At 43.1% G+C, this 144,179-nt stretch overlaps 2 protein-coding genes across 2 annotated transcripts; both read right to left on the bottom strand.

Annotated features, from left to right (window-relative positions):
- Nucleotides 1-689: 689 nt before the first annotated feature.
- On the bottom strand, nucleotides 690-6,344 carry LOC146181181 (uncharacterized). Its single transcript, XM_084575719.1, has 3 exons — nucleotides 6,169-6,344; nucleotides 5,838-6,056; nucleotides 690-1,130 (listed from the first exon to the last, which is right to left on the bottom strand). Exons 1-3 carry the CDS (start codon nucleotides 6,342-6,344, stop codon nucleotides 962-964), a joined length of 564 nt encoding a protein of 187 aa, XP_084431845.1. The 3' UTR covers nucleotides 690-961.
- Nucleotides 6,345-31,565: 25,221 nt separating this feature from the next.
- On the bottom strand, nucleotides 31,566-132,680 carry LOC146181180 (uncharacterized). The gene is made up of 10 exons (XM_084575718.1): nucleotides 132,509-132,680; nucleotides 68,097-68,283; nucleotides 47,712-47,798; nucleotides 43,667-43,883; nucleotides 40,164-40,340; nucleotides 37,393-37,569; nucleotides 35,162-35,249; nucleotides 33,696-33,820; nucleotides 32,662-32,720; nucleotides 31,566-31,651 (listed from the first exon to the last, which is right to left on the bottom strand). The coding sequence occupies exons 1-10, from the start codon at nucleotides 132,671-132,673 to the stop codon at nucleotides 31,566-31,568; spliced, it is 1,368 nt and encodes a 455-aa protein (XP_084431844.1). The 5' UTR covers nucleotides 132,674-132,680.
- Between the last annotated feature and the right edge of the window lie 11,499 nt (nucleotides 132,681-144,179).

The raw sequence follows: 144,179 nt of genomic DNA, 5'->3' as shown, positions 1-144,179 counted from the left end.
ACCAGAGAAGTCGGTGGCAGGCTGCTATCACTGGCCAGTTACTGCTATCACTGGCCGCTCGTTAGAACTTCTTTCATCCACTTTTGTGCATTTGCTGGCTATAGCAGGCAAGAAAATTTGTCATTTAAGCACTGTTCATTAGGCAAAAAAAAAAAAAGAAAACTTGACGAAATACGTCACCTATGTGTCACATATTCACTCATTCAAACTTGCAAATATACCCTCCCTGTGACACAGTCCATTCGAATGACAGCGTTCATAACTCTCATGCATGGCTTGACATGATTAAGGATGTGGTAATACTCACAATGGGTCAACAAATATTGCCTTGATGAGTCTATAGAGACCATGCCTCATACATACCTTGCACACCACTAATCTCGGACGTGGTGTTAGGTTATTCACAGTTGCGTCAGGTAGCAAAAGGGCAATTTTTCCTTACATAATATGGTCATGCTGTGTCTGCCTAGTGTACATTAGTGCTGTCTTTAGAGCTACTACGGAGCCATCACATGCACTTTGAAGTTTAATTTTGCACAAATATTTGAACAAGTCACTAAGATGCACAAGGATATTTGATTCTGTTGTGAAAAAAATATAAGTTGCGTAGCCCTAAAGTGTACCTAATTTGCCATGGCATTTTTCTGTTCCCTGTTGATAGAATGAAAAAAAAAAATGCATACCGACAATAAACTTTGACAGCAGCTTTATTTAGCACATTTTACAGCCAAGACATTCCGAGATGAACATCCACGGCTGCTACGTATTAGTTCATAATATTAACAATCACACGGCACCAATCGCTGACATCACTGCACTTCTTTTTCAGCGACCATCAGGATGAAACGGCCCAGTCAGCGATTGAGGAACCCCTCTACAAAGAGCGAAAATTCCTTGTGTTCGAGGGTTGCCTGCGGCAGCTTCTTGAGACCTGAACAATGTGTGGGCAAACAAGAACCCTTTACTTTAGCATAGCGGGAAGCCTTGTGACTGTGAAGGGGACATGCTCACTGCAGCATTCTTTCCTCTGAAAAAGCCAACCACTGGTTGAAGGAAAAGCAGCAAGAAATGTCCTCCTGGCTGCAGGCATCTTGTTCTCTGGCTGCGGTATAGCTTCAGTTCTTCGGTTCCTGCAATCCATTGGGGTGCAAGGCATCACAGAGAGGACCTACTACAACTACCAACGGGCATACTTGCTACCTGCCAGAAATGAGGTTTGACAATAAGGATATCTCTCATACAACATTCAAGTCAAAGTATATGTCATTAACTCGATAACTAGATGTCGCATCCTTTCATGACAACAACTTGAAGCTACAATGCAACATATAAAACATATAAAATGCAGCATATATGCAACAGCGGAGGCATTGCAGTGCAATGCACCTGCTACTGCACATCTCTGTTGCCTTTGGCTACATGTTTAATAGACCAGCTGCATGCTCTAGCACTGAAGGCATAATTTTTGCAATATTTTTTTTTTAGTAAATGTGCTGTGAGAAAAGTGAAAAGCAATGCAGCATTTGAAACCTGCCCCCCTCATCCTAATATGCATGAAGGCAATCACATGACTGCAAGTTTGTAGACTCTAAATTGAACATCTCCTTCTTTGCAGCTTTTGCAGCAAAGGCAAGCAGAACTTGCTAGTGAGCTTGTAGGGACAACAACAGACCTGGCAGGGGATGGTCGCTGTGACTCGCCAGGCTACAGCGCAAAGTACATGACTTGCAGTGTACTAGCTGTGCAGAATGGAGCCTGTGCAAATGCGACTCATCCTTTCCGACAACTGAGGTTCCTCCTAACATCACATCCTATCTTACGGCATTTCAACCCTTCTGCTCCAACTTCAGTGCACACGGACGCAAGTGGCATAGGCCTCAGTGCTGTCCTCGTTTAGCGCTATGACGACTGTGAACATGTGATTGCTTACGCCAGTCGGACTCTAAGCAAGACTGAGCACAACTACACCATCACCGAGCAGAAATGTCTCGCGGTTGTTTTCGCCGTGCAGCGGTTTTGCTGCTACCTGTACGGAGAGCCTTTCGTAGTAGTAACCGATCACCATTCCCTATGCTGGCTACTCAATCTCTGTGATCCGTCTAGTCGCCTAGCCCGCTGGGCACTTCGCTTGCAAGAATACGACTACAGCATTTCATACAAAAGTGGCCGACGGCACGCAGATGGAGACTGCCTCTCCTGGTTGCCACCTGCCACGACGGAATGCGACGCGGACAACTTTGATCCTTACGTCACTGCTTTATCTCAGAGATTTCCAAATACTCATACCTTTTGAACCGAGGAACACACCGATCAGCATCTGGAGTCGTTCTTAGCTGCTGCTCAAGACCCAACCTCGAACAGCCAGTTTTGCCTATGCCTATGTGATGGCCTGCTATACAAAAACGTTTACTCTCGTGGCTGCTTGCTCCAGGAAAGTGTCTTGTTTTTTTCACCCAGCCCACGACCAACTTGTCGTCCCCACTCCCTGTACGGCCGCCGCTACCGGCCAACTCTGCGATTACGATACTTCATTAGATAAGAAGGCTGTGAGAATCCGTTTTGCTACAGACTGTCGGTTAATTGAATATTCTTTTTGGCTTTGTTTAAACCTTGACCTGGCTTAGTATTTTACGCTGTGTTTTTGTGTAACTCTCGCCCTTACTTACTATCTCTGGAATACTTGCTTTGTTATTTTATAGTCTTCTTTATCGCAGCGTTTGTTCATTGTCGGTTTTTTTCTCTTGTCATTTATTGAGTCGTTTTTTATTACTATCATGTCCTGGTGTTTTATTAATTTTTTTATGCAGTGTAATTTGGACTACTACCTATATATGTTCCCACTGTGTGTTAAAAAGTGACGCATAAATTTATTCCTTGATCACACACCAACACACGCACTTCACTGGTTGACCGGCCTAACTTTTAACTGTGTTCTCAAACCTCATAGAGGGACGACGGGTAACCGTAAAGTGGATCCCGCACCTCTGTTAATCGTTAAGGCGGGGTCTGTGACAATATAAAACAGACCAAAACTGCAGGAAAGGTATTACATATGCTAAAAAATTGCAAAAATTACAAATAGGTCAATGAGCTGCAATGATTCATGGGATTTGCCAACTTTGAGAAAAATTTGTGGCACAACCTGCATACTCTAGTGCAGTGAAAAGAACTGCTCCCCCCCCCACCCCTCCAAAAGAAATTGCACGAGTGCACTCAATTCTGCTTAGGTGCAGTAATGTGAAACCACTGCGAATTATGTCACACTGCTTAAATTGGTCCGACACTACGCTAGCAAACCTCGGCCGCACTCGTCCAGATGGCGTACGTGTATGCCATATTTACCCAGGTTAAATGAAGGAGTGGTGCAGATGGTACTTCATGAAGATCACAATGTTTGCCGCACAGCTGAACAGTATGTTGTAGTTTGAACTTGATGAAGAGAAGGATACTTACTGCACAGCATGAGAATGTGTTGCAAAGTGCATTGCTCGTACCGTAGACTGGGAAGCCTCAGCCCACATAACCAAAGTAGAAGCCAGTGGAGGCCGCTTGGAACCGTCAAAGCCGACAGCCCACCATCACACACCCACGTAACTGGTCGGAATGCTCTGCCCCAAGGCAGATGACCTCTTCCCCTTGGATAAGTGCTCCCTTCTTCTCTCCTTGCAAATTTCATTGTGGTCTTTTTCTGCAAAGCTGTAAATTCTTCAGTTCTGCTCCTTCTATCTGGTGCTCTGTTCTATACTGCCTTTCGTTTTTCTTTGACTATCCTGCACAGATGAATAAAATGTAAACACCAACACTGGAAAAAGCGACCATGAAAAGAAGCCACAGAAGAGGAGATATGCAGATAGAAAAGCGACAGTAAAAACTAGAAACATATTCACAGATCTCAAGGAAGCAAGATAACAAGCCAAGCTGTCAACAAAGTTCAGGCCCCAGAAATTGCAAGAGAACAAGTTAAAAACATCCTTATCAACAGTGCCAAATGAATGAATTATGAAAGAAGCTCCTCGCTCTATAAAATGCCAGAGGGATAAATATTAGAACAGGCAATGACAAGGTCTCCCAGCCCAACTAAGTGATTCCTGCGGTAGAGGCTACAAAATGAGAAGCAGTGGCTACCTTAGCTGGCAGAATTTGTGTACATATATTCACTGTGAAAGGAGAGCGATGTAATGCACAGTTAGATACAGCTGATAATCAAGAAATAGGGAATTATGTCCAGGCATGACAGCTGGTGATAGCCGAGACAGCTAAAATAAGGCTTTTAGAGCATTCGCTCTACTTCTCCCGTGCACAAACCTCAAAGTGAATGCAATGTTGACTTTGAACTCTCACGCTGTGCAGCAAACAATGTCATCTTTATAGCTTAGACATGAGAGCACTATGCTATTGCCACAACCTATCACACCTCGTAGTAAAACTACAACACACTCTCCTCTGTACAGTAAACATCGCCTCCATCAATTTCTAATTGCAAGACATTTTCGTGCGCTACAATGATCATCGTCTTAATGTTTCATCTACTCCTTCTCCTTCATGAAACTTACGGAAATACACCATGCACATACGCCACCTCACTATAGACGGAGGTTGCAACCGTGCCAGACAGCCTGCCGAGACCATTGAACAAAGAGAAGCCAGACTAGCCCATTGCCAAAAAGCTGAGCAAGAGTGCAAGCGAGCCAAGATCGAAGTGGCAGCAGCAGCTGTGACTGCGGCCAATGGCTAACGCTCATGAAATTTGGTTCAAGGACGGTTGAACCTGCACAACGTTTTGAAAATATGCAGTGCTGCCCCTACACTTTGGCAAACACACCTGAAAGGGACCAGCTATTACTGCAGCTTGGAGATAAGAAATGTAACACTCTGCAAGCGTATTAGACTGTAAATAAATTCAAATTAATAATTCAGATCAGCAAATGCAGGAACAAGAGTTGTGGTTTGATCTGTGCTTCACCTGTATTACTCCACTGCTGGAATGGATGTATTCTGCGATCTGTTGTCATGTATTCACGGCTAGGAGTGTCAATAAACAAACCTTCAAGCACTCATTTCATTGTGTCAGTATTGAGCACTCACACACTCGGTATCATTCAAAACACAGAATGCTTGTGCTGCCTCGGCATAAGCATTCTGTGTTTCGATTTTAACTTCTTTTTTTCTATAAAATTCCATTCCAAATAAATGTATGTTTACGGCAGATGCCTAGAAGCATGTGCTCAAGCAGACTTGGCGATGCTCGGCATTGTCCTCCATTCTGGATTGTTTTTGGATGTGTATTTTTTTTTTACTAGGATTTGAATTTTCTTCCCAGGCTTTATTTTTCACTAACTAACAGTTCTACACCTTTCTTGCTTAGATATCTACAAGTTCTGGCACTTTAGAGGAACGAGATGTCTGTTCTTAAACAGTGCCACAAAACAGACACTTGACGCAGTGCATAACTTGGCGTTCATAAAATAGCATTCTCTATTTTTCCACCTTAAAAATAAACGCACTTCCATGCACCACTCGAAGCAGTGCGCCTGCACACGTGATAAAGTTTAGAATACAGCATGCAGTGAAGCGACAATCACCTGAGATTAAAGGGGAGGGTGCCTGAATCCCATGTAGCTCGCCGACGGAAATTCACGCCGAACCCCGCAAACGACGCAGGCTGGCAGGACCACCCTGTTGCCTTCGCCCAGCCTGCCCCCAATCCACTTGGTAAACAAGCAGTAGGCTATGAAGCGGTGCTGCCTGAAAATACCACGCTTTACAGTAAACGGATCATACACACACACAAAAAAAAATAATGCGAATCTGTCACCTGACGCTTCCGCACTACCTACTTGTTTACATCTCCGTCTCCATCGATGTTCGCTCCCTCCTCCTCTCGTGCAATGTGCACAGCCCGAAGGACTTCGGGCGTTAGGCACACGCTTTGGAACGCTGGGTGGATCGTAATGCAGCCGCCGTCCTGCTGGCACACCACCAGCACCTCCGGCATGCTGCGGCAGCACACATCTTCTTCAGGTGTGGGCATGCTTTCGCAGCGGCCGCAGCGGCACCTGCGCATAAGTAAAATGTGAAAAGGCTGCGAAGCAAACACGAAATGGCATTTCGTGAAATAAGAAAGTTGTAATAACCTATGTGCAGTGGCGCGTGCGCCACGGAACGCACCATAGTAGGCCGTCGTCTCCGTTGCCAGCGGGTGGTTCAGAAGGGCCAGTCGATGGCGTGCTGCTGTCGTCGCTGTCTAGCGGATCACGAAACGGAGTATAATCATATGGATCAAAGTCCAGCTCGGCAGCGGCTTCACGCAGCCTCGCTTCGAGCTCGGGATCCATGTGATCCATGGCGACCGACACGCGAACCGCCGCTCCGCAAACACGAAGGGGAAAAAATCGGAGCACTACCGGAAGTAAACAAACCGAGAGTCGGTGGCGTCACTTCGTGACGCATTATGGGCGGGGCGTCGGCCCGGACATTTTCTTTTTTTTGGCCGGCGCATCGGCGTGTATGAGTTGAGGGCTACAGTGACGGGAGAGGAGGAGCGTCATTTTTAATATGGAATATCTGCGCTATTAAAGATGTTAGCCTAAAATTTTTTTGCGCTTTGCTGACTAGCGAAGGCACGCCGACCGCTCGTGCGCCTTTCTTAAGCACGGCTTCAAGCTTTTCATGGGCCCTTTAAGTTTGCCGAATATTCGAGCAGGCTAAACAACGACGCCTGGTACATCGCTTTGAGCGCCTTCCGAACACGGCAGCCACATCGTCCTGTGATGATCTGGCTCCTCTGCAACAGCCTTCTCAGTCCGCAACAACGACTCGGATCATCAGGCGAGAACTCAAGGCATTAGCTCCTGCACCATTCCCATCTCCAGTGCCTGACTCCGGGGCATTGATACAGGCTGTTGTCCGACAGGAGCTTGCCTACGTCGGTCTTTCCTCCAACGCTGTACCGCCCTCGTCACCATCGCATCCTGTTCCTGTAGTGGCTGCTGCGACCACTAGCCAAGCTCCCCCACGTCGCTACGTTAATCGCAATCCTGCAGAGTGGCGCATCTCAGATGACCGGCCAATTTGTTTTATTTGCTGTCGAACCGGCCACACTTCCCGTTATTGCCGCAGGTGCACCTTTCCCATACCTCGTTCCTATTACAACGCTGACCATCGGTACTACTACGGACCTCGACGCTTCCCTGCCCAACCTGAACAGCTCCGCCCCTCATATGATGGACACCCAGATGAACCGCACACCGAAGCCGTCTCAAGTGTATATCACTCCAGCCGATCTCCATCTCCAAGGTCTCGTCGGTCTCGTTCACCGCTTCCTCATCGCAACCCCTCCCCATCATACGCCGGCGCCCACTCGGGAAACTAGCGAGTGCAGCGCCCGGGAGTGACGCTGCATTACCGACCCGGACTGTCAACTCGGAACTGACCCTCGCACCCAGAAGTAACCTCATTGACATTTTTGTGGATGGAGTCCCAGTTTCTGCCCTTATTGACACTGGCGCCCACATTTCCGTCCTTAGTTCCTCGCTCCGTCAACGCCTCAACAGAGTCTTCACACCCGCTTCCTCATCTACCGTTCGTGTTGCTGATGGCAATACAGCTACTGTGATTGGTATGTGTACTGCAATAATTACCATTGCCGACCGCCATATCCCTGTCCTATTTACAGTCCTCACCAATTGCCCTCACGACGTTATATTAGGACTTCACTTTTTAGCAGCACATTCCGCGCTCATTGACTGTTCTTCTGGACTGCTTCATCTGGACCTGCCACTCTGTTCTGACAAATAGGCCTCTGATACTTCAACGCTCCGTCTCCGCTCCTCTACATTTACTCGTCTGCCACCAGAAGCTGCAGTTTATGTGCTCATGTCGCCTTTCCCCTCCGTTCCTGATGACGACTACGTTGTTTGCCCCATAACCGACGTGACACTGCAGCGTAGAATCGCTCTCCCGCATAACATCTTGCACGTAGAAAATAACAACGATTATATTCCAGTCTTGAACTTCGGCCTTTTTGTGCCCGTTCTTCCCGAGGGCATTACTCTCGCCGAATTGACCCCACTGTCTGATGTCACAGTTGCCGCTCTTTTGCCTGACCCTACTGCTAAAGTGTCGACACGACCTGCACCGTCCCCATCTCCGGAGGCTCGCATATCAGGAATGGTTGCACCTAATTTGCGCCCTGACCGTGCTACAGCACTTACGAGTCTTCTGAATTCGTACAGCGATATTTTCGATTTTGGTGACCACCCCTTAGGACAAACGTCCATCGTTACACGTCGTATCGACACCGGAGACGCCCGCCCAATTCCCAGAAGACCTTATCGAGTCGCCATTTCTGAACGACGCGTCATACAAGATGAAGTGGACAAGATGTTAGCAAAAAACATTATAGAGCCTTCGAGCAGTCCTTGGGCGTCGCCTGCCGTGCTTGTTAAAAAGGACAATACCTGGAGATTCTGCGTAGATTACCGACACCTGAACAAAATTACAAAGAAAGACATTTACCCGCTCCCCAGGATAGATGATGCCCTCGACTGCTTGCACGGTGCCAGCTATTTCTCTTCCATTGATCTTCGTTCCGGTTATTGGCAGATCGCAGTCGACGAACGGGACCGGGAGAAGACCGCCTTCGTCACTCCCGATGGCCTGTATCAATTCAAGGTGATGCCTTTCGGCTTGTGTAATGCGCCCGCAAAATTCGAGCGCATGATGGACTCTCTCCTGCGCGGCTTGAAATGGACGACGTGCTTGTGCTATCTCGATGACGTCATTGTATTTTCTTCTACATTCGAGAGCCATCTCCATCGCCTTGATGCCATTCTTGACGTCTTCCGACGAGCTGGCCTTCAGCTGAACTCGAAGAAATGTAGCTTCGGCCGAAGATGCCCTGGGCTATGCCTGCTGGATCCCTGCAACCGATCGACATCCCAGTAGACCCGTTTTCGCGAGTTGGCCTTGACCTCCTCCGGCCTTTCTTACTTTCTGCGTTGGGGAATAAATGGATTGCAGTGGCCCCGGATTATACTACGCGCTACGCTGTCACCCGAGCGATACCCACCAGCTGTGCAACTGATGTGGCTGCGTTTCTTCTCCACGACGTCATCCTGCTCCATGGTGCTCCACGCCAGCTGCTCACTGACCGTGGCCTTTGCTTTCTTGCTCGAGTAGTCGACAAAATTCTTCGGTACTGCTCCATTAAGCACTATTTTACCACCGCTTACCATCCACAAACCAATGGCCTCACCGAACGCCTCAACCGCACGCTCACGGACATGCTGTCTATGTATGTCTCGGATGATCACCGTAACTGGGATATTAATTTGCCGTTTCTAAAGTTCCCGTACAATTCCTCTCGTCACGACACAATGGGATGCTAACCGTTTTATCTTCTATACGGCCGCGACCCTTCCCTTCCATTTGAAAGCGTATTGCCTCCCACCGCTAACGCCAGTTGCTACCTTCGTGACGCCATCTCCCGAGCTGACGCAGCCCGTGTTATTGCTCGCCGACGAATGGCCTCCTCCCAAAATTCTGAAAAACGGCGCCATGATTATCGCCACCGGGATGTCCACTACTCTCCGGGCTCTCTCGTCTTGCTCCGAACTCCTGCTCGTAAAGTTGGGCTGTGTGAGAAGCTCTTGCCACGCTGCGCAGGACCCTACCGTGTTTTATGGCCAGCCACTCCTGTGACATACGAGGTCGCCCCTGTACATCCGCCGCGACAGTACTCTACGCCACGCACCGAGATTGTTGATGTCGCCAGAATGAAGCCGTACTACCCCTGTAGTAGTTCGCCCAAGTGCGCACGGGGACTGTGCTTTTCGTGGGTGGGGGGGGGGGGGGGGGGGTCATGTGGCATATATGCCCTGCATCCCTGGACGCTAAAGAAGACAACGATCAGAAACAGTGACGCAGAATACGACAAAGTAGTAGCAACGTTTAGTGCTAGAAGAAGGTTAACGCTGTTGTGATTCTCTTCTTTGTGTCCTGCGTCAATCTGGACTAACCTTCGTGTTCGTGCACTAACCTTGCCACGTATTAATATATATATATATATATATATATATATATATATATATATATATATATATATATATATATATATATATATATATATATATATATAGGTCAATTAGGGGAAATGAGGGTGCTCGTTATAATACATAAAGGAAAGAAGCCAACAGTCGGCCAGGCCAAGGAAAGCGATGGGGATGTTACTTTATGTCTTTCTATATATATATATATATATATATATATATATATATATATATATATATATATTGTCAGAGAGACGACTGACCTGTGAAAAAGCAGAAAGGAGAGGAAGATATAAGACGTCGCGCGCCAGGAGGATGCAGTTCTAAAGACGACAAAGCGGACTGCGCTCGATCTGTCGCTGTGAACGCTGGCCTTCGTAGCAGCTACGATAAGACATATATTTTGCTGTGCGAATCGTCTCAACCACTTCATTACACCTAGTGGAGGTGTTGCCTGTTCCAACCTGTAGCTGCGCAGTTGCGCCTTGCCCGGCTCTACCATCATGACTGACATCACAACCCAGTCTGGCCCGATTGTTCCCAGCAATATCATCTGTTCGGAACCAGCGTGGCAGCGCGACACACCTATCTCCAAAAGCATGGATGACACTGACATAGGGTACTGGCTGACTTCATACGAGCGTGTCAGTGCTTAAAATAAATGGGATGACCACGTTAAGCTCACCATCTATTAAAGTGATGTGGTTAGCTTGTCGTTCCGAAACCACGAACTCGATTTTGCAAACTAGACAGCACTCAGAACTAGTCTCACGCAGGTGTTCGCCGAATAGCGATTGAATTCTCGAGTCCAACAGAAAGGTGAAAATTTCACAAGCTACATATAGGGTATTGTTGACCTGTCTAAGCGTCTTGATCCGTCTATGACAGAAGCACAGAAGATAAAGCACGTTCTAAATGAACTGAAGTAGACGCATTCCACATGCTTGTCGCCAAAACCCTCCTAACCATTTCTGACTTTATTTATATATCCGTTGCTGCCATCAGGTTGCCAAGTGCCGCCGACTTTCCCCCGCGTATCCTACTCGACCTGCTTATGACGCCGACGTTCGCACAGTTTATCCTTGCCGACCTGCCTATCTCGCCCTGCATCGCCGTAATCCAGATGACTGGCGCACATATGATAACCAGCTTATTTGTTTTCTTGCCGCTACGTCAGCCGTATCGCCCGTTATTGTCGAAATCGATGGTTACGACCACAAAGGTCCTGCCCTCCACCTTTTTCTGTCTACGATGACCGCTGCCGTTCCTTCTCTCCTCGTCACGACCCTTAAAGCCCTGCTACTGTTACCGAGCCTGCACACATCAATCGCTCGCTCTCCCCACACCGCCGTCAGTTCCGTTCAACCCAACGTCGTCGCATTTCATCCCCCAGTTCCTATGGCAGGTCCCCGACGTAAAACTAGGTGGTGTCGCCTCTAGAGGTGATGTTGCAGTCTCCTCGTCTAGCTCTTCGTGCGCGCCGTAATTTGCTCACCGTACTCGTCGATGGAACACCCGTTCAAGCTCTGATTGATACCGTTGCGCAAGTTTTTGTAATGAGCTATAACTCCGCTGTCGCTTGCGGAATGTGTTGGCTCCTGCCCCTGTGCATGTTGTGCGTGTCGCAGATGATGCGACATCAAAAGTCGTTGGGTTGTGCTCTGCCCGCATAACGATATCTGGCCGCCATACTACTGTGTTGTTCACAGTTCTACAGCATTGCCCTCACGACGTAACTCTTGGACTCTGCTTTCTTTCTGACCATGCAGCCATCATAGACCGTGCTACAAGCATCGTTGAACTTGACCTTTCCTCTCCTTTCAACCCGAAATCTCCTGTTATGCAGAGCGTTTGTAGTGTCAACTTTAACCGCCTGTCCCCTGAAGCCGCAATTACGTCCATTGTGCTCAGTATCCCCAATTCCCGCTGGACACTATATCGTTACTCCAACCTTTTATGCAACCCTCACACGAAGTGTTGCCCTTGCTCATACCGTCTACACTATGATCATGAACCAAACATGCCTCCCTGTTATCTTTGCGTCACAAGACCAGCTATTCCCTCAAGGCATCTCGCTCGCCCCACTTTGCTCTCTAAATGAATGTCATTTCTCTGTTGTGTCCGCTGGTTTCGTTTCATTTATTATGCACGTAATAGGCAAGAAAATACTCAAGAATTATTTGTACCTATAACCAGAGGGCTACTCTTGGGTCCGATGCAAAATATGATACCAATATAGGCAGACGAAACAGCAAAGAGTTTAAACAACTATAGATGACGGAAAGAAAACTGCAGCAATTCACATAGGATTTCTACTGATCGAGGAGGAATGCCATAAGTGTGGACACAAAATTACTTTTAACCTTTCATTAGGAATTCTATTGTAAATTTGGGAATAAATAGATTAGATTAGTTTCCGGCCAAAAGTATGGTTGCATGGTGATATTGGTTAAAATTTCGAAGAGTTGCTGCTCTTGGGGTTCTGTTGGGAAGTCAGAAGAGGTCTAGTGGAAGTGGGTGGTTAGATATTAGAATAGTTTGTACTATTGCTGCAGTTTTAGTAGATATATAAAGTTCAGAGGTAGCAATCTCAGTGATCTGAATAAAGGTTTTGTTGACTCAGTGCACTTTGCAAACTTTAGTCCTAACCGCTCGTTTTGCATGCAGAACATTGTGTTCAGATATGTCTTATAACTGCTTCCCCTAGATTCTGTACAGTAAACCACCTGGCTGTGAACAAAAGCAAAATACGCAGGATAGGGAGACAAAAGCACTCACGAGACAGTCGCAATAAATAACAGGCATAAGGAAGTTTTGAGAATGCATTGCGTGTCTGTTTTTTCCAATGCGTGTCGGTTTCAAAGATAACTTTAAGATAATTAAACCTCCATCCTCTTCTGACTGTTCTCTTTCTCCCTCAAGTTTCCAGTCTCCAATTCTACGCCAAGATGGTCGCCAGGGATCTTTCTTCTCCACAAACTGAAGTACTTTGTCGTATGCTGGCATCTTTCGACGACATTTTCGATGTTTATCAGCGCCATTTGACTCGGCCCACTCTTGTACAGCATCGCATACACACCGGCGACGCCGCTCCTATTAATGACCGTTCTTATCTCGTATCCAGACCTGAGCATCGGGTATTCCAAAACGAGGTTGTCAAGATGGTCGCTCAAGATATCATCGATCCCTCAACGAGCCCATTGGCGTCTCAAGTCGTTCTGGTTAAAAAGAAAGACTGAAGCATGCGCTTCTGCGTCGATTATAACGATCTCAACAGCATCACTACACAAGACATGTACCCTATTTCTAGTATCGATGATGCCGTACATTTCCTTCATGGACCTAAATAATTTTCTTCGATCGATTTACGGTCCAGGTATTGGCAAATTGTTGTTGACGAGAAGGATCTTGAAAAATCCGCCTTTGTCACACCAGACGGCTTGTACCACTTTAAAGTCATGCCGTTTGATCTCTTCAATGAACTGGCGACCTTTGCATCAATAATGGCCTCCCTTCTTCACGGATTTAAATGAACAACCTGTCTGTGCTACGTCGACGATGTCGTCGTTTCCTTGCCGACCTTTCCTGCGCTGCTTGACCTCCGGAACAGTATTCTCAGCTTGTTCTGTGCAGCCAGACTCCAGCTCAATTCATCGAAATGGCAGTTTAGTCGCCGCCAACTAACCATTCTGGGACATGTCGTTGATGCCTTCATAGAGCTCCCTGATCTCGATGACACAGGAGTCATTCCATGCCTCCTCGCCCTCTCCAATCTTGCCAACAGAGGCGAAGAACAGTGCAGTGACTCATTTTTTTAGATCAATCATTAAAGTCCTGGCAACTGGAAGGTGGGATTCTTCTCTGCAGCTTTTTGTTGCGCAGGATGCTGTCCTCTATTGCCTAACTTTCATAATGAGAGCTATCCACTTCTATTGGAGATTACCAAGCAGCTCCACTGCTTTGTGATTGAATTCCACGACCTGTCCACTGCTGGCCACCTTGGTATGTTTCGCAGTTACGACCAAGTACGGCGTCGCTGTTTTTAGGCCCGGAATATAGCGCACCATCCGGCGCTACAGTTCAGCCTGGAAAACGTGTCAGCGTAGGAAAAAAAAAAAAAACCATTGAGGCCACCAGCTGGCCTTCTCCAACTTATTTACGTGCCTATGGAACCGTTTTAACATGTTGGGCTTGATCGTCTTGGCCAATTTTAGACATCACAGTCAGGTCACATTTGGATTGCAGTGGCAACTGATTAGGTCACATGATACGGCATCACACAAGCTTTACCCACGAGCTGCGTTACGGATGTCGTTGACTTTCTTTCCCACAGCGTCATTCTGCATCACGGCTCTCCTCGACAATTAATCACCGCCCGTAGTCGCTACCTTTTGTCCCGAGGTAACGAAGATATCCTGCGTTGATGTTCTACGAACCATAAGCTCGCGACCGCCTACTATCCCAAGACCAACTGCTTTACCTAGCGCTTAAACAGCGCGCTAACGACATGTTATTTATGGATGTATCACCTGACCGCCACGACTGGGACCTCGCACTGCCACATATGACAGTTGCCTACAATTCTTCGAAGAAGGACACGATGGGTTATTCACCCTTCTTCCTGCTCTCTAGTAGGAACCCCGCTTTATATTTGGGCACGCTGGTCGCGCCTGCTGGCCATCCCATAACCACTACGCACGTGACTCCATTTCTTAAGCTACTGAAGCGCGCCAAGTAGCCCGTAGGGGTCTCCTCGCCTCACAATCTTTCCAGAAGTCAGCTTACGATGGGCGGTATCGCCACGTACCCTATGGTCACGTTGGCACGCCACTTTGGCCTCTCGGAGAAACGTTTGTCACCCTACATGGGCCCTTACCGCGTGGTGCGCTTAGCCACCTATGTGCCTGCGTCCACCTCCTTTTGTCCCGCTACTGACAGTGTACATGTTTCTCGCCGGAAGCCATACGAACTCATGCCTTCTTTGCCAGTTTAACGCCGGAAGGCGCTTACACCACCGGAGGCCATGTTACGAGAAGACGAGGACGAAATGTTTCCTGCTCTTGCTTCGTGGAAGGCAGGTAGAAGACGACGAAGTGGGACTGGTTCTGTGGTGCTGCTCGCTGCGATGCCAATTATAACTATATTTTTTATATACTGTTAACATAACTAGTCTTCACCTAACAATATAAGCTACGTTACTAGTGGGCGCAGTTAAATTTCATATCTGCAAAGTTTGGAGTTGTCCTATGTGTAAAAGGAATTCGCCAGCCATGACAATAATCAGAAGTCCCGAACGACACCGAGAGACATCCCAATATATCCTCGCGCAACCGCCATCTCTTCGCGTTTCTAAGTCAAAAGCCTTTTTCGACGTATGATCTGGAATATGTTCGTCAAACTGAAAGCTGTGTTTAGTAAATATTTCTCTGGCGCCAATCTGACCCCAATCACTCCAATTCCCAGCCGCACGCTCAATCCACTCGACACGACCGGCTTGGGAGAAACCGATCGTAATTCTCCTTGTCTAGCGTGAGGACGACTGCAGCGATGACAAGGACGACGCAGTCACCGACACTAATAATGATGACAGTAGCGATGACAATAGTTTCATTTAGTTGATAACGATCATAGTGCGAGATAGTGATGATGATGATAGTAGGAATGCGGTTAGTGAAAACAGTCAATTAAACTGGCTTTCACCATTTCCACTATTAAGCGGAGTGGAAATATAAATTTTCTAAGTAACCTGAAGTGTATTCGCGGTAAAATTTAAAAGTCAATTTCTGGTAGAGACCCCAAATGTTAGATTTGCTGGTCTACGCTTCGGGCTGAATGCTTCACACATAGTTTGCGCACGCAATGGCTTCAACATTTGACTATCTATACCTTTGTACCATGAGTTCTTAGTGGTGTCGTTTTAGATAATCAACTAAAGTTTCATCTGCATACAAAACTTAATAAATGTAAAGTAGCTTTTGGCATTCACATGATAGAGACCGGCATTACTTCGACCTACCTACACTTCGCATGTTATATTTCTCCTTCGTACATCGTCACCTCTTGTATTGCTTATCTTCTTGGGGTAACACATACAACACTCACCTTTCATGTGTTCGCCACCTTCAAAATCAAGAACTCCGAATGATTACTCGCAGCCCTTGCCGTGCATCCGTTGTCAATTTTATCGCTAAATAACATACTGCCATTGTCGCTACAGCTTAATTTTAGGTTGGCATCAATTATCTTCAAGACGCTTAGTAATCATGGTTTTGAGTCCTCCAAGCTCTTTAACAATAATAACACCAGATTCGCTGAACATCATAATTTACTATTACCCAAAATCAGGACTAATTATGGCAAACAAACTGCATACGTTTCAGGCATATCTGTGCGAAATTCACTGCCTTTCGAAATAAAATCACAGCGTACTCTTCATTCGTTTCATCATTCAATAAAGACTTACTTATTTTCTACCTTGACTTGTTCCTCCGACTTAATATGTTTTTCTGGATCATAGGTTTCCGTGTTTACATTATTTCATTCTTTTTTCAGCTAATTGCATTCTCAGATTTCTGCAATAAGTGCACTTTTGTTTCCAGTTCTTGATTATTCAGAATTTTTTATGCTGTTTATAGGTTGCATTGTATTATATACCATTGTTAGTATTATAAGTTGTTCTCTGCATGCCTGTATATTCTTTTCTTATACCTGCCTATTATATTACCCGCGAACTTTATTCATTTTGTCATAGGATGTCCCCTGGACAGTTTTTACTTCGGGACCTTCTTTTGTAATACTGAAAATCATGTACATGCATCTAACAAAGAAAATAAATGTGATGTGTATGTACGCAAGAAGCTAGCGATTTACCTTGTACGAGCACGTAAAGGCTACACCGGCTTTCTTCACCTAAACGAAGCTCCTCTTCTACCAGTATTCTCTTTACCTTTTGTCTGGATGTTCACCGACGAAAGCCTTTCTTGTAGTTTTGACTTGTAGCAAAATATGTGGCTGCTTGTTCTGCTGCTGATTCTTTACATATCGATGATGTGGTGTATCAGCGCAAGAGAGCTTGATCTAGGCCTAGTTTATGGCATATGTACACCCCCCCCCCCCCCCCCCCCCCCACTTTTTTGACCTGAACGCACGAGCGTCGACCGTCGAGTCGATAGACCGCCGCATGACGGAGCACAGCGGCGAAATGAGCGAGTATACGCGCATGCGCGCAATGAGCACTCCGATGCAACTGTCCTCTTCCAGGCTGTTCTGGGAACGGGACCTCACCCCTGCTTCTTTTGAGCACCGTTATCGTCATCATCCTTTTTTATTTTCTGAGCTCTTCCATAAAGCTTAAATCAAGCTTCCATCAAGTATAAATAAGCGGTCAAGTAGTAGCGCTAGTTTTGGATGGAATGCGCTATACGCCCTCTGATTATACTACATGAGCATCAGCAGTTTGTTTATTTTTTATTTCTGTCATCTCACAACGACATCTGATAGAATTACTTCGCTTATCAATTCGCACCTTTCTATCATACAGGAAAGCAGGCGGTACCACGTGGCCTTTTCTAATCTTTTCCCAGCGGCATACCGAAAACAGAAGAAAATGCGATAACGCATAACAACGCATGTGGGGTTGGATCCAGTTCCTGTAACAGCCTTGAAGAGGACCGCTGCACCAGAGTGCTGATTGCGCGCACGCGCGTATTCACGCTCCTTTCGCCGCTGTGTTCCGTCGTACGGCGCTTATCGACTCGGTGGTCGACGCTCGCGCGTTCAGGTTAAAAACGTGGGAGGGTGTACCTATCTACACGAATTTGTTTTATTAACGGAGCATACTGCAAACAGGCAAGAAGAAGTGATAACGGACAACTGTTGAGTGTGGCTGGAGTTAAAGGTGTGCTTCGAAGGTTCAATGTGAGATCCATGACGGCGGCCCACCTTTACAGGGTGTGTCGGCTGTTCGAAACGTCGTTACGGCCCGCGAAGGGGCTAAAGGGTTTACTGAGCTTCTCCCAAGTGCAGCACTATAAAGAATATCGGGCTCCAGATCTGGGGCGCTTGTGCCCATTTTTAACGGTTGGTTGTCCGTATGTGGGTTTCGGACCAACCGCCTTCTGCATCTGAGTCAGCCACTCTAACAGTAGTCTATGGCTGCGATGCTATCTGTAAGGAAATTAGCTCGTCAAAAGCAAGGGATCAAGCAGATCACATCCAGAGATATTCACTCAGTATTTTAGTGCTTTGCATCAGAGTCGTCGCAATGTAGTTACTCTCGCGACTGTGGAGCTGTCAGCGCGATGTCTCCGGCCATAGGCAGATGAAAGAGAAAACATTACGAACCCATTGAGAGCATACGGATGATTAATACGGATGATTTACGATATTTTTTTCCAAATGGAGCTATCAGTGCACGAGATCATTTACGGTTTCTCCAGTGCCTTCGTTAGGCGTTTTTCATTTTAGTCTCGCTGGAGATAGTTACTGGTTGTTCTCTGAGTACATTTGACGGTATGAACGGGCTATGACGAGCTGCATGTCATGTACGGCCAAATAGGTGTTTTTTTCTGAGGCAGTTTACAGTACCAATCGAGACGTTTTGAACAGGAAGGAGCTGCAAATGGATTTTTATTCTCTAGGAACAGTACACCAGAATACCGTACTTGTGACTGAAGCCAGAAATGATTAATACGGATGACTGCATCGGAAAGTGTTTTGTGAAGCTTATAAATCGGGATATACTATTTTATTGGCTATATTCAACAACCTAATTGGTGAATTGTGCACAGCTACGTTTTCAATTATCTAATTATCTAAAATGCAGAAACTGATTCTTGTGCTATTTCTTTTATTTCTTTGATAAATATATATTACCTTTCTCGGTATACAATGCATAAATGAAACATTGGCTTTAACTTCCAAAAATATGAAACCTAAAATACAAATTCCAGTATCCGGATCATAATGCTCCTACTGTCATGATGTAGCTTTCTGCACCATGCGATCATGTGGTTTTTGTGTGAAGGTTGTTTGTAATGATCACATAGCATTTTTCATAGCATATACTCTTTATTCAGAACAACAGCTTCATACAAAACAAACGCAGGATAACTTTGAAACACCGATAACGCCACCTTGCAAACAACTGAACGCGAGTATTGTCATGTCTTCCGCTGCAGCAAGTGGAAGAAATAAAGAGATCAATAGTAATGTCGTATGTAGAAGCAGTACAATTAGAAACATGTTTTCCTTTGAGTGGCAAAGGAAGCTGTGGCGCCGCATTTAGAAGCTTTGCCTCAACAAAATGTCCCGCAGTTACGGGCCAACAAAGCAAGAACTGTGGTTGTGGTCTTTGACCACATGCTTTCAGATCTATCACATGCTTCTTCTTTGCCACTGTTATTAATGTTATAAGTCTCCATTAAACAAGGACGTAGCATGTAGTGAACATACACTCCTGTTTGCTAGCCGATATGTAGGTGTGTTGCTCTATGGCAGCTTTGCTCTTTCCTCTACGACGCTTGTACAATGAGTGGAACAGAATCTTTCCTTTTGCCATCCTTCCCAAGATCGCTGCGCCCTGCTCTATGGCTTTTTGTCAGCATGCCGACATGTTTACAGCCTCTGGTTAGTAATTGCAAATAATACGCTCAACCATCGTTTTTGGTGGCACATGGTTGAACTGCTGCAGCCTTATCCACAAGGCAGCTCAGTAGGGATAAGGAAATAGGAGCATAAAGCCTGTAAAGCGAAGAAAATCGCGAAACAATACAGTGAGCACTATGCTTAGGCTACCTTAGCACGCTCTAAAACTCCAGTGTGTTGCGCACCATGTGTGACCATGAATGTATTCTGAAGAGAGAGAAGAGGCAATGCCACAACGCACTTAAACCATAAAAATAATTGAGGCAAATACCCGGTTCCAAATCAGAGAGTTTGAAAAGTGCTTGCTGCACGTCGTACGCTAGATAAGTACTGCTGTTTGTCCACCTTTCTCACTACTTCCGTCTCTGCGGCCTATATGGACATAGCTAGAAACATTTGCTCTGCGATCAATTTTTATGACTTCCACTATTGGTTTTGCTCGGGACGGGCAGCGAACACGTCCAAAATGTCCTAGACTGAGCATCATCTAGGAAGCCCTGGGTTAATCAGCGGATAACATATACTCGCTTGCAATTAGCATGAGTCTTCACGGATTGTTTGTTTTCAGACATTGACGTTTGTGTAAGTTATGTGCAGCTATCAATTGTCCTAAATGGTCAGTTTTACAGAGTCGCGCAATGCGAAATAGTGCAGAGTAAGTAGCACATCTGTACTCTTTCTGCAAGCATGACGAGATTCCTTATCAGGTAAGAGCTAAGATTTGAAAGGTAACAAAAAACTGGGCCTAACAATGCAGCGTTTTGGGTTTACGTATTACAAATCATATTATAATATAGGGCCCTTCACAAGGAGTGGTCAGTGGCATACATCGTAATTCAGAGGTGTTCACAGCATTTGTGAGCGCCTCGCGACAGGTAGACGAGTGGAAATATTAAATACTTTCTATTAGCAACCAGAAATTCTGACTGTTCAAAGTTATGATTGTTCAATTTCAACGTCCTGAATGAGATTAAATGCTCAGAATGTTGCCATAAAATCGGTAATTAGAATATTTCAATCATTTTGGCTGTATTTGAACATTACAAAAAAAATTATTATAACATTTATTTCATTGAACTCACTATTCGGATTTCTTTGTGAATTCGATGTTTTGAGAGCCCTTCATGCTACGTCGCCTGAAGGTAACAACCATAGCACAATACATACTACGATGAGAACAGTCCGCCTGTTTAGACTTGCGAAGCGAACAAAAACTCCTTTTAGAAGTGTTACGGCTTTCTTGCAATTCACCAACACATTCCAGTTTTCATTATGCCACGTACAGCAGATATTTCTGTCTATATAATAACATTATTGGCGTGCTTGAAAAGAAAATAACAAGATTTATTGAAGAATACGACTAGGGTGAGAGTGTCACTTGAGCATTCACCGGTTTTGTTTTTCCTCCATGAGCGGCGCATGATTACAAACCTTAAAACCCGAATTAAAGTAGAGCCTGTAGACGCACCCTTAAGCAGCACTCTTATCTGTAGGGGTTACACTATGGGATCTCGCGTTTACGATGCATGACTGCACTGCTCATTGCAATAATGAATTCTGGACGGATTGAGGATATATGGCAAGGTCACCTGTATGCCTCCTCAAAGTCAGTATATCCCATGTGTCGAAAAAAAAAAAGGATGTAATACGCGTGAAAATAGCGGCTTGTTGATCAAAATAAAGGGCTCAATTAAAAGCAACCTTCCGACTTGACGACCTCGACTCTACCCTCATGTGGAGTCGTAAGCTGAGATCATCATAGGCAATCTACATTTATGGCTCTTTGCTACCGTAAACCATAATGATCTCAAAAACTTTAACTTTATCTTTCTCATAAGCATAACTTTATTCATGAATTAAAACAGAGCTCTGCCAAAGCCGCATTCTTTAGCTAAACACTAATTTACGCATATAAGAAACTAATAGGTTCAATAACTTTGGACACCCCTGTTCCGTTCATGTGATGAAAGCTCAATGAACTGAATTGGTAGTAATGTTTTTGTAGGTCAGCGGAGTCATACAGGTTGCCACAGACCATGAGCACTTCTTACTAGCAAGAAAACTGTTGTCATAGATCTGCACACTATTTCATCATTTGAGAACGAAACTTTCAGAAAGGAGAAGATACGAGAATAATCTATATCCACAAATTCCCTTGTGTCTATAACCATCGTCGCAGTATAAACACTTTTGCATGAAAGGCTCTTGTGCTTCTCGGGATTCAGACATGTATGGCGTTGCAAAGCGTCTTTCCACGCCCACCTTAATTGAAAAAAGGTTTTAAAATTTTTCTCCCTTTTCGAAGTCGGTTGTAATGTGAACAATGGCACCGTATCAGACCCGAAGCGTCATTTTCGTTTTTGACTTGGTCAGTGATAATATTTGTATAATGATACAGCAAAAACACAAGGAATGTATTTTTAACTGCTTTCTAACAGCATATTTGAGGCGCATCTGTGCCTGGCTCCTATTCTCATAGGGTCTTAAGTTTTTATACGCAAAATACATCAAGATTAAAATAAACATAAGTGTTTGGAAAATACATGTACGGGATTGTACTCATGTTACGTACGAGCCATCAAGTTGTTTTTACGCAATTTGCCTAAATATTACCCAAAATTATTTATTTTATATCTGGCTCTCAACAAGTGTGCGCGACTGATAAAGTTGTGGAGTGTAATATCCTTTTGTCCAGAGGCAATTCTAATGAGATAACATCAGTGTGTGATGTTTTATACGCGAAAATTGAAACCCCGAGAAAATATTATATATATAAACAAGGACAATTTGCTCCACGCATCCGAAACTGTCGCGATTACTGCTCTCCCACCCACGACTTGCTAAAGCCTTGCGAGATTCACTCTTTCCTTCTGCACCCAATAGGGAGCGCTGCCGACAGCTTATCAGAAACGCGACTAGCCAGCAGCCACTCGAGCTTATCTCAGAAGCAGTGCATACGCGAATCTCTATGATGGGCAACGGAGAAGACACGAGCGTCGAAACTCACTTAAATCTTGTTTGTGGACGTACGGTAATAAGGTTGTATTCGGGCACGTGTAGCACGGTATCAAGTGGTAATTTTTAGATATCGTAGCTTTCGTTTTCCCCAGTAAAACTGACCAAGGTAAAGGTAATGGTTTAGAAAATTTTGGTCGGACCATACTCATAACGTTGGAAACTTTTTCATTGAATCTTAAAAGATTGAAGACTTGGTTAAAGTTGCAATAACAATTTTTTATAATCATAACGAAGGAGAGGAGATAAAATATCTGTCTGTACTATACATGCCCTCTCATAACATTGGCACAATTAAGGAATATTTAACAAGTAGGATTTTTAATCTTCATCTATTTTACCCAACACACTCTGTATACCAAAGCGATGGGATGTAAAAACATGCTAAATAATGATGTTCGCCACGTTCATCTGTAATTTCCGAAAGACAACACGGCTTTTGCCCGCCTCGTTCTCATTTCACACCGGGTGAGTTGCACTATAAGAATATGCTTTCAATGAATCCGTGATTCCAGTTCTTATAGGGCCTACAGGTTAGTGCTCTAATTTTATTCTCTCCCTGCTCTAAGAATTATGAATTGGTAGAATTTTTAGGTGGCTGTACAGATTTCCTATGTAACCGTATGGCTACGCTTGGGTGGCTACCATTGAGTAACTGTTCCCTTATTAGTTTTCTGAGTTACATTTCTGGAAATGTGAAGAAAATTTAGGTACTGGTTCTTTGCTGCCGTAGATCAATTGCCAAATAATTTGAGAATTTTTTCTGCTTAAACATTAGAGGTTTGGGTGGTCCTGCTGTGTTTCTCTCAGATTTTGATTTTTCTTTCAGTACCAGCCAAATTATCAGCCACCAACTATACGTTCTGTTTTAAGAATGTGATATGGATACTAATTTAGATAAGGATACTAATCATTGCAGAGATCTCAGCAGTAGCAGAGAAGGTGAAAGGCGTTTGTGCGAACGTTCTTAAATCCTCATGCAACTGTCAAACTGTTCCAACAATTGGTAAAAACACGTAAAACGGTGGCGAATCAAGCAGCGTGTATATATAATTTTTATCGAGCCCTCATTAAATAATGCTCGGACATTAAATTTCTTCTTATTTTTCAGTTGACAGCGCCCGTTATTTCAGCTGGTATTAAGGTCATAGGATTTTGGTGCACCAAATTGCTACACTAAAATTGTCAGGCTTAATCAACTTGGAATACGGCTCGTTGACAAGTGTGTTGCGAAAAACTTTCTTAGAGAGAGAATCTCACCTTCATCACGATACAACTAAGAAAGCTAGCCTTTAAAGTCTTCTAATGACACCGTTTTCTTCTTAGCGGTTTTACTTTGGAAAACCATCGCAGTTGATATGCATTCGGCCGTTTTTGCTATTTTTTTACTAAATACCACTGCGTAGTTTTACAAACAGTAGAAGCTGCGTTGAAGCAAGTGCACAGAGTAAGGTCCCTAAACTTAAATGTAGAAATATTCTTGAAATACGATATGACAGAAATTGGTGTATTGATGTTCTGAAACCCCCATATGGGCTTTATCTATCATGAGTCCTAAAATGCAGGCCAACCCGGCATTGGGAATGACTTCTAAGATAAACCCCTGTTTGAAACAATCAGTATTTGTTTCATATCATGAGCGCAAAATAGGTGTTCTTTAATATCGTACTGTCGGCGTGTGAGATTTTACGAACAGCCTCAGGAAAATATTAAGCAATCTTATACCATTTTAGGCTCTACCTGGGCGCTTCACTCAGAAACGACATCGAGGGCTACTAAGTAAAATACATAGGCACCATCTACATCGTCGCTTGCTATTTTTCGTCAATAAAAGCCAGCTTATCCTCTAACGCAATGCTAACTGGGGCCAGCTACAGCTGTTATAAATATTTATAAAATGAACACAAACATGGTGAGTACTGCACTTATGTAAGGTACACTATTTAGAGTAACAGTGCGATATGAGTGTTCCTATAAAGAAAGCATGTTGATACATACGACGCCAGCGTGCAAGCAGGACAACTCCAAGGCGCTGATAATCTAGGGCACTGGGTGAATCGTTACTGTAAAAATGCAAAAGGAAAACAAATACTTAAGAAGAGTAAACGAGCGATTTCAAGTCATATTACAAATATTCATGTAAGGCGATTCTGCTCGGGATTAATTTTAGGAATAATGCTGGGCCTACAACATTAACATCGGCTGTGCCAAGCTACTAGCGGAAACAAAAATTTTCTTTTAACATAACATTTCGTATGCTTAGCTTCTGTCAGTGAGCGAACAGGCACTAACTGTGGAGGCACAAAAATCAATACCAAAGTGATATGATTTAGCGTAGACAGCAAGCTTCCTTGCTTGTAGTACCGTCAGCATTTATCTCATAAAAGGTGTTCATAGGCCAGGTTGATATGAGGAATACGTACACTGCAAATCAATGCCTAATAAGCCTTAGAGGAGTTACGCGGATTCGCCGCACAAACATACAAATTATTGTGAAACCAGCTGCATAGCCAAAAAAACCTCTGACAAAGAACGGATATCCATCATGCATTACTTGAATTTGTACGGCGGAAATCTCCGCCCGCGAAGTGTGCGAAAGCTTCCTGGGGATTATATGGTCGGATAATATTATGCAATGTTTAAAACAGGCTGATTTTGCAATATGCATTTAGCTCTTTCCTGTTCTTATGCACCAATCATTCACGTGTCAATTATTTAAAAAAATATTCAAATTTTTCATAACATAATTTTGAATTGTTTTGCATAACTTCAGAATATACAATTTTATTCATTCGATTATTCAAATAGGAGAATATTTGACTCAATGTCTGATTTTTGTGTATTCAACAATCCTGCGATTAACGAACATCTGTCAAATATACGTTATGTCTTAGCACGGATGCAGCCTTAGCATGACTTGAAGAGCCACCTGTCTCTTGCTTAATTAAATCATGGATTGCAGACACAGAGCGTAAAATTTGTACAACCGGTGAAAACAAACAATACTTTTCTGCCTCTTTGGGATTAAGATGCGAGCTGAAAGAAGTCTACAGTACATTAAAAGCTAGAACACGAGACACGTGTTAAAAGAAAGCGTACCTCCCTTCTACATCAGTTCGACGCTTTGTAGAAAGCTTGGTGCATTTTTCGCGGACCATCCCGTGGCACATGCTAGAACCAATGTTCTCGTTTGGAAAGGAATTCTCGATATCACTGTCAGGCATTATTTAATACCTGCCCGTAATAATAACCGCTTTACAAGTAGGGTATTTTGAAAATCGTTCTAACTCAATTGGAAACCACAATTTGTGGTTCTAATTTTGCGTTACTCATAAAAGCTCGCGGCTAGAGACGCGCAAGACCTCCCACTTCTGAAATGAACTCAGCTGCATTTTTTCTCTAGCATTGTCCGTACGTATAATCTTCCTTTCTAATACCTTGAGAACTTCAATTAACTGATACTTGGATCATGGGGCACAGGCGGTGGTTCTAGCAAAGTTTCAAGGTATATCGTCCGAATGAAGTTTGAGCTTAGAAAATTCAGGACATACATTCAATTCATAAATAATTGTCTGCAGATGTGTCGGAACAATTGTAAAATTTCACATATTTTAGCAGCTGCTCCGAATACCCATTAGTTAGTTAATCAGCGAGTCGCGTCTATTACACAAGCAGCGCCGAACACGTGTATTTGACAGCGCGCTGTCATGTCGTGTATGAGAGCACCGTGGTATGTGCACATTTTGCAGGACAGAGTTCTCTGTCAACAGTATTTTTTATTGCTTAGTTTTCAATTTTTTGCAAATAACAGAGCTAAGCAAACGGCCCCTGATGCGAAGCATATCTGGCACCCATTCCGGTATAGCTCGACAAATTTGGTATGCCCATTGTGGTGCGTGTATATATATTTTTGCTGGTTTATCCAAAGGTCGTTTTGTAGGCGGGAAAAAAATTGTCTAGCTGAGTGTGTTACATAATTATTGAAGAAAGTCAATTCATATCGAATAGGATAGCTGTTTAGGCTTCCTTTCTGCATATTGTTTTTTTTTTGTTGTTGTTGTGATAACCGCTAAATCCAAGGACTGCATCAAGAGTTACTTCATTTTCGACCAACTTATGTACATTGCATGGGTGGTAAATCTCGCGGCTCCAGTGTGCTCCTCTAGTTTCATCCATGTGCTTCTCATAAACCGACCAGGAAAACATGGGAAAATATGTTTTGTTAACAATACAGATTAATGTAAGGAAGATACAAGCGGAAGCCTCTCCCATATATAGAGCAGATGGTTTCGTGGAAGCGCGATAATCGTTTCCGTCCATGCTAGGAAGGTTATATAAGGTTTACAGAAGAACACCGGTGCTTCTACCATGCTTGACTCTGGGACGGCAAGATTGACTATTCTCCCTTTTCTTTTATGCCTTCATTCGCAAGATATTCCAAAATAGACTGTGCAAATCCATCCGTTCAGAGAGTCTAGGGTGGCAGAAGACCTGCAGGAACCAGCAGCGGGATAGCATGAAAAATGTGCGGGCGTAGAGCATTTGATATTTTCTGCAAAATGGTATTGATAACTCGTGAGCTTGAACCGCATGCTCGACGTACTTCGCGAAAAAAAACTTTCAAACTTTTCAGTGTAGCCCTACTACAATGGCATCCCACAACAATATAACGAATTTTACAATTCCATATTTGAAGCAGTCGCCGAGCAACGATACGCAAATATAGCCCTCGTTCTCCCTCCACCAAAATTATCCATCTGGACTGGAAGCTTGAGCGACTTTCTTTTGGTCGCCGTGCGCTAGGAGATGACGTGCATGCTAGCAAACAAGGAATGCGGAGGTTTGCTATCGTCAGCGGAGTGCCAACGTTTGTGGAAATTTCCATCTGAAACGAAGTGTTCCCAATGCTGATTTTGCTCAGGGTGATCTTATGAATATTTAGGCCCTCTGCCTCAAGGCGGGAGGCCCGCTCAAAATCTGCATTTGAAATGCACGATAACACTAATGTACTTCCAAAAAGAGAAGCGAGAGATCACGTGGCGCTCATGAAATATCGCATCACTGCAGCCACTTGTGCCGACATCTTCAACGAAACGCTGAACGCAGCTTGGTCCTCGACTCGAGCAGAGCGTTGGTGGCCGCGCTGGGTGGCTGCTGGAGCGCCTGCCCTAAGTTGCAGAGGCGCTCGAAGTCGGCCGCCTCTTTTTCCAGCGTTTCGATCAGGGACCTGGCAGACTTCTTCTCGGCTGCATAACAGAGTTTTGGCATTTCTCATTTTTACCTGCAGTGTTCTGGCAAGCACACTAAGATAGTGAAAGTGAACACATGCCATTTCGCCTGTATGTGATATGTGCTTACTATAAAACTTTGCGGGCCGAGCATTTCGTTGTAAAGCCGCCCGGCAATGTGCTATCGGAGACAAAAGTCTCTGGACCATACATCTAGGTAATTTGGACTAGAAGCCCGATGTAATCGAATTATCACCTTATTTCTCTAGCACATATGAAAGAACTGAACTCTTACTTTCACATCGATAAGTATGTCAGAGACTACTCGTCGATACGAAAGAAATGCGCTTTGATTGCAGTTTGCGTCGTGCACCGATTTTTGTCACCGAAGGTACACGCATAGAGGATTGTACATAATAACAAGAAATATGAACATGAGTCACGGTAGAAATAGGATAGAAGATTGGCGGGACTAACCTCGGGACAACCTGGACTGCAGTCTGCAGTTCTCTTTTCTGAGCGCCTGCATCGCGTGCTCCTGTTCCTGAAGCTGGAAGAAGTGACAAAATACATGTGATCTATTTAGAAATAATTGTCAATTTTTCCTTGTTTACGAGTAACAACATTAAACAGCATAAAAGGAACACACATTGACCACTGGCGGGAAGATATTTTATTAAATGCCGTTGACTGTCCCGAGTTTTTGTCGCACCTACTCATTCAAGCATATCATTCTTACTACCACTACTATGTAACTCAAAAACAATCATACAAACACTGCAGGACGACCAGAATGACATTGAATCCATACCAGCACTGAATAAGTCCACGCTCATTGGTTGGTGCCTTCACCAGTCATGTACATGACTGGTGCTTCAGCATGCAATTAACCTACCATAGATGAAATGCAAGCCGTGTCGTCCTTGATGTTAAAGACTAAAAGTTTTGAAAGTACTGTCAAGATTGAAGAGGTATCGGTTCGTGGACAGCGTTACTTTCTACGAGCATGAAGTGGAGGTCTGAACTCACGGTGCTGGCTTCGTAAGTGTCTCTGCATCACACATTTGATTGAATAAATATAGTGTAATAATAGGAATTACATCTATACTGATAGTAAAGAAAACAAACATGATTAAAACTATCAGCCTACGAGCAGCTGGAGCAGGGGCGAGGCGGGTTTGGCATACGCTACTCACCAGTGAATGCAGTCTAAGCACCTCGTGCCTGAGCCGGACAAGGCATGTCACCTGGCACTGGTACGACTCCAGACTCTTTTGCTTCCTGCGTGCAAAAAAGAAATCACACGTTTGGAATATAGCCCCGGTTAGGCATGGTTATGCCTATTCGAAAATATTCATTGACTTCGTATACGGGCCGTCCAACAGCGTGACGAGAGGAACATGTGAAATACTACTAAGAGCTTTTTACGCTTAGTACTGATGCCGCATTAGGCCATAAATAAATAAGGTATAAACAAGATTCTTCCAGCATCTGGAAAACGTTTGAATAGAATATGGGAGCGTCTTCTTTGATACGGGATGGTAGCAGTTGCTATCATGCTCGATGTTTTTCCCTATATCTTAATTATTGTTTTAGATCAGTTACCTATGCCGTCATTCTATTCATTGAATTTTTGATTCTACATTACTGACATTATATTACTTTTCTGCTTTTAAGCCATCAATCTTCAAATCGGTTTTTGCTAGCTTCCACGTCAGGTTCATTCACCCGGCCACTGGTATCTCTAAACCCCAAGGCCTCAGGAAGGGACTGCGCCTGCATCGACTTCCACATGGATGCCATCACATTCGAGTATAAGATGCCTAATAGTTTCTGTGGATTTATTACATACTGCACATGTGTCATCTTCATTGCTAAATTTCTTTTTGTAGCTGCGTGTTCTAAGGTACCTCGATCTAGTTTCAAAAAGTAGAGCGCTGCCTTTTGAGTTATCAAAGAAAGCTTCCTTCCTGGTCTGCCTTTTCCTCTTTCGGTATAGCTGCACACTGTTTCTTGTCCTTAGAATTTATCCAGTTTTTACCTTCTGTGTTTTTTACCTGTTGCTTAACACTCTTTATTTCCTGTCCTTGTGACCAGCATACTTAGTGGTAAGTTTCCTAGGTCTTTTCCTCTTTTGTTTGGCTGGCACGTACGCCCCCTAGCGGAGCGATCGACGCCTAGCGCCATATATTGCAAACACGACTATCACGTGATTAGTTTTATCTGTGTGTCATTTCCGATTGATCTCGTAAGGACAAATTGTTTGATGCCGGTGCCAGATGTGTATTTGTACCAGTTGTCAAGTTACAACCCCCCCCCCCCCCCCGCCCTCCTCAATATACGCCCAAAATAAGTTTTGCACCGTTTGGGGGACCAAGGCGGGCCTAAAATTCGGCTTGCGGTGCGATATGTTTACGTTTCAATTAAGAATTATGTGTATACAATGTTTATTTAGATAACATTGTTCATTGGTTTTTACTCTTTACTTACGTGCCCAATTCGCTACGCAACTGGCCCCGAATAGGCGCCCTTTGTTGTAGTATATATAGCGGAACTAACGTTTTGACGTCCCACTGAGAGCCGCCATACTGGATTTAGGAAACCGAGACTACGGCGCGAATTCGTCCCCTAACTTTATAACCACGTGGTTCCGTTTATATCAGCCATTACTGGACCGTGAAATCATCGTTGCCACCGACATTTGACCGCCATCTTGGATTAGATGTTATAGTCACGTGCAGGCAATATTCACGAGACTGCATATTCTTCAACACTTAAGATAATTAGAACGGCTGCACTGTGCCAGTCGCCCGGTTATTAGCCCACTTCGGATTCCAATGCTGCGAGTACGATATGGAAGATAAATCCAAATCAGCCATGCAATTGCCATACAACGAGCAGGTGCCTCGGTCACAGTTAGGCTGTGTGCCGCGCTACACATGGTAACAACAGGCGATTTCTCCTTTCTTCAGCTGACACCAACCGCTACTTTTAACTATAGAACAAGTTTCAGAACAAAAACTCTACTAACCCAGGATGCATCAGGATTAGTTGGATGCGCCAGGATAGTTCTAATTTTAGGTCAAATTAGAACTTAGCCTGCCCAAAGACATCTCCTCTGGTATAGTATGCTATGATGACCTGGTACATGATCACATGGCTTACTGACCTTCATGACCACCTGAATAACTCACCGCTTTACTAATTACGTGTTGTAAAGAATCAATCTTTTCTCTGTGGCTAAAATTTCAACATTGTGCTACAGCATTCTCCAAATCGCTTGATATCTCACGTGGAGCATAACCGCCCCTGACTAATTGTAGTTCCTTCCTTTATTAGTGCATTGTGATAAAAAAATGAACTTTATGTTATTGCCGACCGCCGTTGTATATCCATTAGTGCGTATTCCAATTGTACTAGTCTAATTGCAAGTGACCATGAATAATTACTCCACATGAGTTAAGTGCGTATAAAAATAAACATTTTGCTAAAACATTAAGTAATGTATCTTTCAAATGGCTTTCAACGAAGTCTGAAATATTTTTGTTCATTGAGCCCTAATTGGCTCCTTTTTTGTTTGAAGCTACGACACCAATATGCGTGGCCATCCGCAGTAACCCATGTTCTCTTACCATCGTTCTACTTCTTCCTCCATGGCTGCTAGCGCTTCCGGCCGGTTCCACTCTGGCGTGCCAGGTAAGGATGGGTAGTGCCCTGTAGCGAAAGGAGGTCAGATTTCGTACTAAGAAAAATGTAGAGATTACAGTAGGGCATTGATAATAAAATTTAAATCCCTACAAAAAGCGGGTCAGCATTGCCGTTATGAGTTACAGTGCAAACGCTTCTCTGTATCATTCTGGGGGTGCTGTTAAACCACAACTTAGCACAGAAGCTAATTATAGCAGCCTAACTTTGAATAAGTGTATAGATATAACTATTTACGAGGGAAAGAAATACCATCATCCAAGAGAAAATAGCATTTGTGTTCTCTGTTCTTTCAAAATGATAGCCTAGTCCCATACGAAGGGGAAGTCTGAAAAAAAGGATTCAGATATTTGCTTGTTTTCTCAAATTAGCCTTTTCTTCCCCTGTTTTCAAATGGATCAGAATATAGCACCTTAATCTGCGACACCAATTTTGCAAAATATACTATTGTCGTTAGAATGTAGCTATCTAGACGAAATCGCCTAGTCTAATTGGCAGAGTTGTAAAACTGGTGTTTCCGTCAGGGTTAAAAGTGCACTTCGAAGACCTCAAGCATTGTGTAGTCGAATTATTCATTACTTTATGTTTGGTTTCTTTTTTTCGTTAGGGCCAGAAGAATCTCAAATCCGAAAATTGTCGCAAGGTTGCGGTCTACACCGAGTTTGCAGCGTTTAAGGATGATGATATTAGCTCGAACAATACAAATTCCAGCGAGGTAAAGGCTGTGACGTGGTCAGGATGAAATTATTCGAGGAATGCAATGAACTAAACATTTACATGTTTGCCATATGTAGAACTTAACCAATGTAAAGTAAAACAGAAGCAAGGTGTTAATTCTGTGCGAATGGAATACCTTAATGACGTGCAGGCGACATTCGAAAAAGGGTGGGAAGGATGCGGGTGCCGCTAGTTTCGTGCTTTTGAGTAGAACAAAGAATTTTCTAGTTTGTGCTTAGTGCCAGAAGCATTCATCAGAGCAAGCACAAAGTTACGTCCTTAATAAGGAAATACCTGCTTACCATCGAACGGAGGAAGATAGCAGAGTAGTGTTCCATCATATTCAGCTTCGTCAGCTTCTCTGGAAAAGATATGCAGGAGCACATATTTTTAGAAATCCTTCGCCCACATACTTTTAAAAAGACCCTCAGGACAACTTCACGAAATTAATATGCATGTGTTAATTACGTTATTTCAGCCTTAGCTGAATTATGATGCGCGCTATCGCTAGCAAAAAGCAGTCAATAATGCTCTTTGTACGGTGGATGCCGCTGCGAGACATTTTTTTCGATAACCGGACATTACAATAGACACTACTCGCAATTGTAGAGCTTCTCTGAAAAAATGTCTCAGATAATGTTTTTTCTTTCTTTTTTTTTATTTGTCCTGGTGTCGCTTACAACTGCCGTATATCTCTTAAGCGAGGAAACTTTAAAAGCTGTAGAAGGACGCACAAATAATCCCGTTTGAATGGTACTGGCATTGTTTTCTCTGCATGTTTCGATGCGTGACTGATTCATGGCAGTGCTAATAAAAGTTGCGGGTAAAAGCTGCCCACCGAGGTACGAAAGTGAAAGCGCATCGCTAGGGGCAATATTTTGAGCGAGTAAAACTTGCTACACATGCCTCAACAAATAAGCATACAAACATAGATCGCACCTATGTTAATGGCTCAGCACCCCGTCCTGAATCGCTTCCGTTCAAAATTGGACAAAATTATTATGATCGCCATCCACGGTAGATTTGCATATTACGCTGTGATACTAAGGAAGAAATAGGAGGAGAGTGACAAGATGCCAGTCTTTTGACTTTGAAATCTAGTTTAGATCATAAAAAAGATAATCACGGCACTTCCAGCCCAAAACCTTTTTTTACTAGAAATTGCTACCTCCCGGGTACGTTGCTATGCACTATTACGCACTAACTATATTTTGGTGACCTTGGTAGGGCAGTGCGAGCGTAAAGTAACATGACGTTCTTCAAAAAGTGAACTTTTTCCAGATTTCCTAGCGCCATCGCCGGGGTATACCTAATACATGCGAGAAATAGCTCTTACTTGAACCTGCTGGCGAGAATGACGTCGTCAGTAAAGCCTTGCTTCAGGAAGAAGCGGCGACTTGTGGTTGGTGCTCTCACCAACAGCGCTTCATATGGGCCAATCACTGATGGGTTCTTTACTTGCTGCAGAAGGTCAAATTACGGCAAGGGAGAGGATTAGTAGGAACGAGAATAAGTAAAAATTATTGAAAGAGCCTTAACGGTGGTTTCAGGTAGAACGAAAGGAAGAAGATGGTTTGCACGGTATGAAAAAGAACTGAACAAGAGTATGCACCAGGGTATACCCTTGTTCAGTTCTTTTTCATTAACGGTGGTTTAGTAATAATCAATGTTTTTCTTGTGACAGGTAATTTTTTCTCAAAAATAAAAGCATCGACTGTTCGCCGTTTCATTAAGAACCTGGGCATAAAAAGCAGAGGAAACAAAAGGATGTGTTGGGTTGTCGAGCCGTATTTTTCACGCAGTTTCTAATCCCCATTCTTCATGCACGAACTAGGCCGCCAAAATGCTCTTATTAAGAACCTGGGCCTTCTAAGTTACTTTAGTCGTATTTTATTACAGATCTCTAAAATTTCAATTTACAAAGGCCATTCCAACATTACAAATTTAAGGAACCACAGCTACTTCAAGGATATATTCCCTTGAATAATAATCTTCCTCGCCGAGTGTGATAGCAAAGAAAATGAGACTAATGAAACTCCTACTTCGATGAATGCTCCTTGTACTCAGCACGTTTAACTATACGTGCAAGCTGTTGTTGCCTGTTGGCTGGTATTGTGTCATGATGCAGTTATATAAAAGTTATTGAATAACTCTTCCAGTAGGCAACCCATCCACGCGCGTGTTACAAATATTTATGTTCAAAAGACGGAGACCGCAGCTTTGTCATTGGGCCCAGATGTAACGTCAGTGCTACTGAGGGTAAGGAGTGAGCCCGCATTCTGCCGCAATTACAACAGAGGTCTTGCTAGTTTGGAAAGTTAGAACAATTAGCTCATTTATGGTACTCATATCGAACCAAACATTGCAATCACATGATATTGGAAGTAAGGCACTTACATTATTTATCGAAATCAACTGAGCGCCCCGCATATAAAACTTATCGCCTAAAGAAGAAGAATTTTAGGGATTTAATCAGCCTGCAAAAACAGAAGGCAGTCATTTGATGACTTATCTTACTATGACTAGTGCAAGTATTGCAGCTCCTTGCATGCTTAACACACATATATATGAATTTAGTGATGCATTGGGTCCGCTACTTGGTCTGTCAAAGACTGTCATTTAAAATACAATACCTGTTACGTTTTGCGAGAAATGCAGTTACTAGGAAAGTCCATTGATGCGGAGTTAAAAATGTAACAGAAGAAAAAAATATTTAATGGAAAAAATAGACAGTTGAACACTTTTTCAATTATTTTGATATGTCTTTGATACGCTGTATAAGAAAGCAGACCATGTGATTACTTTGAGCAGGTAGTTTCCGATGCCGTGCTGACGAAAGCGTTTGCGCACAGCAAGCAAGGACAGGAAGCAAGCCCTCGTTCCCGGTATCCTGTAAGAAAAATTAATGCACAGTTCTGTAAAAGAGGTCTCTCGGTTAGTACAACACAGTTTCAAAACCCGAAAAGCGCACTAAATGAAAGACAACTACGTCCACAAATGTGACAGTAAACATAAAGACATGATTCGCCTTTTTGCTCCATTACTAAGGCCCGAACGAAAAAAAAAAATACAAGTGCCAATATGAGCTAAAGAAACTATCTTTCTTTCTGCATTGATCTGACTGTACAGCTACAGGGACTCATGTTCCCATATAATCCACCAGGAAAGCACATAATACCAATCCCAATGCCAGAAAAATGGTTCTTGAAATAAAAAATTAATACATCTACGCTCCTGACAGAAACTATGGTCGTGAATAAAAGAGCGAGAGTGTTCGACATATTTTGGCAACATGAGGACGTCATCTTTCTGAATCACCTTTTGAACACACATATACTTGAAACATCTGTGTATGCATATAATTCCCAAGCTCTATATAGCGCTCTGTAAAAACAACTTAGCGATGCTTATATTCCCTTTTGTCCAAATATGTTATTTCAGGACGTTTGGTTTGGTTTGGTTTGGTTTAGGGGGTTAATATCCCAAAATGTGCGAGAGATGCGGTATTGGAGGGCTTCGGAAATTTCGACAACCTCGGGTTCTTTAACGTGCGCTGACACCGCATAGGCCATGAGCGCCTTGCTTCTCCATCGAAAAGCGGCAGCCGTGGCCGGGATTCGATACCGCATTCTTGGCATAGGAGTCGAGCGCCCTAATCACTGAGCTACCGAAGCGGGACAATATTTAAAAATGTGGAAAGGAAAATTTTAAGTGCAAATCTAGCATAACCTGGAAACAAAAACTAATATGATATATTCATTATTAATCTAATATGTTACTTTGGAATCCGTTAAAAATACATGTGCACGGTGAAGACATGATGTAAATATTTCGAGAACTCATAATTGCGGTGAAGTAGGTACTGCGCTCGACTACTGTGCCCGAGGACGTCGGACGGAATCCCGGCCGTGGCGACCGTTTTTCGATGGAGGCGAAAAGCTAGGCGCCCGTGTGCTGTGCGATGTCAATGCCCGTTAAAGATCCCCAGGTGGTCGAAATTTCCGGAGTCCTCCACTAGAGCGTCTCTCATAGCCTGAGTTGGTTTGGGACGTTAAACTCTACAAACCAACCAAACCAATTATAAATGTTGCTGGCAATCATCCCATCAAGGATATCAATATAAGGATGCCAATTCGCGCTTATGCGAATATATTCAAAGAACGTTGCACATTTCTTCTATTTCCTATAGCTTTAGAGCGCCGCATTTCACTCTCCGAATCCAGCTTTTATCCAAAACAGCAAACAAGACGTTTTTAACAGGTTTGCCCAAAAAGGTTTAACATCAAAGCTATGATTGCGGCTTTTAAGCTTGTTTTTCAAACATTGTGTCGTTGAGAAAAGCTCAAGCCAGAAACTGTGTAGTGAAACGAATTTCATACTGTCGCAAAGGAAATAAACGTTCAACAGCGGCATCTGATAGTCACAAAACGTTAATAGAACCTTACACTGGCAGAAAGGCAGCCCTACCATAGTTCATGCCGTGGGAAATTAATTGGCCCTTATACATGCATGTATACCCCCTCTTACCTTGTGAGTTACTCACTGCTTCCACAAGAGCACATTTGAATAGCAATTTTGTTTAAGCTATCATGATTTTAGTGTCCCTACGCCGTGAGCATTTTCTGGTCGAACTACTGCTGTAGTAAGATGAAATTTACAAAACAGCAGTTGCGAACTATAGAAGTGGTGCGGGGTATGTTTATTTTATCGCTAAAAGTGTAAATAAAATCATTTTGAGATATTGTGACGATACCAAAGAAGCTAGAGGCATGAAAAAACCCTTGAGCTTCTAATATGGGATAATGTTCAGCTGTTTATATAGGCAACAGGAAATTCTTTGACATAGAACTACTTTCTGAGGCGGAGGAATTATATTTCACGGTTTAATCAGACTGGAATGGTATCCCAATACAGGTCGATTTTATATATGTTTTATGAACAATGTATTGCCTTGATGATGACAAACTGTCGGGGGAGTCATATATGAACCTTCTGCCCACTTGTTTTCCTGCGAGTCCACTGAATACTCTAACCTGTAGTTCTTGACAAAAGTCACACAGCCCAGAAGCCGATGCTCGGGGCCCACGTGTCGCGGCGCAAGACTCCAGGACGCGATGGCGCGTGCCCTTTCGCGGCGCCTGAAGGCCACGGCGCGAAGGAAGCGCTGCAGTCCTTCCTCCTCAGTCTCTTCTTCTTCCTCATCCATCTCACTGCGTAAGGATCAGGGATATAAGGAAGGATTGATTTGTACTCTTTTCTTATTGACAAATCGAACGTCTCGAAGACACGATCACAGGGAAAGAAGAGTGATATAAAGGCGCTCTTTCTATCCCTCTTCTTTTCCTGTGATCGTGTCCTAGCGCCATTCCATCTGTCAGCATGGGCCAACTAGCCCTACAGCAAGTACTTGTACTCTCCCTGCCTATGTGCGTCGCCTAAAATTTTGATGCCAAGATAATGCCGAGACGAGTTTCATAAGCATTAGTTATTAGTACATGGCATAGAACCTTTAAAAAGAAATGCATCTCAACAACTTTGCATTACAATGACGTACCACCGATCGCGCTCATTATGGCCGAGAATTAAACTGACCAATCGGGAGCATCCTGAGTTAAAGAGAAAACAGCCAATAAAAAACACTGCAGATTGCGAACATGTGACCGTATGAATATATTATCGGGTGTGCATTTGTTAAATCGAGTGCGCGTTTAAAGCACGTTTTCTGAAGCGCTGACCTGTATTCGATCTGTACTTTCCCACCACCTTGGTCTTTCGAGACTGCAGTTTATTCGAAATAAATAAATAAAAACATGTTTTGCATTTTGTAATGGTTCAAATAATTTAAATGGGTCAAATAATTTAAAAACAAAAGAAGTCTAACGAAGCGAATTATCCATTAACATTAAATACTTTCACATTATCCACCAATCACCGAGCGATGAGGACACTTTTGCGGCAGAAAGCTTGGGATATTTGTATTGCGTTAGTCGGAGGAGGATATCTGCCGCTTGCAGAGCTACATATATATATTAAAGGGAAGTTTCGTGCTGCGCACCAATGGCTGATGCTTGGGTCGAAAGCGGCATTAGTTTTCTGACGATTCCCGGGCTTTACACGCAATGAGCTTTTCGGGTGCTTCAATTTGTACATGGGTTAAAATATAAACTAACAATGTGAAATGTCAGGCAATTATTGTTATTTGGCAATATAGCATAAGGTATTCTAGCAGATTTGATCCAAAATACAAATGTGTCATAATTTGGGAATGAGGTCCATCCAAATTATTTTGAGAGTAAGAGCAGCTCAGCAATCAGTTTTATGCCTATGCGCTACGCATCATAAATATTTTGCTAAGCGATAGCTTATACTGCTCATTCGGTCGAAAAGCCTTCGCGTAGTAGTCGGCACCACGTTTTAGAAATTTATAAATTGATTGCTTGATGATAAGCGCGGAGGAGGTAATAAAATAACTGTGACTAATTTATGAATGAAGAGATTAAAAAGGGGATCAAAATAGACAAATGCTCTAGATGAAAATCAATGCTTCTCAGAGCTAACTGAAAAACTTTATTACATAATTGCTCAATTATTCGACTGAAATAGCTGAAAAAATAAATATGTGTTCAAAGGTGTCGGACTGCTCAGAATGAAAATCAATGTTTACTGATACTAAGTGTTGGTGTATGAAAAAAAAGGAAAAGAGAAAGAAGGAATAAAAATTACAAAAATGAAAAAACACCGTCTGTACTAGTGAAACGCTATCGCGTTATGCCTTTCAAAGCTGAGCCTAAGTGTCGCCTTAATTGTCATCTATAATGCAGCAGCTGCTGCAGAATTCATCTGTCAACCGCTCGGCAACATCTATGAGACTGCCCATTAAGAGTGTTTATTTACCTAATAACTGTCAAACATATAGTACAATACGCGTTTCCTGATGAAAGCTCTACAAAGCATTTATTGAAACTGCCAACACCTTTCACAACACATTTTGCTGTAAACTAGCCGCACGCGGGAAACAAACTTGTGATTTCTTCAAACCTTATTTATATTGAGGACGCATTACATTAGACATATATCTAAACAAGAAAACTAAACCAGAGCCTTGCATGCTTTGACGGATCCCGCTACCTCTCACCGATACAATCTCTTAGTTCTTGCTTCAAGAGTTTTAGCAATTGTTAAGTGAGCATACTTGCACTAGGAATACCGAAATTCAGTACTCTTACAGCACAATAACATACAGATAAACGCACAGGCCACACGGGTGATTCTTCTTCGTGAGAAACTTCACTTTTGTGAAATTATATAGCACGTCATTTCTCAGAAACAATTGTCCAACCTTGTTCTCTTTATAGAGGAAAGCACTAACAATAGCAGCAAATAGAATTCACGCCATCATTTGATTGCGCATACTTGTCTGGTATGACAAAGGGCCGCGCTTAAACGTAATCTTTCGTAGCGCTTTGAGGGCGGGGCATTTTGGCAGATGTCTTAAGCACGGTGCATTTATGCATGGTCATGAAGGCAATTTCAAACTAGTAGCCAAAAAACGTCTCTGGTATGAACTTCTCCACAGTACAGAGAAATGTAAACAAGGATTTCATTCTATGTCAGTAAAAATTCAATTATTTTAATAACTTTATAAAACAGAGACGTGAGCCTTTATTTGCACCACGGCTTGAAACTAAATTTTTAAGCAGACTGCGATTCGGTCAGGTAGGGCTGTTTCTTGGGAGAAACTGGTTAAACAAAGTGGAAGCACAGCTGCGGCACGAGAGACAAGTACGATTAGTAGGACGCGTACCTATCCGAGTCGGATAGGTCGCTGAAGACGTCCGAAAAAGGGTCGGTCCGCGAAGCATCACGAGCAGTCGCGGAGCAAGTACTTCCGTGGCCACTGGTCGTCGACGTCTCGTCGCCGCCACAGAGAGTCAGCTCAACACCGTCCTCTTCTACACTGCCTTCACCAGATGCGGCTCGCCTGCATGCGCAAGGTACATGTTATAGTCCAATAAATCCGTGTTTATTACAAAAAGATGAAAGGTGGAAAGTTCATCATCATCATCATCATCATCATCATCATCATCATCATCATCATCATCATCATCATCATCATCAGACTGACTATACCCACTGCAGGGCGAAGGCCTCTCCCATATTTCTCCAATTAACCCGGTTCTGTGCTAGCAGCATCCACTTGACCCCTGCGAACGTCTTAACCTCATCCACCCACCTAACTTTCTGCCGCCCCCTGCTACGCTTTCCTTCCCTTGGAATCCAGTTTGTTACCCTAAGCGACCATCGGTTATCTTCTCTTTGCACTGCATGTCCTGCCCATGCCCATTTCTTTTTAATTTCCAATAGAATGTCAGTAACTTGAGTTATTTCTCTGACCCACTCTGCACGCTTCCTATCTCTTAATGTTACCCCTACCATTTTTCCTTCCATAGCCCTCTGGGTTGAAGTTACAGGAGGAATATTTAGAGTGGTTGCCGTATATTATAGCACATAAGTATAAAGCCAAAGCGCAAAAAACACAGTTTTCTAATTAGCAGGTGCGAAGAATATAGCTAGTTGTAAATGTTCTGCATAAATCTGTACAAACACAAAAAATAAAGAAGGCCTAAGTACTTTGATTTATTTCGTCCTCAATTTTCGCATTCGAAAAAATCCGAATAGCAAATTTTTCTGCTGCAGCCTTAAGAGGTTTTCATACCTTGCTTCACGTTAATTCTCATTGCTCTTATCCTGGATGCTTTGAAGCTCCTCTCCAATCAGCACACCCACAAAATTGCAAAATCGCAAGATAAAGTTTTAAGCTAAAAGATTTCAATGGCAACTGCAATTGACCTTCCGCGCACCACACTCTCGACCGGCGCGCTGCTGTATGTGGTGAAGAAAAGAGCCCATGGTTCTAAAATATTCAGACTCCCTCATGACCCACCTTAAGGCTGTTAATGTAAATGGAGTTACTAAAACTTAACTTATTGTACCGGTTCCAACAGTCCGGGAAAGCAACTGTCCCAGAGAGCGGAAAAAGTAAATACCGTGGTGTGAATTTTCTTCGGGGAAACGAGTTTGCATACGAATTTGTCTGCGTTCTTTCTTTATTCACATGGACGTTTGTACCATGTCGGGGCAGCGGAACCCCGCGAGAGCGTGCTACTTTGCCTCATATTCGAGAAACGTTTTGCTCTACAAACATAATTGACATTGATGCCCGCGAAGATATAAATTTTAGGTAAACGCTTTTCTTTGATACCAACGCACCAACTGGTAGTGCACGACATTGGTGGTAATCAAGCAATGCCTATAAGTACCTTCGGTTTTCTTGCACATCCGAATTATCTCCCTAGTAGTGTGCGCATGAGTTCACAGATAGGGCTTCTTGGTAAAGATATATAAGAGGTGTGCATCTGACAATCTGTAGTCACGAGCAGCGCTGTCAAGAATTTGGCTTGGATGCTTGTTAGCAAGTAGTTACACCAGTAATGTAAAATATTACTGATGAAATACTGCTGGGAGTCTTACAAGGTGCAAAAAGTTTGTAATTGTAGGAATGGGGGTCTCGACCTTGAGTAAAATCTGAGAAAACATTTTCTTTAACTACTCATTTTTTTCGAATATAATCCATTGCGCTACCCTGCTGGGAATGGGTTCGCTTTACACGGAGCTAATGACATAATACTGCCGTTTTGAAGAACATACTTGGCTATGATATATTAGTATATGTAAGAGAAAATATCTTTCAATGTTAAGTACTATGGTCACAGCATTACGTTTTTTTTTCGGTAGGGCTATATCCTTGCCTCCGGATGTTTCACAACGTAAGAACTATTATTAGGAATAGGGCGTCAGTCGACTAGGTACTGCGGCCGCAAGGCACAGTTCGGAAACCCAAATCCGCATCACCACTTCACCAACCTAGTTAATGATCTTCTCTCCCCGCGTGCTGCACTGCTCTCATTCTACTTCCTCGCCCTTGCAACATTCACACTCTAGAAGCATCATCCACCTCTGATTCAGCTCTACACTAAATCTGCGCCACGCAACGCCCAACTCAGCTACTTCCTCTCTACGCAAGAGCTCTATGAATCTAATGAAGCAGTGGGACTAGAAGCCGGCGCGTGAGGTTCTATCATAAGATCCAGTACTATATCCCTGTGTCCCCGAGGCAGCACCTAGAGGCTAAAGTAGGGATAAAGGCTACGAAAATGTTAAATATGCTCGTGTCGTGCAATGGTCCGGCTGACTATGAAACAAGACGTAGGACGCACTCGAGGGGCATACGGCGTGGAATTATCTGCCACGTTGTGAAAGCAATGATAACTCAAAATGGCTTTCATCAACTAGCACATGGCATTCTGTGGCTCAGACTAAACTAAAGTCTGGTGTCCGAAGTTCTGTGTTCTGCTTGTTAAAGGGCGGGAGAAAGGAGACGTCAAGCCCGTATGCGCATTACGTATACCCACAGTAAAACGAGAAACAACGAGGTAATTTATGAATTATGCTAGGCAGATGTGAACGCTACCTCAGATTTGAATTGCTTACCTGTAATCAGTGTTTTGTGTTAATGAGCGGAGGAGTGAAACATACAGGAACCGCAACTATTGCTTTTAAAAAAAAGGGAAAGAGGAAGCTGGACTTGGGTGTTGATTGTTCACTCAGCAGAAACAGTTGCGGCTATGTATTCTAACCGTTTCGCACGTATCGTTACACAAAGGTTACCTCTAAGCACATTGGACTTCGCTTACCTCACCATACCGCCCTTCCACCATGTTCCATTACCTTCCACTATAGCGGTCAAGTGTCAAGCACCGTAGAACGGAATAAATTCTCACACACACAAACGCAAACTTAGGCAAGTCAGTGAGATTTTTTCTTGTAGATATGATACGCGTATGTAATTATAAGGATGTTTTTTATTGTGCATATACTTCTTAACCTAAGTTTCAATGGCTTTTAAGAAAGCACTAGATGCAAAAGAGCAATGATCAACCCTTCCAAGACCATTCGTAAAAGTATTGAAGGAACTTTCCTTTGCGTAACCAGGTTTTCATTGAATACAAGAAATACAGCACGCGCACCGTTCGAAATCTGTCTTGCCACTATTTGAAGTAAGAAACATTCTTACAGGGGATTGATGCAAACCTTGCTAAGGGCCAAACTATGTGCGAGTGAAAAAAACAGAAGCTTGGCACTCAACTCAGATGTTTCTTTTTTACTTCTTTTTTTTTCAACAGCGCCATTGAAGCAGAAAGCGTTCCCAGCGGAATTATTGGTAAGCGCAACCACTCCCATTCTCACCTGGCTGACCAGGCTATCCAGACGCGGTCGTCGCGCTCCTCGTTGTCGGCGCGACCTGCTTCTTCTTCGCTCTCGGGTGCAACTTCTTCTTCTTCTGAGGCTTGGCGAGAGCCACCGACGCTCTCAGCTGTTCGGTCCAGCGGCACAATCCTCTGCCACGGCTTCGAAGTCACAGGCGTCGCTTCCCCCTTACTCTCTGGTGGGTTGTTGTTGATCTCTGTAAGAGAGAGCAGGCATTTTCGAGGCGGCCTCGATAGCCCAATTCCCTCAATAGCGACACTTTTTCCAAGGAAAATGGGTGAAAACCTACGGATGCGAAAGCTATCGGTTATCTTTATTTCTGTTCAAACCAGGCGACGAACTTTCAACTGCAGCCTTCCTAAATGAAATAAGTAAGGGTGCTAGACTTCATACCGTGCTCTGAGATCTTTGCATTACACACGTAGCTGCAATGCGCGGATGGATAAAAACGCTACGATCATGTTAAGCGAATTTTAACCGTTGGTGGCTTATAATGAGCCACAGAATATAGGCCCAAGAAGGAATCAATTATAATTGACTTTTAAAGGCCTAAATAGTTGATGAATAAACTTTTAATTTGTTATCAAGAAGCAGCATCGTGTAAAAGACCTGATTTTCTGTGTAGGATTGCGTATGCTCTGGCACCCGTCACCTTGAAAAATTGAAACAAAAAAAAAATGGCCCTTTCTCTATTAGAGGGGAAAAAAGACACAATATAGTTGGGAATAGATGCGTACACTCTGTAAAACAAATATTAAAAATAAAATGATATCGCTAATCAGGCTTACAAATAAATTAAAGAGCACTGCAGCATCTACATTGGAGTAATGCGAAAGCTCGGATGCTACTGTTGGTTGCCTCTGGTATGTAGTTTGCCCATTTTAGTCTTTGGTACTTTCAACTTGCGCGTCAATCCCTTCCTATGCCCTTTTTCGGCTCTACTTCTGGTTGCGTGACGTCACATCCTTGACGTCATTATACACTACGGCACCCGTTTCTCTCTTTCCGATTTCACACCCACCTTCCTCCCTTCCCTTACGGCGCGGTTCAGGTGTTTACAAACACGTGTGGCAGATACGGCGCCTTTCCTTTCCTGTGAACCAGTTCTAATTATTTACCTATATAACTTATTGACCTAGTTATTTTTATGCAGCAACATTACATCAGCCTCTATCGATTGACACCACTCATTAACCTCTACCACTTCTCAATTACCCGCAACTGCTGGGCACACAATTTTGCGGCTGCGGTCTGCGGAGAGAAATCTGTTAACATAGCGAAGTAACGCTTTCGCGTTAAAAATGATGGCCTAAGCAGAGTAGGTCGGCCAAATCGGAAGTAGGTGCGCTAAGATTGCTGTTTTCACTTGTCTTTAGGGTCACTATCACTGAGTAGCATAGAGTCGTAATAGAAGTTCTGGATTAACCCAGCACAGCTACATGGTTTAACGAAGTCGTACGTGCGTGCCTGCATGACCCAAGAGTAGATTGTACAGTGTAAGAGTAGAGTGCACTACTCGGGATCCCAGGATCCTACTCGATTCGAATTCCATCTCAGAATATTGACCCATGTTGGGAGCTCTTTGCAGTTCTGCCGTAACGTATGATCTCGTGATGTTACGACATCCGCTGAAAAATCAGTGCCCAGCCAATCTACCTGTCAAATTTCATTTGCTTTGAGCACGCTCTTTAAGCAGAAGGCATACAGAGCTGAAAAGTATGACAATAGGAGGTCTGACGGCTGGCATCCTAAAATCATGTAAAGGCAAAAAGAGGGCCTATCCTTATCACAGTACGAAGATAACCAAGCGTGCCTGTAGGTTTTTAATAATCAGTTCAGTTCAGTTCAGGCGTTCAGTCGTGTCCGACTCTTCGTGACCCTATGGACCATGTCACGCCACGCTTTCCGGTCTCTCACTATCTTCTTAACATCACATAGCTTCATCTGCAATGCCTCGAGAATGCCATCTAACCATCGCGATCGCTGCCTACCCCTTCTCCGGCGACCCTCAACCTTTCCCAACATCAAATCTTTCTCCAGCGACTCCTCTCTTCTCATCAGATGACCAAAGTAGCTGAGCTTTAACTTTAGAATTTAGAATTTTAGATGACTTAAATGTTGCAGTTTAAGTGTCTGTACTTCAGGCTTCACTCTTTGAAGAGTTAAATAAAAATCTTCACCCCCGAACCATTTACGATGATGACGTGGTCCGTGTGCAATTTGTTGAGAAGCCATCTGCGACATTCGAAATTTATGCCTGGAGGTTTTGTCGTAGCGTTGCTTTTTATACTGCAAGAAAACTCGTCCAATGTAGGGCTCAGGTGCCGTAGGCGTCACCTATATTCAAATTATTTGCAATGAAGAGTAATAGACCATGTAGGGCTGTTAGCTTACATTTGTAGGGCTGTCCTTTAGACTTCATCATAGAATTTAGCCCCTTAAAATATTTCCACACCAATATGCGGTTTAGCTCGAATTCATAAGGCATGCTATTACTAGGACGCGCAAATGATGAGTTTGCTGACACACAATCTAAAGCTGAGAAAAATGGTTAAAGTTGTGAACATCTGTACTAATAAGAGCTATCTATTACTTATATTAATAAGAGCTAACTAGGCTCAATGGGAGCTCTTACACCTGTACAAATTTATCATACCGTGTTGGATGTAATTGCAAGGGTTCTTTCAACATATGATTAAGCCGCTTCAGCAGTCGCCTAAATGTTCGGTTATACGCCTGACAAGTAAACCAGGCAACGTGAGTAAATCTTGTAGCCACGCTCCTTGCAGGCCAGGTTCGAAAGCAGTATTTAAATAGTCTGTCAGGAGTTCACAATTATACGACCTTACATCAGTGCACTTTCTGGCCTCCCCAGCGTTGTCGTTTTGTCGGCTTTATGTTTTGTGTATATGAGTTGAGGGGTGTCCGTCTTCAGACTCAGTAATCAGCCTTTAAGTTTTTAATTTTGATGGTGCGTTCACTTATAGTGCCGCTGTTTTGTTTAAGTACGCCCAATTACTTATCTTTCCGGTTTCCTGCTCGAACACGTAGCACTGTCTGCCTAGGATTATCAACATTACATAACTGATGTTAATGGCATCCTGCAACAGCTACACAAAATAGAAAAAGCATTGTTTATTTTGTTATGTTTTCGTAATAAACCTCTGAGGCAATTTTGGGAAGGATTACTGTCCTGCCTTTTATTGGCATAGCAAGAAACGCAACTTTTCTTTTGGTAGTTATGTGCCCTGCATCATATTTGGCCTGACTGTGCGGTTGGCTCTCCGATATTTAATAATGCGAAAACATCACTTCGCTATGTTCACAGATTTCTGTCCGCTGAACCTGTCCGCACACCGTGTCCGCACACCATATCCACACACCGCGTCCGCAGACCGTGTTCGCAGAACGTGGCCGCAAAATTGTGTCCGCCGCAGTTGGAGCAATTGAGAAATGGTAGAGGTTATTGAGTGGTGTCAATCAATTTAGGGTGACGTAATGTTGTGTCCAAAAATAATTAGGCCAATAAGTAATTAGGTAATCAATTAAAATAACTAGTTCAATGAAAGGAAACGCGCAGTATCTGTCACACTTGTTTTGTGCACACCTTAACCGTGCCGTGAGTGAAGGGAGGAAATTGGAGTGAAAGCGGAAAGAGAGAAAGGGCTGCCGTGGTGGAAACGTGAAGGATGTGACGTTACGCAACCGGAACTAGAACTAAGAAAGGGCATAAGAAGGGATTGGCGCGCAGCTCGAAAGTACCAAAGACTAAAATGGGTAAACGAAGTGAATTCAGCAAATAGAAGCTACCAGCAGCCACATCCGTGCTTTCGCATTACTCCAATGCAGATTCTGCGGTGCTGTTTAATATTTTTTAAATGATATAGTATTCGCTCCACCTGGGGCAAGCTTATTTCTTTCGCAGGGCTTGGAATTATTTGCTATACTAACTACCGATGCGTGCTCTAAATTTCAGCCAGTGCTGCGTAGAGAGTGCAGTCTTGCACCACAGAGACTGACTGACCTTTCGAACTGTGCTGCGCACTTGGGGATAGCTCGGGGCTGCTGACTTGCTGGCCACGTCCGCTGGACTCCCACTCCTGGACGACCTCTGCACAGAAATGGGATAGAAGCTAGCGATGAACCAAGCTTTTTCTTATATTTTAAAGAAGGAAAAAAGGAGTGATATACATTGTTAAAAAAAAACTGAAGTGATTGCAGGGCGTGTTCAAGCGCTAACATTGTGATTGAACTTATACAATGTAACACTTCTTTTGGTTTCAAAGAAAGCTATGCGAATAACTCACCAGGAAGTACTCAAAGAGGTGAGAAAAGTTAAGCAACAGGAAGTAGCAATGAAGCAGAAACATGTAAGTCACGATTGTTCTTGAAGCTTGAAAACAATTTTCATATGTAGGGGCAATCACACTAGAAATGACCCTCCAAGCGGGCGAGTAATAATAACACACCATTCGTATAATCCCAGGCTTACTTTGTAATTGGGCTTTTGCATTTCTGAGATATTTATGCCACTTGGTTTACATTATTTCAAAGCAATAATTTTGAGCATGAAATATGATCAGCACACTTGACATGAAAGTGAACATGATTGTTCTGGCCAAAAGAAAAAAACGAAGGCGAGGGTACAAAGTGCTGAATCACTCGCAATAGAGCTGAAATTAGTGAGATGAAATAATGTCTAAGAGTTTCCCTCAGAGAACACGAAATGATGCGCAAATGATTTCCAAGACGTACACTCTGGTTAAATTATTTATGTTCACACACTGGAGAGTCAGAGTCCATGTTATGGAATTCCTCTACGAAGAGCGCTTCACTAAAAATAGACGAAAGAAAAACATGAAACGGTCTGCAATCCATATTTTGTGCAGCAGCGCATCTCTAACATTCAGCGCTCAAGAATGGATGTAACGTATTAGAATACCGATAAGCATGAAATTTTACGCGGTCACAAATTTCAATCCATGGGCAGACAAAAATTATCCCATCAATCAATTTTGCTTTATGCCATCTCGCTCGCAATGCTGCTTGGATCCCCGTTCTTCACGATAAATAATTTAACGCTCCACATGCTCTGTAGAGGAGCAATACTAGGAGCAGAGAACTGCTTCGCGAAAAGATGTGTTCAATTGGTTGAACAAAGGACCGCAGGACGTGACGTGCTTTCAAGCCACTCATACCAAGCTCCACGAGCGCAGAGCAAAGCCTGCAGCACACACGTGTGAGCAGAGATCAGCCACTCTAATTCCGCATCGCCTTGTTATATAGGGAGCGATTCCTCGAAGTGCGTAATTAAGATTGCAACCACAAGCAAAACTGATTTAATGGCCTTACTTCATATTCCTAGTTAGAAGTACGGTGTGTACAGCCAATGTGTCTGTGAATAAACATGCATCTTAATAAGAAGACCATGAATTGTGCATTAGTCTTTCTTCTGACATGAAGCAAGAACCTCCGCAGAAGCACAAGAGGCGAATAGAGCTTGATTACCAAAATGTTTGGGTGTTTTCTATGGTATCCAAACGCTTTTTTAGATGTTGCGGTCCAACAGGTGCGTGAGCTCATTTGAAACTTGGTAAAGGTCTAGGCTTAGAGATTTCAGCCGCCAAGGGCTTTAAAATGAGTGAATAAAATGTTAAGCTGCCTTAGTGTCTTCGATGCTACTGATACGTTGAATGCGTGATTAATATGTTTCTTGTTTTTACCATCGACGAGTTCAAGCTGAGGCAGGTTGGGGAAATAGAGGCTCAGGTACCTGTCCTAAAGTACCAATAATATAAGTAAATTTGACAGAGATATGCACTAATTATGAAGTCGAAAGTTTGTAGGCATTTTTTTTTTCAACTGTTTGAGCTTCATCATAATTGGTGAACCTATATGAAGCTTCATGTTTTCAGCAACAGTTACCAGCTTTTTCATCGCTGCTAAATCAAACTGTAAGTCTACTTTTAAGATCCAATTATAAGATTTGGTTTACTAGTTTGCCTTCCCGAGGCGGCTCAGGCTGTGAGACATGCCGTAGTGGATGCTCCGGGAACTTCGACCACCTGCAGTTGTTTAGCGTGCACTGACATCGCGTAGTCCATGGGCGTCTCTCCGTGTCGCCTACATCGAAAAGCGGCCGCCACGGACGAAATCGATCTCGCATCGTTGTGCTCAGCAGTCGAGCGTCCTATTCCCTGCACCACCGCCGAGCGGCCCTTTAAGAAAGAGATGTGCACGTACCAGAGGCTTTTCTTCTGCACTTGTATTGCGGAAACAGTTGCTGCTGCAAGCGTTGGTTCCACTGTTGTGACGTAAAGAAGGTCGCATGTAACCAACAACGGTAAATCGATCACTTTTACTACAGCCACGGCATGGAAATAACTTTGCAGCCTTGAGAGTTTTTTTTCTTTCATGTTTTTATGCATATCACTGACGTTGGAACGTAGAGACTTCATGTGGCGGGGAAGCTGAGTAGCATTCGAAATCAGGCACGGATTCCAGCTTTAGAACCTCCAGTATACTGCGGTAGGTTGGTGTGGAGTAGAATTCCAAAGTGTCTGTGAGCTCAATTCTTCAAAGGTGTTTCTCCTCGCTAAAGGCGGAGAACGGAATTTCTATGGTTCTAGTCGTGAAACAATGTAAGGTTCAGCAGACGAGAAATTATGACGTCGTTGTGCGTGTAAAAGGTCGACGGACGGCGGCTGCCAAAATGGTTCATAGAATATAAATGCTTTTATCTACCAATAAACGTTTCATGGCACATTGGAAATTGATTCTTAGGCTGATTATTGACATTTGACATTATTCAAATTTGTAGTCTGTGTTTTGGAACTGCGGGTGTCTGAAGTTCTGTCCAATTTATCGTAAGAATTTGTACTTTCGTGACTGCATCGAATGGGCTTCAAATAGTTTACAAAGCAGTTGCGCTCGTTGTTGACTGTCTCAGTAGTGAGCAAATGAAGCTGTTTTGGTGATCAGCAATCCTCTAGTGATTTATACCAGCACCTTAGGCGCACTGCGTGTTATAGAGCACGAATGATTAGTTTTGTAAAAGTACAGTCTTTTTCTAAAATGTAGAGACAAGTCGGTTTGCTTCGGAGTCATACTATGTGTCTCGTAATGTCTTCCTGGTGGTCAAAATCTCGTACAGGTAACATTTGTTTTACCCTTTACAACGGGAACACTTCATGAAGGCTAAATGGGCGCCACAACTCTGCTCAAAAGCAGACCCCTCTGCTCTTCTGCTCTAAACATTTGATAAAGACTGTACATTGCCTTTACAATGAAACTCGCAGGTATTGACGTCTTATGACGAGTATAAGAAAGGGAAACCTTTCACCTAAATTCCAGTTAGCAGGAGCAACAACCAAGGAACGAACGATATCGAGGTGTCGCACCCACCAGCCATTTCCAAAGTAGTGCATTTGCTCGCATAGAACGATGTCTGCTGCTTAAAAGTGAGAAAAAATAACTATTCTTCAAAAAATGTTGGACGGCCTTCAAAGCACGGAAATACGGGAACCAGTGAAGAATCAGGAAAGAAAATATACCACTCTGGACCCCAGAATCAAGGTTTCCAGCTTGGATCTTCAAGTCGGTTCAGACTACAGAAGGTTGAGATGGAACAAAGTTACGTGACATGAATGCCAGCATCAATTGGGCCTTAGTTTATTTTCCGCTTAAATGGATAAATTAGTAACAGATAATTTTTTGCGGGTCCCCATCCTTTTTTTTTTATCTTCCCATCAACATCATTATAAAGTTCGTCAATACATATTTATATGAGTCTCCACCGCAAGGAAGGTGAATGCGATTTATACTCTAAGAATGCCAGAAAATTGGCGTTACGCTCAAGCTTTGGGGTTTCATAAATCATTAGCCGAAACCTACTTTCAGATTATGGAAAACAGCGGGATGCGATTCAGCTACCTTTTATTTTAACTAATCTAAATCTGATCTGAAGCACTGTTTTTGAAGCAGATAATATACACTGTAGCTTCGATGTATTGCGCAAGTAATCGGTTCATCTAGTTTGAACGGTTGCTGATAGTTTGGGTGGCGCGACTCGATGGTGGTGACGCAAATGTGACGCTGAGCTAAAACACTGTGCGTGCAGAGGGGTATATAGCCGACGCAGAAAGCTCTCGGGATAATCCGAATTGTAAGGGGGTGCTGCCTAATGTTCTTAGAAAGACGATAATGCACGTTGCGTGGCTGAGCGCCGAACAACTCTGTCATGAGAAATAAATTTAGCTATGACAGGACTAGATTATTAGATTAACTGATAACTTGTACTGAATTGATGTACGCGGCGACGCTGAAGTCGATTCCAGGATGCCCGCCGTATACTGTCCGTAGTGACCTGCTTAGTGATGAAGCGGAGAAAGTTGAGGATGTCAGCAACTTTTTTGTCAAGGCGGGAGGTAGGAAAAATGAAGCTTGCAAGTACTGCGCGAGTTCCAATTTATTCTTGGATAGGCTGAAGTGAAGATCAATATGAAGAAACAGGTGTGCATTATTGCTCACCGTGTAACGTGGAAGGCGGGCCCCAACAGCTCAGATGGTAAAGGGGATTCACGACTGAGTTGCATTTTACAGGAGCTGGCACAGTTAGCGGCGGCGAGTGCCATGATACGGCTCCAAGTATTCTCAGCGAGGGCCGCAGGGATCACATCCATGGGAATCAGCTTTAGAAAAAAAGTAGGAACAGGACCCGTGCACCTGTTTTATCAAACCACGCGGAAAATCGTCTGGCGCTGCTACAATATCCGAACTGTCAGGAGTATTTTACTAGTACAAATAGGCTGTCAGATTCAGTGGTCTCATAACAAGTCCCGAAACTGTAATAATTTATTTTAGAACTGCTTCTAAACAGCGGCAATGACGGCCTCCTATAAAAGAAGAATTCAAGGATTCTAGAGGTTATGCTGCTACCTTCAACAGTCTCAGATTCCCCTAATTTCAAGGCTCTCCAAATAATGAATTCAATAATTCTGAAATTTCGGCAGCGACTAAGGTATTGCTGGAAGATACCGTTGGCTCTGACTACAGGCTTTGATCGAAAGTTGAACATTGGGAGCTAGGCTATTTTGCGCCATTAGGTAAGTACTGTTAGATATTCCTAAGCTTTTCGTAAAATGCACCATTAGTTCAAGCTAAATTTAAGTGGCACTGAAAAAGTGTTGATGGTCGTGAGGGCAAGGACGTCACCACAATATTGTTTATTGAAAGGGACCTCTACTAAAAAAAATGTATGCGTATTGATTTGCGCATTCTTAAATATTATTATCTAGCTAGATCATGCTGTTATCTACTTAATTGCCTCTGCATTTGTAGACTTAGTAATTTGGGCTTTACCTTTAGTGTGCTTTTAGAGAAGATGCAATTTTAGCGAAAACTCTTTTAATTCAGTGTCTTTGCTACCTGCTTCGTCTAGGCGAAAAACATTTTTCTAAATTTGGCAAGTGCAAAGTATAAAAATGGCGCCTAGGCGAAAGTGATAACGTAGAAGATAAGGCCACTTTTCAGCTCACGCTCACAGCGTTTAGATAGCGGAGTGCACGAGGACAGCCTGTCTCTAATGCGATTAAACTGTTCACGCACAGTAATGAAAACAAGAAGGCATGAGCTGACGTCATTCAGTTCCAGAAAGTAAGTGGCGTGCTGTAATAGAATGGATGCTGTCTGCAGCTCAAATATCAGCCATATAAGATGACTGAAGTCACACTGAAAGAGGAATCAATAGCTATCCTATTCTTTGAACATTATAAAATTTCTGCCACTGAATTGGTTACCATGTTGTAGAGCTTCTGCCTCGGTTTATGGTAGTGCTGCATTAATTCAGAGCCGCTCCTGGTAGCTACCGATTTTCCTATAGGTGTACAAACTTGGACCCCGTTCGGCGCTATTTTTTACTTGCATACAATGCTGAAAAAAAAAAGTTGTTCAAATCATTCACCATAAATTTTAACGTGTCTGTTAAGAATTGTGCTTGAAAAAAAAAAAGAGAAAAATAAATTACAAGCTGCAGCTTTAACTATGAATAATAAGGGATGTTGCTTAGACGATGTTTTTCACAAAAACGTATACCATCGAGCTTTCGCGTTGTTACATTTTGTGCCTGCCCAGGTCTTTTCCTTTGTTTCTTTTCTAACGTAGCTCATTAAATAACTGAAAACATCATATCATGTTCTTAAAAAGTCTTTACACATATACAAAGCGCCAGTACATACTTTGAAGCGTTCGACTTTCTTTCAATGCCTGTGCCCTCTTCGAAACTAGAAACTGAATAAAGTGCCACAACCTAAAATATCAATACAGCCCGCAAAAGACGAAGGGCGCTGTCGGAGCCGAGACCACACTTTATACAAGCCGCAGAGAGAACGCCGATAAAACCACAATAAATTGTCGGCCTGACCTTCTGAGCTGCTTTTGGCCTCGTAGAATCTCAAAGCGAGAACGAAGACGTGACACAGTGGAGAAGCGGGTAAAACGGAGCATTTGATTATTTTTTATTTCGCTTCAAGTACAGCAGTAAGGAATAGGTCTGCAGCCAGTAGAAGGAAAAAGAGCCACTTCGTATCGAAGTAGTGGTTTTGGTTGCCGTCTGAAAGTCACGCACGGCTTCTCAACTCGAGAGCAGTTTGTTTGGTTTCCTCTTCTCATTTATTCATGATAAAAAAGATTCAGCCTTTCTGAACATTTTCACGCTGAACGTAGTCTAAAATTCCACTTACACTTATAAACGATGCGTCAGAGTAGACTGCCCTGGCGTAATGTGCTTAAGCCATGAATTTTGTAACCATGAGGCCATATATCCTGATATTTTGTTTTCGAAAAGTCAAGAAAAAGAATAGCGGAGAAGAAGAAATTAACGAGACCCACAAAGTGGCGACACATGGAGGCTACGCCGTCCAACAGTGCGTAGTGTTGCATTCGTTAAATCAGACAACTTCGTAACACAGCACAAACGACATCCGTTTATTTTTGGTTACAGCAGGCGACTGAAGCCCCAAGCGTAGCTCCGTGGCCCTGTTGTTGAAGCCTCCTAGTCTTGGCTTGGCTATCGACTTAGGGTTGTCTGGTTCCGGTTTCGGTTTCGCAACACGTTTCCCCTACATCCCCGTTTTATTCGCAAGAACCTGCAAGACCAGCGACAGCTGTTCTGGCGGGCCTGCAGGATTGAGGCGGCACATGGAGCCCTGGACTGAGGGCTCCACTCAGGAAGAAAAGGAAGTTTGTATAATAAATGTTTTTCCTCCTCCTCCCGCCCCGCTTCCCCCTTCCCCGAAAATGACTTGTCATTTTCCTTCATTTAGGTGATCTCCAGGGGGTACAAGAGTTAGATTGGTCGCTTGAGAGATTATCCTCCAGGTAGCTTCAGCAGGCACAATATCACCTTTCCGTCTCTTCCCGGAAATAGATTCTTAATTCTTGCAATCTTCCATTGTTGCCGTGGCTGCAGGCCATCGCGAATACGTATTAAATCCCCTTCCTTGAGTGTTTTTCTATGCCGTTCATTCTTCTTTTGCACATTTGATAGTTCCCCGAGGTACTCTCTTGTCCATCTGCTCCGGTAGGCTTCTGCAGTCTGCTGGCGTCGTACCCATAGTCTGTGACCTCATACATTGACCTCATCTGCTTTGATTTCCCCATGCTAAGCAGCGATGTGAGGCTTCTTCTCGTCAAGAAGGAAGGAAGAGCAAAGGGATTCCGGTTCTCCGGCTTCGTTGTAGACGTGAGTTAAAGGTCGGGAATTTAAGACGACTTCAATTTCTGCAAATACAGTGGTTAGCTCGTCCAAGGTCACAAACTTGGATCCGATCACCTTTTTGAGCGCAAGTTTGGCTATCCGACGAGGCGCTCATAAAAGCCACTCCACCATGGGGCGCGCTCTACTATGAACTTCCATTCAATTCGTGCATTTGCAACGTAGTCAAGGACCTCTCGTTTCCAGATAGAGCTCCATAGATAAATATCTCTGTTGGCCGTCTTAAAGCAAAGCGCGTTGTCACTGTAAATGACCTGAGATACACCTCATCTTGAGATAAAATGTTTGAGGGTCATCAGAAACAATTCTGCGGACATGTCTTTTGCGAGCTCCAAGTGCAACGCTCTTAATACAGCACAGGGGAATAGTGTGATGTAGGACTTGTAAAGCGAATTTTCTCCTTTCACCAGAAGTGGTCCCGCGAAGCCAACTCCTGTTACCGCAAAGCTTTGAGCCTCGGTTGCACCCTTTGATGATACTTTTCAGAAGCTGACGAGATTATACCTCTCGCAACTGTACCAGAGTACATTTTACTCCACCGTGAAGCACTTGCTGGTGTGCTTGACGTACGAGCAGTTCTGCCAGTCGATGTCGGCTTGACAGTATAACTGGATGACGTTCGTTGTACGGCTTGCCGCTCTGCTGAAGTCTGCCGCTTACGCGCATAATACAATCGTTGTCAGTAAACACTGGAATGTTTCTCAGAGGCGAGTCTCCGGGAAAGCGTTCTCCCTTTTTCACGAACTCAATTTCTATGTTCTGGTCCTCTCGCTGAGTTTGCGTATCCAATATTTTTCGGCTTCATTCAGTTCAACCGTAGTCAGTGGACCCTTGTCACTGCTCAGACATCGCAACTTCTTGATGTATCTAAATACCCATGCAGTCACTCGGAACAGTCGTGTGGCGCTGCTGTATCGATCTGTGTCCAACAGCATGGGAACTTCTGTGGCACTCATCGCTTGAAGGACTTCTACGCTTCGTCTTTCTTCCTCCATTGTCGGAATTTTCCTTGGGAGCAAAGAGAACTGTGGCCATGCGCTTTCCGTTGCCTTTATCCACAGCGATCCTTCTCATTAGGTGGAGCTCTCAACAAGTTGACCAGCTGTAACTCCTCTGGTCATGATATCCACTGGATTTTCTGACCCTGTGCAATGCCTCCACGCTGAGGTATCTGTAAGACGCTGGATTTACATTACGCGATTCTTCGCAAATTGTTTCCATTGCTACGGCTCGCCCACAATCGAGTGCAGTGCTATCATCGAGTCAGTCCAGAAATACATCGCCTGCGATGGCTCTTTCAGGCTCTTCAGAATATATTTATTCAGTCTGGCAGCCAAGAGGCACGCCATCAGTTCCAGTCTTAGAAGAGAAGAGTCAGTTTTTTATACAGGGCAACCCTTGACTTGCTGATTAGGATGCTCGAAGTTGTAATCCCATCCGCTCCTGTTACGCAAATGTAGGCCACTGCTCCGTATGCCACACGGCTGGCGTCAGCAAACACGTGTAGGACTGCTTTGGCGGTAGGCTCGACAAAGTCGGATTTGTAGTACCGCTGTACTTGAACTCTTTCCAAATCGTTCAGTTCCTCACACCACTGCACCCACTTCGTGTATAGATCCGTCGGTAGGATATCTACCCATTCAACATTTCTCTGCCACAGCTGCTAGAATACAGCCGTTGCTCTGACGGTGAATGGAGCTAGCCATCCAAGTGGGTCATAGAGTCTCGCCGTACTCTTGAGCACATACCTTCTTGTGCTTGTATCTGGCTTGGGTGGATCGCTTGCCAGTGGGGGGAATGTGAGGTTATCTGTGCTTGGATTCCATGACAATCCTAGCACTTTGAGAACTCCTGGGAGGTACCCGAGGTGCCTTGCTTCGCAGTCATCCGCCACAAAGCGCTCGTTCAGTGCCAGATTGTTGGATGCCTACTTGTGCAGTTTCAAAGATGCCACGCTAAATATTGTATTTGCTTCTTCATAGATCTTCAGTGCTTCATCTTCATTTTCTACTCCAGTTAAGAGGTCATCCACATACAAGCAGTGCGCCAGTAGTGAAGCAGTCTCCGGATAGTCTCGTTCCATTATCTTCGAATGATGCTGGAGAGTCGCCGTCAACAAGAAAGGACTTGCGGTGATTCCGAAGGGAAAACGCTTCATTCGCCAAGTATCTGGCCTGTTGGTTCATTTGCATTCGGTTTTGCTTGGTGCCACAGAAAGCGCAATGCATCTTTGTCGTTCTCTCTGACCTCGATTTGCAAAAATGCATTTATCTATGCCGGCTACCAAAACTATTTTGTGTCTTCTGAAATTTCGTAACAGTGCTACAAGGTCGCCTGTGAAAATTGGACCACTTTCGAGGGTTTGATTCAGGGATTTCGCTTCCTGTCCATGCGATAAAGCGTCAAAAACTACTCGCAATCTCGTTGTATTACTCGTTTTCCGAAAACACCGGCTGATGGGACATGCAGTAGATCAGCTTCCCCTCTTCCTGTTTCTCTGTTACCGGTTCAGCTATTCCTTCTATGCAATACCGTCTGATAACAGCGTCGTAGTCCTCCAAGAGATGAGGTTTTCGAAGGCGGTTTGTCAGTTGTGACAAACTTTTTCCGGCCACTTCCATATTGTCACGTAAGTTTATACTCTACTTCCATGGAACGGTTACCTCGTATCTAGAGCCACATCGCCTTATATTCTCTTCAAAAGAATTAAGAAGCTTGTGCTCCGCACAGCTGTCATCGTCCGTGACTCCATTTGGCTCGACAGTTCAGAATCGTTCCAAGTAGTTTGCAGTTTCTCTCTCGGCAAGCGATACGCGAAGAGCAATGGTTTTCATGCATTAGGAGTCAGAAATCCTGTAGCCTATTAGGCCCTGAATACACCACCCAAAGGGTGTCTCCACTGCTCGCAGTTTCCCGTTGAGTTTCTTGTTTCTTCCCGTTACAAGTTCTCAGTAGTGCTCTGAGCCAATAAGCAGGTCTATGTCACCTCTTTCGTTATCGCAGGTCATCTCAGCGGCAGTCAGGAATCCAAATAATTCTTTAATCTTGAGGTCAGGAGTCGGAATTCTTTGCTGACAGATTATGTTGGTCTCAAGAACTTCAATCTGATACATCTTATTTTGCACGATTAGCGACACCAGCACTCTTAAAATCTCGTACTGACTGGTGTCCGCCGAACACACCAAATTTCAGCGTTTCTCTTTCAAGAATTTTACAACCGGGTTCTACAGATGCTTTCTCAGTAATTATTGGCCGTTGGCTTGCGCTGTCAACGACAGCATGTAAGTAGACAGATTTATATTCGCCGGCACACAATATCGTTGCTGTTTGTCGCAGTACTTCTCTTTTTTTTTTAGGTTCTTCCGACGTAGACTGCAAGTTCACGGGGACAGTCGTCACATCGCTCACATTTGCCTTTACTTTCTGATGAATGAATTCAGGATCCCACATGGTTGTCGCGTATCGTCCTGCAGAAATTGTGCATCTAATCTTTCATTTCATTTCATTTCATTTAATTACCCTAAAGGCCCAAGTGGGCATTACATAGGGGGGGGGGAGAAGTCATAATAACATTGTTCAAACGTTTCATAGTGTCATCACATGTTAACAACAAAAAATGAGAAAAAGTGATATACAGAACTAACAAACAATTACAAACAATATTACATACGTAGATCAATGGCAACACGAGCACAAATCAGAGAAAAACAAAAATAAACGAGCGTAAAAACTATAAAACAGGCGTAGTTCTCAATTTATTAAACATTTCCGACTAAGCAGGGAACATCGTTTCCAAGGCTTCTCTAAATTTTTCATGGTTCGTGAGGCAAACAATATTTTTATTTAGATCGTTCCATTCACTAATTGAGAGATGAAGGAATGAATACTGTAACAAATTTGTTCGCGCAAAAGAAGGCTCCACTTTGTGATCATGGTCGCGGCGAGGAAAGATTTGAGTGGCCGGTTTTATTTTCTCGATGCTGTAATTTGAAGGGTTATAGTAAAGCTTGTGGAAAAATATTAGGCGATTAAGTTTTCGCCTGATCTCTAAAAGCCGGAGACCTAACTCTCGCTTAATTAAAGAAATGCTAGAATACGAGGAATAATTGCATGCAATAAAACGCGCGGCTTTGTTTTGCAGAGATTCAAGTTTAGCTATTAGGTATGATTGATGAGGATTCCAGATAATCGAGGCATATTCGAGTTTCGGCCGTATGATTGTGTTATAAACAAGAAGTTTTGTGTCTTTGTTGCAATGACGTAATGACCGTCGCATAAAACCCAGGGTTTTGTAAGAGTTCCCTAATATGTTGTCAATGTGTGTGTTCCAAGACAGGTTGGCTGACAGGTATACTCCTAAGTACTTGTGACTGGATGTGTTCTCAATGGCTAGGTTATCAATCTTATAAGTGTAGTAAATTGCTTGATTACGTGTTGTGAAACGAACAAGTTTAGTTTTTTTAATACTCATAGTCATCTGCCATTCAGAGCACCATTTGATTAGGCGTTGTAGGTCATTTTCTAGTTGTAAACATTCGGTGAGGTTAGTCACAGAGCGATAAATAACGCAATCATCTGCAAACAGTCTGAGCGAAGAAGTAATGTTAAGAGAGATATCATTTATGTAGATCAGGAATAATGTGGGCCCTAAGACGGAACCCTGGGGTCCACCGGATTTTATTACCTGACATGAAGATAGGGCATGCTCTATTTTAACGGCCTGTCGCCTATTGCTCAAATATTCCTCAACCCAATTAACCACTGTGCTATTAATGTTAATGTGCCTCATTTTAAGTAATAATCGTTTATGTGCTACGCGATCAAAGGCTTTTTCGAAATCAATAAATATGGCATCTATCTGTTCTAAATTGTGTAAACTGTAGTGGATGTCTGTAGTTAGCTCAAAAAGCTGGGTTTCACACGACCGCCCACGCTGAAAACCATGCTGGTTAGCAAAAAGTATATCCTCACTGATGAGAAAATTTATCATTTGGGAAGATAGAATATGCTCAAGTAATTTGCACGCTATAGATGTAAGAGATATGGGCCTATAATTACTTTTACTATTCCTATCGCCTGTCTTATACACGGGAACTAGGTAGGCAATTTTCCAGTCATCTGGAACGTGTGCTTCATCAAGCGATTGCTGAAAAATGCAAGCAAGAATTTGTGCCGAATTGATTTTTGTAATCTTTAGCAGCTTAGCAGTGATATTATCAGGCCCAGGGCTGCAGGACGATGGCAACCGTTCAATCGCTTTAAGGACACCTCCTGTGTTTATGGTAATGCTAGGCATGAGGTTTGTAGTATGGGGACTTAAGCTAGGTGAACATGTGGTTGATACGTCCTGGTAAACACTACAAAAGTAATAATTGAGTTCGCATGCAACTTCCTCGGGCTCTAAATAAATACCAGAATCATGTTTAAGGTTCGGAAGTTCCCTCGAAGACGCAGGTGAAATCTTGCTTCTGCACTCGTTAGCACGGTGATTCGGTTTCACACAGCGAAACCAACGTCTTCCCCCCAATCGTAGCATTTTCTTTAATGGAATGCTAGCACAGCATGCGGCAGTTTCGTGGTTACTCTCCTTGCAAAGGAAACAGCAATTGGGGTTTGCAATTTGGTGCTGTAGAGCTGATGATGATTTAAATTTCGTTCCAGCACTGTTCTTGTTACTCTCAGCTTAGCTAAACATCTTCGGCTTTGACACCTGGTGCTTCTTGCTGATACTTTGCTGCGCAACCAGGTTTTCGCGGCTTTTGCACGTCAATCCTCAGAAAGTCAACGACCTTCGAAAGTAATGACTGCGTACATTTTGTAGCTGTTTCTCTTTCTGTTGACTCTCCCGGTGCGTCGTCGTCCCGCAGCAGAATTCCTCCTCCTGCCGGGCTCTTGTTATGGTTTCCGACGCCTCCTCCTTCGCCACGGTTCAATGGAAGTCGAGCAATATTTTTTTCGGCAGAGCGCGCTGTATGAGAGGGAAGAGGAGTGTTCCGTAGGTTTCCTGCTCCTGGCCAAGTGCCTGCAAGCCCCGGATCCGAGAGAAGAGGGTATCGTATAAACGCCGGAGGGAGCGTAGGTCTTCGGCGCTCCGCACAGGCTCGAGTTCCAAGAGTGTACGCATGTGCGCTTGCAAGATGGCGTCCGCTTTACCGAAACGTCTGGTGAGCAGCAATATGGCGTCATCATAGCACTGCAATGTGGGAGGGGGGCCCTGTATCGTTCTCGCTGCTTCGCCTGTCAGCACCGCTTTTATGTATCCGAATTTATTAAAGGTCCTCAGATGGTCATTTTTGTGAATCATTTGCTCGAACTGCTCCCAAAATTCTTGCCATGGCACTTCTTTGCCGTCATATATAATGAGCTCTATCCATGGGAGCTTCACCTGGCAGACCCCGTTTATCGTGGCCGCGTCGTTGGGTGGGGATGCTTCTTCCTGCGACTGCCTCTTTCCTTGAAATTTTTTTAATCTCCTCCTGGAGATTCGCGATGTATGTAACGACCAGGTCGTCATACTCGATACATTCCTCGCAGTCCTGCTCAGCCTCTTTCTTTGGCCCTAGCGTCTCGACAGAGGCGTTAACGCCGTTCAGATAAGTCTGCAGAGCGCTATATCTCGCCAACAATACACTGAGTTCTTTTACATTGTCCATGCGGCTCTTCATGCAGGAGTCAATATAGGAAAAGAGTCGGGTCACCTAAGACTGAATAGCCGTTCTCTTCGCTTTGTGTCGTTCCATGTCGCTGCACTCTGGTAGCACTGCGCCGCGGCTTCGAGTAGAAACTAGCTTTTTCTTCGTTATTAGTCCCCTCCAGTACTGGTAGTTGTCTTCGTTAGGTCGCAGCGTACATCCCGGTTTTCAGCACCAACTTTATGTTTATTTCGAAATCGTTAAATTAGACAACTTTGTAACAGAGCACAAATGACATCCGTCTATTTTTGGTTACAGCAGACGACTGACGCCCCAGGCGTCGTTCCGTGGTTCTGTTCTTGAAGCCTCCCAGTCTTGGCTTGGCCATCGACTTGGGGCTGTCTGGTTTCGGTTTCGGTTTCGCAACACGTAAAGCTTGAAGCCTGTCTTCGACTAGAACTCATCTATGGCTTCATGAATTCATCGGCTCGTTATGATGGTGAGAGCAGGGACCAAACACACGTCAAAACGGTTTGTTACAGTTGCGCAGATGAAAACGTGGGGAACACTTAAGCGCCCTCTTTATGGGTATCAAGCAAGAGCTCAGGCCACCACCCGACTTATAATGCCCCGTTTTAACCAAGACGTACAATCTTACCTGCGTGGCGATAGAGTAGCATGCCAGACTCGGCATCAAACAAACCAGGGAAGGTGATTTCAGTCTAGACCTTCTATCTTACATAAGACCTGAGCTTGCACCTCCTCCGGACTTTCTGCTATGATGTTGCCTCGGGAAGTCACACACGATTTCGAAGAATTAGCACTGGACCATGCAATCTTCCATCTACCACATGTGAGAAATATATGCTCAAGATTTTTTTCCATGAAAACAGCAATAGCGCTGAGAAAGCCAACGCCCTCAACATACTATTTTAAAGGTACCGTTCTGGACAAAACAAATTGTTAGAGTAACTTAAAATCCTCTGAAGTGTGCGAAGGCGAAATCCGTTTTGCGGCTCTTTGCACTGATTTGGCCCTTTTATACTCATTCGCCGCGTATTTGTTCAATATGTGACATCACCACGAGCTTTAAATTTTCCAAAATTAACCCTAGTTTAGCTTCCTTGGCGAGTTTAGCAATTAATTACAATAATTAGACGTTATGTGCTGAGTTCAACACAAATTGGGTGTTTTTTTACTTGATATGTGTGATCCCACATTGTCTTGACGTCTTTCCGCTGGCTGTTACGTCACCCAAGTTTTTTTGTTTTTCTGCGCAATTATACGTCCTTCGGTGACCTTAAGTATTAATTGCTTTATTTACACATTCTACCGACAAGCATCTGGCCTTTCTAAACCAATATAGACGTTTTTGAACTATGCCGACGTCTGGCGATATTGCGACGCAAATTTGACATTTATGACTGAATATTTGCCTCATTACTCTACAGACATCCAAACATAGCTTCTAGGCTCATTTTGTCATAGTCTACTTCAAACAAAAATTCGTTCTCTCCTATCATTATTTTTCAAGTGTTTGCAGGGGTGGGCACTTCATGCAGACGCGCTTTCTGCACACATCAATGAGACTAGAAATGATTTCGCTTTTAAATCCGGTGTTATGACCGTCGTCGTCTTTGCTGCTGTTTGTGCGAAACGTCACGAGCACAGCTCTACCAATTGGTAATTGGTATCTTTTATGGCCAAACAGTGATTCTTCGAAATGCTGCATGACTTTACAAAACTAAATGTTATCACAAAGTTTGGAGGATCTGCGAACCCGGGTTCTTGTATAAGGTCGCTGCGGAACGCACATTTGAACGCTTTCGCCGTAGTAAGCCATTAAATAACTCCCGGGGCCTCAAAATACCGGCCAAGCAGTCAGTACGCCGCCATGTAGCAACTATCCTGGCTAAAGACATGTGTTGATTTTTCGCTCGAAACCACGGAGATCTTTATTCTGCAGAGCGAAGCCTTTAACGATATCAACGGCAAAACGTCAACACATTGTATTGAACGCTGCTGTTACCTGCATGATTTGCTAACTCCGATATCATGATGGCGTGAATCCTCTAATAGTGCGGGGGGTGGACTTAAGCATGACGCAAAGCACTCTATCTCAAAAACTTATTCGCAGTGTCAGAAAATGAACACGAGCATCTAGTCCGTCAGTCCATCGTTCCTCCCTAAGCATAATTTTCTTGATTAGTAATAACTAATAAGCCCATCTTCTGGAGCTGGTCATTTGGACATCACCTTAAAATCTGATGTTTTTCAGCTCAGTTCAGTGTATTGACAAAGCATTAAATTTTGCTCTAAAATAATCTATGTGCAGAGCATAGTGCTCTTTCACGCCTCGCCCAAGATTTATCAGGTTCAGTAAACGAATTCTGGGGGAATATTTGAAATGTAAAATGGGGTTCACTAAGAACTGTGCATTTCTTCCGATCGCCTTAAGCTTTTCGTTCTGATGAAAAAAATAAAACCACTCCTCAGCTTGTTTTGAGACCTACATTTCTCTGCTAGTATTGTCTAAATGTAAGATCTAAATGTCGGTCTGCTGGATCAAAGAAACTATGCTCAGAAGGCTGCGCACTAAGCATATTTTATTTGTAAGCTCATGAACAATATTATTTGGCCCTACTATCCATCAAAAATATTTCTACGTATTCAGAGAACAAAAACGGCTTATTGCACAGTAGCCCGGAAAAAGGTTTGGAGTTGTCCTCCATCCAACCTGGAGAAACAATTGGTGCAATGAAGGCTTTCTACAAAGAATTTGTTTAATGAGCATAGAGAGCACGGCTGTGCCACTTCGCGTCTCTGCAGTCGTACCTTTCTCACATTCCCGTATAAGGAAAGCAATTTAAATGGCTTTACGTTTTGGTATGTGTCCTGAGGCGAGCTGCACATTTAATGATCTCTTCTAAAGAAACAACTGTAGAGAACACGCCATTACTGCATCGGTATGCGTAAGTTATGACGGGCTCTCTTATTTTGTCGTCTGGCAGTGCGCACCATGTGCGAACTTTGAACAGTCAGTGTTGATTACCTGCTTCCCGTGGCCGCATAATCATGTACTACAGGGTGTCGGCAAGGATAAGGTCAGCACAAGCCTTAGCTGCTCATCATGCTTCACGTTTTACTAGAGGTACGCCTCGTCCAATAATTTTCTTTTGATGGTGAAGTAATTTTTTAGCAATTTTTATTCCGAGTAATTACTTCCGACATTTCATGGTGCAAAGTGTTTGTCACCAACTCTCAAACACAAATAGCTTACCGCTACCGTTTTTTGTCATTCATCAAACCTCAATCTTTCTATTCGTTTCCGCTCAACAGTCTCACGAGTGTTCATGAAATATATTGCTTGCTGCTTCAAGTTCTTCATTTAGGGTTCCAGTGACCATCGTTAACTTCATGTGTGCTTCCATTTTATGCTGATCCCTCAGCACTTCATGCTATTAGTTCTAGTTTGTCCTTCAAATGAAAGCATCAACTTTGATGCGAAGGATAGATTGGCAATAGGACAAAATACCCCTCTGTTTGGGGTTTCAATACCCATAACTGGGACTTTTTTCTTGATTGTACCTGTCGCTTCTTGCTTTATTGAAAAAAAAGGTTTGCAAATGCTTAAAAGCTAACATATACATTGCAACAATTTGGCCTTCAAAAATTGAAATAATGATTACGTTCTATCCATTTTAGGCTGTTCAAAATATAAGCTGCACAGTTTACAGTGCGCCATCTCGTATTGATGTTTCATGTGCCAGGCTTCTGATCTATCCTAGCCAGAACACCGACATCTTTTAAATAGTCAACATCATTTTAAACTTGTGAATATCCACAGATGCCCATTGGGCAGGTACTAGTGTCTATTTAGGTTCAGTTACATACGTTTGCAGTGCAAGACACAGTTCAGAAGCGAAATGATAGTCCGCCTAAACTATTAGACCATTTCTATCAATTTGATCGTAATGTAACTAAAATAGTTCACAGATGCTTCTGCATTATTAACAACAGGAAAAATTTAGCTACGCACTCTCAGCTAGTGCAGCACAATTCTCAAAAGCATAATTTCGCAACACAGTGGAAGCGTAGATACTTTTTACCAATACATTCATGAAAAGTAGCTTCAGTACTCCATAGTTTCATCACAATTATTACTGCAAATCACTCATACGCAACCCAGCACCGACCAATATTCTTGTCGTAACTTGTTTTTGCCGTCCTTTCTATTGGTTAAGCAGTTTCGTAGGGTAACAACTACTTGGCCGCGCGCGAATAATTCAACCTCAGTCCGGTATAGCGGTTCCAATACCGCTATATCCAGCTATGCCAACCTAGGACAATACTAACCAAGAAAAAAATCGAAACAAAACTGGCTTTATTTTTACCTTTTTAATATTATCATTTAATCTTGAGTAAGCAAGTGTTCGTCCACATAACCTATTATTTTTACCTTTTTAATATTATCATTTCATCTTGAGTAAGCAAGTGCTCGTCCACATAACCTATTAGTAAAGAACAGTTCTTAAAAACAATGGCGCACACGAATAATTTGTTCTCGAGGGCTTCAGGGCCACTATTTGACTTGTGTTTATATATATATATATATATATATATATATATATATATATATATATATATATATATATATATATATATATATATATATAAACACAAGTCAAATAGTGGCCCTGAAGCCCTCGAGAACAAATGATGCTTACATCCATATATATATATATATATATATATATATATATATATATATGGATGTAAGCATCACTTACCGATAACCACAAGTGATTCACTCTATGACACGGGTCTACAGAAACTCTTCCAAGTAAAGTTTTTATTACTGTACAAAAAAGCGTGTAAATAATTTTGTTAACGGCTATCTTTACTGATATTTAATTCACCTAACAGGCGAACTTGACAAAATTGTGTGTGAACAACTGTAGTGGCACGTGAGCAATAGTGTGGCGGACGATTCGTAAGAATAAACGCGTTTGTTTTATTTTTTGCCCGGCAAAGTATATTTTAGAAACTGCAGATGTCATTCGTCTTCAAAAACTATATATTCTTTTTGCAGTTAAAATCAGTTCTCATTTCCAAATTTTGACTCTTAATAGCGTACGTTGAGATACACCTTAGTAAATACTTACTCCGAATTGTAATTTATGCAGTACAATTACTCCAGTCATGATTACATTATTTAGAGACCTTCAGTTGTTCGGAAAAATTTTCAGAGCTTGATAATAAGAGCGTGCCACCAAAGCGGTCATTCTATGAAAAACTACCGATCGAAGAATTTAACCCTGCCAGTTTAAAGCGGCCTTTTTATAATTGCGAGAGCCATTCGAGTACAAAAGCTGGTCAACAGCGGTCGTTTATTACGATTTCTTTATGAGAAATACTATGAAGACCAATTTTTTTACATTTGAACTGACCAAACCATTAATTCGAACTGTTTTTTACTGGCAAACACGCCCCTCCGATACTTGCCGCTCGCTGTGAAGGGGAAGGAATTTGACTCCAGTTCAATTCGAGCATGCCGATATAAAAGATTGAATTGACTGCGTATGCATAGTTACAGTTTTACATTTGCACCTTTTTAGTTTTCGTTTTCGTCTACCAGAATAAGGCTTTTGCAAGATAGGAGCGCCATTTCCCGATCCACTCGGCACCAATATTGTGCAAAACGGAATTTGTGTTTGAACGTCAAAGAAACCAGTCTGTACACGGATGCATTATGCAGCCAATTATTGTAACACTGAAGAAACAACAAATTTTCTTCGCAACCTAAGAGTCTGTTCAAGTTACAAAGAGCGTACTGCGGGAATTCCTCTTCCTTAAATTGCGTATAACAATATACCTGGAATCCACGAATTTTTTGCGGTAAACAGCGAGTTGCGATCGTACATGCAGCTCACAACTAGCACAATATGCAAGTGGGTTGCGCATTGATTGAGATATGGAGGTAGTAAGTGGAGGTTGCTCTTACCATGGGCATCTCTCATCAGCAGCAGAGTTCGGGCCCCTTCGGCACACAGAGCTCGGTACAGTGTCTGCGGCTGCACAGTGGAGGCAGCATTGTTGCCATTTGCTCCTTGCAAGCAGCTGGCATAGAGGGCGACGGCAGCGTGTAAGAGGGCGCTCTGGTCATCATCAGCTGATGTGGTGGACGCCGGCTGTAATGAAATATAAAAAGAGAGGGGGGCAGATTTTATAGATCGCTGTCGTCATATTCCACTTAGCTTTACTTCATTTAGAGTTGCTGACACTATTGTTGATGGATCAACTTGTTTTCGGAGTAATTATTCCGCCTCGGTGGCATGCTGGTTACAGCGCTTGACACCGTAGCTGGAAGTGCGAGGGGCAATAAACAAACTGGGGAATACTGCGTTACTTGAATACTGGCCCCTGTGCTTGTGTTGTTGGCAATAAACAAAACGCATTACCGTTCTTTGCGAAGAAAGAATTTGTTTTGGAATCGCAAGCGGCTGGAAACAATCAGAAGCCTTCCGTTCTCTCACCCCCCCCCCCCCTCCGTCCTTTCATCCCATCATCGTAGAGTTTTTTGTAGATACGTTGAAACTAATACTGGACGTTTTCATGCACGAATATTATACCAAATATGTTATGAATGATAAAACAGAAACTAAACTAAACTAAGTTCCAAATGCACGCTTAATTAATATCAGTGAACCACTGCACATACATAGCAACTCTGTGCTCTCTCCAAACTGTTAGAGATGTTCTTATATATTCATGATCTTAAACTATATTTTAGGGTGTCAGTTCCTCTCGGGAATATAAAGGCCTGTCATCTAAGTACACCAACCTTACTAACAAACCTAGGCCTCCTTCCAATTAGAATAAAGTGAATGCGTTTCAGAAGTACCCAAATTCCCCACAGAAATATTGTAACTTCAAATACCTAAATAATTGTTTTAATTGCAGTTATCTTTCTATATTCCGCTTCAGTGTAAAATATATAGAGAGGAAAAATTCAAAAACAAGGAAACGTGTCCTACCAAGGCGCTTCCGACGAGGTAGCCTTAGCGCAGCCGTTTTCATTGATAATTAGTTGAAATCCCGCTACATCCAAAACGATCATGTGACATCACGCTTCCTCTGCCCGAATGCTCTGGATTGCATCTCGCTAGGCTTTTTTTTTTTCATTCCACTTCGTTCTTTACACCGACCGAGAGCGGACATTGCCGCCTATGTTTTCCATATTTGTCTTCGCGTATTTAACGGCGGCCTGTTTACGACGCAGCCAAACTTTACTGCCTCCAGTGAACGCCTTGACCCCTCCACTCTTCGACGCCGGGGCCTATTTTTTTCCGGAAATGATAGCCTTGAACAAGCTGAAATGGTTAAAACGGAAGCTGCTTCTAGATGTTCCACAATGAGCTCAAGCGTATAGCAGTCAAGTGCTTTTGCAATGCTGACGCCGAGGCTGTCTTGGTTGCTTGCGTGACCGTTACCGAAAAGACCATAAGGGAACGAGTGTTCTTTTTCCGCTCTCCAAACATTCGTTGCGACCGCTTTTAATATATTAACTGTATAGTTGTTTTCATCTCAAAGAACGCGACCCACATTTTTTTCTAACAAAGAACGCCTATATAACGCATTATATTTCATGCATCATGCAGCCTTGATCGCCTAGTAAAGAGCAGAGACATTAGTCTGCCAACCAAGATCCGTATAACTCGTGCTATGGTCTTTCCAGATGTGATGTATGGATGCGAGAGTTGGACTGTGAAAAAGGCTGACCGCCGAAGAATTGACACGTTTGAATTTTGGTGCTGGCGGAGGCTCTTGAGAGTTCCTTGGACTGCCAGAAGATCAAATCAGTCGATATTGTCGACCATAAACCCTGACTGTTCATTCGAGGGTCAAATTCCAAAGTTAAAGCTCAGCTACTTTGGTCATCTGATGAGAAGAGAGGAGTCGCTGGAGAAAGATTTGATGTTGGGAAAGGTTGAGGGTCACCGGAGAAGGGGTAGGCAGCGAACGCGATGGTTAGGTAGCATCCTCGAAGCGCTGCAGATGAAGTTATGTGATGTTAGGAAGATAGTGAGAGACCGGAAAGCGTGGCGTGATATGGTCCATAGGGTAACGAAGAGTCGGACACGGGTGAACGACTGAACTGAACTGATTTCATGCATCTTAGTTAGTCGATGTCTAGGTTCTATAAACCGTTAATATGAATCACGAACGTTTCGGATCGTTAACAAGATCCAACGAGACGAGATAAAAGGCATTTGCTCTGCTCTACAATTTTTTCCCACTGCACTTCGCAAAAAAGAAGAGCTGATAACAAATAAAACATTTAACCAAAATTTGAATGGTTAATTTTTGGTGAGATTCAAATTTTAAGCTAATAGCAGAGTATCTGGCAATCTTACTATTACTGGCAACGTCCAACTAGCAGTGTGAGGCAAACAGCTAGTGGTAATACTTCAGCGAACAAGTCTCGAAAAAGCAATTTTATCTGCCCCCTTTTGTCTTGGGCTCCTCGCTAAGTAATATTTTTCGACAACAAATTCCAGTAAAAAGCCCTTGAAAAAAAGCCCTTGCAAAGCGGGGTCACATATGGGAAACTGGTACTAGGAAAATAGGCAGAGAAGTTTTTGCGACAGTATACACCAGAAAGCGTGGGAAAAACAATCGTCAGTAGTATGAAAAGCGAACACAGAATGCGGCTTTCCCAGGGCATTCCGCAAACGATGCTTGGTGCGAGTGGAAATGCTTAGCATTAGGATGCGGACACTTTCTCACTTGCCGCCAGCATGAGCAGGCCTGAGGAGTGAATATGCTCGCTGGGGCTATGTGCGTGGTACCAGAAGTAATCAATGCAGCATGCGTACATCGGCTGACGATCGAGTCATAAGCAGCAGAGAGCAGCCGTTTGAAGTGGCGTGGGCCGAGTGGCACCCGATGATTGGGGAGAAATGTGGTGAAGCCAGAACGAGAAAGAGAGATGTTAGTATCTTGGAGGACGATTGCGGTGTTACTATATAGGAGAAAATTCTACGCGTCTTGATGGCGCTGGCTCAGCGCAGCTGTATTTTATGACACAGGAAAGTTATATACGTTAATTTCAACTATGGGTTCGACTTCCGTATAAGATATTATCCAAGCCCCGAAGCTACTTTAGAGGATTGATAGAAAAAAATTAGCGACGTATTTTATTTTTTTTTCCGAAATATGTGTCCAACTTGCGTGTACGACAGTAGGCAGCACCCAAAGCTGCTTTAGAGCACTGAGAGAAAACCTTGGCGAAGTTGTTTTATTAAGCTTTTGTTTTCTTGGGGGCGAGGGACAAGAGTGTTCTAGCGGAATTAGCGTCGTGTCTTTTGTAGGCAATATTTATTACCCACCATGTCCGTTTCTAGTCCCTAATATTACAATTACTCTGTAACATTACATCTCATTTTTGCTTTGTAGCAGAGATGAGAACCTCTTGATTCCTTTTGCTAGGCCTACCTCCTAAACGTAAGCCTAATAATTGATTTTGTTGTTTGTAATGAAAGTGTTTTTGTGGTCCTACTTCAGTCAGTAGTTAGCTTCCGGTGGCTATAAGGTTTTTGTTTGCCTTGCGCTGCTGTCACGTGATCAAAAATTTTAAATTGCAAAGTTGCAGTGTGCCCTAAAAGCGTGTAAAGAGGAGTGCTTCAATAAAACGATCAGTGTGCGCCGTATCTTTCATCTCACTACTTGCCCCTAAAAAGAGATGCTCAAGGCTTTCAACAAATTTCCCCAAACAAAGGATATTTAGGGAAATAATAATGAAATGAAATTTGTTAAAAACATTAGAGACAGTACGGTGCACGTGCATAATGAACCCGAGCCTCGCCAGTAAGGTTATGTTATAGGGCTTGCGGGGCATTTTTATTTTCTGTCTTCGCATATGCCATCAACTTCACAGTTTTTAAATATAAAATAGTTCCATCTAACACACGTCTTAGATATTTCTACTTCCGTTGATGTGATGACAGCTATCTAATTTTTTGGCCTTCATACATTCTAGCTCTAGAACATATACTATCATTCGGACTGAAATAAAAGAGCTTGAGCATTTAAGGTATCAGGAAAACTGTTGATTACAAACAGGGGAGGAAATCACGACATATTCTACACTTACATGTCTTTTGGCCGTTTTATTTCTGGGAATTTTTCCCAACGAATAATGCAGTTGCGAAAGCCTCCTCGCCTTCCACCACAGACGCTTAAACAGGAACGTCTTGTATCACAATTTAAATAAAACGAATAAGAAAGTGGAGGGTCAAGAAACCGCCAATCAAGCATTAACCCATCGAAGTGTTCTAAAGTCAGCGATGACCAGATAAATATTCCGGCTACAGCTTTAAAATCCTCCGATAGCACGCCCACTGCACGATAAATACAAATTCCTGGGGCCTACAATCTAGAAGCTGCTATTTTCTCGAACTTCATCAGTTATATAATCGGAAACAGCGTGCCTGTAAACCATACATCCTTTTTTTTTTTTATTCCGGCTATAAAGCATTAGATAGGCTATTCTGCCGAACATTTCATTGTTTTTCAAGATAGCAGGAAGACCTTCTATTCTGTTGAGAAGGCTAGGGGCAAGTTTGGCGAGTCATGTAGTAGCGGTCTAATTTCAAGTTTATTTAGAGTGCTATTGTTTCAAGATTTGCCACTTTTCTTGCTCCTTTCCAAAGCCATAAGCCCCTTTCATTCTATAGGTAAAAAGCACTCTACTTTGGATTGATAAAAGGCATATAACAACGACAACGAATATTAGACCACCTACATAATTACTGAAGAAACAATTTGATCACTGCTTGCGACAAAATTTGATAGCCTACCCTAAACTACTGTGTACTACAAATGCACTGAGGGGATAAATATTCTCTAGGAACAGGCGCTTAGTTTAATTTAGACATCCCAGCAACAACTGACACAAAGAGAATTGATGTGCGTATTCCCTAACAGGAAGTATGCCAGCATTGTATGTATTAGGGAAGCAACATATTAGGTTGCTATGTGTTAGCACAGAAATATTAGCATTTATAACATTCACGCCCCATACCGATGCCAATTAAAAGAAATTAGGACTACAACTTTTGCCGTCGTTGCTCCGATTTATTTGGACAACGCGAAAAAAAAAAGTTTGTTAAACAATTTTCGTCTTTGCTCGATATTCGCATCCTTCATCTTACCACAGCCTCTATAACCTTGGGGCTATTATACAGCCTAGTCTAAAAAAGGGTAAGCTAGACAGATATAAGCAAGATCAAGATAGATGATTACGACGTGCCATAGCGTATCAACAAAATTTAGCAGCACACTACGACTTCAGCACATCCTCTCCATCGTACTTTTGTATCATCATGTGCTTGCATGTTTGTCGCTTTGCATTCGCCACCACGCGGCCCGGGGTATTTGCACATGGGAAACAGAAGGCTAATTGAGCTGGAGCGGAAATGGCGGCCGAGCCTGCTTCGGGACTGGCGCGCAGCGTCTGTCAGCGACCAACACAGTCAAGGATGGAAGCAGGGCCCCGCGGGTGGAGTCGCTGGCACGGCACGCAGACCGCACCCGCGAAAGTTCTAGGTGGTCATTATAAAGCATGCTGAAATAAGTGCCTCTACGGGCGTGGTGAAAGAGACAGCGTAAGCTGACACACTTTTGCATGCCGGTCATGGCAGTGCTTCTGTATGATTGTTAGTACTTCGTTTATTACGCATCGAAGCCCAGCAATGACACCAAAGAAGGATGTTTTGATACATAAATGTCGAATTCAGTCTGGAGACAAACCCCTTCTAAAGAAAGCTTCAATTTACGTAATTGCTGGAACATGAGCAGGTGAATCCATAACAAAATATATTTTCAATGGATCAAGGATGGAAGAAAGCACCGTGTTTGGTATACTGCCACAAGCCTTTGTCGAAATTTAAAAAATGTAGTGAAAAAAGTAAGCAGTTATGTGAAAGTGACAATATTATGGCTTATACGCAAGCATGTTACACTTGACAATGAATGATAATGGAAGATAATAGAAGCACGATATTATTTTGTATTCTGTGTTCATAAATATTTACACTAAAGAATAAGCAAACAATTAAAGATATGAAATATTCACACACCAATAAGCTATGGTTTATTATGATTTTCTTTTGCGGGCATTTTTCGTCTGCCCTGCCTTCAGGAAGATCACGTTGAGTGGAATAACAGAGAGGCTTCGATGCCTCCAACTCATTAACACTTCTTTACAGCTTCTGTATAATATTCTTGACCGCTGTCCTTGTAGGGTTAAAAATAAATATTTTTAGTAGTAATATTTTAGGCACAAGCACATTATGCAGATTAAGCGCACGAAGATAAAACTAATATTTTGTACATATCAAATATTCTTACGACAAAGCCCTAATACTTCTCTTTTCTTCCCTCACAAGCACCATTATTAGTATTTAGAAAATAACGCAACGTGTTTTTAACCATTTTTGTACAAGGTGAGAGACACCAACGATTCAAAAGTAAAGGATTGTCTTCTTAAAAGTAGGAGTGAAAATTACTGGCTCTATATATATATTTTATAGATAGTTGTAGATTAATGAGACTTATCGGTTCTTCTTAGGTGCGCATTTGTAGCATACAGCTACCTCTCTGTGCTCATGGCGTAGAACACTGAATGAAGATTGGCAGTAAGACGGAAGGAATGATAGCAGCAGAGCATGAGATCAGAAACACAAATTGGCGCCTGTATCAGGTAGGATGCAAATATTTACCTCACCCTTTTGCGTTAATCGCCAGCGTTTGAACATGTCTACCGTTACAATGCCAGAAAAAAAAAGCATTAATTTTACATTAGGAAACGGACGTAGCTCCACTCCAGATTACCGGCACTTTAACCTTGATGAACTAATAACTTAGTATTCTTATTATGTTCTCTCACAAGTAGCACAGAGAGGAACACTTTTTCCTGCAAGTACATGATAGACACAGTCAAGAAATTTCCAAGAAGCTCCGTTATAAATAAAATACAACTTCGAAAAGTGTACTTAGCAAGCGGTTCCAAAGAGCATTCCACATCAGTTACAGAACTGAACGGAAGAAAGTTCCCGCTTCCGCTCCGAAATATAATCGAATAAATATGTACTCAAGCATATCTGCTTGAATTGAGAGGGTGGGCATATAGCTTCTTTGCAATATATAGCTCGGGGAAGTGGTTGCCGCTTCACGGGACTTGCTACTTTGCGTGTTTCTGAAGGGCGCCTTAGGCAAAAGGCTTACTTTTAATGCTCCCTCTGATGTGAAATGCGACGAGGCGTGTTTTCTGCACTGCCGTCGACGTTCAGCTACTTGCGAAGGTCGGAGGCGATCGAGGCTGCCTATTCAACCCAAGCTCACGCGATTTCATTCAGCAGAGACTTCCAGAACACCAGAGAATTCCTGAACAGAATTAAGCGTTTCATAATTTTATAAACGACGTATGTAGAAGAGCAAGCAATACTAAGAGTGCTTATGCTTTAAGGTTATGATTCTGGCGCTGCTATGCTCAGCAGTTGAGAAAGCGTCACAAAGAACAGGCTACTATTACTTCAAGTTTAGAACTGCTGGCATTACTCTTTGGGAACAATATGTGTCACTTCAACGAATATTTTTGATCAATTAAAACTTTAGTGGAGGACTACTGCCTCTATACATTTGAGTGACAAGTAGTTATTTTAAGTTATGATTGCGCTTCAGTGGTTCGAGATCTTTTGCTTGGAATTGTTACACTTCAAAGACATTCGATGCTTGAATAACATGAGTTCTTTGCCGCAACATTGTTTGCAGTTCTGAGGGATGGCGATTTTTTTTAGGAAGCCGCGTAGCTGGGACTTCCGTGTGACTTAAGTGCCAATTTAGCATACTTAGGTTCACACAGGCAATCACAGAATTTCAGGGAGCTTGAAACGTGTGCGTGACTTTTTATCAGTTATGAAACAAGGAAAATGACATCGGAATGAAAAATCATAACAACTAACGACACGACGCGATCTGCAGTGGAACCAAGGATGTCTGCGTCATCAAGGAAAGTGAGAAGATTAATTACAGCTTGTATTTCGCGAAGGCCCTGTAATGAATTTGCGAAACTGCTTAAAATACGGCGTGTATATCAAGAGAGACCTGTTTTCTCATCCGAATACCCGATCTGTAGTTAACGCATAGGCGTAAAATAGAACCCAGCATAAATAAAAAGATTTAACACTTTACTCATTCGAGGGGCGTACGTGCACAGAAAGAAATTAACTGCAAGCAAGAGCAATAAAAAAGAAGCAAATTGTTTTTTTTCATATAGGAGTAAGGTGAAAAACCTGGCAGTATAGTGTATGTAAGATACCAGGTTTTGCCTAACTTTCGCGCCATTCTAGCTGTTTTCCTTTCCTTCCTAGTTCAAAAAAAAAAAAAAGCTACAGATTCATGTAAAAAATATCACAGAATATTTTCAAGTCTTGTCAGAACGACAGCTATTTTGTGTAGTTTTGTACCGGTTTTTATTATAATGTAGTGTTTTGGTATCGTTTGTTTGCGTAGTACGTTACTCAAGGAACTAATAAAACTTCAGTTGCAACAATCATAATACCGGAGTCGCATTTCGTTCATTTTCACAAAGTGCAGAAATATTCTGTCGTAACAAGAGATATCGCTGTAATTTCATTTGACTGGTAGTGTATAATTTTATTTATGACCTGAAAAATATATTTGAATATTTCATTTCTATTACTTTTCATGAAACGTTTCAAAAGCTCGAATGTATTTAAGACATTGCCGATTGAGGTTCCGTCTAGTGTGCTCTAGACACAGTATGAAAAGTTCCACTCAAGGCGTGGCAACCTGCAAGAAGGAAGGTTTATTTGTTTTTTGTAATGAAGATTCATTAACAGGTGTGAATATCGCGTGTTGTAACTTTCTTCATATCGCAAGATCTGGCCTCTAGCAATCTCCAAAAGAAAAAAAAATTGTTTTCACCAGCCGACCGACATCGACTACCGTAGTCTCTAAACATGTTGCTATTTGAAGATAATGAGGGGCACTGGAGAAACTTCGCACCACCGGAACGAATTTTGCGTGAAAGCGTTCTATGACGACTACAAGAAACTTTTATTTATTCGCAGCGACGTACAGTATATATCAAAGCTTATAGCCAGGGGTGTGGAAGGAGGCGGGGTGCCTCGGAGCTGCATAGTGTTTCTCGTTACGGATTCGCAATAATCCGAACATTCTGAAGAGAATAATCATTTGGTGCTACCCTCTTTGAGAGAAAAGCCCCCATAAATACTAAAAGAGCGCCTCTACATGCCTGCAGAAAGTCACAATGTTTCTGCTGAAACAGCAAATCGTTAAGTTCCGTAGCTCAACTGGCAGGATAGCTGACCAAAACCATGCCCTATTATGGTCCGATATCCTTTCGTCTGTATATATATATATATTGAGAATAACTGTGCAGTACTACATCAACTACAACGCTCCCCAGCGCACGGAGCATCTATCCCCTGGCGAACAGAGCAACCAGCGCTCAGTGGCGGACATGCTCCCTTGAGAATTGTCCGTACACACCATGGGAACGGAAGTGGAACAAGCGGAGTCACATTCCTTCCAGACAAAGTGGATAAAAGCGCACAACAGGTGCTATGGTGGAGACACTTAGATTGCGGTCTTGCTAAAGGAGCAGAGAAAGACAGATGAAAAAAATATCGCGTTGGTTCACCGGAGAATTGCTTTCCTGTCGCGGGCGAGATGAAAACAGGTGACGTAAGGGGACGTCTTGTCTACACTACATACTGCGAGTTATTTTAGCGGCGTGTGTTTCTTCTTTAAAAGGCAGACTTGTCGTTACGGGGGCTTTCAGCTGATGAGTGGCTTCGCCCGATAGCAGACGCCTTCCCCGCAGCTTTCTTTGTTTTAATGGGGTCAGCTTCGTCGTGAGTAACAAAACCTTCGGCTAGCTTACTACATTCATTTCTGTAAGCATGTCTTGCAAGGAATAAAACTCTCTTTTTGCAGTGAAAGAACACAAATCCTAGCATTGTTTTAAGGGACGCATATTTCCAATAATTAAGGAGGGATGACGTCACATTCGCAATACATTGGTAAATGCTACCGCACAGAGTATTATAAGGTACCATTTCTCTCACACACGTTTGTTTAATGACAACAAGAAAACTTGACATAGTTCTTAGTAGTGAATTAAAGAAAACTTTGAAAATATACTTCGAGTGTGAGCTACACAAAAAATGTTAAAAGAGGTACACAAAATCACACATAGAGAAACTAAAGCCAACTGTAGATAACAGAGTAGCCTGTAATTCGATAGCCTATGAAAGCATTTTTAAATCTGTAGGCGAAAGAAAGAAACACACACATTTGTTTTATGTTACGCATTTACGGCATCACAAACGTGTGGCGAAGCGAATAAATAACAAATACCTGTTTGGCATAATTTGCAGCGAACTGCAAGAACAGCTGGCATAGCCTCGCATTTTCATTAGATAAGCTCTCAATTCCTCTCACTGTGTCTTGTGGTGTTTGGAGATAACACGCGATCATTCCGCTAGCGGCAACTGCATTCCCGTGCCCTTTCGCGTTATGCACGGACATGACACCACATAAAAGGATGTGTCTACAAGCGCTGCCAACTCGGCCTTTGCCTTTGAGATGGGAGGATCAACATTTCCCGAACCATTTTACAGATTCGTTAAAGCGATGAATTTACATAAATATCGGGTACACTTCCGCATAATCGATATGACATGGATACAAGCGTATATGCAAAAAAAAAAAACAATTGAAAGATAGCCATTAATCTAGAAGCATAGCGCTTTTATTTGAACAAGAAGTTCCAAACAGAGCCGGTCAAAGGAGCCATTGCCGAATTCGCATCATACACTTCAATGTGCAGCTTGTGTTCTCTTAATTGTTTGTCCTAGATGTTGAAATTTCTTACTTGAGACAGCAACGTATGCTTGAAAAGAACAAAATGTTTAGGAAAGAGAAATGTTTTACGTAGAAGCCGAAAGGCCACATTACAGCGCAAAAATATTTACTGCGAAAATTTGCCCCCTGTCAACTACATATTAATATCAGAAATCTTTACATCGTATTTTAACAGTACAGCTAAGATAACTAAACCAACACCAAGCTTTATGAAAGGAAATATTTCACTAATCTTATCACATCTCTTCAAATAAACAATTCATATTATGCGATATTTGCGGCCCTCTATTCCGAATGTCCACAAACGCAAATTATAGAATTACTTTCCTTTAATCACGGAGAATTGAAATGAACTGTACTTGCGCAAATGGCGAAAGTTAGAAGGCTGCTGTAACGAAATTTCTGCACAACATTGAAGAGAAAAAAATAAAACAAATAAACATTCCACTATAAGAACTGAAGAAAGGCGAATATAATTTATAGGGGCTAAAATCGCTGAACTCTAGAATGCTTAGCGAAAGATATGTAAAGAAAAAGCTGTAAACAAAATCGTCCATACACTTGCTGCAAACACTAGGGTGTGGCCTGTGATTCGGAACGTCTTAGCGTCTTCTAAATCTTGTTGCTCTATTCAGCCGGCTTCTTCTTATTCTGCTCCCTCTTCTCTCTCTCCTCTTCTTCTTCTGTGGCTCAGACCAACTGGTCTGCATGGTTACGGCGCATCAGCTGTAGTGACTACACACTCTTACCCAAATGCGCCTTAGACTAGCCTCATGTAGCTTCCGCTACAAAATACTGCACTGACTTCATCTTCACTTTGAACGTATTTCAACTTGTCTCTGCCTGGTTGGTGCTGCTGCAGGCGCTGGACTAATGTGGCCAAGTATGTGGGATCAAATGCCGGTCTCAGAGGTCGCTTTTCGATGGAGGCGAAAAGCTAGGCACCCGTTTTGCTGTGCGATGTCAGTACAAAAGAAGGAACCCCAGGTGGTCGAAATCTCCGAAGCCCTCTACTACGGCGCCTCTCATAGCCTTAGTCGCTTTGATACGTTAAACCTAACAAACCAACCATAATATTTCAACCAGGACCTAGCTTTTTTTCCGCAAGATTCGTCGTAGTGCCGAAACTCTCCAGCTCGCAAGTTAATTTCGGTGATGAGGCGAATGATTGTAATATTCGGGTGCGCCTCTGCGTGTTGCGAAATATATGTTTGAATGAAATTACTGGATTCTGGATTTTAAAGGAAGGCTAGTTCGGGTGCTATTTTCGAAGTTTCATCCTGCACTTTTATCCGCGCTCTGAGGGCTTTGTGCGCGAAAACATATTTTGTACTAGCCGAATACGGATTTTATAAATCAGCCATGCCTCTCAGTTCTGCGAACTTCTTTTGGGACTCGTTCGTGTTGAAACTAGATTTGGATCTCGAGCCAGCACATGTCAGCGTTATCAAAGCAGCCCACGTGCGCCTGTATCCAGCTGGATCTAGACGTGTCAAATACCCATGCCCTCTTTGGAAATAATTTGCATGGTTATAAGGCCTCACTAACATTTCAACTACTTGGCCTTGATCCAACTATTCTCTATTCCTCTTCCCAAATAAGCAGTTACAGAGGTAACCAAATCACTTCTTTTACCTTAATTGTTCCGACACAATCAAAGACCACTTAACAACGTCTTTATGCGTCTGAAGAGCTTGAATACTAATTGAACGGGGCTCACACGACATCATCCTGGGCTACGATTTCCTTTCCACTCATCATGCCGTTATTGACTGCGCCCGCGCGGAAGTTTCCTTTTTACCTCTTTGTGATACCGTGTTGTGCGACGTCCCTACCCGGCCTGCAAAACTCCTCGTCGCCAATGACACAGACATTCCTCCATTTTCTGCTGCCCTCGTTCCACTCTCCTGTGAAAGCGTTATTAGTTCGACTCTCTTCTTCCCACCTTCCGACGCCGCTTCACGCCATCCCTGCCTCCTGCTTCCATTTGCTGTCCTCAAGTTCGAAGATGGCCTTAGTGCAATGTACGTCTCAAATCCATTTTCGTGCCCGTCCGTCCTGCTACGCGGCGAGTGTTTCGGTCGTATTGAAGAACTTGATCCTGCGCTTGTAAATACTCTTCCTGCAACGCCTACTTCATTAGACGTTAATGTGCTCAGCTCTTGCGATACAGCGACCGCTTCGACACCACCCGATGTTCTTCATCGGGTTAAGTGGAGAGATATGGGAGAGGCCTTCGCCCTGCAGTGGGTATAATCAGGCTGATGATGATGATGATGATGATGATGATGATGATGATGATGATGATGATGATGTTCTTCAACAAGCTATTGACATAGATCTCCCACCCGCACAAAGCGATCAACTCGCTGCTCTTATACAGAACTTCACTTCTGCCTTCGACCTTCCTCACACTGCTCTGGGTCGCACGTCTGTCGTTTCGCACGCAATCGACACTGGTACAAACGCACCTTTACGACAGCGTCCTTATCGCGTGTCGGCCTCTGAGCGCCAAGTCATTGCTGACAACGTGGACGACATGCTTCGCCGGGGCGTCATACAGCCATCTAACAGTCCATGGGCTTCTCCGGTTGTTTTGGTCACCAAGAAAGATGGTTCCATCCGGTTTTGCGTCGATTACCGTAGGCTTAACAAAATCACGCGCAAAGATGTCTATCCTTTGCCGCGAATCGACGACGCCTTGGACTGTTTACAGGGAGCCGAGTATTTCTCCTCTTTGGATTTGCGCTCCGGCTACTGGCAGGTACCGATGGCTGATAATGACCGCTCGAAAACTGCCTTTATAACACCGGATGGATTATACGAGTTCAACGTTATGCCCTTTGGCCTCTGCAATGCCCCAGCTACTTTCGAGCGCCTGATGGACACTGTTCTTCGTGGACTGAAGTGGCAGACCTGTCTTTGTTACCTGGATGACATCGTAGTTTTTTCTACCGACTTTTCTTCTCACCTTCTCCGCCTAAAGCATGTCCTCACGTGTCTCGCCGACGCTGGGCTTCAGTTGAATTTGAAGAAGTGCCACTTTGCCGCTCGAAAACTCACAATTTTAGGCCACGTAGTCTCTAAGGAAGGCATTCTGCCCGACCCCACCAAACTTCGCGCAGTTGCAGAGTTCCCGAAGCCAACCTCCCTGAAGCAGCTTCGGAGCTTTATCGGCCTCTGCTCCTACTTTCGACGTTTCATCTTGAACTTCGCCTCTATCATCGCTCCTCTGACCCAGCTCCTTGCCGGCAGCTCCGACCTTTCCGCCTGGACTCCAGCCTGCGATAAAGCCTTCGACACTTTACGCCGCCTTTTGGTTTCGCCGCCCATTCTACGCCACTTTGATCCGGCTGCGCCTACGGAGATCCACACTGATGCCAGCGGTATTGGGCTTGGTGCCGTCCTTACCCAACGTAAGCCTGGTTACAGCGAGTATGTTGTGGCCTACGCCAGCCGAACATTGACAAAGGCAGAATCTAATTATTCAGTCACAGAAAGGGAATGTTTGGCCATTATTTGGGCTATCGGAAAATCTCGTCCTTATGTGTATGGTCGGCCGTTTTACGTTGTGACCGATCACCACGCTTTGTGCTGGCTTGCCTCTCTGAAAGACCCATCCGGTCGCCTTGCTCGCTGGGCTCTTCGTCTCCAGGAGTTTGATATTCATGTCATTTATCGATCAGGCCTGAAGTATACGGACGCGGATGCTCTTTCTCGCTCGCCATTGCCTAGAGATACTTCGTCTGACCACGTCTGTGCCTACGATTTGTCGACTCTTACCACTATCGACATGGCTACCGAGCAGCGGAATGACCCCTGGATCAATGCACTTTTGGATTTTCTCTCAAGTCCTACTCCCGGTCATTCATCCAAAGCGCTTGTCCGCCAAGCCCACCACTTCTTCATTCGTGACGGTCTTCTCTATCGCCGCAATTATTTGCTTGATGGACGGAAGTGGCTTCTAGTCATCCCGCGTCATCTCCGTGCCGACATTTGTGCTGCGTACCATGGTGACCCACAATGTGCTCACGGAGGCGTATTGAAAACCTACACGCGCCTACGTCTGCGATTTTACTGGCGTGAAATGTATCGCTTCGTACGACATTTCGTGCGCGCTTGCGAATCTTGTCAACGCCGAAAAACTCCTCAAAAGTCCTCTGTTTCGTTGCAGCCGTTACCCTGCCCTGCTCGTCCGTTTGACCGCGTTGGCATAGATCTCTATGGCCCTCTTCCTACTACTCCCGCTGGAAACCGGTGGATTATCGTGGCAGTAGACCATCTGACGCGCTACACTGAAACATCATCGTTACCCTCTGCCTCTGCAAGAGCCGTGCCTTTGTTCATTCTCAACAACTTGATTCTTCGCCACGGGACTCCGAAGGAACGGCTCAGTGACCGCGGACGCGTTTTCTTTTGCGACACTCTCAAGGCTCTACTGAAAGAATGTCGCATCATTCATCGCACCGCTACTTCTTACCACCCTCAGACGAATGGCCTGACAGAACGCTTCAACCGTACTCTGAGTGACATGCTGGCCATGTACGTCAACGACACTCATTCCAACTGGGACCACGTTCTTCCCTTCGTAACCTACGCGTACAACACTTCGATACAGACCACCACTGGATTCTCTCCCTTTTTTCTTCTTTACGGGCGCGAGCCAACCTGCACAATGGACGCGCTTTTTCCCTACCGCCCTGATGTTTCTGAATCGACGCCACTCTCGGACGCCGCCCAGTACGCAGAAGAATGCCGTCAGCTCGCTCGTTCGCTTACAAAGGAAAATCAGTGGCAACAAAAACACCATCGTGACACTGGTGAGGCGCCTTCATATGCGCCCAACTCCCTGGTGTGGCTCTGGGTTCCTGCCACTACCGCCGGCCTGTCAAAGAAGCTTCTTGCTCGGTATCACGGTCCATACCGAGTCCTTCAAAAAACATCTCCTGTGAACTACGTAGTTGAGCCCGTTACGCCATCTGCGGACTTGCGTCGCCGTGGACGCGAAATAGTTCATGTGGACCGAATCAAGCCCCACTACGACCCGTCTGTCCTTTCGGCACCATGAGTCGCCAGGATGGCTCCTTCTCTGCCCGGGGGGAAACTGTAGTGTGGTAATCTTCATCGATATAACCACTGACATGCGTGCTGCCGCTCTCAAGGACGAAGAAGTTGTTGGCTGCCTTGCTCTTTCGCCACGCCTGACGCTCCGCTGCGAGTCTCTCCTGAGCGGCTGAAACCATCTGAGTTTACCGAATAAGCACACCCCTACAATATATACATATTATATATATATATATATATATATATATATATATATATATATATATATATATATATATATATATATATATATATATATATATATATATATATATATATATTTATACATATATACCGCCTCTGATACTAGCGTTCGCAATGGTTCCCCAGTTTAAACTGACAGCGCATGAACATAAATGGACGTCGCCGCATCACACTGACACCTGTGATGAGAAAGGTAATGCCCTCTGCCTAAACTACTTGAATGACAAGCATCTGCGAAGGAGCGATGCTAACCATTTCGGAAGGCCTTGTTTTTCTTTTTACTTCCGATCTCTTTTTCAAAGTTATTCGTGGTCATGTCAGCACTTGTCGGAAATCAGGCGTGAGGTAACTCTTCAGAAAACATATAACGAGAGATGTTGTGATGTTTCAAAATCTTTTGTGGATAATAGTTTGGAATAAGGGCAAAGCTAGGATGTAACCTCTTGTGATGTTTTGCATACTGCGACCTCTCTATTTGTAACAATAATAGTTTTGTTCCTGCAAATAAAAACCATATCGTAAAAGCAGAGCTAGTTCTGTCGCTTTGTTACCTCTTCAAGACAATGGTTTTATAGCAGAAAATTCACTTTTCGAAGCAATACACTTTAGTGAGAAGTGCCGACGTAACAACAGTTCGCTTAATACATGTGAGCGAATACAATCTGTGCAATTCATTAGCGCGAACGTGTGGTGACTAGTCTTGTTCAATAACATAGAGTTAAAGAAACTTTGCCTCAAAATATACAGCACGACTAAGATTTCGCTCTCCTAACACCTGATGTGGTTCTCGGCTGTACACTTACTTGCCACAAACATGGTTGCTATAGAACACATGATGCAGGAGCTTATGAGGATTTCATGTATATATATGGCGTTAAGGAAAACCCACGCCACCAAATATAATTCCGTATCAGCTGTCAATCACCTAACGACACCGCATTTGCATATCTATCTGAAATAAATTTGAAGGACTATGCGGGTGGCCTTAAAAATGCTGTACCAGCAGAGTAATCTGTGACCCTAAATATCATACAAGCGAGATAGCAATGTAAAGCAATTCTCGTGCTGCAATTACCATACATAACAATCCAACAGCTATGCTATCAACCTAATGGTTACATTCCCCACATCATCACATTAGGAGTAGTGCTTTGTAAGTGGAAATATGGTTTTGTGTTTTGACGATTGTAAAGTACGATCACCCAACCGTTGACAGCTGTCAAAGCAATAACAATGATTTCTCTTACTTTGGAAGTCATGGTTTTGCACGAAAACTCGCTTATTCTCAGCCACACCTATGCATATACAGGTGAAAGAGTAAACGATGTACCCTAACACTGGAGAGCGATTTCAGGCTTTGGATTATGTGGTGCACTGCGGCAAAGTATTTTTTGGCACTGCAACAATAAACTGTCATCACTAGTTCAGTGCGGCACCGTGTACACATAACAATGCCGTAAAGTCTGCATGGCGAGGTGACGAAAGTGCGCAAGGCTTGCTTCTTCCTTGGTTCGTTAGGAACCCTTCTGCTACCCTCCTGTGTAGCAAAAACTTCGGTTACTGCTGCACAGACGTCGCCTAACAAAACACCGAATCGGGGCACGAACCCTTTTCGCTAATTAACTGGCGCCGGTGCACACGGAGCTGTCTACGATGCACCCTGTATGCCACGCGCGTCCGGACCACCACGAACGGAAGCCGGCTCTCGATCGATAGTGGTGCGCATGAATAATCTAGCTCATCAGGCCAAGATGCTCAGCGCACGCATTATGCTCGTACTTGCTCAGAGAAAGTGAGACGTCATTGAAAGCGCCCCCCAGTATTCAAAAGCAATCATTGAGGCCACGCTTTTGTGAATGTTTACATGACATTAACAGCCTTGGCTATGCTCGTCGCAAGGTCATGCTTTTTTCTTCGGCTTTGTTGATTAAACCACTCAAAAACAGCACCTAAAAACAGGGAAGGACGGAACATGCTTCGGGACTATTTCCCTTATTGTGTTTCTTCCTTCGTACTTATCTTGTACGCGTTCTTACGTCGAATATGCGCTGCAAGCAAGCCAGGAGATCCGACTACGCTTTTAAAACGCATCTATGAATGTCATTTTCTTCGATACATTAGCCTCTTCCAATAAATAAGGCGCTTCAAGTATAAACAAATGCGCTTTCAATTGTTAGAAATGCAGGAATAGCGAAGCAGCGCTGTCGCCTCCATCGGCTGTTTTTGGAAGCAAAGTTCCTTGCGCCGAGATTCAATTCTGTGCGAGAATCCTTGAAGTCAGGCTTCAGTTTTATTTTTTTAAGCAATGAACTTGAATTCGTCTCATGACTCAACGTAGCAAAGCTGAAGAAGTTGAGCGAAATTGCAGTGCAAATTTAAAAATAAGAGATGATACTTTGACCGCCGGACGATAATCATCTAGTCAGTGAGACGCCAGCAACTCGTTTTCAGAGCGGGAACGTTGAATGGCAAACCCACAAAGTTTCTTCAAATCATCTAACTGAAGCTGTGATATCATATTTTATGGAAGCCGCTTGAAATAAGACGCTTTCAATTGATCGAAATGTTCTGCTAGGTTTGATGCTACATTAGTAACAGTCATTTAATTTTTCACAGCAGTGCAGTGTTCCTTCAAAGCAAAAAGAAAAGGTATGAAATCCTCACAGGTTGAACCGAAAGGCTGTTTGTATTTGTTAGCATATATAGAGGTTAACGTACCAAGCGTTGTAGGTACTTCTACTGTATCAGTTAAGAGAGGTTAACACATAATTTAAGAACTGTGAGGCTCTCAGAGTTCAGTGCAATATTTATCGTTTCAAAACTTCTGGTTTTATAACCAAGTATTCGAAGATATAATAAGGAAGTAAACGTTACCTTCTCTTGCTGGTTATCTGCGGCATCTAGCCGCGTTCATGAACAAAACTTTTGCAGTTCTCTCTTTGTGTCTTTCCAGTAATCAGTCAGTAGCGGTAGCGCTTCCAGCAAAAGGGGAAAACGTGCGTTCGATTTTTGTTATCATTTATCTTAAGACTACAGATTACGACAGCCATGAAGCTTCTTTTTTCCGTTTTGTTCTGGGCGAATAGCTCGCTAGAGTATGCCATAACATCAGAGAAGTATGACCACGAAAGCGATAGTTGTACATAAAAAAATCAAGAGACCAGGAACACGTCTACTGACCAACTGCAGTGAAGATTTTAGCTCAATTTCTTGAGTCAGCCTTCCATGTAATGTATACATAGTACAATAAACTACAATAAATAAAACGATCGAAAGATCGGTGACCATACAAAGATGTTCAAGTTGCATCCTCTTTCTCTCCTCTCTCTCCTCCTCTTTTACTCTCTCTCTCTCTTTTTTAACTTCTCTCCTTTTTTAACACTCAGAAAAATGCGATACATTTATTTCAGCAATCATACTTAAGCAGATTAATTAACATAACCGGCATCACAGACAATTGTACGAGCCCTCAAGCCCTTCTATTCCTATAGCGCTCAATGCCGTCCGAATCGACATTGTCGCCGTAGCTGTTATGAGCAAAAAAATCATGCGTACGTCTCTGACAGGTAGCAGTTCCCAGGTGATATTGAAGGGCACAGATGTTTCAGCTGGTTGTAATTCATCAAGATACTAAATGACATTGTTCAGTCTGGAGGCGCTGCCAACACTGACTTGTCCTTTAACATGAGAGGGTGATGGAAACGAACCTAGAGGTACGCCGAGTGAGAAAAGCTAAGCCTAGGCTACTTAGCCACGTTTTGTGTGGCATGAATAACGCGGATTAGGAAAGAAATGCGAAGAATGCGAAGGACTTCGCCATGATTTACGCAAGACAAGGGCCAATAGCCAGTGATGAAAGGATTGCGTGCCCGGTGCTCCAACCCTGCGCTACAGCGACAGGTGTTTAATCTTCTACTTTCTTTAGTGTTTATGTTGCTTGTAGCTTGCACTTGAGATGTTCCTTAGGGCCGCCCTCCACCGTAGAGGAGGGCGTGGAATTTCCTGTGTTACCTCAAGCCTCCCAAAGAACGTTATATCAGTGAGGGCGGGAGCTGGAATAACTTTTCACCACCAGATTCAAAGCCCTCGTAAAGCAAATAAGTAAACAAATGCAGGGAAGAATGTGGGCTTGTTATAAGACGCAGAGAACATGGGCCAACAGTTCATTATTGTTAATAAAGAAGACAATATCATCACAGTTATTAAATATAAATATTAAAGAAGACAACAACTAATTATTACTACGCACTAAGCAGCACAAAAACCTATTCCCCTATGCATGCTTGGCGACAGCGGCTAATTGCTCAACTAATTAGCCCGAGTTACTGAGGCGTCTGTTGCTTCATACCCTATCTGCCTTTCTTGTTACCACTGTAAGTGAGAAGGTAATTTCTGCCTCTTGCTCCTACTATCTCTTAGCCATAGAAAGGGGAATTAGCTTTGTACTGTATGGCATGGCTTAGATTAGATGTGCCGTGTTAGCCTGACGACGACTATGTTGCGGATTCCTTGAACGGGTAACTTAGAGCAGCGCAGCCATATAGGCACTAACTATGGGAGTAATCGTTTCAGGAATAGGGAAATGCGTGCACGCGAACTGCGATGTGCAGGGGAAGTCGGCATGTAGGAGGCATTGACGTTGATCCGGAATACACTTAAAAGAGGATCTCATGTCTCCCGCTAACTTTATTAGCTCCTCTGAGCACTCCTAAGAGAGCGGCAAACACCCATTTGACTGGCGGAGCCCCTGACAAGGAACCGGTGGTCCCGGAACCTGACAAAGGGAGTAAATATGTCACGGGGCCACCAGTTTCATATTGATAAATTTGTACCTAAGGAAACATTCATTTTTTCCCTGCCCCTGCGCCCTCCCTTCTCGTCTGCCTCTTTCCATTACGTTTCTTCTTCGGAAGCAAAAACGTATATAATCATACAAACTCTGCAAGTGATGATCACGCTGCCGAGGCGAAGACAGGGTCCCTTGTGTGAGTATTGACTTGGCTGGCGAAATAAGCTTCCCTCCACCATTATTTTGTTTGTTTTCATACATTTGTAACCACCTTGTCCTCGTTCTACCCTGTATTAGGTATTGTGGGGGTTACAACATTCTTATTTCGTCATACGGATGATGTTGGAACTGATACTCAGAAGCTTTGAACCGCTTGGGAAGGCATAAACTCAGCTTGTCAAAATATTCTAGACTTGCCACTTGTTGCTTTCAGATAATATTATCGATTTATGTCCAGGCTACATCGCTATTGTTTTTCACGATGTAAGACATTTTAATGTGCATGCATATTTATTTAATACCTCCACCTGTCACATAGCTATCAGGACCCTTTTTCTTGTCCTTTTCCCCTTACGTTCCGCTGATTAGCAGGCGAGATGCTCAGCTTTCTGACCGACTTCTCTGTTTTTCCATCTTATAAATATATATGTGGTTTGTGAGGTTTAATGTCCCGAAGTGACTCATACTATGTGAGACGCCGTAGTGGAGGGCTCCGAAAATGTGTACCCCCTTGGGGTTCCTTTACGAGCACTGACATTGCAGTGCCCTCTGGCACCTTGCTTTTCACCTCCATTGAAAACCGGCTGCCGTGGCCAGAATTCGATCTTGTATGCTTAAATATATCTATCCCTATATATTTAGCTCGAGACTACTCAGGCAGATAGTAACAATACCTGCCAACAATGCACAGCAATATGAAAGTATGAAGTTACGTTCCTCTTTGTTTTTTTTGGCACCTTGTATACAATATACGGCAAACAAGGCCCTCTAAAGTTCCACTTTATCAATCAATCAATCCGAAAATGTAGCTTACAATAACTAAGCTGACAGGGCAAGGTAAAAAGCAGCAAACTGCACATTGATGCGACATGAAGTTCATCACGTTATCACTTCTACCTGACGCGCCTAAGAATACCAGATAGATTATTGGTGAAGTATTAGCACAAAATAGATTAGTAGAATAGAAAGAACAGTACACGAATCAGCAGCTATTGATAGAGGCAAGCCCACGCGGCAGTTTTTGAAACTAGGGTCCGACAGTCGTTTACTAGGCGACGCAACGCCTATCCGTTCGACCGAGGGTGTTCCAGCGGCACCGACATTTCCAAAGCGCTTTTACATATGGCCGGTCGCGCCAGTTTTTCCACCACACGGAAACATAAAACGGCTAAGTTTTGTCCCAGCAATGAAAAAAAAAAATAAATGATGAAACAAAAACGAAATGAAGGGTTGAAGTCGAAAAAGAAAACGAGAATAGGTACTAAGGTGGCGGTTTGTGTTTAAGCACGTAGGCGTGCAGTGAGAGTGCGCAGGTGTTACCAGCATGCGACGAAGTAAGGAAAAGTATGACACTAAAAAGTAGAGTGAAGAGGAGTCCCAAAACAAAGTAGGGGATAGCGAGAAGATAGTCAACGTATACAGGAATAGGAAAAGGAAACCAGGAGTCCGTGCTGTCGCGTTTTAAGGAATGCGGGGGCGGGGGCATGTCGGACTGCTTCGCCATGAACGCGACCACACGGCGATGCGGCACCGGAAAAGAGAGAGAGAGAGAGAAAGAAAGAGGGAGAGGGAGAAATAAAGAAATAAAGGCAAGCAAACCAGGTTAAATGCATGGATGAAAGCCCAGGGCGAAAGGCGCGCTTTCTTCGGCGAGATGAAATTGGCCCGCAGCTGGCGGTAGCGCCGTTTCCCGGCCGTGCAGGCTAGATGTCTTTCTCAGCTCTGAGCTCCCATTTTCTCGACTCTCGCTCTATCCTCAGAAGTGTCTGCGTTGTTAGGAGTGCTGGCTCCTGCCGCTGTTAGACAAATTCGGCTGCGGAGAAGGAGCCGTACAGGAGTATGGCTTGAGCAAAGACAAAATTTACTATCATATGTTGTTTTATTTTTGAGGGTTTGTTTTTTCTTGGAGGTATAATGAAAAGTGACTGTTTAACATATCACCTGATACAGCATTGTTGATTAACCATAGTCACGCTGCGCGATAGACTGAATTTTCTTATCCCTAAAGAGTTTTTACTAAATAAAGGTATTATGTGTAAAAACCAGTTATACCGTTCATCCTTCTTATGTGGCTACGCCTTCGAGACTTGATTACCTACGACCAGGTTCTTCTGAGTTCATGCGATTTGCATGAGCAAAGTTATTTACGACATAACACGGAAGGTTGCATCGTCACTGAATGTACTACAAAATCAGTCCGTTATGGTACACTTTATCAGTAGTCTGAACGATAATAATTGAATGTTTAATCAAATGGAGAAAATATTACGCATGTATTGAATATAACATGCCTATACAATGCTTAAAAAACTAAAAACAGCGAAAGGATGATAACTGTCTCAGAAGTTCAAAGCGGGCTCTAACGTGCAAACAATGGAACATGGGTAGGGCCGGATTTAATTTCATTGTTTGTTGAAATAAATGATGTCTATAGTTTCTGCATACTTCTCATATTTTTCTTTTTTGTGTGTGTGTGCTTCAGTTATGTATTACTTTTTAGTATGTTTGAGCGTCATGCAGTCTATTTGCCGAAATTATTACGTGCAATTTTTTTATGCCTCTCCTGTCTGGATTAATCTGACCTGCTCTATTGTGCAATAAATAAAAAATATTTTCTTGCGCAGTGTAATCGTTGTTGTGGTATTGCATTCTATGATTTAAACGTATAGTGCCAAGGAACAAACAGAGATAAAAATGTTTTCGTAATAATCGGTGATTAAACAGTGCAAAAAAAAACCTAGTTTGCAATGTCATGTTTTATTTTGGGATATATTCCAAAGGTGCAGTGCCTGTGTCATGGGAACTGAGCTTGCTTTGACATGTTTATTTACTTTTATGAGCTGTATTCAAGATATATAGTGCCTGTGTCATAAATATAAGACGCTCATTGGGAGCTCCTCTTATCCCTGAGCGTAGCAAGAAAAGCAATAAAGACAACTCAGGGTAAAGCTTAGGCGATAAAGGCCGAAACTTCCTCTTTTCTATTTCGTTTTCTCTCGGGATGCTCTAGAAATAACGGGAAAAACATGGCCCCACTTCCGGCCGGCTTTGTTTCGATGAGAACAAACGGGTCTTCACGAGCCGGTACTTCCCGAGGCTCTGCTTTACAACTCCGAGAGCGTCGTTTTTCCTCCATCGATCCAAGTCCCAGGCGAGTTTCACTGGGGGCCTCCTACACTGTCGTGACTTATAGAGAACAGCCGAGCTCTCGTGGGTTCAGAGACACACGCCGTATGGTATGTGCAAACAAAAATTTGCCGTTTGTTACACATGAAAATGAGTAAATGTAGGAAAAAACATTATTCGAATTTTTTTTATTTGGGTGTTTCTAAAGTTTTGTTCGAGTTCAGATTATCCACAAGACCAGTTAGGGACCTCATATTAGGAATGTTGTGCTTTTGTAGCTTGACATTTCTGAATTCCTAACTTAAACGGACTTTTCGTCCGGGAACGAAGCAGGGAATAAAAAGCCGTTAACAACTAGACATTTTTGGGAGTTTCTCTTCAGCGTATCCTGCTTCAGCACAGGATCGGTTTAATTGAAGGAATATGGGAGAGGCCTTCGCCTCGCAGTGGGATGTCAGGATGTTGGTGATGATGATAATGCTGATGATGGTGATGATGTATCCTTTGAATTGATAAGACTTATGGAGGGTTACCGCACACATAGAAAAAGAAGCGAAGCACCTGTGAGGCGGCGGATGGCTCTCCTTTCTTGTTAACAGGAGGGTCGTATTATCATCCATGATTCGTAATACGTTGAATCGAATCATGTTCTGATCGCATAAGTGTCAGGTTTTTTAGCAGTTGCAGAAAACAAAAAGACATATTTAATAGAACTCTAGAATTGTGTACAGGCTTATACTTAGCCGGCTTGTGTTGTTCAACAAGACGCAAAACATTTTCTGTTAATAATGCCCATAAAAGCAATGAACCGCGTTTATTCAAACTTAGAAAAAAATTAAAAGCCTGTCGAAGAGAGTCCCTAGATTATGTAGATTGTTATCGTGATGTTACACAATCTTCAAAATGGTACGTACAAAAACTGGTCCGTAATTTATTAACTAATGACTTACACAGGCAGTGATAAAGCCCACGAAGAAGAAAGAGGCAGAGAAAAAGGCCGCGCCTTTCACAATGCAGATTTCCACACTCTGCGTACGAGAACATTGCTATTAAAACGTGCATAATCAGCTGCTAAGCCTTCTATTTGATACTGTTTCGTGGAAATAAAAAAAATGTAAACATATAATGTATGTTTCAAATATTATTCCTGAAAACAAATATGATCAGCACCAAAAACAAGTAGAAAGTACTATAATTCAACCTGCGGGCCTATCTATAGCAGAAACAGTATAGATGCAAAGCAGTCGTCTTTATCAGATTATACAATCCATGTCATTATTAATTTCTATGCACAAAGTACGCCTTGAAAATAGATGTGCGCATATTCTAAAGCTTGTCATTTCTATATCTCCTATATGAAGAAATTCATATTAACAAAAGTGGCAATGAAGAGACGTGAAATACAGTTCTAGCCAAGCCCACTGCTGCAGTTAGAGCTTCTTTCTTATCTGGCATAAGCCGCTCAGATTGTTGCACCTTATGTTGCACACCGTTATCCTTCTTGCAGAGTTCGAAGATGTGAGGTTTATATATATAGTTTTCACGCCTATTCGAATCCTTCCCGTAGCAACACTTTAGTACTGCTTTCCCATGCATTCGCTACACCTTCCTCCTCCTGCTGTCAAAGCCTGCCGGTAGCGGTTCGAACCTTCGCTTTACCTCCTTCCACGTTAATAACACACCCCTTACGCATTCCTTCGTGTCTTGTCGTACCTTCCTTTTTTCGAGTTCTTACGATATACATTACCCCCGGTAACACGAATTCCTACTACAATACATCAATACCTCTCCGTGAAATGAAAATAATAAAAAGCCCTCGGCTTAAAATGAGACGTGAAAGTAATTTTCGTTACCTCCAGCGTTACCTCCAGATACTCGCTATGGACGTGGCTGTCACTTTTTGCACCGTGAGCAACATCTGTCCAGCTGTTTTCCTGTGGCTACGCGCAACGCTATTTCTGAAACTTTGGCAGCAGCAGCGGACACGCGTACAACCACCTGAAGCGTCTATCTACCATTTTTCAGGTTGGTCCGGGCTAAAATTTGTAGCTTTTCTTTCTTCAGTGTCTCTGCTGCTGCTGCCGAAGTGTTTGTGGCATGCCAAACGCAGAAATACTAAACGTTCTCAAAAATTTTAAGCAAGAAGTTCGCGACTTGCTTAAAAGTAACTTGCCGCAACAATTTACCGACTTACGTACCTCTCTTGAAAGAGATCTTCGAAAAGAGCATCGTGACCTTAAACAAAGCCTTGACTTCCTCAATGAACAGTATGGGGAACTAGTAACAAAATGCACTCTACTCGAGGAAAAAAACAATGAGCTTAAGGCTCAGACTGAAGCCCTAGTTACTGAACAAGAGAAGCTTACAAACAGACAAGAGAACTACCGCCCTCGAGCAGTACTAACGTAAGAGAAACATCGAGCTGAAAAATGTCCTCAACACTTCCGATGAAAGGCTAACAGAGGTCCTTGGAAAACTTGGCGAAGCTGTAGGCGAACCGATAGAGGAATGCAATATTGATATTTGTCACCGTGTTCCTGCCAACGATGCCGCTTTCCTGCACATAGTTGTACAATTTCACAGCCGGTCTAAACGCGATGCAGTGTTGGAAAAGGCGCGGAAAATGCGGCTATCTGCTACCGATGTCGGCCTGTCGGAAAAAACGCCCATATACGTTCACGAGCATCTCTGCCCACGACCGAAAAAGCTGCTAGGAATGACAGTGGCAAGAAAGAAATTGATGAGCTGGCTATATGCGTGGGCGAAAGAAAGAAAACTATTTGCCCGCGAAACCGAAAAATTCGAAGTGCTTCAGATAACGAGCAGCAGTGATCTTGAAAAGATTATTTAACAGGTTTCGGTGACGCCTTAATTGTTTTATAATATATAGTCGGATACCAGATGGCACCACGAGCATCGCCCTGACTCCTTGTTCGAGAAAAGTACATTTCTTTCTTGCATATAAATGCTCAGTCAGCCAGAAACAAAGATGAAATAACCAGAGTTTTTGACTGTTTTAGTTTTAAGTTTGATGTAGTGATAGTAACTGAAACTTGGTACCAGGATGATTCAGAAGCACTTCGTGTGCACGACTATCAAACCTTCCACTTGAATTGCAATGGGAGGATAGGGGCTGTGTAATGCTGATAGTGAAAGATGCATTTCAATGCGACATTGTTGACTCTTTTTCTGTTATAGCTGATGATTACGAAATGCTAATTTTGAGATGTAATATGACTATTTTTTCTGTGGCATACCGTCCGCCTAAAGGTAGAAATAGTGCTTTTGTTTCGTTTCTTGACGCATTTCTAATTGGGGTTAACGAAAACGACTGCAAACTAATACTCGGCGAAGACTTGACATTGACCTCCTGCATTCGTCCCCACAAAGTGAAGAATTGTGCTGCACTTTAGAAACTAATGCGCTCACTTATCTCATAGAGCGACCCACTCGTATACAGCATGGTACATCCACACTCATAGACATTTTTATCACAAATACTATAAATGTGCCTATCAGTTCAGGGGTTCTTCAAACACATATTAGTGACCACTTGCCTATATATTTAGTGCTTAGTCATAAAAAGTTCCAGTTAAAAGACGTGAAGCGGAGTGTTAATAGATATCGGCAGATAAATGAAAGCACCGTTGAGGTTTTTTGTAATTTACTTTCTAAGATATTCCGGGAGAGCGCTCTTTCAAGCACTGATGCGGAGGGGGCTAACAACACCTTCATACACAAATTTATAAATGTCTATAATGATTGCTTTCCCTTCAGAACCCACAAACGGCCACGTAAAGCACGCAAACCTTGGATTACTGCAGAATGTATCAAAGCAATAAAGCTGAGAAATCTTTATCAAAAGTTTTTGAAATACAGAAACAAAAGTGATTTAGATGAATTTAAAGAACACAGAAACAGAACAAATAGCCTTTTACGGAAAACTAAAAAAGAGTACTTTTAAATTGTCTTCATCCAGGATACGAAGCGAACTCCAGAATTCATTTGCAAAAAATTTACTCTCCTGAACCGCCACTCTGGAGCACAGAATAACCCCAACGAGATAACTGTAGATGGTACAACCCTTGCTGGTGAAAATTTAGCTGTAGCTTTTAATAACTTTTTTTTTACATCAGTCGGAAATAGCCATCATGACCCCAGCTGTACAGGTTTTATGCACCAACGAACAGAAGAGATGCATTTTTAACTCCAGTAACTGCAGATGAGGTCATGTTTACAATAATGTCTCTAAATAACCCTACTTCTACTGATAAAGATGGCTTACAGAATCGGCCAATTAAGTATGTTGCTATTATTATAGCTCCAGCTTTAGAGTACATCATTAATCAAATATTTTCACGCGGTCAATTTTCTCGCCGGCTCCAAGTGGCTAAAGTTACTACCATTTTTAAAGGTTGTGATAAATGTAACCATGTCTAACTACAGGTCTACTTCAATACTCCCTGTTTTCTCCAAAGTCGTTGAAAAATTAATACACGTTCGAATGAGCTAATTCCTAACCAAGCATCACATCATGACACAATTTCACTTTGGGTTTACAAAAAAACGATCCACAGAAAGCGCCTTGCTTTTGACCGTGAATTTTTATACACTTTGAATATTCGTAGACTATTCAAAAGCATTTGACAAAATAAATCACGCCACCCTATTAAAAAAAAATTGAATATTATAATTTCAGAGGCTGATTTCTATCTGTCATTAAGTCCTACCTACAACACCACCAATAAAGGATACACATATATAACTCTTGCTCCAGTTTCAAACCATTACTACACGGTGTTCCGCAGGGAAGTATTCTCAGGCCGCTGCTATTCAACCGATATATTAACAACCTTGTTGATATAGATTTAAACACTTCATTGTTATTTATGCCGACGATACAAGCTTATTTTTCTCAAATCACAGTTTACCCTTGCTTGGTAAAAAAGCGAATGAAGTGCTGGATGTACTGAACACTTGGTGTCACATTAATTCTTTAACTATAAGCGTCTCGAAAACAAAATCATGCCTTTTTCGTCCTAAAAATAAGCCAGTTACTTGCAATATTTTCCTCCGACGTGGTCTTTCGGTCATAGATTCGGTACAAGTAATAAAAACGTTAGGTGTTCGTTTTCAAGACAATATGCAATGGAGCGCGCATACTGACCTTGTTCACTCCAAACTTTCGCAAATAGTAGGTATTCTTGCAAGTTTTCATTATTTTTTGCCAAAGCACATTAAATTGCTCTTATAAACTCCCTTTTCATGTCCACGCTATTGTATGGTTATATGGTATGAGGAACAACGACCTACACAAACCTGTCCAAAATATTTCGACTATAGAAAAAAACTGTAAGAATCCTTTCTAACGAACTCAATGACGCACAGACAGAACCTACATTTAATGACCTTAGATTAAAACCATTACCGAACCTGTTCAACGCAATTCTGTTAAAACGTTATCATACTTATCGCATAAATAGTGACCCTTTCCTTGAAACACTTGCGACGCTGACTCCAGTTGAAAAAACATATGGCACACGAAGCAGTCAGATTTGGAATATTCCCCATACCCGTACCAACTATGGCCGCCAAATGACATGCTACCACAAGCTCTTAATTCCTCTGTTATTAAGTACAGCTAATCTATACAACAGTATATGTCCTGGAATCGAAATATTATTAGCACGTGCAGTTCTGTTCCATATCCAATATTAGTGCTATCATTTAAATCTACTTTGTAATATATAAAACCATCAGTATGTTTATAATCGCTTTTTCTTGTTTTGCTGAGTTTTGTCCGCTGCTGTATTGCACTGTGAACGAGGTGCCAGCCTTTGTCAAGCCATCACAGGCTTTTTGCTAGCACCCTGCAGCATCACGAGTACTGCGCAATCAGTGGTAATGCTAAATAAAATTATTTGTATTTGTATTTGTATATCGCAATGGTTAGAGGGCCCGGTATAAAAGCCAGATGATGAACTTCTCGTCGCAGCGGTCGTGTTTCGACGGAGGCAAAACGTAAAAAACAGCTATGCGCTGTGCGATGCAAGCACTAGTTTTTAGAACAGCAAACTAAGTTAAATCGAACCCCCCCAGTACAGCGTCCCTCACAGACTGCGCGTCGCTTCGAGACGTTAAATAACCCAATTTCACTGGTTTCCTGTCCCGCGCCTAACATTCCTTCGTTTCAATAAATTTTCTCGCCCCGTCGCTGTTTTCTCTCCTCGGCGGATACTAAAAAGTGCGCCCGTATATTACTGCTCTCATCGCAAGCAACGTAATCTAGTGTAGAGGACATTCTGTTTTATCCGTATCTCATCAGTTAGATGAGGCTAACTCGTAGAAATTCTATTTTTTACTAACACAAATTCCGAATGGAATTGTCTGTCTGTTTCTTCTCTCCAGTGTTTCAACAGGCTGGATTTCAGCAACAGAAAGAGTAAAGAAGTTTTTCCTTCTGCGCGTTCTAGAGCGACTTATTGTGCCTAAATCTCTCATTTGTGGTAATACCCGCTAACGCTGGCCTACCAAATCTGCTATTGCTTTCTATATAGTTATGTTTCCATATTCTTGTATTGTGTGCATTTGTATGCGACGCCGAGGTTTGCGCTCAGCTTTCATTATGCTCTAAATAAATGAATAAATAATTACAGACCATGGAAAGTCAATCACTCCATTCGCATATCGGAAAGCAGTTATTGCGGCGAAGGCGAGTAGTCTACTAGCTTGAAGAAGCCCGTTCAGGCAAGTGAGGGGCTTTCACGCGAGACTCCACTGGCAGTAGTAACGTCAGCTTGCCGCACGAAGCCAGTGGCCCATCAAATTCGGAAGCACGGCCGGCGCGGTACATGCAACGCGCAGGAGAAGAGAGTGGAATGGCGTCATAGTTGGCAGCCTTAGAAATAGCACCATCGGTAGGCAGGGAATCAATATTAATGGCTGGCTGGATACATAGCGCAAGCAACAAAAGTGCCTCTGGCAGAGGCACGCTCGTCTATATAGGCTACTCACGGTGCGAGCGCATCGATGCACAGCTAGCGAAAACGATGTGCAAGCTGCGGTGGGTGCAGCGAGGCGTTGCGCATTTCCGCAGAGGCATCCTGACGGCACTAGAGTGACGATATGCACGGAGATTTGGGAAATGCTGCTGTAATTTGTAACCTTAAGGAGGTGCTAGCTTGTCGGAAGCCATCTTACCGTCACGTAATGGGGGCTCATGTATGTAGGTGGATTCCAGATATCCGTGTCTATAGGAAGCGTGTCGCGTTTGATGGCTGCTGCTAGCTTACAAACTCGACGTGCTCCTGTGGGTTTTGCTCGCCAGCTTTGGTGCGCATAATTGGTCATTGGGAACTGCTCCGAGGTTAGAGCGCTCTAATCCGAAGAAAAGAAGGGAAGAAAAGAAAAGGGGACCAGACAAAGCATGACTTGAAGCTTGTCCCGTATGCTGAAGGAGTTGTGTATGAAGTGCCTTTACATGCGCGAACACCTATATAGGTGACACAGGAAGGTGTTTATTACCCCTCTGCGTGATCAGAACACTTGTTTGATATGGACTCCGTTTTCAAATGTAGCTCTGCATTACAGGAACTGTCATGTAACAACCTACCTAACTGTTATGAAAGAAGATGCGCTCCGCTTTCCAAATGGAACGAGGATCCTGTACAAAGACAAAGATAAACTGAGGGAAATCAGTGCAGCATTTTGTATTAATAATATTCATCACTTCTGCATAAGCACCCTTTCAGTAAGTGTGTTCAAGACTGTGTACTAATTTGTCTTGACTCAAAAGACAGAACTATCCACATGTCGTCTGGTGTTGCACATGCGGTCCTGGTTGTGAAAACGAGTATATTTTGCGCGTTTCTAATAAACGTCCAATTGTGAATAGGTGCTGCCGTTCTAGTCTTCCTTTCCGATCCCTCGTCTAAGCGCTGTTATTCTCTTCAGTGCGCGTTAAGTAACTCCACTCTAGATGTCTTTTTGTTGCCTTTTTTGGGGGACGGGAAACGGGCCATTGGGGGGATTGTTGCATAGCTAATTTATCCTGTGTTGCGCCTGGTGACCATGCAGGTGAGTACGAAATTCATGCCTATATTACCGCATGAAAATTCGCACTCAGACGGTGTGGCAGCGCCCACGCACATCCACCCTATATACATGTCCACCGATACTGCGTGCTGCGCATGACGATATTTGGAACAATTACGACGCAAGCTGCATATATGTATCGGCTATCCGTGTCTGACTAAGTTCGGAACCATCGTAACAGGGGCAAGCAAGGCTGACTTTTGGAGGAAGAACATTAAGAAATAATAGGTTTGTGTATGCCGAAAGCACATCAATAAGCGCAAAATTTCATTTTTCCGGGTGTTTTGAGGAAATTTAAACGTGAGTAAGGCAAGAAATTACCAAAAAATCAATTCTCAGTGGAGAGCACATTCGAGTGCACAGCAATGAAAGCAACTTATCAACCAACAAAAATGAGTTTTCTCTGACCGATGCTGTTTTCGCAACGTTTATTGAAAACTTCATACCGACTACAATAATGATCCCCATGGCACAGGTACAGTGCTGTTGGAAGGACATGCTGTTTACTATTGGTCGTTTTAGATATCAGCGAATAGCGATATCTTTTGTTACGATAAAGAAGACGAACACGATGAAGGACGAAGACGAAGGAGAAGACGAAAAAGAAGATGATAACAAACGAAGAAGAGGAAGAAGACGAATACGGTGATGAAGAAGTAGAGAAAGAAGACAAAGACGAAGATGAAGAAGACGAAGACAAAGAAGATGCAGAAGAAAACGAAAAAATCTTGAAGGAGATTAAAGCGAAGAAGAAGAAGAGGAAGAATAAAACAACGAAGAAGAAGACGAAGAAGGCGAAGAACGCCCGGTCATCCGCAGCTAATGCCTTCGCTCCACATTCGGTTCCGCAGCATTGAACCCTTCTCTTTTATATGTGGGCTGGTGGTTTATACTCACGCGTCATAATCCTAAAGGATGAGCTGAAGTGTCCCTAATAATGTAGCACCTTACACTGATAGGGCGTGATAGGAGAATAATGTAGCAGGTAAAAGAAGCCTCCGCCGTTGCATTCGCAATTCAACTAGGGTTAACCAGTCCTAAAGCACAACTTTTTTTTTTTTTTAAGTTAGCGCACTGCATGTATTCTATAGTGAGAGCTGTCACGTGTTTTACTGTGCAGTTGAAATCAGGATGCGCATCCTGAGCGCGGCGGATGTCTGGGTTCGCTGCGATGATGATAATGCCTTTATAATTGATATTAAACGCCAACATTTGTAAGTTGGCTAAAACACTTCGGTCTGCTAAACGTTTCATCTTGAATTGAGTATTGTGCGAAGTATGTGACGCGCTAAAGTTTGAGATTATATTTCTGTAGGAGAGAGATTTTGAAAATGGTTCCTTAACATAGCTGCATGGGTATTATTTTAAAGCATCTGGCCATGAAATTTGTTAAACTATTACGGTAGAGATTCTGCGATAGACCTCAGGGTCCACCAGCTGCTACATGGAAGTTTAAAAGGAGCGGAGTCGAAACGGAGGTGACATGAAAAATCGAAGGTCTTCTTTTTTTATTAATATAATGAATATGAAGCGCTGCTTCGCAAAAGGCACAGCACCTCGTGAATTTGCGATGATGTTGACCTCCTTTCTCAATAGATTCTCCAGCAGATGCTACTTATTATAGCTGAAAATCAGGTGGAAAGTTTTCAAGCATGTTATATTATTCGGACTGTTCCGTTAGTTTCGTTAGGACTGATCCGTTAGGACTGTTAGTTCCGGCGGTTAAGACAAAGTATCACTATGTTTCGCAGAAAGTTTCATCGCACATTATAGCTTCTGAAAAATTTGAAAGAGCAAAAAAAAAAACAATATTTATCAAAATCAAATTACGAGCACAAATTATCCCCGTTCATATCATTCCACCGGCGAAAAAAAGCGTTTTTAATTTTCCGATTATTGAACAACAGTATGAAGGCCGAACGTTACGAAATCAAATTACGTTTGGCAAGCACTAAAGTTCAATTTTTTATGCGCAGTATCACCCACTTTTGTCTCCGCAATTAAAGTTGTACATCAATAAAAAAAGGCTAGTTGTTTTCTACGACTGTATGCAGTGGTACACAGGACACAAAGAAAACGAATTTCATTAGGGGCAAAAGGTCCGTCTGCAGTAAAAGTGGGCAACATGCAATAACGCGCCAAACCAAAAATGTTTATTAGTAACTTACATTCTGTGCCACGTTGGCGGAGCGAGAATCTAGTTTCGAGTGCACAACGATGTGGGTCGGAATATTAATGAAAATTAGAAAGAACATCGGACATGAAAATGGATATACATGATAAGCATGCATGTTGTATAGACAATGGAGTGCATATAACGGCTTTATTTCAATTAATCGCACTTTTTCATTCTATGACACTTTCTCCACCTATGGAAAATGTACGGAAGCTAAAGAGCATGAAATGCATTAAACATTAACTTAGGAATGAGTAGGATTAGTACTTGATTTCTCCATTTTCATGCTTTAAAGTGCAGATATTTCGCGCATGTTTTCGTCATCTTATATACCTCGTTTTTTAGTCCTGAAACGTTTTCATGCATGCGCGCAGGCTAATTTACATTGCTAAATTACTAGCACAGCTCATGAGCAAATGACCTCACGTTTTTTTGCATGTATGATTTTAAATAAAAAATAAACTTGAACCTGATACATAACTAGGTAATAAACCTGCCAGATAGGTTTCTGCTATTGCACTGCGGGCCACGGAAGGGATGACGAAGAATGGATGGAGAAGCATTGATTAATTTTGCCGGAAGAAAACAATTCGGGGAAGTATTTTCTTTTTACGAAGTGATTACCGCCACTCCTCTACGCAGTCAACGCTGAATAGAAAGCCGGATAGGAGGCATGAAAAAAATGACCGAAAAAAGGCACACGGCTTCATATGAGTATGTTTCTTTTATATCAGCCTAAAGAATCAATTGTGTTTGCAGAATCATGTCTACACAGGCCTGAATACTGAAAATAAATACTTGTTACAGGCTCGACACTGAGCAAAGCTTCTGCTCAAGCTAGTTGGTCCCCTTTCACGTCCAAAACAGCATCTGCCGATACTGAAGGCTACCAAATGAGGCTTGGGCCTTCATATCAACAGTTGTGCAGCAGTCGATCAAGCTACATACCAAAGTTTGATTAATGGATCATTTTATTTGCCCTTCTTTATACCATAATTCCCGCAGAAATTCCAAAGTAAAAAAATTATTGGAATATTTTGTTTTTTTGAAGCGAAAGCTACACAGCGCTAGGTTTCAAGCCGTCGGCGTGATACCATGTACTGTATGGCGTATGCTCTACGGCGCGGCGCGCCGTGGCCTAGAAACTGCCAAGTGGAATATACCGAGAGTGTTCGACGATAAAAACAGGAAGAAGCAGAAGAGGCAGAAGAAGAAGAAAAAAAGAAGAAAAAGAAGAAGAAGGATGAGAAAAAGGAGAAAAGGTAGAAGAAGACAGAGGACGCTGTAGCTAATTTTATTCCAAATTTACAAACTTCCAAATTTCGCCTCGTATTTTTTCTTTTAAATCAATTTTGTGATCTTAAATCTTATGTTTTTGTTTATTTGACAATTATTTTAAGGCACTAATTCAGTTTGTGTAAGACATTTGGCAGTCCACACTGAACCCTGACCAATCCCCCTTCGTGGGTATGTGCCATATATCAAGGCAGAAGAAGAAGAAGAAGAAGAAAAAGTTGGTAGACACGAACGACAACAGGGAGTTGCTAGGACAGAAGGTTCGTTCGAACTTTGTGGCAGCGGTGTTTCCTGGAGTTCGAGGTAGAGACGATGTCATACAACTAGGAAACTCGAATGAGAATGGTCAACGACAAGAGGCAAGGAGAGCGCATACGTGAAGTGATTCCCCTGTGGCATAAATAAAGCTGCAACCATTGAGCTAACCACTATGATGAAAAGCCACGTCTTTACGTTGAAGCCGAACCTGAACGTAGCCATGCGCATAGCTCTCCCTTAATTCCATGTTTAACCACAAACTAAACCACAGCTAATAGCTTTTCCTACCGGCACTGAGCATTTAGTACGTCGGCTGTTTCTGGGAGCCTGGCTAGAGGATGTATATTACAGCACACGAAGAAAAAAGGGAACCAGCTATTAAAATGAAGCAATCATGTCCCAAAGAAGCCAGAAAATAATTGGAGGCGCATTAATAGGAGAAGTGACAGAATTACTTCAAAAGGAGCTGAAGCCACTCGCCAGTATGCATTTATTCCGCTATTTTAAATGTGTTGCGGTTATACTCTTCTGCGAGATGCGCAAAGCGCCCCAAGGAAATAAATTCAGCTCATAATTTTTGGAGACAGTATAAATAAGTCACCAGTACAAACACTCCGCTTTCGCGTAGTCAGTACATGTATTAGGTATCTTTCGTCTCTTCCCTTTCAGTCAACAAGTCCGTCCATTTTGTCGCTGTTTTTCAGCCACACTGATCCAGCTAGAATTTGTATTGTTATTTTCTCCTGTTCCTTACAGAGTACCTAAAACTAGCAGCTCCTTGCCACATCGCCAGAATTTTTATATGATGCGTTCTCAAAGCGAAGAAAGCCTTCGGCACTTCCTCAGAGAGACATGTTTTAAATTAAACTGACGGTTTACACAGAAATTAGAGATGCAGGTGAAGGAAAATGCGGGGGGTGCAGGACGCCGATATGTGAGCTCCCCGGCCCCATTTCCTCTCACATCTAAGCCAAGCTTCTTGCACCATCCGCATAAGGACACCGTTTGCTTGTAGCTGCCGCAGCTCCATTACCATGGGGAGCCCTCCGTAATTACTGCACGTTTTCTTACCAGTGGCTGTGATTGAGGCTTCCATAGAAGTAATGTTCACTATAATAATTATATTAAAACCCAATGCACCTCTTTCCTTCTTCTCCACCTCTTTCCTTCCCTAGTATGCAATTTCGGCGGTGGTCTTGTCTATTTACCGCACCTTTAAAGTGCTTCTTCTTTATGGTAGGCTAACCAAGGCTATGTTCAACTATCGTCGGATCACCAGTTAACAAACATGAAAGACCTTGGTTGGGATACCTTACCTTCGTTTTTTAGTTTAGTTATGTAATTTGTTGGGAAAAGACAGGCTTCCTAGCAAAACTCTAGGCCGTGGCTTCACAGTTTAAATCCCTAAGAAGCGGGTAATTAGAGGAGGCAAGCCGTGTCCAGATAGTATGGTTACGGTTTACTTATTGGGCTCAGAGAGCTCAGTGCAAGGTCGTTTTACATTTATGACATTCCATTACTGAAGCCAGATAAGTGTTCAATTGATCGTTAAAACATCACTAAAACATCATGAGCGAAAAAAACAGCCTTGGAACAGCAGCTTTCTGCTACTTGCAGGGGAATACTGAACAATTTTCAAATCATAAGACGTTGGCCACGTAACCGCTGTGAAATAATTCAAGCTCCAGCTCGAAATATCCAATACCACTTACCATGGAAATTGTAAAGAAGCCTCCTTTTATGTTTATAGGAGCGTTATGCTCTGAATTTTAATTTAGGCTGGCACAGATTTCGGATGGCATAGGTCAAAGCTGAACAGTAACTTTCAACTGAAGGGATTAAAAGTTCTGATAGCTTTCGTTAATTTTTATATTGCAAGGGGGTGGTGCGTATTGTGTCCAAACATTAGAAACAACCTTTAAAGAAGTTTTGCATATATCGGCGAAACAAAAAACGGTGTAGAACAAGAGACAAAGAGAATGAGCTAAAACCTCGCTGCGAGCTTTCGTTATTAAACTATTCCCTGCTTAAAACCAGCAAAAGGTAATTTCGCCTCGTTCCCATACAAATAAACACGCAACTACTACTGTAAATAATGTACACATTACCCTGATAGCCTGCGGATTCAAGAAGCAGTAGAGCTTCTCTGAATAGTGCTTACAATTGCATACTTAACAACGCTTGAGCTTACGGCTTTTATATTGGTAGCTACAAGTTTACAAGTGAGTGATGGGCCGGTCCGACGAAAATTCGGAGCATTAGACTTCCGTTTCTCCATGCGTTGCACGACATACAACGCACAGCGATTCATTGCCACTTAGCCTTCTTTGTTTGCCTTTAAACTTTACCGCAATTGTGGATTCATGTACACGCACCTCTTTGTCTCCGATCCGCGCTTTTCATCTGAGCTCACGTCTTTCCTCTTGAGTCTATAGGTTCCTCAGCACCAACACTGAAATTTGCTATAGCGATGACCGTATCAATGTAGCGTAGTGCTTCGCCTGCTTCCGATACTCCTCAACCCACTGCAGCCACCTCCTTTGTCATTCCGGCGACAGCCTCCATTCATCCTCTCCCGTAACTTCGTGTGAGATGGTAGTAGTGCTCGAAGGATGAAGAAAACACCACCGATGGCCAAGTTTTTACGATTTAGATGGTCTATAGCATAGCAGTGCAAAAATCGTTAAAGCGTTCTGTTATGTTATCTCCCATTTCATCCAGCTCCTTTCTGTGAACTTGAAGTGTTCAGCCGATTCTTACAGACCAGAGCCTTCTCAACAGTAATATGTGTAAAGATCTGCTCTTCACTCTTGGTATGTTACCACTGACATGACAAATGTTACACGCAAAGAGCAAGACGACTGATATATGAGCACTACTGCTTTGCCACTGAAGTGCCATGCACTTGTGTTGGCCAATTTCCGGGCGAGGAAATTCTATTAGTGTTTCGTATTGGTTCCTGTGATCCGTCGATCTCATTTACTGGCGACGATATTTGCTAGATGAGCTTGCATGGGTTCAGTAATGAGTGTCAATGCAGCATCGCAATGACGCCCAAGAAGGGATTAGCATTTCATTGACATTCCAAAAAACAAAGTAGATTTGCAGAGATAGGAATGCTTCAAAATGAAAAAAAAAATGATGCTCTTTCTTAAAAAATGTTCTGTATTTGTGAGCTTACATCTTTAAACTAACTACAATACGGGACTACGCAATAGCACAACGCTTTGTTCAGGAGTTTTTTCATGTGATTATTCGCTAAAGTGGGCGCAAACGTTCAAGTATACTTGATGCATACTGCTTTGATATTACATTACATGACAGTATTAAAAGCAATACTATTACTAGACAAAATATTCTCGCTGTTAAGCTAGGGCAAAAATGTTTGAGAGCCTTTCAAGTACGTGACGTTTCAATTCTTTTTCTGTGCACACATATTGGCCCGCTGGACATTGAAAACTGTGTTGCACAATATAAAATTGCAATGCATGTAAATTTTCCTAATTATATTTACTCAAAAAATGTTTATGTGCCTATGCAGCCAAGGTTGATGGGGCTGAGCTTTTCTTAAGGTGTTGCCGTGCCAATCAGTTCAAACTTATCATCAGGCTCAGATACGATTACAATTATCATTCTGATGCATTTATCCATAGTTTTCGAAGCGCCAACTATAATGAAAACTGCTCTTTTACGTCAGTGAGAGGTTATGTGAGCTCATATTTGAGACAGATATAGATTTTTCACGAAATAACTAAACAAAAGAAGACCATGTGAAGCAGGAACAGGCAGAAGGACTGGCAAATGCTGCATAGCTGCACTTCTCCTGATTGCGGACCATCAGGACGACTACGGCATGCGCAAGGCTTGTGCTCTGGCTTTAATGGCATGTAGTTATGTATAACATTTATTTAATATTATTCTCAGCACAGTTACAATGATTTACTATTTTAGTACAAGTTGCGTGGAATTTTAGAGCGGACTATATTCAGGAGCGAAGTAAGCTCGCGCGTTTCGGCAACATAGCTTTCACCGTGTAGCCAGATAACTTATGCCCAAGTTTAGCTCCGTATATGTATCGTTCATTTTGAATTATTGAGCCATTTAATTTTCACCCCACCTAAGAAGGATGATTTGGAGCTCCGATTTTGAAAGTAATATTTTCCAAATATAAAAATATTTCAAGTGCTGCATATACCCAGCAGGACACCAGGATTTCACTTCAGAGCCATGTAAACCTTTGTACAGTAGGGGTAGGAGACGTTGATCATGATTTAAAATGTCGAAGGGTAGCTAAGTCTCGCTTAGCTGCCTATTGTGTAACTCTCGCATTGCTCATTTTGCAGTTTGTAGTGAAAAAGGACGTTTCATTTTTGTAAAGATAATGTTGTAATAATAAAATTATCGCGGTAAAATCTTCACTGCACCTTGTACACTACTATCATTTTTGGTTCTAAGTTTATTTAAACAAAGAATTGTTCTCACGAGAATATGCGCACAAAAAAGAAAGTCCATTTCCTAGCCGTCTCTTACATATTGCCGTCGAGACTTAACATTAAAGGCACTCCTTTCCTAGATCTCGTAATACGTAGCTAAAGCTCTAAGCGTAAAAACTAAGTGCAATAAGAAAGGACGCTTCGGCAATTCGGGCGGTAACCTTTGATGTGCTCATCGAACACCCGAAAAACGACGGCGGACACATGGCCTCGCTCCTCGCCGCCGTTGTTTCGACGAGAACAAACGGGTCTTCACGGCCCGCCGCGTCCCGTGGCACCAGTTTATAACTGAGAGCGCGCCTTTTCCCGCAATCGATACCGATTCGCCGCGAGCTTCCCTTTGCTCCCCAGGCACTCCAGTGACCGAATGAGAAAAGTCAAGCCTCCCGCGGGTGCAGGCATGCACGCACACTGTTCCTCTGCTCAGACGTGCCTAGTTGTGACAATTGAGAAGTCGGTTTCAGAAAGCGTTATATAACGAAAAGGCCGCTTGAGACGACTACAGGGAGGCAACTTCAATAGTAAGGTTTGGCCTATTGAAGGATTTGTGGTGTGATGGTCTCCGTATGCTATTTTCAGCATTGTGGAAAACTGTCGTTTTCTCTGCGGTGCCACCTATATTGGCGAACCTCTTACAGATCTCAAGGAGTTACGGCAAGTTTTCACGGTTCCAATAGTTATTGATTGCTGATTTTGATATGAAAGTTTTGTGTGGGAGATGAAATGGGGGTTACACCTCTGTAAGGAGCATGCATGGAAGCTTACACGCAATACTTGCACAAGCAGTGGCTAATTTGCAATCTACATAAAGAGTCAGATTTGCAAGTGGCCACGCATAGAAATAAGTATACACCTAATCGCACATTCTTGAAAGTGAAACCCTGCTCAGTGAAATTTCACGTACTGCGTGACATTTACTGCCCTTGATCGGAAGGCTTCGACTGTCGCAGCCCTTGCCCAAGGATAACTTGAGTGTAAGGCGACTGCTGATAAGTCCGATAGTCGCTTTCCATAACTTCTCCCTCTAATTGGTGACTTGTTGCTTGGAAGAAAGTAATTATTGTTAAGCAGAATGGAAAGTTGGTCTTGTTGAAAGCTGTTCATGATGAATAAGAGGGCGCAGACAGAAAATGGACACAGACAAGAATACAATAAGACAAGCGCCGGGAACTACTGTTATTCAATATACTTTTTTCCACAGAAATCTTTTTCTTATTTACTCTCATGATTGTTTAATGGGCTATAAATGTGTTGCTTCTCCAATAAGCCCGTGTTAGAAGAAAAGAAAAATAATGAGAAAGTTCAGGTAGTTAATTATGAAACAACTTTAGCGTCTCCTCTACCATAATTTTTTAAGTTAAGAGAGGTTTCATCACAAGCTGACAGAAAAGAATCTCAAATACAAATGTTATATCTTCAACTATGCTTCGGAATCCGCATTCTTCTTCGGAGACAAAACAACTCAGCAGCTTGTGCCGTGGGCCAGTTCACATTGGTTCTTTACGATTAAGTACCTGCAGAACGTAATGACAGACCCAAATTTAGCAGTTGGAGCCGAGTGTCAGTGTCCATTGTTTAAAGCGCATGTTCTCTGTATACGCTGGAGCCGAGCACTCGCCCGAAAGAGTAAACACTCATTACGCAACGGAACGGTAAATTGCGTAAAGCAAGCTCGGCGTGACGGTCTCATGAGTCAGTAGTATTTCCCTCATCTGCATGAGTAACGTCATATTGCCTCCGTCATATAGCTTGATAGAAATACTCTGCGCAAAACGGCTCGTACTACATCTTGCATAACGTTTTCGCACACCTTCGATCTTCGACCTCGTGCTTGCGATACCTATAAGTAGACGGCTGCTGGTCTGCTCCGGCCTCTTTTGTATTTTCCGCTGTTTCATGGGCGGCCGTCGGCATTGACGCCATGGTTAGGGAAAAGGTCGTGGCTATCCGATGTCAAAACTTGCTGCTTTCTCCCTTTGTCTAAAGAGAGCACGCGTGTCAAGTATCGTGATTGTTTCACTTTAATTTGGACGGGCTACTGACTACGCGTGACTTCAAGCTTCTCTAGGAGGATCGCACAAAGAACGGGCGTCTAGCACTACCAGCGAAAAATATTTTTCTGCTTCTGCACGAAGGTAGAGCCACTCGATTCGCTGATGTAAAGCCTCTCGTTTTGTCTACATTCGTTCGCATCTGCTGTAAGTACACAATTCGAAAAAAAAAGCGCGGAGTAACCCGGCGATCGACGAGTTCCGCGCATGAAGACGACAAACGTACGGCCGCTTTGATAACGTTCTATTGGGATAAGGAAACATGCATTACGAAGGGGAAATTAAATGTGTCTGTATATTTCTTATTTTATTTTATTCAAAGGTGGAAGCCTTGGAGCCTGACGTGTTCTATTCTCGTCCGCTGTCTTCCAACAGCTACCTCCCTTTACACAATACTATTTCATTTTACGCGAAATTTTTTTCACAGCTCGGTTATTGAAGTCTCTTTGTCAAAAATATCACTACACATTTTCATTCTCAATCGTAAAGTCAGCCTTTGTATTTCCAGTTGACAAGAAGAGCTCTATCCTGACTTTTGCCCATGATCCGCCCAGAAAAGACAACGCCCCCCATTTTTTAGAGGAGATATTTTCGAAATTGCGGAGCGAAAACATATTAACGCCCAAAACTGTTTGAAATCTCTGGGGTAAAAAATACCAGGAACGAGTGAAAACGTTTTATGCATCCCACCTGGTTGCCATTATTTGCGTTGGTAAAACTTCTGAAAACCAGGCTAGGGGCGAAAAAGGGCAATAACGCTTCTATTCTACTAGCTTTAGGTATTGGAAGGCACTCCAGCTCATCACACACAGCGGGGTCCAAAAATGATTCGTCGTAGGCTCAAGTTACTGCTCGACCACTGAAATCTTGAACGTGTGACTTCAACCAGGGTGCTTATACATAATTGTGTCGAATAAGTTTTTTGAAATTTTAGCAGACATCAAGTTGTATTCTTGAATCGCGCTTGGCTAAGTCGCATTTTCCAAAGGCGTCCTCAATCCAGATGTAAATTAAATAGGGAAAATGAGCAACGGGTTAGTGAATCGAATTCACAACTCGTAATAAACCTTTTAAAAGTCTTCGAACTTTTATATTGTCTCCATTCTGCCTTGCGGATTATTTACATAGCGATTTGGGAAGCGGGGACTGCGCGACGAGTTTCCAGATGCCTGACAGAACTGTCTCTCATGATAAATATTTTTATAAGTCGAAAGCAAATAATAATCCTTTACAATGCCGGTAATACATCTTGAGCGTGAAAGACGCTCTTAAGATCGAAGATAGAAATACTTCATGTAGCATCCACACGTTCGATATTGTTACAGAGAGAAGTATGTATATATTTGCACTGCGCACTTTCTTTATAAAGTTACATATGTTATATTTCCACAACATATCTTCTCACTTAGCGAAGCGTCGAATTTTGCAAAGAGCCATTCCTTGATATTACTTAAAATAGGTAATTTTCACTTAGGCTGAATATTTTTGGACATGTTTCTGCTTTTTATTAATTTTGAAAAGAGCTGGGATTTATTAAATGCCAATGAATCAAAATGAATCAGGTTTACTTCAGGGTCACGGTTTTAGCCGGCGCTCCTTGATGTCGTAGTTTGAAATCAAGGCGAGGGAGAATGCAGGGCTGAATTATCAATCTCGAACGTTAAGATCCATTTAATTTCCTAGCCCCTATAGGCAAATCAATCATCCTGATATTTACTTTGGACAGAGACCTGAGCAAACTGAAAAACGAGCCGTTCACTCAAGCGCTTGCCCCCTTTCCGCAAAAATCGATTTGCAAGAGAGAGGATAATCGGCTAACAAAAATACATGCACTTTTTGCAATAGAGACTACGAAAAGCTTTCTTCAGCCGCCGAAAAGGTGCAAGGTAACAGCTTGTACTGTCAGCTCTATTCAAACTGTTTGCACGAGCTTTGGACTGAAACAAGAGTTTCCGGTCAGAAAAAAATTATGCAAGCCATGAAAAGTGTACGAATCGCATAGGCTGTTCAAAATAATGTCTCGTCTTTTAATGGCTCACTGCTCCGTCTGAAACGGGGCATCGTTCTGCCTTTGATGCCTATGTTTTCGATGTTTTTTTGCATACCATGGCGGGGCATCTCAAGCGCCATTTGAAGCCATGACGCAGCGGCGTATCATCATCATCATCAGCCTGATTATACCCACTGCAGGGCGAAGGCCTCTCCCATATTTCTCCACTTAACCCGGTTCTGTGCTAGCTGCATCCACTTGACCCCTGCGAACTTCTTAATCTCATCCGCCCACCTAGCTTTCTGCCGCCCCCTGCTACGCTTTCTTTCCCTTGGAATCCAGTTTGTTACCCTCAGCGACCATCGGTTATCCTCTCTTCGCACTACATGTCCTGCCCATGTCCATTTTTTCTTCTTATTTCCACTAAAATGTCGGTAACTTGAGTTATTTCTCTGACCCACTCTGCACGCTTTCTATCTCTTAATGTTACCCCTACCATTTTTCGTTCCATAGCCCTCTGGATTGTCCTCAACATAAGTAGAATCCTCTTGGTTAGCCACACGTTTCAGCCCCATAGGTGAGTACAGGCAAGATGCAACTGCTGTATACTTTCCTCTTGAGCGATACCGGTAAGCTGCTAGTCATAATCTGCCAGAGCTTGCCAAATGCGCTCTATCCAAATCTTATTCTTCTTGTTATTTCCTTTTCATGGTCCGGATCTGCGGTTACTACCTGTCCTAAGTAGACATATTCGCCTACTACTTCCAGTATTTCGCTACCTAATGCAAACTGCTCTTCCTTCGCGAGGCTGTTGAACATTACCTTAGTCTTCTGCATATTGATTTTCAAGCCTACCTTTCTACTTTTGCTGTCTAGGTCATCAATCATTATTTGCAGTTCATCACCCAAGTTGCTTAGCAAGGCAATGTCATCAGCAAATCGCAGATTACTGAGGTATTCTCCATCTACCCTTATCCCTAACTGCTTCCATTAAAAGTCTCTGAATACTTCCTCTAAACAAGCTGTGAATAGTACTGGGGAGATCGTGTCTCCTGGCCCAACACCTTTCTTTATGGGAATTTTGTTACTTTCTTTATGCAGAACTATGGTTGCTGTGCAGCCACTATATATATCTTCCAGCACTTTCACGTACGGCTCGTCTACCCCCTGATTTCACAATGCCTGCATCACCACCGAGGTTGCAACTGAGTCAAATTCTTTTTCGTAATCAATGAATGCTATGTATAAGGGCTGGTTATATTCTGAGCATTTCTCTATCACCTGATTAATGGTATGGATATGATCGATAGTAGAATACCGTTTCCGAAACCCTGCTTGATCCTTTGCTTGATTGCAGTCTAAGGTTGTCCTGATTCTATTAGCGATTACCTTAGTAAACACCTTATACGTAACAGACAGTAAGCTGATTGGTCTGCAATTTTTAAGGTCCTTAGAGTCCCCTTTCTTGTGAATGAGGATAATGTTTGCATTCTTCCATGGTTCCGGTACCGTCGATGACATCAGGCACTGCGTATACAGGGTGGCCAGTTTTTCTAGCACGATATCCCCCCCGTCCTTCAGCAAATCTGTAGTTATCTAATCCTCTCCAGCTGATTTCCCCCTTTTCATAGTTTCTAGTGCTTTCTTGACCTCGTCCTTCGTCACTGGTGGAACGTCTGACTGTTTTTCCCTACCGCCAATCTCATTACGGTCCTGTATACTTTGGCTACTGTAGAGATCTGTATAGAATTCCTCGGCTACTTTGACTATCTTGTCCATATTAGTGATGACGTTGCCCGCTTTATCCCTTAACGCATACATCTGGTTTTCGCCTATGCCCAATTTCTTCTTTACCGCTTTAAGGCTTCCCCCGTTCTTTACAGCATGCTCAATTTTCTCCATGTTATACTTCCTTATAGCGGCGTATATTGAGTGTCAAGATGAAATGTTATTTTATATATAAAAAAACAACAACATTCGCGTACTGCAAATCATCTTACGCATTTTGAAAGAGGAAACGTATAGAATGCGTCTCGAATATTGCCTTGGTGCAACGTCGGCCTTGGTGCCTTTCTAGTTCAGCACCAAGACGGGGTCTAGAAAGTAACTGCCTACGCCAGCCGTGCACTTTCCCGTGCTGAGTGTAACTATTCCACCAGCGAAAAAGAATGTTTGGCGGTAGTATGGGCTGCTGCCAAGTTCCGCCCGTACCTTTATGGCCGACCGTTTCGTGTCATCACTAACCATCACTCGTTGTGTTGGCTGAAAAACTTAAAGGATCCTTGTGGCCGCTTAGCACGTTGGGCATTGCGCCTGCAGGAGCTCGATTTCGATGTTATTTATAAGTCTGGCCGGAAGCACACCGATGCTGATAGCCTGTCCCACGCGCCCGTCGGCCCGCCTTCGTCAAATGCCACCGACGACGATAGCTTCCTCGGAGCAGTCACTACGTCCGATCTCGTCTCCAAACAGCGTGCCGACGACGAGCTGCGACTGATTATCGACCATCTTGAAGGTGGGCATCCTACAATACCCCGGTATCTTGCTCGGGGGTTGTCGTCGTGTTGCCTCCGCAATGGGGTGCTTTAAAAGAATTCTACGTCGAGTGCAAAAACATACCTGCTAGTCATACCAGCTGATCTAAGGCACGAAATCCTCCTGGCCTGCCACGACGAACCAACTTCAGGGCATCTTGGCTTTACACGCACCCTAAACCGAGTCCGGCAGAACTATTATTGGCCACATCTTTCTCCGAGCGTTAGACGTTACGTACAGACTTGTCGACGATGCCAGCGGCGAAAAAAACCCACGCTCAAGCCATCCGGTATGTTACAATCTATTGAACCACCCGTCACACCCTTCGAGCAAGTGGGCATGGACCTTTTAGGCCCATTTCCTTTATCCTCGAACAAACAAAAGTGGATCGTAGTCGCCACAGACTACTTAACACGCTACGCTGAAACGAAGGCCCTTGCCCGAGGAACTGCCGGCGAAGTTGCTCGATTCTTTATGAACGACATTGTGCTCAGACACGGTGCACCGTCGACCATCATTACTGACCGAGGAAAGGCGTTTACAGCTCGGCTATTGCGGGACACCTTAACTCTCAGCCATACCGAGCATCGCACAACAACAGCGTATCACCCTCAGACAAATAGATTAACGGAACGACTAAACAAATCTTTGGCGGACATGACCTCAATGTGCATCGACGTTGAACATAAAATGTGGGACGAGATCCTGCCGTATGTTACCTTCGCCTACAATACGGCGCCACAGGAAACCACGAAGTTTACGCCGTTCCATCTCGTATATGGCAGAGAGGCCCGCACGATTTTGGACGCGATGCTCTCGTGCGGGGAAGAAGCGGTTGAACCCGATGCCGCCCATTTTGCAGAACAAGCCGAACAAGCCCGTCAGCTGACCCGCTTGCACATCAAGGAGCAGCATGCCACCGACGCTCGACACTATAACCTTCGGCACAGGGAAGTCCACTACGAACCAGGGGACCAAGTGTGGGTGTGAACCCCCGTGCGCCGCAAAGGCTTGAGCGAGAAACTACTCCACCGCTATTTCGGACCCTATAAAGTCCTGCGCCGCTTAAACAGCGTTAACTACGAAGTCATTCCAGATGGAACTGTGACCGTCAGTGTTCGACGCCAGCGGCCTGAAATTGTGCATGTGGTGCGCTGAAAGCCGTACTTTTCGCGTGACTGAGCGCTTCCTGCAAGTGAAACCTTGCGTTATTGTACAGTTCACCTCACGCCTAATTTTTTTTCTCCTCTCACCTTGTCATCGGGACGATGTTTTCTTTCACGGGGGGTGGGGGGAATAATGCCACGTGCCTAGCCGTGTTTGGTGCCGACGACGACGAAGCGGTGGTTGGCACGAGCGGCGCGCTGGTGCTGGACTCTGTGATCGGAACTACAAGCCGACCATATTCTCGGGTCTTCGGCTACGTGTATCTTCACGGCTCCCTGTGGCTTCAGTCGTGACAATATCAATATTAACCCGAATCACTATTTTAAATAAGCTATGAAGCATGCGCTACACACTATAATCATATGCTCGTTTAAAAAGAGAGCAAATAGAAAACTGCAACTGAAAACTACAGTTATTTCTATGAAAAGGGAACCAATTCATCACGAAATGGCTCCTTTGCTATGATATTGAGATAATCACGAAGATATTTGAAACATTATAACCTCTTGAGGAGGAGGAAGATGAGGAGGAAAGGCGGGGAGGTTAGCCAGTAAAAGCAACCTGTTTGCGACCCTGCACTAGGGAAGGGGATGAGTGGATATAAAAGTTGTGAGAGAGGGATAGTTGAACTTAATACAGTCACATGACGGACACGCTACATCATATCACGTTACAGCCATGTCATAACAAATTCATAGTCTTTCGATTAGGCCTGTGCTTCTCATAAAGCGGAGCAGTACCTGGGAGGCCTTCGCCGCAGACAACCTCTTGACGTCTCCTAAATTTCTCGATGGTACGGCCAAAGATGCAATATCGAATTTTAACGAGTGCAATATATTGTAATTGGAGGAACACTCAAGCCCTGTTTTTATTGGTAGACACGGCAAAGTTAAATGCTCAGGTCTTTCGTCTTTCTTTGAGGACCAAATTCACGTAAGCAGCCGTCGGCACTCGCTTTGTCACTTAGCGTTAAATTCGTAACTACATCTTCAGCATACTTATTATTATCAATGTATAAGGTACAACGTTACGTGAAATACCATGCGACACAGACATGCCGCACCATTTTAGCAAGTCAAACGAACATGTTTGCGTTTGCTGGGACTAGCGTGTCTCACTTGAGATCAAAGGCTCCAGCTTGGTTCATTGCATTGTCCGTCTCGTTCTTCTTCTCAAAGTAGAAACTGTAGTTGATCCCGCCTGCAAATTTGGCCATTCTATGTTCTCTCATGACGTTACAGTAACAGTAACCCACAGTCAATCATTGCTTGGCCAAGACACCTGTCTACAGCAGCTTACTAAAGGATACACTCATAAGGCGAAACCTTTATATGCTCATGATGTTCGTCCTTCCATCCGCAGAAACTGCCATACTCAATCAGTCAATCAAAAGACGCCATCACCCACCAACGATTGAGTGACACTATCCTTGACCAAAACTCATCGGTAGCCAATCGAACACCAATGCAAATCAATTCTTCAAATTATATAAATATTTAAATAAATATTGTTAAAAACATGTTCAAAATTGGTTTGACGGTACTACTAGTGCATCAAAATATTTGTTTATCTATTCAATGACAATTAATTAATTGAATAAATGACGCCCTCAATGTTACTCCCATGACATCAATGGGTGGCGCTATAAAGTTTTTCGCCTTATTACACTTTAGAGGTCCAACGTGCTACCTGTAATTTTTTTTTTCGCCCACAACAACGACGTAGGCGGCGCACTTTGCACTTCAGCAAGAAAGGCCCCGTAATGCACAAAAATAGGCATTGTCGTTGTTGGGAGGGTAAACGCGAATGCATACGGCTGTGAAAGGTGTAGTTGGTACGTGACATATAGGTGTTCAGTGGTCGGTCCCCGCGTTGTGTGACGCCATGAGGCCACTGACAAAGCAGGTTCTGAAAAGTGGGGCTTCTAATATGAGATGGGAGGTTGGTAAGAGGACCGAACGTTCCAGGATATTTCGTCAATAATATGTGCTACGCATAGGCCATGTAGGCATGTTCAATTCCTTTGATGAAAGCACGGTTTTGTACGTATCTTCGGCACGGGGTCTTCCTATTATCCTCTCACTTGGGGGGCATTCCACTGCTTGGCAATAAATAAGTGGGAACTATAGGAGAAAAAAATGAAGCAATTGGTGAGTAATCCAATAGTAACGTTCATGTACGTGAAGGGCGTCCGTAAGTAGACCCAAAAACGGGAGCTATAAGCGCATAAAGACGGAGGTTATGTGACCCGAAAATATCCTGCGAATGGGGCGTTCAAAGCTGGCGCTTTAAATAACAATTTAAGACTGCTCTGTTACGTGGTACCGCAGTAATAATTACGAGGAAACGTTAGGCGCGTTAACTAATCTTTTCTAGTAATATTCCTATAGCACACCTTCTGCATACCTGACAATGATAACTTTCTCGTTCTTCTCACATTATATATTTTTTTTAAGTGCCAGTTCTCGATTCTCCGGCTGATCGGCTCATCGGCGTAAATGAATGAATACTGTTGCCACAATACTGTCGACATCGCATTTGATGCGCTTAACGTTACAAAAAAAAAAATGTGTAGTTCGCAAGATGTACGGCCTTCACGTTATACGTTTTCACATTAGTCGACAAATCAAGGATATCATGATTTATGGGCTCAATACTTCTCCGCTGAAAAATATATTCGAACTTAGGCTCAAATGTTATCATTGAGCAAGACAGTAAGGCCTCCGCGTCTTCACGCTATCTCGCTACCTTCGGTATACTTTCGGTTTCATTCCTAAACTTTGTTTTCAGAGCCAATCGACCATCCACAAGCGCAGAACGTGTCTCTAGACCCTTCTATGTCGCGCTTATGACAAAGAGGTGGAACTATGAAGTTAAGGCCTCCCTGAATCTTCTTTGCACGTCACGAGAATGCTGTGGCATATATCACTGCCGCATTAAATACTTTAAATTGGATCACCTAGTAGTTAACTCCACCGCTGACTGCATTCGGTGGCCTTGTGGTAGAGCATCCGCCTCGCATTCGGGAGGTACCGGGTTCGATCCCCGGTGCCGCCGGTTACCCACCGGTTTTTCAATGGGTACAAGCTTTCCCCCGGCCTGGTGCTCGGCTCTTCTGGGGCGAAATGCTTGGGAAAACAGTGCCACGGCCCAAATAGTTGCGCCGATGTGGCAGTGATTCGTTCCGCCATCGGACAACAATAAGTCCGCCTTGCGCGGAAAAAGCCCATAATGTTTATAATAAGCTGAGGCTCTAGGGGAGCACTTCAGGTGAGGCTCAAAGGAAGTACCTTTGAAAGACAAACAGAACCACCTTTGCAGGCTGCGAGGTTCGAAACTGGGTTTGGGCCCACTGCGGAGGAGGGGCGCGCAGCGGGGTTTACGGAGCTTCTCCCAAACGCAGACCCCTGGAAAAGCCGAGTGCCAGGCCGGGGGACGCTTGTACCCATTTTTACCGGTGGGTGTCCGGCGGTGGGTTTCGAACTAACCACCTCCCGCAGCCGAGACGGGCGCTGTAACCACTATAAGGCTTGTTAATAGATGCTTTCTGTTTACGTTTTATTGCTAATTTCTGCTACCCTACGGACGTGTTGCTGGCCGTAGTTGGCTTTTCGCCAGAGCGGCATCACATCTAGTGTTCCTTTTTTAATGCTGGAATAAATGATTTGATTTGATCACTATTCGATACGATCTTGAAAATACGATTTCATATACACAATATTTGTTCGATTTCTGGAGCTCTTTCGGCTAGGGAACAGGTCGAGAGAGAGAAAAAGTGAATTGTACGGTTCTGGTGCTACTTTTCGGCCATAGAAGAGCAATATATGCTCGAGATTATTTTGGTCATATAAATGCCAGGTTCTCGCTTAAGGTATTTACGCCGAACAGACAAGACGAAATGACGCCTGGCAATTGCCCTCCGGCAAAGATAAATACGGACCCATTCAGCGGCTTATTCTCTCTAATCTACCGCATAGAAAAAGCAATCGGTATATACGGAGTTTGGCATATTAAGTGGTAAAATGCCCAGACCCATGGGGCAGATATTGTGTTTTATGACAATAATGTATAGCTTTCATCATTATAAAAAAAAGGGGGAGAGGAGATTTAGACTCCCGACGAAGCAGTACTATAGGGCCTTTCGTCTACCAGCTCCCCATGGGGATCTCGTCAGCGTGCATACAAGACGACAGAGCATTGAACGGGCGTTAGGGAAACGACGACGAAGTGGGACTGCTCCGTCTCGTGCTGACCTAACTGGTTGTCGGTGTTCCTCGGTGCCAGACTGCCTTTTGCGTAATGTTACGTTACAATATCTTTTATAGCAGCAAATTGTCCGCGCGAAATGTGCACGCCCACACTTTAGTTTGCGCCGATCCAAGGTGCTTCGACCCCGCGCTGATTTAAATACATGGGACAGAGACCTTTCTGTTATAGCTGTCCCGGCACTGATTACAGTATGCAAACATTTGCAAACATCGCGATGTACGCAGTGAAATTATCGGCACAAAATAACTGGACTACCAAGGCAAACTTAATATCACGGAAGGAGGTGATAATGCTTTATAAGCTCTTATAATACGGATTAATTACTCATTGGCATTCCCCACGCTCAGCCATATAGCTACAAAGGAAAGCTATAAAAAATTTTTCATGTTCAGAATATCACTGGAACTAGCATAATGACGATATTCCAATACGTGCACAGAAATTTTGGTTATTGGAATGATCACCAGGATGGACATGAGAAATCGCACTAAGCTTTCGTTCACAGTACTGTGCCAGGTCACCACATGATTAACAGCGCACCAAGTTCTTGGTACCGCATCCGTGCCGTAACAACCAAATTGGCGACTCATTTTTCGGATGGGCTAGTGTCCTCCAAAGGAAGTAAATGATCGCCCCACTTTGGTAGTACTTGCTTGGAGAATACTACATATGTCCTGTGATTTCTTCGTAGCTGCGCTAAATACGGCATGAAAACAACCTTACGAAATCTTTCTCTCAGTTTTTGATCGCAATGTGTCGCCGTCGCCTTTCTTTTGTGCAGCGCAAGAAGCAGCTTGCAGACACTAATCGCAGCTTGGCAGCGGTTCTTTCCTTTCAGCCTGTCGCATTAGCATTGGCAAGTACTAAGGACCCAAACCGGCCTAGGCTGCAATATCAATATTGATTAGAGTCCCTCACGAACCTCAAAAGAAAGCACAACGCAAACAGGGCGACGTTAAAGGTCAAAAGTCAAAATAAACGTGCCTCGTCTGTAGCCGGGGCAACGACGAATAATACTGATAAACCTGGTTCCTCAACAGAACTCCACAAAAATGAACGTTTGACAGGCGTAGCCTGCCTTGTCTGCATTCTGGGGGATAGTTTTCACGAACATGTTGCGAACAAGCGCCTGTAGAACCTATGTTTAGAAGTATAGTAAGCGCTCGACCTCTAAAGCACATAGTCATAATAGACACCGGGGTCTTGCACTCGCCTAAATGCCCATGGCCTCATTAGAGAATGCTCTAATGAACTCCGTCAAGAGTTAGGTCATGTGACGGTTACTAATGACACTCTGCTTCCATCGTGGGCACGCATGAAGACTCACTCGTATCGTCAATAAAGCAGTGCGAAAATACGTTGCGCGCCGCTGGCCGCGCCGCAGCTTGCATGTTGTTTTCACTAACTGCCGACGCGCGCTTGTACCGCGCGTACCGCATGGAGACGCGTCAGCCCTGGGATCCTGCCTCGTTTCTGTTCTTTGCAGAGCCACTCGTTAATGCTGACTCTCTGGTTAGGGAAACGTTCCCTTCCATGGCAGCCCGCTTCAAAACCCTTCTGACCTTTTTCTCTCTAATGCGAGAGCCCGCGTAGCTTGCATCGCGCCACTAGAGCGTTCAGTCTGGCAAGCCACTGACGTCGGGAGTACTGATGCTTCACACGAGAAGCATCGCTCGGAAACCCCATACCTGTCACGACGATCGAGAAAAAAAAAATGAGTAATCTAACCTAGCGCGTAGTAATCTAACCTAGTGAGTAATCTAACCTTTTCCTTCTTTAACGTAGCGCAGACGCGAGCTTTGCCGTTGCAGCACCTGTTTTTGTTTGAAATAGTACCGCGAATGGAAAGTCTCAATTAAATGCGAAAAGCTGCTGGAAATAACCGAGATATCGATGCATGCGTTGGTTGTGGAGGATAAACAGGAAACACGTTAGGTGGGAGAGAAACTAAATGTGAGCAATAAACACGTGGTAGGACCAGATTATCAGCGCTACAATAAATCTGGAGCGCCTGATGTGTTCGCGGATAGCCGCAGGGTGCCGTGAAAAACAAAAACAAAAGTAAATAGGACCGCACGCTTGCACACCAGGTTTTTTTATTTTTGCGCCACAAGGTAGAACTCGTGACGTGAGTTATGAGTATCGATTCGGTTGGATTATACCGGAGCTTCCCTGTCTCCTGGTTTATATACAGAGCGATTTGCGAAGGCAAGAGTTAGAGTTGTTTTTATCGGAGGCCGACCGCTCTGGTGTCCTTCAACAAATCTCCCGATGCTCCACTCCCTAGTAACGGTACCGTATTCCTGCCAGAGAAAGAACGGCAAAACACTGTATGTCACATGCCTGACAAAGCGTTAGTCTGCCCATAGCCAGAGATGCACCGATACTTTCTGTGCGCACTACCGTTATAGAGTTTGCCAGAGAAAGAACGGCAAAACACTGTATGCCACATGCCTGACAAAGCGTTAGTCTTCCCATAGTCAGAGATGCGCCGATACTTTCTGTGCGCACTACCGTTATAGAGTTTGCCAGAGAAAGAACGGCAAAACACTGTATGTCACATGCCTGACAAAGCGTTAGTCTGCCCATAGTCAGAGATGCACCGATACTTTCTGTGCGCACTACCGTTATAGAGTTTGCCAGAGAAAGAACGGCAAAACACTGTATGCCACATGCCTGACAAAGCGTTAGTCTGCCCATAGTCAGAGATGCGCCGATACTTTCTGTGCGCACTACCGTTACAGAGTTTGTTTACAAATATTTGAAACCGATAAAATACACGTCACGCGAGATTCTCTTTCATTTTATCTATGTAAGAGATGAGATAAAAACAAGCCAAAGGCACTGAGTAAATATTATAGAAAACAAAAAGGGCAAATTTAATCATCGAGTCTGAAAATCATGTTTCTGCGAAAATCGTCTGCGAACATTATGTGTAAATAGCGATGTTGACCCCTAGTCGCTTACGGCAGCGACTACCGTGGAAAGGTGTTTGCTAACCGATATAAATGGTGCTAGGGGCGACATTTAGCGATGAGAGACCCTCAATAGTTTCCTCTAGCATTGCGTTGTGACATACGCACGTTGAACGACTTCTTGCTACACTCTAAAGAAGAAAAAGAAAACAAATGCTGTAACGTAAATAGCGATTCTTTCTGCGCCTTAAGGGACTTAACAGTGTATAGTTTCCAGCGTAGTTATGCGGTTTGCTAATGCGCTCTTCATTCGTGATGTCCAGTAGTGGAGCTTATTAGTTAGAGGGATAAGCACTGTTATTATTTCGAGGCGCAAACAAATAAATTTTTCTCTTTACAGGCAGGTTTCCCCGACGAACCGTGTTATACGCTTTATGACGTCATATATAGTATAATCGTGAAAGAACTAACGCTGCTGTCAAGCCTAGTATTCTTAGAATTTCAGTATATTTGGGGCAAATAAATACAATACCCTTCCACCTGCCGTAAATTAATTCGCGTTTTCTTTCCTACAAAATGTTCTGAAACGCGTAATCTCATTTATTTTGCCTGCAAAATGCATAGCGTTCTCTCGAAAGGAAATGAGACTAGAGAAACTGGGGGAAGGAAGGCGGTCTTTCCGAAATCGAACACTGAAAACCATTACGTTCCCAGCCACTGAAGGCAAATCGACGCGCCATCCCCTTCTGGTTTGCGGGAACCTTGAGCAAACTCGAGTAGAGCCGTGAAAGCAACCACGCCCCTTTTACCCTCTCCCCCCTCTAAGCAATTTGATTCTCGCTCAAAAGAATGGTTGGCATATAGGAAATCGGCAAAGCAATTTCCCAGGCTTAGAAAATGAGGCCACGAGATCCTTTCGTTGGCGCCAAAAAAAAAAAAAAGGCAAGGCAATTGTGCTGTGTGAGCACTAGCCCAGCTGTTTACACATATTTTCGACTGAAAATTTAGTTTCTATATTTTTGCTATGCGAGCCATTGAAGATATTGAGTTATCATACGTACTTGTATAAATGGATGTCATCTCTTATTCGACTTATGTTTCTATTTAAATGGGAATTAAGTTCCATGGTAGCGGATCCCCCCCCCCCCCTTCAACTCTATACAGAGAAGAATAAGGTATCATTTATGGCAGTGATTTCGCATTGTGCATTATAAGTCAAAGCAATTTGTATGTATCTTCTTTAATACAAAATTTTCTGTCTCTGAATCGTGTTGCATATTTAGAAAAAGGCGGCATAGAGGTGATTTCGGGTCTCTTATAGTATGTCTTTCGAGTCGTGAGCAAGAGCTTTTAAGATACCCCATTTCCCATAACACCACAGGTTCAAAAAGCTAACAATTGTATCCTTAGTGTGTCGGATAAACCGATCGTCACATCTCAATGTAGTTAATGCGTGGTTAAGTGAAAAACATGCAAGTATTTACAGAACGAGTGTGGCCTCTGATCCGATGAAAATAACTAGTCTTACTTCGCTCGTAAAGCAAGAAATCGGACTTTTCTTTCAGACTGGGCAAGAACGGCATTAATGCACACGAATAAATGAACGTGTTCAGTAAATAATTGTAACGGCATGAAAATATTTTTAATTTTCCGAATGCAGCTCGAGGACCAAATTAAGCTGCTCCGCATGTAAAGCTAGGGTTTCGGTGACGGTATATTTGGTGATATTTTGCGTGTCAGACCATTGACACGTGAAAATTTCTTTCATAATCCTATAAGAAAATGTCTTTCCTGCGGTATTGTGAAGCAGTACTATTCACATGCGAGCGTACACAAAAACTGCCACTACAAATTCCCTATCGATGTCGGAAGATAACGCTGGGCATGACGGACGTATAAATGCAGTTGCAAGGAGAAATTCTATTTAGTCCGGGAATTTCAATATTGCAGCAGCTAAATGTTATCGTTTTTACTAATCTGGCCCAAATATCTGCCCTCTTATGAATATATTGACTTTTATGTATGAATTGTCAAAACTAAAAAGTAAAAAATATTTTTCAGTCTTCAACGCAGAGGGCTTCAATCGCGGGAATGCAAGCCGTGTCATGCAACGCGATCAAAACTTCATTTTGTGTTTGATGTAAGAATTTTTGTTAGCGAACGTTGCAAACATCCAGAAGTGCCCGACGTGGTTCCAGAGCCTGAAAACCTAGCCAGCTGAGCCTAGGAAGCCCAGGTAGAGTAAAATCTTACACCCACCGTATATCACCCTTGCATAACATGGACATGGCCTTGGAGCAAACTGTCGCAATAAACTCCTAAACCTTGAATACCCAAAACGTTTGAGAGCTCGAAAGGCAGCTAGCATTGCTTGGATCTTGAAAACGTGATAAAAAAAATTTAATAACTGCACTACAGTCTCCCTAATAACAACCGGATAAAGAAATTTATAGAGGCAATAATTTTACGACAGCAGAGCTACACTCTAAATGAGAATCACCCGGATTTCTTGAGGAAGCATTTTTCGATAGAAAAGCGCGTGGGAATGGGAAACCCGAAGCGCCACTTTCCCTTTCCAGCCATCATGAGTAAAGAAAACTTTGAAAGTTTTCTTCTTCCACTTTTTCCAGGTTGTGTGCTACCGGAAGTTGAAGGCTGAAGAGTTAACGATATGACTCAAAAGAAGTGGTTCGTGATAAAGTTTTGAGATTTTATCTGGTCCTTTATTGAAACTAAAAGCATAGAGAACTGCAGTCAATATGTGTGTGGAATGAATATGAATATGGTTGAGAATGACAATTTGGAGTATATAGAGCCTGAACCCAGAAGCAGATGTTTGTGGGTATATGGCAGTAAGGTACAAGACACTGAAATAACTATCGGATATCGGGACAAGAAATATGTAATCGTTTCGCCATCTGACGTAAAGCTCCGAGAGAATGTATTTCGCATAACGATATTAATAACTCTACAGCTTCCCATTCTTTCTTATAACACAAACTTAAAAGTAAATAAAAGAACTGTGGGAATTGTAGCAGCGGTTAAAGCATGTGCAATATATGCAAAGAACGGCTACAAAATCAACCACATAGCGCCTATATTTTCGTTTTTCAGAGGATGAAAATCAACTAGCAAAAACATATGCGGAAATAAAATTTATTAAGCAAAATAAAATGCCTGAAATTTCAAGACATGCTTCAAACCAATGATTTATTGTTCGTAATAGGGCAGGGGAAAGTCATGTACAGTAACTTGAGCGGCATTTTTTTCTGGTACTCAATTCTGCCGATGTTCCTGCCGATGTTTGACCCCAATGCCTCATAAAGAACATTTTTCTCATATTCTTCGTTTTTTTAACCTTCTCTCGCATGCTCTATTGCAAGAAGAATTTCCTATCATAACACCATTTCTTCCCCAGAAGAGGCTGTCGCAACGTCGCCAACTACCTCTACGCAGTGTGGGACGGCCAGGGCCTCCAACGCGCAGCTCGCGTAATGCTATCAGGAAATCTAGACGGCCATTCTTACTGACCACCTAAATAGGGACGAACTGCGCAATCGAGACAGTGGGGCTGAAAACTTTTTCTGTTTAGCTTTTAGCCTATGAACTGTGAGCAGACCAAGGGCCACACGTCTTCTGAACTCATGACGTCACCACGCCCTGACCAAATAAACGTTAATCCTTCTCCTTGGCCATTTTGCAATCTTAGTTCAGAGACGGGTTTTAATTTCCGCCGAAGGAGGCAGCCGGCTTCCCGTTCTCCTAACTGCATTGTAATCGGTGACACTACGAAATTTACTGCACATGTTTGTTCCTTGTTTTTTTTTTTTTTTTATCTCAGGTTTGTCTGTCAGTAAAGTGGCGATCTTTCAGCATGTGCAAAATAATCGATTTTATTCTTTATTACTTTGGCGAAGTTCAGGCACGACACTGCAATTAATTAACCTTCTGCGCTGCTTTAGGGTCCTTAATCTGTTCTCATGTTCTTCTCAGAAAGTTATTTATTCAAGATGTAATTTCGATGACCAACTCCAGCATCAAACACAAAACCAGCCGTTAGTTTACATTGAACTAAAATGGCTTCCTATGCAACATTTGTTCACTTCTTCTTTTACTTAAAAATTATGCCGATAGGCCTATGAGTTAAGTTGTGTCAAATGTTTGTAATTATCCTCAGTTGTGAGGTGTTGCGCAACACACGCAAATTCATTTAATGGGCTCTTTTTGAAATTTTATTTTCGTATTTATGGCACAGCAACTTATTAGGGGTCTCTAAGTAAGTGCAGGCTAACTACAGTAGCTATTTCAGGAAGTTTTTCTATATATAAGAATTCTTGTGACCTGAATACCTGTCAACGTGTCACCTCGATACAGCGAGTGTATATCAAAATTAAAATATATGCGATATATCTCGACTTAGTTGCCGTGTCAACCGAGTAGAACATTTATTTTAGGGGAAATATGGGTGTACATTTTGCGCCATTGTCTGGTTTCGAGTAACTTCTGCAGAACAACTTTTTCTTTAGCGATCAGAATACATCTCTTCCGATGAGCGCAGACCGTTTTGCTTGTGTATATCTGCGCAAACCTATATAGTATACATGTTGTGCCCATGCTTTGCGGAAGTTTGGGTTTCAGGTGGAACATGCGAACGTTAATTAGTTCTTACAGGAGAAGCCAAGAAGTCACAAAATTTGCCAGCATAATTAACGGATTACTGTATATATGGGAACTAACAAAAAAGGGTTCGTTAGATCGTTGGGGACAAGTTAATAAAGTTTGATGGTAATTTTTTTTATTGGCTTACAGCTGTTGTGAAAGTAAATAAATGCGCAAATATACCTCTTAGCAGGGCATACAGTCGCCATAGAAACATTACATGCAATAGTATAGAAGGTGTTTAAGCGTTTCAGAAGTGTTTAATTATTATAAGTAATGCTACCTACGAATTCATTTTCTGATTTTTGAGCCAACATTTGCTTACTGACTTCAATAATTTGAATAACAGTGCTCCAGCTGTAATTTTCAGTGTGGTGTGTTCGCCACATTTCATTATGAGTACTTATGCTAGCACAGATCCGCACATAAATATTGAGAAATAACCAACAGATTGTCATTTGTCACTCATGCTTCTGTTTTTTCCTCTGCCTAATGATTTCACGTGTAAGGCACCACATTCCGCCTCTCGCAGTTAGTCCTACAAGATCCGCTTTCAATTGGCTCTCATTCTCCCTCCTGTGCGCTCCGTGGGTCTGGTTCCATTTCCTATCAAGAGCATTGGTAGATGAATTGTACTCGTCAAGTAATGATTCTGTACCTAGTACTCCAAGCATAGAGCAATTAAGCACTCACTGCCGACGGAAAGCACAAAATTAGCTCTGATGAGTTTCTAGGAAGAAATTGCCGAAACAGAAATTGCGACCTTTGCTCCGAGAACCTCCGCTAAAGCGAACTAATGCCCCGAAACAAATTACTCCTTGTGCTTCTGGGGATGAATGCCAGAGACTGGCCGCTTTCGCAATCCAGAACGTTCCGTGCATATTGCGTGCTGAGGACAGATGCTGCTGAGAAAATTCCCTCAACTAGGCATGAGTCGCGAAAATGATTTCCCATCAGCCATTTATCATAAGGAAAAAGAAGCAGAACTTGGGCAGTTATTGATGAATAAAAATAACACAGTGCAGATTTGGTGGCAAGAGGAAGGGGCGCATAAAACACAGGCACAAAAAAATCAATCATGCAGTACCGTACGCAAGCCAGGCGACTAATTCTTGCACCATTGAATATAAAACTATATGTAGCCTCTGAGCATCCAAATAGTGATAGGTCTGGCGTAAACACAGAGTTTGGATGATTACATAATTATCGAAACATTACGTAAGGATTAGAGGTGCAACGATGCTGTAAATTTTAATAGTATGTAATTATCTCAATGAATATACGTTACCAGCAAATCCGGTCGAGCTCATGTGCTTTCCAAGATTTCTGTAAATCTGTTGTGTACAAAGATACATTTAGGAAATTAAAGTTATTCTCTATTTAAAAAAACGTATACAGCTGCAGGTTTCTTAGGCTGGGAGTGAACGGATATTACGACTGCGCTGTAGTCTTAATTCCCAACCCTGCACTTACATAAACTGGATTCGCAGATTGCAATTGCAGGAAGTAGAACACCTGAGATGCCAAACAAACATTTTTAATGTGATTCAAATGAACGATGTTGTAAGTTTATGTTCATGATTACAAAAATGGTGTATGCTTTCGGTTAGCAGAAATGGGTTTCTTTCAAGTTTTTTTCTGAGTGTTTACAGATGACATAGAAAAAAATTGGGGAGCATTTTGGAAACACTTGCTCGGGGACTGGGAAATGGTACATTTTATTGCGCTCATACTAATTCAAATTGCATAATTTTCTATTGCGTAGCCACAGCTTTTTACTGAATAGATTCTGCGGTCAAAAATACTACTACATAAAACTAGTGGTCCGCGTTATTTCAAATAAACAACAAATATCTGCAATGAATTCAGGAGCTATGCTTCCAATATTTGGTTTGTTATGGTGCAGTTATGAATTATTTTGAAGGCTATATTCTTGAGGAGTTTCCCGAAATTTGTGCAATTTTTCTAAGCATAATTTGCCTAAGGTGACAGCTTGTCAGCCAGGTATACATTTCCACATAGTTCGAGGTCCTAAAATAGCTTTCATTACCTTCGAACCAACATAGTGTCGTGTGCCATTTGCAACTCCTTTCGCAATGTGCGCTATAAAGAACATGGGTTAAGTTCAGATCAGGATTTGAAACGTATTCGTTTTTAGGCGCCTATTACATTCTTATCTTTGTTAAATTTGTGTTTAAAAACTGAATGAACATTGACAGCTACTAGGGGTTAGAAGTTGTGGTAAGAATGACAGAACACCTCACACCAAAAATTGGGCTAATATTGACATGATTCAGGGATATTGCTATCGCGAGTGGTAAACTCTGTACTTCCACACCATCGTTGACTTGAAAATGTGGTATACGCGCGTTTTGAGTATGGAAGTTCCACTCGAGTCAGGATGCGTTATATTAATTGAGTTTCAACCCCCATGAATGGACCTTTGAAAGCATGTCGCATGTCGGCATTCCCAATCACAAGAAGAACAAATTTAAAAGAATATTTCGAATGAGTCATCAGTGCACTCATGGAATGAAAGCTAAACTTTTTAAGCTGCATCTTAGGCACGGGAAAGTTCTGTTCTGTTTCAAACGAACGGAATATGACTTGCATGCTGGCTATCAACCCGTACCCTCCTTTTTACCTTTTCATTTACGCCACTAATTATTGCTATACCCAGTCAAAGAACGAACAAGGCACTACGATTTTAAGTTTCAAACGCGAGTTTACAAAAAAAAAAAAGGCAAGAATAATTCGTGATAGTCCTTCTGCAGATTTTATAACACAGGAAATGAACGCGTCCACGCAGTACAAGTACTCGATAAAGTTCTGTCTCTTAAATTCAAGAAGCCAAAAAACACGCTCTTGAACATAAGCTCGAATAAGTGTAAATTCTCGTACTATACTTCTCCATTTTAAATCACGTTGATACCTTTCCGCATAGAAGTTATCTTCAATAAAGGAAGAGAAGAATTGCTCTGAATGTTTTCTCGGCACCTGTTTGCCATCCATGGTTTGTTGCTTTCACGGGTGGCCTCCGTTCTTATCGAAGTGCGCTCCCGCAGACTGAGGAGCGCTGGAGGTTGCGTAAAAAGGTTATTTATACAGACTGACTCCAAAGGTAAATCACAGCGCTGAAATTGAAAATATAAATGTATTATCTAAAAAGGCTACACGGAATGAAAATAGCGTATACGTTTAAGCGGAATGCCTACCACGGCTTTCAATTCTCGGAATTCGAAACACGATTGCAGAATTGCAAAAACTTTACGTATGCAAAAATGTTCATTTCTAACCTTGTTACGCCGGGCGGAATTTAATCATGATATGACGCAGTCGCTTTGGGGCGTAAAGTCCCAATAACAAACCAAACTAAACCAAACTTTCCCTCGCAATGGTTTAAGCTGCAAACTAAGGCTTTTCAATGATTTATGCTAGCGTGAAGGAGGTTTAGAAATGCATGGAATGATCAAAGTGCGCGGGAGCTCTACTGTAACTTCCGCTATGGTGTTTGTGACAGGAACAAAAAAGAACAGAAAATACTAATTTGTATAGTCGGTTATGGCTCATGATCATTGCGAGGATTCGCACCAATTAGTCGCGATTTCAACCCTTTTCGCTGATAGGATCGTGCATACTTTAGTTGTAAAAATAAAAATTGCTTTCGCTCAGTCTTTTTCATAACAGCCTGAATGCCTCAATAAAAAGTCTCACTTTGTAGTGTCTTGATCTCTTATTGTGGCGGGCACGTGCCTACAGGGACAAGACTTAAAACTAAGTTGTGTTTCATGCGAATAACAGAAATGAAGCCAATTATTCTATAGTAATCGCAAAAGTTTCTTTGCCTATTCGCACGGTTCAAACAGCCACTCGCCACGCCTACCACAAGTCTGTACCTCTACGAAAATCTTAAGTCAGCAGGCCGGGAATGCTGTTCGGCAGCTAACGAAACCTGCAGCCATTCATAACCAAAAAAAAAGTGAGGCGCATGCCGTGGTGCTAGGCGACGCAGCAACCGCTGGAACACCGACACGGCCAGCGTGGAATTGAAACTAGCGTGTACAGCGATGTGGAACGTGGCACCCTAAAACTCACCGTGGCGGTTTGCTTCCGGCGACGCTGGCCTGCAGAGGCAAGCTTGCCGAACTCGACCAACACCGGCGAGGCGGTCACGTGGGGACGAGACGCCTTGCGGCTTCGGAAGCGCAGGGGCTCCGCCGTACCACCGTCCAGGCAGGCGCTTCGAAAGGCCGAGAGCATGGCGACCACACACCCGGGCCAGGCCGCAGACAGCGGCGCACTAGTACTGCGCGTTCGACCGGCACCCGGTGCATGAACCCGGAGCTCCTTCCCTTCGATCTGGCGCGAGAGGGCAGCGACAACGGCGCGCGCACCTCGGACTAAAGACAGGCGGGATTTTCGAAATAGCGAACAATGCTAAGTTTCCGTTTGACCCGAGTCCTTCAATACCTTTTGTTTGGCCCGTACCCGTGATAGCTGTTCACTCTATGGCATGCATGATTTTTGTGGAAGGCGTCTGTAGTTGGTAGTAAGAGGAAGTCAAAACTAATATAGATCTCAAAAGCCGTCGGAAGGCTAATATACCGGCCACTGTATTGGTAAGACTTTGGCCCAGTTCAACGAAGAACAGGCTCGGCTGGGAACTTGAATTTTCTTACTAGGGCATAAAATGGAAACAGTTTTCAGCAACGTTATGTCAGCGCCAGCGTGCTTATCGCAGAGGCTCCAGCCCGTGTCCTGGAAACAACTCTGCTGACCTCAGGGCTGGTGATTGTGTCCACGATCATACTGCACATTGCTTTTCTGGTCGCCAATTAGTGCGACGGCCCTGCAGCTATTTAGCATCATGTCGGTCATAACGGCCAGCGCTGAATGGCGCTAACAATCGTCAAAATCTACGCTTCATTGTCCGTAGAAAGCGTGCTGGCGGCGGTAAATTTCTGCCTTTCTCTCTCACTGCACACTTTTCTCTTGTACCCAGTGCCGCATGCCTTGAGGAGCGCTGTTTGAGGGAACGGTTGCGCTCTTTGAACGGTCGCTTTAAGAGCGTTTATCTTCTTAAGCACTGTATTTTCTTCTCGTTGTAAGTGGTTATGGGCATCACTTACGAGTATTTTTTTTTCTCAAATTCTCATGACAGCTGACGAATTCCCTAATTCAATTACTCGGTGCAACATGTGTGGGCACTTGCTGAGTAATCAATGAAACTCTTCATTTTTAAAAGGCGCTGGTTGAATCGCGACTTCTTAGAAAGCATGCTTCAAATCAATATAAGAGCGACATGATAAACTGCGTCAATATTTGCGTGGCTTCAAAGGCTATGTATTGCTTTTTCTAGGATTCAAAAGATCATATCTAGCTTTCGAGCTCGGATTGAATTTACCAAGTCTTCACACATAAACATCCTAGGAGGGCACTTGGAAGTCAGTACCAGTTGTAAAACATGGAGGGAGCCGAAACGTGGCTATAGCATTTATAAAACACTAATAAGGAGGCTGCGGTCGGTGAAACAAGAACACAATAAACGCACACGAAACATGTAAAAAGAAATTAAAAAAAAAATATTTTAGGCTGCTAATTGAGGCCAGCTGCTACGCTGACATGTGCGGACTAGCACAATATTTTATCATCCTCAGAAGAAAATTCATGTTGGAACAGTAAAAGGGAGGAGAGGGCTGGGGATAAGGCAGGTACCCGAGCGCGTATCCTTGACGGCAACGTCAGTCTGGGCATCACTCCACGAGATTCCGCTAAAGGGATCAACTAATGTACATCGCTCATATCTTCCAGCTTGCGCTAATTGCCAAGACAAAACGACTTGATATTCTCGTTTACCCATTTTTGTGCGTCCTTACCACTTCACTTATCACTTCAAGCCAAGCGTACCTGCCGAAATTCGAAACAAAGCACTGAAGGTAAGAAGTGATGATGCCAAACCCGGTCTTCATTATGCTGAGTTCGATAATTATCACATGTGTGCAGAGATTGATTATTCACGTTGTTAATTTTGAAATCAACCTTCGTTTCTGCGTCTTAATTGAAACCATTTGGTCGCCCTGGGAAACGTAAGGACCAGACGTGCATAGAACGTGACAGCCATACTCAAAATTACTGAGATGCCGAATACGGGCTTCTGGTAAATGCCACAAAAGTCAGAAATTAAGTGGTGGCCCAAGTGTGATATATTTGGTGAAAAATGCCATTAATGAGTGCGTTTAGAGCTTGCCCTGCGCATTTTGAACCCGTGACATAAACTGCTCGCTCTCTGTGACAGTGATTCTCATTGGACATTTCTTGTACTCTATAGACGCCAGACTGAAGGAAAAAAAATATAATTTTAAATATCACTTCAAGTTATGAATGTGTGGAAACTTGTGTTGCTCAGACAGTTGAATTGTGAAACTTATAATTAATTTTGCGAACGTTATTTCAGTAACATATTATAAAAGAATACACAGTGGTGTAGGTACATGTCTCGGATTTTGTCAGGTTGCCGAAGAAAAATTGAAAGCCTCTAAAATTATGGCTCTACAAGACCCGCGAAAATCGTACTGAAAACAATTACAACGGTTCAACGCTGCTGAACCAAATATTGAGCGAAAGCATTAGCGGCGGGTGACCGAGCGTTCTTCTTCTTCTGTTTTTCTTCTTCTTCAGCTCACATATAATGCCCCGCTTTAATCAAACCGTATGAACATGCCTTAGTGGCCTATAGTGGTAACGTGAATGCCAGGGTCCTAGCAGGCTGATTCTGACATAAGCGTCCTATGTAAAAAGAGAGCTAAGTTGGCATATCCGGCCGACTGCGTGAGTTGGAAAGCCCAGCTCTCACCCTAGTGTCACGTGGGGTGTGACATCACAGCGTCACGTGGGTAAGACGTGGCTACCGTCCGCGCTACCCATAAGGCTCGAAACCTAGAGTAGCATTGCTTTCGCAATAAAAAAAAGGGGTTTACGACCGTCGAAAGGAACAACAGTATCATTTTATATTTGAAGGATCAGTCTTCGATAGCAAGAACAGGCAACGAAATAAAATGAATTAAAAGACACAAGAAACGACGCAGACTAAAATTTCATGAACAATGACACTAAAGTGTGAGGGCAGCCGCAGATACCGATCAATTCTCATCAGGGCGAAATAATTTAGCGCTGCTCCAATATTGATCGCTAACCCTATCTCGTCACAACATATTAAAAACGCCCATAACAAACAACAGTGCAAAATTCATTAGGCTGTGAAGACCCTAAGCTCATTATCCGTTTAAGCAACACAATGAATTATAAAAATTATGCTCTTGTATGCTTTTCTTTGCTTGAGCGCTTCCCACAAATAATGTTTAAAAAGGGAACTTTTTTAAGGGAATTGCCAGTAAGCGCATAGCTAAGAGCTGCTCCCGACATAGTGCAACGCCAATAAAACAATAAAAAGAAATAGCTTTTGTGATTTCAAGTACGAATTACGAATCGTAATAGTTCATTTATAGAAAGTGCCCAATTTGCCTGTGCTGTTGAAGATTGAGCGCTTGCGGCGAACCACCAACATCGCCCTACTGCTTCATTAGATCTGCACAATAAGAAGTAAGGACGGTGAAACAGCCACAGGGATAAGAACTGTGAAGTATCTACGGTGCTCGAGGAATTCTCCTTTCAGTAATACTATGGAAACCACTGCTTAGAAAAATAGGTCAGGTGTTTGTTCCGAAGCGTTGCTCTGGCTCAAAACATTAACTTGTTAAGCACACAGCTCCTACGCCTGGCGAAGCCAAATATTTATGAGCTGAACATGTTTTCACAATTGGGGAGCCCCACGGGCACGTATGACGCTTCCCAAGGGCGTACTTGGAGCACCTTAATAGCTAACGTTGCATGCACCACGTGCAAAAACCTGTAGCAACACTCTGTCCGGAACGACGTGACTATTACGCGTAGTTTGTGCTCAAACATCGTCCACATCGCCTACTGTACGCTGTCGTCCGTCACTGCCAGAGGTTCCGAAACCCCTCTCTGTGGGTAATTATCACCGTGCTGTGTCACGAGGGAAATTTAAAAAAAGCCAACCCTTCTGGTGCTGATTTTGTCAGCTGAGGTCATCTTTATAGTCCGTCAAGGCCACGGTATACAAGCGCCCATTTATAGCTACAACCTGTTATAAAATAACCTGAGGTGGTATTTTGAATTGGGGCGAACGCTAGATCACAATGTCAAAAAAGAATAATAATTCAATAAAAGTGCCATGATATATAAAACTGTCATTGTTTCATCTGCGTCTCGGTAATAACATTATACAGGCAGACGACAGGCGCGCCAATAGCAATTATTTTCCTTCGCCAGTACAGTGTGTTAAGCAGCGCCAGTTTTACACATCTTCTCTGCAATGTGGGGGACAATGACGCCACCTTTTCCTTTTTTAGCGAAAGGCGAAACATGCTTAGCCACCGAAATGGGCCAGCAGAGCTTCGCCAGTGGCTAAGTATTCAAGCCTGCTAGTAGAGCCGCACGGAAGTTTGAGCATGAAGTGGGCATGAGGACAGCTCAAACTTCCTCGAAATACATCGCCACGCACACATGCACGCATAGGAAATTTAGTGACAATATTATGTACTACAATTATCATCGTATAAACTCTCAGAATACGAGTACAAACTTTACGTTTCAACCAAAACGTGTGCAATTTGTTCGATCGAAAAGCCGTTGGCGTAGTAGTAGTACTATTTGTAGTAGTGGGACCCACCACTTTGGTGCTGAGGTATAGGGCACTCTACGGCTGCGCCTAAAGATGCGGGATCAAATCCCGCATCTTTAATAAAGCTTTGCAACGAATTGGCGGCAGGTCTGCATGAAGACAAAATTGCCACGGGTGTTCTTCAAGTTCAGGTATTTCAGAAATTAAAATTATTTCAATGGACTAAAATTTGTGGAAACGCGGAGGCTGCGAAACGGCATGGTAATAGGCGTTTTAGCGTGACACCTATGGAACGCTTTGTGGTCCGCTTGACTTAACGTTTATTTGGAATGTGTACTTGTGTTACGATATAATAATAGAAACCTAATCAATTTAAAAATTCAAAATAAAAACAAACCGTTCACTCAATGAAGAGACGGTGTTCAAGACATTTTGCGTTACTGTTAAAGAGAAGCTTAGGTTTCCGCTTAATTTTATTTCATTTAAATGGAAAATGTTTAAAAATAGATGTCAAAAAAAAGCGCCTTTCAACCTTGTCTTCAGATCATAACTTGCAGTTTGCAAGGGCATTTCCTGCACCATACGTGCCACATTCGGAGCACACGTGAATGTTATTTATGGCACTCACCTTAAATACACCGATGTTGATGCGGGTCAATACGCGGTCTGTTTTGGAATATAAGAAACATATTATCTATTGCGCGCAGCAATGCTGTACATCTATGAAAGCTCATGCTGGTGAAATAGGAACTATTGAAAAACAGGCTGGTGGAAAGTGCAAATTTTGTTATCGTGGAAAAAAAAAGAAAAGGAAATGGTTTAGGAAATCTGTTCGTAAAACCGCGCGTTTTCTGAAATTTCAATTTACTTAGTGTACTTAAGTTGCAATAAAGGTTTTTCCATCAAAACATGCGATTTTTAAAGGATAGCATAGCGGGCTAACTGGTGCCGTATCTCAGTATAAGGTAGCAGCGCACTTGAACTGACGTCCTTTATTACTTGGTTTATTGTGTGTTTTATAGCGCTCTTACTTTATACCCAGAGTTCTGAAGTCTCCTCTATTATGCGGACAAAATGATCTCATTTTGAGCATGTAAAACAAAAACACCCTTTTAAGTATTCGGAACAGACGAGAGTAAATAAACATTAGTGTATAAAGTACTAAGGTTTAAGCCACATTTCGCTTCCTGAGCAGGTATGTGACTCAGTTTTTCTCTGCAGCAATCAGCTGTATTAATTACTCGCCTCCATCTATATATAGAACACGGCACCTAGTAATTAATTTTCTCCTAAAACAGCTGCAAAAAGAAACGACGGAGGAATTTAGCAGGGATGAGGTGTTTGCATCGAAAAGAAAAGGAGAAAGCGCTTTTGTGACACCACAATACCGCTTTCTTCATGCCTCTCAGTGCTCCTCGCTGCTGAAGACACACTTAAGAGTCCACATTTGGCACAGTCTCACTAGCATGGGCCCACGACGTGACGCGCCTTGAAGACGAAATCTTCACATCAAGCTACATACCTAATATTGCTCTAGGGAACCGCTAGCGAGTATAACAAAATTAAATAGCAAAATTTGTCTTATCTTCAACAACTTACCCTATCTATGGATCGTGAGTCGGCTTTCCATAAGTGATGGGCACCCAAAAATGGTCCAGAGTATTCACAATGATGAGTAATTTGGCCAAAATTGAACCTGAAACAAATTTATTTTTTTCTAATGGTCTCTCAGCCAGCTGTTCTTTTTCTTGAAAGACAAAAGGGGATTCTCGTCATCATAAAAGTCAAAGAAATTAAACTGTACTTCGTTCGTCAAGCGTTCTAACAACAATCAACGCAAGAGCTGTAAAGAGGACGAAAGGTGTTTTGCAGACAATAAATATTATGAAGCATTGCTTATTTTAAGGTGAAGTGAGAAATGTCCGTCACTGCAGGCTTCATAATCACTGCGAGAAAAAACAAACCTTTAAGTAATATCGCACCTGCTTTGTGAACGTTTTGCTAGCAGGCGGATTAGTAGCTAATGCCTTTGCTGCTGATCCGAATTGCGCTACAGCCAATCCAGGGCTAGGCGTTAATACGTCTATCGGGGCAAAACACAAAAATGCCTTCGTGCTGGACGATAATATTACATTGCAACGATGCCTATAGGATTCTGAAAGGACTCAGGAGCCCTCTATACACTGCATTTATTAACTGTGTATTCTACTGAGCAGATATACACGCAGATAGAATATCGAAAAGAGCATCTAAGCGTCGTATCAACAAGCCAAAACGTCTATCGGTACTTGTGTTATACTCTCTTTTTGAACATATATAGCAGCGATTCAGATCATAAAGTTAGTGCTACAATGCAACGTTTTTTGTTTTTTAATTTTAAGAAGTCGCACCATGAACGCAGTTGCCTATTTGTCCATGAAAAAGCGCTGTATTTCACGCAGAATTCGGTAACTCCTCTGAGCGAAAACTGCTAGTTAGGTTTATCCTAGAAAACAACCTTTTTTGTACCGTCCATTTTTTTCCTTCCTTCAAACAACTACTTCTACGTCACTTATATATTCTGACCAGGGTGTTTTATTCCTTTTGGTTTGTATCCCGAAGTTCTTTGGAGGTACAAGTGGCATTTGAAAAATTCCTAGACAAAACGGATGTTTATGGACTGTACCGGTTACAGCTACAAATATGCCTTTACGTAGGCAACGCGAATACATCTCTGATACTGCCACATCAATTTACTGCCGTTTTCTGTAGCGTGAACTACAAAACCTACCTTGATTCCCGTCATAGCAGGTGCACATGCAGTAGCTTACGCGCAACGTTCGGTTGCTGCGTAGCAGTGTTTGGGTAGAGGTAGCTATATGTGTACGCCTTGCAGTTTACCACCTCATCCTTATCCTACTTGAGTTGTGGTACCTGCAGCGTTCTTCCCTGAGGGGAGGGGGGGGGGGCAGTTTATTGAGCGTTTAAGTTTACATATCAAGTGGCAGTGAGTGTTCTCTCGCCGCGGCTTTTACCGGCAGTAACCGAAGACCACATAAGCAGTTATTGCCGCACACAGTTACGACCGTTACATCCACCTCAACTCAAATAGAACATGTATGCGGCATAAACTGCAAAGCCTACACGTATACTAATCTCTAGCCAAACAAATGATTCATTTATGCTCGGGAAACAAAGAACTCCCGTTCCAACAAACAGCCCCGGCCTTCTCTGCCACATTTCGTTTTGGCCTGCGGAAGGAACAGTGACTGACGGCGTAAAATACCCTTGTCCCTCCTCCACTTTTTCACTGGGTGATTTGACTGCACGGAAAGCAACTGAAGAATTAGTGACGGCTGACCAAGCTTGCCAGCCGGAACGTGACAGAGAATAGAGCCTTTCACTAACATTTGGGATCAATGATCAGAAGTAGACGATTCCCTAGGAAGCATCTTATAATGGGTTCTATAACGTACTGTCAGTAAAGGCTCACTGAAACCGCGCGTGTCGAACTTACACGACAAAAACTGGTGCAATGTTTTGAGTTCATTTTCTCGGTAAGTAGATTTGTGTTGCAAATTTACCATACACTAGTAGATCCAAACGTTTTACGTAAATTTGTACTACAGGAAATGAGGAAGTACTGATTTAAAGTATGCCCTCCATGACAATTTCACTGTGTGAAAGACAACATTTGCGTTCATGATGTGAAACGTAAGACCCCACAGGACAGTCGTTTCTTGCAAGAATGTATAAGTTAAAGTTAAATTGGTTCACAGGAAGGGAAAGGCGCAGTAACTGTCACACTTGCTCTGTGGACACCAGAACCGCGCCGTAAGGGAAGGGAGGAAGGTGGGAATGAAAGTGGAAAGAGAGAAGGAGGAGCCGTAGTGGAGGGCTACGGAGTAATTTCGACCACCTGGGGATCTTTACTGTGCGCTGACATCGAACAGCACACGGACGCCACTTCGTTTCGCCTCCATCGAAACGCAGCCGCCGCAGTCGGGTTCGAACCCGGGAACTCCGGCACAGTAGTCGGGCGTCTTACCACTGCACCACCCCGGCGGGGCTGCAAGAATGTATAGTGGTGCTATTTTAGTGCTATTTATTTCCTGCCTTCATAATAACAACCTAATAAAGCGGATGCCATTAGTGGCAGGCGCATCCAGAGGAAGCGCTTTTAGTTTACATATATGTTTGCTTTGAAAAAAAGTCACAAAATCCTCCTTTTCAGTACTGCGTTCATCTGAAGAACGAACGTAATCGTATATAAAAATTCAAGGAATTTAGATTCTAAGCGCTTTCCTCTACACTTTAATGTCTGCATATATGCGCACTTATTCTAGTGAAAGAGCTCCAGAAAGAAATATAAGAAGCGGTAAATATTGCCATGAAGCACGGAAAGCTTTATTTGTTGCGTTCAACAGCAGCAAGCACACGGCGTTATCTCTATAATTGTAACGCACTTGACGATCGTGTTCATGCTCAGTGCCATCGAGTCGCGGCTTTATCATTTTCCTGGCCGCACAAGATGCACCGAAAAGCGTCTCTAACGGCTGCAGCAGCTCGCGTCCATTTCCACAATGTTTCAGGTCATTCTGGTCATATTTTGCGTGTGTGTTTTCTGCTTTCTTAATGGCTTTAAATTGAACGCGGCCTTCAAAATGCAAGGCGCCCTCTTAGTTCGACGTCCACCGAGCATAGTTATTATCGCCTCCGCCGAATTGCTTAGTTCTTTTGCGGGCGAAAGTCAACATAATAAACAGTTTCAATATCATCATCAGTTGAACTACTCCCACTGCGGAATGAAGGTCTCTCCCATATTCCTCCAAACATGTGCTAGCTGAATACACGTGAGCCCTGACAACTTCTTAACCTCATCCGCCCACCTAACTTTCTGCCCCTAAGTGACCTTCGGTTGTCCTTTCTACCAGATACATGCCCTGCCTATGCACATATCTTCTTGAATTCCACTAGAATGCCAATAAATCGAGTTATTTCTTTCACCCAATCTGCTCTTTTCCTATCTCTTATCGTAACACCTACCATTTTCCGTTCCATAGCCCTCTGCTTCGTTCTAAACAAAAATAGTACCCTTTCAGCTGCTTTCACTGTTTTCATAGTTTTAAAGCTTTCAAAACCTCGTCCGTCGTCACTGCCTCTACGTCTGACTGTTTTTCATTATAGCCAATTTAATTATGGGTCTGACTACTTCGAATACTGTATACCTCAGTAAAACCTCCTCGGCCGCTTTGACTTCCTCTCTCTATTCGTTGTGACATTTCAAGCTTTGTCCCTTGGTGCATACATCCGATTTTTGCCTATGCCGTATTCCCTCTTCCTCATTTTAAGGCTGCCCAGTTCTTTAGAGCATGCTCAATTCTCCTGATTTTATACTCCATTACGTCGGCCACCTTACGCTCATATATAAGCTTTGATATCTCTTCCAGTTCTATCCTTTCTGTTGAGTTGGAAGTTTCATAGTTTGGCGTTGCTTAATGTTTTGTCTCTAACTATCCTGCCGCACCGTGAACTCAGTAATGATAGCTCCGAAATTATTTTTCATTGCTTTTAGGTTAAGGTCGGCTTCCTCGGTTAGCACTGAGTATGGGTTCTACAGCGAGAACCTCAGTTCTTCGTTACTAATTCGTTGATGGACTTCTTCCTCACTAACCTCTTCCACTCCCTCTTCAAATCTAGAATAATTTGAGTCCCTGCTATTTTGTGGTCATTGCATTGCACATTTCCAATTACCTCTACATCTTTCATAATGCCATGCTTAGAACAGAGTATGAGGTAAATTTCAGTTTTACTCTCCCCGTTAGGGTTTTTCCATGCCCACGTGAAGTTCTTCCGTTTGCTGGTGAAGATATTCATGATTATTAAGCTACCGCGCTCTTCAAACTCAACAAGTAACTACATCCTGCTATTCCTAAAATCACTGCCATAGTCACCCACTACCAGCTCTCCAGCCTGCTTTTTCCTTACCTTCGCATTGAAGTCACCCATTTTAACACTATACTGTGTCTTTACTTTCCCTATTGCCGATACTGAACCTTCGTATAAGCTTTAAATTGCCTGCTCATCATCACTATATTTAAGCGCGTAGGCGCGTGCAGCCTTCAGTTTATACCGCTTGTTAAGCTGAAGTAGGATTCCTACCACCCTCTCCTTACTGCTATAGAATTTCTCTACATTAACAACTATGTCCTTATTGACAAGGAACTCTACTTCTAGTTCTCGTCCCTCCGGTAGACTTGGATAACTCCATACATATCCGCCTTTCAGTACAGTATATGCATCATTTGGCCTCCTAACCTCAGCGAGCTCTTTCACATCCCATTTCATATCGTCTAGCTTCTCTAACAATAAGCACCGTTAGCAGTTAGGGTTACGCGTTGCTATATGCGTTACTGGAGTTGCGGAATCCCCCAACTGGCAGTAATCCCGCACTGAGTGGACCCAACACGGTGAGCATACACTAAAACTGACGGGCGACTAGTGCCATCTGGCAGCTCCAAGGCCAGCTGCAACGCGTTGGAACATATAAAGCGTGTGCTCACTGCCGGTAGGGGGGGGGGGGGGGGGGGGCGGGAGGGTCCTTCTCCAGTAACGGAGACGACAATACGCAACGCGGTATGCTGAAGGTGTCTAATACAGCTACATTATACTCACTAGCTAGGGTTCTAACGTAAAATGTTGCCAGGGTCAGTTTTCAATGGTGGCCTGTGTGGAGCCAGAGATTCGTAGCACCTTTTGCGGCGTTGCAGGTCTGACCGCAGCTGTGGTCAGTTGCTTCGCAGCAGCGTGGTACTGAGGGCAAGAAACTTTTGAGTATTTATAGAAGGTGGTGAATAATGACTACATCAGGGTGGCCAAATCCTGTTCAATTGAGGGAGTGTGTTTCCGGAGGTGTTCACAGGCATCAGGTCACACCCCAAACGTGTTTACGTAATTCCGTCGACACGCGAATGTTTTTTTTTTGTTTTTTCTTTTTTGTTTTTTTTTTTTTAATTTTCAACCCGGCGGGCAATTGCCCAGCACGAGAATTCAAACCACTATACTCTTGCACACAAGGCGGAT

Source organism: Amblyomma maculatum, chromosome 8 (genome assembly GCF_055883805.1).
Source record: "Amblyomma maculatum isolate TAMU_Amacu chromosome 8, ASM5588380v1, whole genome shotgun sequence".
Taxonomy (NCBI): Eukaryota; Metazoa; Arthropoda; class Arachnida; order Ixodida; family Ixodidae; genus Amblyomma; species Amblyomma maculatum.
The sequence above is the reverse complement of the archived record's forward strand: the minus strand, read 5'-3'. Positions and strand labels throughout refer to the sequence as shown.

Excerpts from the sequence above, each read along its gene's own strand:
- LOC146181180 (XM_084575718.1), bottom strand. The coding sequence starts at position 132,673 with ATGCTCTCGGCCTTTCGAAGCGCCTGCCTGGACGGTGGTACGGCGGAG. Across the intron at positions 35,250-37,392 it reads ACTTTTGTCAAGAACTACAG|GATACCGGGAACGAGGGCTT; the intron begins GTTAGAGTATTC and ends TTTTTCTTACAG. Across the intron at positions 32,721-33,695 it reads ATTCTCGCCAGCAGGTTCAA|AGAAGCTGACGAAGCTGAAT; the intron begins GTAAGAGCTATT and ends TATCTTTTCCAG.
- LOC146181181 (XM_084575719.1), bottom strand. The coding sequence starts at position 6,344 with ATGGATCACATGGATCCCGAGCTCGAAGCGAGGCTGCGTGAAGCCGCT. Across the intron at positions 6,057-6,168 it reads GGAGACGACGGCCTACTATG|GTGCCGCTGCGGCCGCTGCG; the intron begins GTGCGTTCCGTG and ends ACTTATGCGCAG. Across the intron at positions 1,131-5,837 it reads GGAGACGGAGATGTAAACAA|GAACCGAAGAACTGAAGCTA; the intron begins GTAGGTAGTGCG and ends AATGGATTGCAG.